Source organism: Canis lupus, chromosome 30, assembly GCF_048164855.1.
Source record: "Canis lupus baileyi chromosome 30, mCanLup2.hap1, whole genome shotgun sequence".
Lineage (NCBI taxonomy): Eukaryota > Metazoa > Chordata > Mammalia > Carnivora > Canidae > Canis > Canis lupus.
This window is the reverse complement of record NC_132867.1, coordinates 9,567,204-9,670,961: the sequence shown is the minus strand read 5'-3', so window position 1 is coordinate 9,670,961 and position 103,758 is coordinate 9,567,204. Positions and strand designations below refer to the sequence as shown.

Below are 103,758 nucleotides of genomic sequence, written 5' to 3'. Positions count from 1 at the left end.
TACCTTATGTAAGAGACTATCTGAAAATGGCCAGGAGACTTTTATCTCCAGGTGGAAATGGATGATACAGTCTGTAAACTACCAGTTGTTTACCTGGTGGGTCCTGGTGACAGAGGAGCATCCATATACATTTATATGGTCAAATAGGCTGGAACATTTCAAGGCATCTGTTTCCATGTGGTTTCTGGATTTAGACAGGCACTTCTTATAGAGGAAGCTAAGTAGAACTTTAAAGGCTTCACTCCCATTCTGTTAATAACAAAAATCTGTCATTAGGCTGTTCTAGGTTCCACGATTTACTCAGGGACAACAGAGTTGGTTTTTCTAACTGTAGCATTTTCAGTATGTTATTAACGTGACAATCATGTTTTTTGTTTTCCTTTTTACCTTCAGCAAATATTTTGGGTCAAAATGAGGCAGGCTCATGTCATCTTGTCTTTCTTTGGAGACAATTTTGACATTAACAGTCATGTTAGTTATGTATTTCTGAATGAACCCATGATGTCATAGTGCTTTTGTCTGTCACTGTCATGGTTTGGGACTGAACTTAAAATTATCCTATAAGGCATATCTGGAACCAAGACAGAGGAGAAAGATAGTGCTAGGTGTTGAGGATGTGGAAAATTTTAAGATAGGAAAATGTTGAAGAGATGTCTACCGGGATGTCTCTCTAAATATTCAAGTATTTTATTTCCTTATTCATGAGAGGCGGAGGCACAGGCAGAGGCAGAAGCAGGCTCCCTGCAGCGAGCCGATGTGGACTGGGTTCCAGGGCCCGGGGGTCCCGAGCTGAGCCGAGGGCGCCCCGAGCACGGCTGCGTAGGAGCGACTCCGGCGTAGGGTCCAGAGTCCGCTGATGGCCTTTGCAGGGCTCCTCTGAACTGATCCTTCTTTATTTTTTATTTCTTTTGGGGAGAGTTTACTTGCCATGAGAACCATTTTCAAGAAGATTGACTCCCCCCCCCCCACACGTGTACGCCGCATCGGTGGCGTCGGTACCACGGGGCGTCGCCGCAGGACAAAGAGCGCGGGCGGCAGACACGCTCCGGGAGGGCGGCCCTGAGCGGGCGGAGGGGCCACGCGGGGCAGCGGCGGGCTGGCCCGGGGGCGCGGCGGGGAGCGCGGGCGGGTGGTGCCACGGGCGGGCGGAGGCCGCAGCGCCAGCGCCTCCTTCACCGACGCGGTCGGCGGAGCGGCCCGAGCAGGGTCCCGCCCCAGGGCCAGGGCTCCGCGCTGAACGTGCGCACCGGCTGCCCGGCCGCATCCCCCCCACCCCCGCCGGGTCCTGCTGCTGCGGAGGGTCCCCGGGCGGGCGGCCTCCCGCCTCCTCCCGCCCCGCTGCGCGCGCCCTGGCCCGGGGCCCCCGCACCCCTCTGGCCGGAGCCGGAGGCGTGGCCCCAAGTGCACGGAGGCCGACTCGAGGTCCGGGTCCACAGCACAGACCGCTTCAGCCTCGGGGCGCCGTGGCCGCGGTGCCTGCTGCCCGCCGAGCGCGCCCAGCGTGGCCTGGATCCGGCCCTGCGCTCGCGGCCCGCAGGTGCACGGTCCCCCGCGCCGGCCCAGGACCCTCCCTGCGAAGGGGCGGAGATGCGCTCCGTCCACTGCCAGTGCCCTCCGCCGCGACGACCGCCTTTCGCATGAAGAATGTAAGTTTCCACGGTGGAAGCATAAGCTTTCGGTGTACTTTGATTCTGTGCTTTATGCCCCACCCATCTGCTGCGGAAGTGTATTCTACTTGGCCCCCTGACAATTAGCCTGCATACTACGTGCTGTTTAAACATTGACATATTATAAAAAAAACTTATAATAGGGAAAGTGACACAATATAGATATGTTTCAAGATTTATTTTTGCCTAATACAAAATAGAGATGGTCAAGAATAAGAAATCTAATTTTAGGAACTTTAAAGTATAGTTGGGATTGCTAACTAGAGAACTTCTCTTTTCTTCAGTTGGCGTGTTAGACAAGTACACCTTCTGTGCTTTCCCCACTAAAAAGACCGTGACCATGATTTCACTAAAGGCACGATTCCTAAATCATCCAATATATATATTTCTAATTCTGTGCCTGTAATAGAGCTAGCTTGTAGCTGGTAGGAGGGCAAATATTTGTAAAAATACATAAACTCTAATTTAGCACTTCCCTGTGGTTTTAAATACAATTATAAAGGCAGAAGTAATTGAATAAAAAAATTCAAATGACTAAATATTTTAATTCGAAGAGCTAAGGGAGGGTCACAGGAAAAAATCAGAGGATGCTAGGCCCCTACATTTTTTAAAAGATCAAGTGCCACTGAATTTGTAGAGTAATAGTTATATTTAGAAGTAGACTTAAAATATGACAGTTCCTGACATGGTATTTATTAAGGAACACACTTCACATATGGGAGCTGACTTTTTGCTCTAGGATGCCTTGCCTTATACCTCCTTTATATAGAACAAACAAAAAGGCTTTTTTGTACATGACATTGTGGCAGGGCTTCTCAATTTGATTCTCTGATGTAGTTACAAAAAGGCTTTAAGTAGGTAACCACTGCATAAGTTGCCATTTCAATATTGATAGAAGCCAAATATAAAATTGGCATCAGAATTCAATTAACAAATACTAAATTCTGGGGGAGGAGCAAGATGGCGGAAGAGTAGGGTCCCCAAATCACCTGTCTCCACCAAATTACCTAGAAAACCTTCCAATCATCCTGAAAATCTAGGAATTCGGCCTGAGATTTAAAGAGAGACCAGCTGGAACGCTACAGCGAGAAGAGTTCGTGCTTCTACCAAGGTAGGAAGACGGGGAAAAAGAAATAAAGACACAAAAGGCCTCCAAGGGGGAGGGGCCCGCGAGGAGCCGGGCTGAGGCCGGGGCGAGTGTCCCCAGGACAGGAGAGCCCCGTCCCGGAGGAGCAGGAGCTGCACCGACCTTCCCGGGGGAAAGGGGCTCGCGGGGAGGTGGAGCAGGACCCGGGAGGGCGGGGATGCCCTCGGGCTCCGGGGACACTAACAGACACCTGCGCCCCGGGAGAGTGCGCCGAGCTCCCTAAGGGCTGCAGCGCGCACGGGGGACCCGGAGCAGCTCGGGGGGCTCGGGGGCGGCTCCGCGGAGGGGGCTGCGGGGGGGAGCAGCTCGGGGAGCTCGGGGGCGGCTCCGCGGAGGGGGCTGCGGGGCGGGAGCAGCTCGGGGGGCTCGGGGGCGGCTCCGCGGAGGGGGCTGCGGGGCGGGAGCAGCTCGGGGAGCTCGGGGGCGGCTCCGCGGAGGGGGCTGCGGGGCGGGAGCAGCTCGGGGGGCTCGGGGGCGGCTCCGCGGAGGGGGCTGCGGGGCGGGAGCAGCTCGGGGGGCTCGGGGGCGGCTCCGCGGAGGGGGCTGCGGGGCGGGAGCAGCTCGGGGGGCTCGGGGGGCTCGGGGGGGGGGGCTCCGCGGAGGGGGCTGCGGGGCGGGAGCAGCTCGGGGGGCTCGGGGGCGGCTCCGAGGAGGGGGCTGCGCGGCGGGAGCAGCTCGGGGGGCTCGGGGGCGGCTCCGAGGAGGGGGCTGCGCGGCGGGAGCAGCAGGGGGGGCTCGGGGGCGGCTCCGCGGAGGGGGCTGCGGGGCGGGAGCAGCTCGGGGGGCTCGGGGGCTGCTCCGCGGAGGGGGCTGCGGGGCGGGAGCGCGAATCCACCAGCGCAGGACCCGGAGCACAGGGCGCCGGGACACAGCCCAGGACCCGGCCTCCCCCGGGACAGGCAGAGGCCGGGAGGGCCCAGGACAGCGAGGACGCTCCTGCCCCAGCTGAGCAGATCAGCGGCCCCGCCCGGAGCCTCCAGGCCCTGCAGACGGAGTTCTTGCCGGAGCTGAATCCAGGTTTCCAGAGCTGCCCCGCCACTGGGGCTGTTCCTCCTGCGGCCTCACGGGGTAAACAACCCCCACTGAGCCCTGCACCAGGCGGGGGCACAGCAGCTCCCCCAACTGCTAACACCTGAAAACCAGCACAACAGGCCCCTCCCCCAGAACACCAGCTGGACGGACAACTTCCAGGAGAAGCCAAGGGACTTAAAGTACACAGAATCAGAAGATACTCCCCCGTGGTTCTTTTTTTTTGTTGTTTTGTTTTGTTTTGTTTTGTTTTGCTTTTTGATTTGTTTCCTTCCCCCACCCCCCTTTTTTTTTCTCCTTTCTTTTTCTTTCTCTTTTTCTTCTTTTTTTTTCTTCCCTTTTTTTTTCTCTTTCTCTTTTCTTTCCTTCTTTCTCTCCTCTCTTTTTCTCTTTTTCCCAATACAACTTGCTTTTGGCCACTCTGCACTGAGCAAAATGACTAGAAGGAAAACCTCACCTCAAAAGAAAGAATCCAGTTACAAAATCTGGATTACAAGTCAATGTCAGAAAGCCAATTCAGAAGCACTATTATACAGCTACTGGTGGCTCTAGAAAAAACCATAAAGGACTCAAGAGACTTCATGACTGCAGAATTTAGAGCTAATCAGGCAGAAATTAAAAATCAATTGAATGAGATGCAATCCAAACTAGAAGTCCTAACGACGAGGGTTAACAAGGTGGAAGAACGAGTGAGTGACATAGAAGACGAGTTGATAGCAAAGAGGGAAACTGAGGAAAAAAGAGACAAACAATTAAAAGACCATGAGGATAGATTAAGGGAAATAAATGACAGCCTGAGAAAGAAAACCCTACGTTTAATTGGGGTTCCCGAGGGTGCCGAAAGGGACAGAGGGCCAGAATATGTATTTGAACAAATTCTAGCTGAAAACTTTCCTAACCTGGGAAGGGAAACAGGCATTCAGATCCAGGAAATAGAGCGATCCCCCCCTAAAATCAATAAAAACCGTTCAACACCTCGACATTTAATAGTGAAGCTTGCAAATTCCAAAGATAAAGAGAAGATCCTTAAAGCAGCAAGAGACAAGAAATCCCTGACTTTTATGGGGAGGAGTATTAGGGTAACAGCAGACCTCTCCACAGAGACCTGGCAGGCCAGAAAGGGCTGGCAGGATATATTCAGGGTCCTAAATGAGAAGAACATGCAACCAAGAATACTTTATCCAGCAAGGCTCTCATTCAAAATGGAAGGAGGGATCCCTGGGTGGCGCAGCAGTTTAGCGCCTGCCTTTGGCCCAGGGCGTGATCCTGGAGACCCGGGATCGAATCCCACATCGGGCTCCTGGTGCATGGAGCCTGCTTCTCCCTCTGCCTGTCTCTCTGCCTCTCTCTCTCTCTCTGTGACTATCATAAATAAAAAAAAAAAAAAAAAAAAACAAACAAAAAAAACAAAATGGAAGGAGAGATAAAGAGCTTCCAAGACAGGCAGCAACTGAAAGAATATGTGACCTCCAAACCAGCTCTGCAAGAAATTTTAAGGGGGACTCTTAAAATTCCCCTTTAAGAAGAAGTTCAGTGGAACAGTCCACAAAAACAAGGACTGAATAGATATCATGATGACACTAAACTCATATCTCTCAATAGTAACTCTGAACGTGAACGGGCTTAATGACCCCATCAAAAGGCGCAGGGTTTCAGACTGGATAAAAAAGCAGGACCCATCTATTTGCTGTCTACAAGAGACTCATTTTAGACAGAAGGACACCTACAGCCTGAAAATAAAAGGTTGCAGAACCATTTACCATTCGAATGGTCCTCAAAAGAAAGCAGGGGTAGCCATCCTTATATCAGATAAACTAAAATTTACCCCAAAGACTGTAGTGAGAGATGAAGAGGGACACTATATCATACTTAAAGGATCTATTCAACAAGAGGACTTAACAATCCTCAATATATATGCCCCGAATGTGGGAGCTGCCAAATATATAAATCAATTATTAACCAAAGTGAAGAAATACTTAGATAATAATACACTTATACTTGGTGACTTCAATCTAGCTCTTTCTATACTCGATAGGTCTTCTAAGCACAACATCTCCAAAGAAACGAGAGCTTTAAATGATACACTGGACCAGATGGATTTCACAGATATCTACAGAACTTTACATCCAAACTCAACTGAATACACATTCTTCTCAAGCGCACATGGAACTTTCTCCAGAATAGACCACATACTGGGTCACAAATCGGGTCTGAACCGATACCAAAAGATTGGGATTGTCCCCTGCATATTCTCGGACCATAATGCCTTGAAATTAGAACTAAATCACAACAAGAAGTTTGGAAGGACCTCAAACACGTGGAGGTTAAGGACCATCCTGCTAAAAGATAAAAGGGTCAACCAGGAAATTAAGGAAGAATTAAAAAGATTCATGGAAACTAATGAGAATGAAGATACAACCGTTCAAAATCTTTGGGATGCAGCAAAAGCAGTCCTAAGGGGGAAATACATCGCAATACAAGCATCCATTCAAAAACTGGAAAGAACTCAAATACAAAAGCTAACCTTACACATAAAGGAGCTAGAGAAAAAACAGCAAATAGATCCTACACCCAAGAGAAGAAGGGAGTTAATAAAGATTCGAGCAGAACTCAACGAAATCGAGACCAGAAGAACTGTGGAACAGATCAACAAAACCAGGAGTTGGTTCTTTGAAAGAATTAACAAGATAGATAAACCATTAGCCAGCCTTATTAAAAAGAAGAGAGAGAAGACTCAAATTAATAAAATCATGAATGAGAAAGGAGAGATCACTACCAACACCAAGGAAATACAAACGATTTTAAAAACATATTATGAACAGCTATACGCCAATAAATTAGGCAATCTAGAAGAAATGGACGCATTCCTGGAAAGCCACAAACTACCAAAACTGGAACAGGAAGAAATAGAAAACCTGAACAGGCCAATAACCAGGGAGGAAATTGAAGCAGTCATCAAAAACCTCCCAAGACACAAGAGTCCAGGGCCAGATGGCTTCCCAGGGGAATTCTATCAAACGTTTAAAGAAGAAACCATACCTATTCTCCTAAAGCTGTTTGGAAAGATAGAAAGAGATGGAGTACTTCCAAATTCGTTCTATGAGGCCAGCATCACCTTAATTCCAAAACCAGACAAAGACCCCACCAAAAAGGAGAATTACAGACCAATATCCCTGATGAACATGGATGCAAAAATTCTCAACAAGATACTGGCCAATAGGATCCAACAGTACATTAAAAAAATTATTCACCATGACCAAGTAGGATTTATCCCTGGGACACAAGGCTGGTTCAACACCCGTAAAACAATCAATGTGATTCATCATATCAGCAAGAGAAAAACCAAGAACCATATGATCCTCTCATTAGATGCAGAGAAAGCATTTGACAAAATACAGCATCCATTCCTGATCAAAATTCTTCAGAGTGTAGGGATAGAGGGAACATTCCTCGACATCTTAAAAGCCATCTATGAAAAGCCCACAGCAAATATCATTCTCAATGGGGAAGCACTGGGAGCCTTTCCCCTAAGATCAGGAACAAGACAGGGATGTCCACTCTCACCACTGCTGTTCAACATAGTACTGGAAGTCCTAGCCTCAGCAATCAGACAACAAAAAGACATTAAAGGCATTCAAATTGGCAAAGAAGAAGTCAAACTCTCCCTCTTCGCCGATGACATGATACTCTACGTAGAAAACCCAAAAGTCTCCACCCCAAGATTGCTAGAACTCATACAGCAATTTGGTAGCGTGGCAGGATACAAAATCAATGCCCAGAAGTCAGTGGCATTTCTATACACTAACAATGAGACTGAAGAAAGAGAAATTAAGGAGTCAATCCCATTTACAATTGCACCCAAAAGCATAAGATACCTAGGAATAAACCTAACCAAAGATGTAAAGGATCTATACCCTCAAAACTATAGAACACTTCTGAAAGAAATTGAGGAAGACACAAAGAGATGGAAAAATATTCCATGCTCATGGACTGGCAGAATTAATATTGTGAAAATGTCAATGTTACCCAGGGCAATATACACGTTTAATGCAATCCCTATCAAAATACCATGGACTTTCTTCAGAGAGTTAGAACAAATTATTTTAAGATTTGTGTGGAATCAGAAAAGACCCCGAAAAGCCAGGGGAATTTTAAAAAAGAAAACCATATCTGGGGGCAACACAATGCCAGATTTCAGGTTGTACTACAAAGCTGTGGTCATCAAGACAGTGTGGTACTGGCACCAAAACAGACAAATAGATCAGTGGAACAGAATAGAAAATCCAGAAGTGGACCCTGAACTTTATGGGCAACTAATATTCGATAAAGGAGGAAAGACTATCCACTGGAAGAAAGACAGTCTCTTCAACAAATGGTGCTGGGAAAATTGGACATCCACATGCAGAAGAATGAAACTAGACCACTCTCTTGCACCAGACACAAAGATAAACTCAAAATGGATGAAAGATCTAAATGTGAGACAAGATTCCATCAAAATCCTAGAGAAGAACACAGGCAACACCCTTTTTGAACTCGACCATAGTAACTTCTTGCAAGATACATCCACGAAGGCAAAAGAAACAAAAGCAAAAATGAACTATTGGGACTTCATCAAGATAAGAAGCTTTTGCACAGCAAAGGATACAGTCAACAAAACTCAAAGACAACCTACAGAATGGGAGAAGATATTTGCAAATGACCTATCAGATAAAGGGCTAGTTTCCAAGATCTATAAAGAACTTATTAAACTCAACACCAAAGAAACAAACAATCCAATCATGAAATGGGCAAAAGACATGAACAGAAATCTCACAGAGGAAGACATAGACATGGCCAACATGCACCTGAGAAAATGCTCTGCATCACTTGCCATCAGGGAAATACAAATCAAAACCACAATGAGATCCCACCTCACACCAGTGAGAATGGGGAAAATTAACAAGGCAGGAAACAACAAATGTTGGAGAGGATGTGGAGAAAAGGGAACCCTCTTACACTGTTGGTGGGAATGTGAACTGGTGCAGCCACTCTGGAAAACTGTGTGGAGGTTCCTCAAAGAGTTAAAAATAGACCTGCCCTACGACCCAGCAATTGCACTGTTGGGGATTTACCCCAAAGATACAAATGCAATGAAACGCCGGGACACCTGCACCCCGATGTTTATAGCAGCAATGGCCACGATAGCCAAACTGTGGAAGGAGCCTCGGTGTCCATCGAAAGATGAATGGATAAAGAAGATGTGGTCTATGTATACAATGGAATATTACTCAGCTATTAGAAATGACAAATACCCACCATTTGCTTCAACGTGGATGGAACTGGAGGGTATTATGCTGAGTGAAGTAAGCCAGTCGGAGAAGGACAAACATTATATGTTCTCATTCATTTGGGGAATATAAATAATAGTGAAAGGGAATATAAGGGAAGGGGGAAGAAATGTGTGGGAAATATCAGAAAGGGAGACAGAACGTAAAGACTGCTAACTCTGGGAAACGAACTAGGGGTGGTGGAAGGGGAGGAGGGCGGGGGGTGGGAGTGAATGGGTGACGGGCACTGGGGGTTATTCTGTATGTTAGTAAATTGAACACCAATAAAAAATAAATTAAAAAAAAATAAAAAAAATAAAACTGGCATCAGTAGTGCATTATGTTACTGAAAACGTCTGATTTTTTGTTTGTGCGTTTGTCTCTAATTTTGACATGCCCTTAGTAATCATCTGATACTTTCCTCATGGGCCACCATTCCCATGCTCCCTTTAGCTGACGGTAGAAATAGCAAGCTGTCAAAAAAATATTTCTCCCATTCTTCCATTGTAGATTTGTTGCTGGGCCTGTGGTTGCTTATCCAGAGACTGTATTTCTTGGACTCCCTCATAGCCAGATGCGGTCCTTCAGGTACATTTTCACAAATTTAGTGTTACTAGAAGTGAAAGGGATGCTTTCAGCTATGGGCCTTGAAATATTGGCTATGTGAATTCTTTATACTTTCCCCTTCCCATGAGTTGCAGTAGCATCACTTTTGGGATTCTAATAAGAGTAAAATTTACATTTGTATTTTGAAGCCTCTGTATCATGGACTATCTTACTAGAGCAGCTTCGGCGTCTCCCTAACTAATACAGTTGGGCCCAGCAACAGTTTTAACTCACCGTAGTCCCAAATGAAACCAAACTATAACTGATTGTTCTAGATATAGAACATCTTTCCTTTGAAAACGACCCTCCGAACATTTAATTTTATCTACTGAAAGGTGAATCATTTTGGAGGTAATATATTCACTTAAATAGTAGCCATATAAAAACAATATCCCACTTTGGAGTAACTGTTGGAGAGAATTTCAGGCCGAGTTGGAGTGAAAATATTTAGGACATTGAACAATCAATCATCAGGTGCTGTGTAGATGCGAATTCCATTTTATAGGATACTGGGAATTCCTTAGTTTTACAAAGCACTGCTCTCTACCAGTGACACTTGACACTTTTCATGATCTTTGCTGCATTTATACTACTCTACATGACCACCAGGCTTCAAAATCTTAACATCATCTCTCAAGTCCACCTGGCTTTGGGCAGTTGTATGGATGATCTCTTCCTTGACTTTAAGTGAACTGATAGGAGGTTCATTTAATGATGTATGCATTTATTCAGCAGATGTATATTAAGTGAATGAATGAACAGATATTTACTGAGAGTTTACCTTGAGTCAGGCACTATTCTATGATGAGATTCAATGTTTAATGAAAGAGACAAAGTTGCTGCCCTCATGGAGCTTGCATTTCAACTGGCAAAAACAAAATATATGAGTAAACAAATAAATATATTCAGATATTGATAAATACTATGAAGGAGATAAAAAGCAGGCTGCTATAATAGGGAGTGACTCAGGAGGAAGGTTCTTCAGATAGGATGCCCCCAAATTCCTCTCTGGAAACGTCATACGAAGCCGAGATCTAGATGGTAAGTAAAGGCAGGCATTAGAGAACTGGCTGAAGAGCCTAGGAAGAACAAAAGGTGCTAAGTCTTTGAGGGGATTCACATTCAATGTTGATGTTATGTATGTGATATTTATCTAATTATTGTATAACAATAACAAGCATATGAGTGTTATAAAAGTACAGATCAAAAGAATCAATAGTTCTACAGAGAGCCTAAATTAAAATATACAGAACTTTAGTTTGTTTAATATTGGATGTTGTGTGAATCAGGTATACAGGGTTTATAACTGCTGGCAAAGAGTTAACATCTAAAATTTTTAATTTTAGGGGCTCCTGAGTGGCTCAGTCAGTCAAGCGTCTGCATTTAGGCTAGGGTATGATCTCGGGGTCCTGGGATTGAGTCCTGGGTTGGGTTCCCTGCTCAGAGGGGAGTCAGCTTCTCCCTCTACCTTTCACCTTCCTCCTGTTTTCTCTCACTTGCTCTGTCTCTCAAATAAATAAATAAAATCCAAAAAAAAAATTCATTTTAGATGATGATATTTAAACAAAGGATCTTGTTCAGCAGTTTATTTTTTAATATTATTTTTCATGCAAAATCCAGTCATTATGAAGTATTATTTTATGAGGTTTGATAGGTATGATTGGTATGCAACTGCCTTTAACTAACTAGTAAAATAAAAACAAAAAATTTTAAAAGATTTGCTTATTTATTTGAGAGAGGGAGAGAGTGCATGTGCGCATGAGTGGGCAGGGAGAGGAGCAGGCAGAGAGGGAGACAAACAGACTTTCTGCTGGACAGGGAGACCCAGGCGAGACTGGATCCCAGGACCCTAGGATCAGGACCTGCGCTGAAATCAAGAGTCAGCCACTTAACTGACTGGGCCACACATATGTCCCATAAATAAATAAAACTTAATAAAATCTTGTTCATTGCAATTTCATTTTTAATTTCATGTACAAAAAATGGCTGTACTGATTGCATAATAGGTTGAAGAGGTCTGAATTTAGATGAAAAATCTAATAGATATAAATATAATTAAATAGCAGTAATTTAGCAAAAGGTAGAAAATCTGAGGTGTCTTCTTGATTAATGCATATTAGGAATTGTTGAAAGATATTGTAGATATGCAAACTATTTTTCCATAAAAACTCCAAAAACCTGAACTTTAACACTTCTAATCATAAACCTATTAACATATCACAAGAAATGCAATCAGTATCTTGCAGAAACTAGTAAGGACAATTACACTGCTGAGTACAGTATTTGTGACCTAGAAAACAATATAAGGATTAAAAAAAATGATTTCCAATAGTTCTTTTAATAAGTTCAGGTAAATTGGAAATCAAGCATGCAAGATGGCTCTTACTTTACCTCTATCCTGCCTGAAATGCACAAAAAAATCAAAATAATATTTGCCATAATACAACATGAGCCAATCTATGAAATTTAATGTCCCAAAGAAGATTCAGCATGCCTGCACAAGAATACAATGAAGAAAAAGTTACTATAATTATGAACCTTATGACCATTAAGTTATTTATGCTGTATATATTTGCTGTATCTTCTTGTAAACCTTTAAATAAGCAATCTAAGAAAATAATTTTCTGGGAAATGACTGAGATAACCACAGATAAGAAATTAAAATGAATTATTTGGCAGCTACTGTATAATAACATTAGATTTAATTCTACTATTGAAATTGCTTCTGTATTATAAGCAGTTAGAAAACACTTTCTCAAATCATCAACATCTATTTCCAAAAGTGTAGTTACGGATAATATGCATAGTTACAAATCATCATGGACCTCCTTCAAGAATCAATCTAAGGAGCAGTATTCAGACAAACAGATAACTTTTAATAAATCAAGTTCCAGCTGTGAACTTCAAGACAATCATAAGAGATAAACATAAATACAAAATAAGTAAGTCCTATAAAACTGGAAATCTGCCGAGTTCTAAATCCTCAGAAATCCATAGGATGTCCACAAATGTATTTAGAGGGCAAGACTTTCAAAGCTAATATAAAATCTGACTCATTATCTTTCTGTAATTTAGTATTTCCACTTAGAAGAATTCTAAATAAAGGGTAGCTAGAAGAGCTACATTAATCTAAACTTCTTTTCCATCAAAAGTTCATTACAAGCGCCCTTGGCTCTGTTCTCATCCCTTCATCCCTACACATCTCTCCTGCATGACTTCAAAGAGAACTCTCCACACAGGAGATAGAAAAGGGAGGCTAGGGGATGAGAACAGGGCCACCTCTGTTAAGAGAGAAGCTTAATTAAGTACATATTTGAAGAGTGCCTTTGACATGAAAAAGCAGTAAGAAAATTCAGTACTATTAACACCAGACGAGAAGTGCTTGGTCCTGGGAGCAAAGCCTTATAGAGATTAAGAAAAAAGTTTATATTCTCCTCCTCCAGGCAAGCATTTTTCAATGGGGTTCTTTATTGATCTGTCATCCTAAGAGAGTCTGTAAATCTAGCATCTGCATATAGATTTCTGGTTTGTATGAAGGGAAGCGGAGAGTATAAAAGATACATCTTTCTTAAATCTGAATAAAACTACAGAATGCATGCTTCAAATGTGTATGCATTTCTTTACAAAAGGACTTATAGTACAAGTAAAATTTGAAGGAGAACAGTTTGTATAATAAAGGAGGATCTTTGTTTTCATTTGTTATTTAACAGAAATTTAACTGGTATGTTATTATCAAGATGACCAATATTAACATAATAGCACGTGAAAATTGGAAGCACTGTGATTCCACAGATATAAAATTCTAAAGTGAGATGCCAGATTGAAATGCAAACCATCCAAGAAAAATATCTGGCTAGAAGGCTCTAAAACCCATAATGAAAGGATTGAAAAAGAAAGCAGAGTAAGGAGAGAATATTTGTGTAGAGATTTCTTTAAGAGCTAATTCTGTATTCTTCGTCCCACCACCCATTGCATGGATAAGGAGTGGAACTTCTCCTTTCTCTACCTGAAACCTAGAATGAGGAGCTTCAGTGGAAGTGTTTGGAGAGCTTGGATATGCCCTCACAATTTGAGGGATCCTTTGGTCTGCCATCTGACGAATGCCCTGACATTCTTCAGGTCATGGCTTTCTGAGGTGGTTGGGGTTGAGAGAAAGAAGAGGGTTCATTTGTGAAATAACTGCATTCTTACTAGGAGAAGAGAAAAAATTCATGAGCTTTTCCTGTAGATCAGATGTAGATGACAAGGGTGGAGCCATCCTGGAAGTTGTTTTGAGTTCTGTTCAGTTGTAATTCCAGGATAGGCAATAGGACTTTAACTGCTAGTCTCTGTATAAAGTAGACACCTGAGGGATTTGGGATATGGGAGATGCAGGCACCTGAAGAAAAGCTATTGCATGAGTAGTCACAGGCATTGTAGCCAGAGGTGGCTTGCCTCCAAAAAGTCCACAGAAGCTTTAAACATATGCCAGGCCAAGTTCCTGCAATGTCATCTTGTGATGCTACCTGTCAAAGTAAGAACTTCCCTTGTAAACCTTTACAAGGGGAACTTCCCTTCCCCCATTTGGCCTCCACGTGTATCAACTTAGGTGTGGCATTTACAGGAACAGGTGAGTATAGGATGAGATGAGTGAGACACAAAGACCAGTTACACTCTAACCTCCATATGGCCAGTTGATAGTCAGGCTCTGGCTGAAGAGAGAAGATAGGATATACCAAAGTCAGAGTTTTGATCACTGGGGACTGAACAGTGTGATTTCTGACACAAGACTGTGATTGTGATATAGACTGTATAACCTACAATTATCTAGAACTAACAAAAGAATCATGAGAACTTCAAATGTTTCATCCAGTATCAAGTGAAAACTAATCCCAATAGCAAAGAAAAAATAGTGGCATGAAAAGATACAGTTTTGTTTTCAGTTTGCCCCATGAGTCATAACTGATTAAAAATGAGACATATCTGTCATTTTGCTAAGTAATCAAATTTGTCACCAGAGGACAGAAACTTATTATTCTTTAAAGTTAAAATATGATTTTAAAACTCAGAGAGAGCAGTTGAATAAAAACCTCACCAAGTCCTTCAGCTTTATCTTAAAATGTAATAAGCAAAAAAGTTCACCTATTTATGATCGTACCTAAAAGGCCAATTATTCAATGAAAAACCAATAATTAAAAGACCAATCATAGCAATACATAGTAACTATTTTAAGACTACCTTCATTTATTAGAAATACAGAATTATATCTTAGACCAATGTAAGTTTTTCATTAGAATGGAGACCAGGCCGCCACTATCTAATGGTTCAAATAGAAGATATACCATATTGTGGAAGGCTGGCTGGCTGCCTCCCTTGACAAAGGCTTCCAGGGTCTCTATTTGCCTGAATCTTAAATGCAGACATTAGTAGGTAGACATCATCTATTCGTGGAAACCTAAATATTTACTAGTGCTGCCATGTTGCTTTGGTTGTAAACTTGAAATCAACTGAAATTTCTCTGCCATGATCCGTCAAACATCAACTTTTTTCTGACTCAAATAGATTTCGTTTATTGGAATCAGTTTGGGCAGTAACACACTTTGATTCTATTAATTAGCTGCCTTGCCTCAGCAGAAAACTGAGTTTCTAGTTTTTTGCTTTAGAGATCAAAGCCTCAGACAAAAGACGATGTTATGTTATTGAAATAGTAGCAAAGAGATGGATAAGGCTCGAGCTGCAAAGAACAGTTTCAAAAAAGTGGTTCTGTGCAATCTTTGGTCAGTAAATAACGTCTGTACAAATAGTTACTTATGAAACTTGTATTATTTTGTTTTTTTTTTTTGAAGTTATTTTCAGGATTGATCTAGAGCTTAGAAAAATGACAAGTGAATCTGGTTTTGAATCTGTCAGTTTTTATTCACACTGTAGATCAGATCAGACCTTCCATCTTTCAACTGGAGTTTGACAGTCCCTTCTTTTTCCATCACTTTCTGTACTTCAATGTTGCTTTCCTCTCATGGACCTTCCACTGTGTAGACAGATTTTTAAAAATAGAGTTTATTTACCTATTTTTAGAGAGATAGGGAGTGCAAGAGCACAAGCAGGGGAAGGGCAGAGGCAGAGCAGAGGGAGAGGGAGAATCTCAAGCAGACACCCCCTGAACGTGGAGCCCAACCTCGGGCTCCATCTCACAACCCTGAGGTCATGACCTGAGCTGAAACCAAGAGTCCAACCCCTTAACCAACTGAGCCATGCCAGCATCCTGACAGGTTATCTTTTAATGAAAATCTGTTAACATTTCTTCAGTGTCGAAATAAATAGTTGGTCTCCTATTTCCTCAAGGAGTACTTATCATTTTTAAAAAAATGTCTTAATGTACATATTCATAGGGAAGACAAACTAGCTTGGGAACAATTAGCTTCAGTCTCATTAGCTATTTGCTCTGCTGGTTTTCTTCCCACTCACTCAAAAAAGCGTGTTAAAATGCAAGGGTCTAAAAGGGAAAGTAGAAGGGTAAGCTTTTTTTTTTTTTTTTGAAGAATAATTTGTGACTTTAATTCATTGTTATTATTAACCAATACTGATATAATAGGATGTCAATACACTAAAGTTTAAAAATCAATTGGACTCTAGGATAAGTTCAAATTCCTCAATTTGGTATCCATAGTTCTGGTCAAACTAATTATCTGCTCCTTCCTCAGTCATATCTGTTTCTGACGGGGAAATAATACAAATTACACTGGAGAGGAAAATTTTCTGGGAGGAGGAACATATAAGAATAGGAGAGGCCACTTGGGTGCCTGGGTGGCTCAGCAGTTGAGTGTCTGCCTTCGGCTCAGGGTGTGATCCCAGTCCCAGGTTCAAGTGCCACATCGGGCTCCGTGCAAGGAACCTGCTTCTCCCTCTGCCTCTCTCTGTCTCTCTCTGTGTCTCTCATGAATAAACAAATAAAGTCTTAAAAAAAAAAAAGAATAGGAGAGGCTAGAGGCCTGGAGAACAATAACCTCACAGTTTAGCTAAGGTTAGTTCTATCCATGAATCTTCCATACATTTTCAGGAATCTCTTTAACAGGCATTGTTATATTATTGGCAGCCATTCAGTTTATAATTCTGGTAAAAGAATAGAATTTGAAATATGGATCTAGGACATAGTTGCTAAACTTCTTAGGAACTAAGATTAGAACTTCATAATTTAAATTTCATGGTCATGTACATTTTTTACTAACATGTTAACTTTTAGAGTGGCAGAGAGTCACAAGTAACTAGATTTCAGTTATTAAGATTACATTTGAATACCTTATATATTTTAAATAAAATATTAATAATTCTATTCCTATGAGATTTACAAAAATAAGATTAATTATTGTATCTGGAGGTAGAGTAATTTATCAGATCTGATAGTTGGTGAATTCCTGTCTCTAAGATCAATTTGTCTTTTAATGTTCTGTTCTAAACTGAATGAGTGAAAATTTCCCTTTTGATATCAGAAAACACTCTTCTTAGCTAAGGACTCAGTGAAACTAAAATATCCCATGTGCAAATTTCTAAGTTATAAAAAGAAAAAGTCCATATTCTTAAATTCCACATATATCTTTTTAATACAAATTTTCCTTTTTAGGTTTAATTTTCTTTTTAAGCCCTCACTTCACAATTAGATTTTACTGTGAGTCTACTTTTTTATGAAGTTTTCCATCTTCCTAACTAAATTATGTTTTCTTTAGAGAAAGAAATATGTATTCTATCTCTCTGTGTTCCAAATATATAGTGCAGTGCTTTGGGGATACTAAGGCAAATTTGGTTGAGAGGAAACTAATTTTGAGAGGAAAATTTGTGAGATTTTTTTTTCAATGTGACTCAACATCATTATCAGCAAATGTTTGGATGTAAGAACTATCCTGTATATGGGGTGTTTTGTGGCACTTTCCCTCAAAGCATTTACAGTCTGTTTATAGAGACAAGCTGCATAGCTGCGTACCCAAAGCTCATTCATTATATGTTTTCATTAAAGCATGGGGACAGGACCCATGGGAAGAGCTGCCCTGGGATTGTGAGGAGCAATTGATTATCATTTTAAGGCTCATTCACAAAAGAATATAGACATTAAGAGCTGGAAAAATTCCAAAAAAGGATGTGACCAACCTAAAAAGTATTATCAAGGAAATTCTTAGATATCTGGGTGGAATTAAATAATATTCCTTGCAATTTTAACATTTTGAACTCATTTAATTCTCTGAGATAGTGCTTCCCTTGGCACATGTATATGTGAACATATCACCAATACTAGTTTGAGAATAAGACTGCCCCTTTATTTCTTCATTGCACAACCATACTTTCTAATAAGAAGTCATGCTCATTTTTGTTATGTGAAGTTTTAAAGTTACAAAGAGCTCCAATTAGGGATATGGGAGTATTGCAGTCAAATTTACTGCTACCTTTGCTTTGGCAGTTAAAAAGTCCAAAGGCCAGCAATTGGAGAAAAATAGTGGTAAAGGCCTTCATTTATAAAATTTAATGAAAAGTAAATTATTTCTATGGAAATGGGCAATATTTCAAGAGTCTTGCATTGTCCTGGATAAGCCCTATAATTGAGACAAGAACAAAAGCCTCTGATTTCCAATTTTGGTTTCATTAAATTCCAAGATAAAACGAGTTCTGAGAGCTCTCTCATTCAAGGTATATCACCTGGACTCCAGCTCCCATTCTATTTGACTTCAAAGCCCATATTCTTTTCCAGTTTACCATTTTAAAATTAACCTGTCATTTATGCATGCATGCACAAGTACACACACATACACTTACACAGACATGTGCACACACAAGTGTGAGAGAGGCTTAGTTTTTCTAACGGGTTTGGGAAACTTTTTAAGCACAAAGTATTTCTCTTAGTTGATTAATACCATGTTAAGAATTACATATCGAGGATTCCTATCTTAATTGTTCCTGTCGTGTCTTTGGATTTCTGTAGTCAGAAATAATATTTGTTCATTTATTCATCACTCATACATTCTGCGAGGTGCTGATGATGAATGAGGAAGTCTCTGTGTCTAGCAAGTGGGAATTGGGAAAAATAAATGTATAAACAAATATATGCTACAAGTAATTAAGATGAAAGTAGTTTCTAGATTCAGTGAAGAGATAAAGGAAAGTGGACGATCATTAGATGTGGGTTATAGTAAACTGGAGTCTCTATTTTGTGTGTTGGCTGTACAGATAAGACAGTCTTGTTACAAGGTCCTTTTCACAACCATGGTTTAGGTTTACAAAGGTCTTGGATGGTGTCCAGCACAGACCTGTCAAATGGTAAATTTAGTTTTTTCTCTTGTGCCTTTCTTTAGTCTATACATAATTCTGTCATAGATCTTGAAACATTTTGGTCTTTCTTATTTGTTTAAATGTTCTAACTTAACTAGAATAGTAGTATCTCCTAAAGCTAGAGTTTTTATTCTCTGTGTAGGTAAAGCCTAACACAGAATCAGACTTAAATAAGGCATCCAATGAACTTTTGTAGAGTAAATGAAATAAATCTCTTCATAAAACACATAGGTATTCATGTATATATATAAATCTTTTCAAAAAATACATTGATCATATTTGTACACATATAATGTATATGTACACATATGCATACAAACATACAAATCTATATGTATGTATGTCTATTTATATGTGTGTATATAATACAAAAGTATATAATAGGGAGAAAATTACATAATTAAACAAAATTTAATCTGAATTATTCCCTAAAAGTGATAATTATAAGATAGATCAGGGACTGATAAATTCACTTCATATATTAAGAAACTAATGCTCAGAGAGATTATTAGGACAAGTTCAGATATAGGACACAGGCTATAGGACCTAGCCAGACCTAGGACACAGGCTTACTGATTCCCAATCAATGTCCTTCCATTTTACCATACTAGTAAGTGCATTAACACAGGAAATAAGAATAATGGCACCTATTTTTTTTCCTTTCACCCAAGGTTCTCAGTATGCCTTGCTAATTGTATATACAGTTAGAGAAAAGAAAGCTCATATACCATCAGAATTTTGTCTAATTCATTCTGCAGCCAATGGCTGAGCCCAAAATACAGCTCTTCCTTCATTTTGATCAAAAGATCATATTGGCTGTGCCAACCTATTAGTGTCTAGAGAAGCTGTGAGTTAAATTTTTGTGCTTCAAAGGATAAAAAGCATCATTTCTGTTTTGAGATGTTATTAAAAAAAATCTGCTTGTAGGAGGTTCATTCAGCACACACTTCTAACATACTTTTAAATCCATCTTAAAATAGAAGTCTGTCTAGTTCCTCTGGATCTCTTATAAATTGCTAATGCCAATACTAAGAATATATTATTTAGTTGGAACTTTTAAAAGCAGTACAGTTTATAAGTTAAGAATTATTGTTATACAAGACCTCATTTAGGTTAATGTAATGTTTAAGCACTTATATTTTCCACCCTCATATTAGTCTTGAGAGGTCGTATCTATAAACGATACTTGGTGTTCTATAGCCATTCTTTAATTTAGTCCTTTAGAGGAGGTGATGATTGCAATCAAGTATTTATAGATAACATTTCTGGCAATAAGTGTATACATGATAAAGTAATAATGTATCTAATTAGAAATAACAATTATAAGTCTAAAATTATAATTGTCAGAAAATTATGGGGAAAAGTTTTACTTCCTTAAAAGTTTATGCAACATGTATATTTAAATAAATTTAAAATTTTGCCCTTTGAGTCTTTGACTCAAATCATCTATCATATCTGAATTAATTCAACTGTTACTTTTTCATTGTATAGATCCTTTGGGGTAGGCAGACATGAGATAGATTTTCTCTTTTCAGAAATTATCATTAGTGATCAAACACTTAATTGAATCACCAAGTAGTCTAATTTGGTTATAATGGCAAAAATAATGAGGTGGTTTTCTGGTTCAAATATTGACACTATTATGTTGTCTCAACTATTAAACTGTGATACTTTTGGGGAGTCTCCTGTTGGTAAATTGGGATTTACTGATCAAACTTCAATAACTTGTGGTAACTTTCAGCACTAATTGCCCCCGTGATGCAATCCTTTATCCTCTATGGAGAGCATCCATCTCAATGGCAACCCCTACTTTGGAATATTTTTGCAATGTGAGCACAATTGGCTAATCAATTTAAAGACCTTAATTATCAAGTACCTTAATATAATGGCATTGTGTTAATTGTGAGAATACAAAAATAAACATCATATGCCATGTTCTCAAGGGACTTAATATCAGAATAGAACATGTCTTTAGTTCAACTATTGTATAAGAAAGTTCATGGCAAATAAATTGAAGGTCATGTAAATATAAGACTAGCAATGCATAAAAAATATCAGATGTAGGATTGAGAGCCACTATAATGTATTAATTTTGAATATTGCCTCTGTCTATACTGCATTAGTTTACATCTCAACTTGTTAAAAGTTGAGTGACTTTGGGCAAATTACTAGAACTTTCTATCAGGTATATAATATATATTACTTATAGTGATATAACTAGTGATGATAATAACATATATGTACTTCAAAGTCTTCTTATCAGAATTAAGTAAGTTAATATATGTAACAGTGACTGGAACATAGAAATGGTGTATGAGCATCCACTATTGTAGTAGTAGTAGTAGCATGGTAAAGAATAAGATCACAATGTATGTGAAGTGCTTAGCAGAGTGCATGTTTCATAGTTATTAATTGGAATTTTTAGTTTATCATCATCATTATGATATGTGGTGGGTTGCTATGCTATGTTTCGAGGAAAGTAAAACCAAACCATACTGAAAAACACACACACACACACACACACACACACACACAAGCAATCCTTCCAACTACAACCCTCTGAAATAGGTACTACCGCCATCCCAATTTTACAGATGATGAATCTGTGACAAAGAAAGGTCACTGACTGTGATCAAGGTCACACAGCTGGAAAGGATTAAACAAGGAAAAAAGCCATTATGGTCTCAGAGGCCACATCATTACTTACTATAGAGTTGGTGTATAGTTGTACAGAGTATCACTCATAAAACTCTAATAAGCCTTAGGTGTAACTTCTCAAAATGGATTACAATTGTTTGCTTTTGTTTGTTTTAATAGATGAAAACAATTAGCCTATATTTAAATATGTGATCTTTGCCTTATTACCATGCTTCTCTAACTCCAGTCTTAATGAATAGTAAAGCTGAATATAAAGTATTGTCATTTATCCTTCTTCATTAGTCACAATGATTGTTAGTCTTTTTAAAAATTTCTTTAAATTTTTTTTCAAAAATAAAAAAGTTATTTATTTATTTATTTATTTATTTATTTATTTATTTATTTATTTTTAAATAAACTTGGGACACCTAGGTGGCTGTCAGTTAAGTGTCGGACTCTTGATTTCAGCTCAGGTCATGATCTCAGGGTCGTGGGGTCAAGCCCCACTCCATGCTCAGTGGGGAATCTGCTTTAGAGTCTCTCTCCCTCTGCCCCTCCCCCTACTCTCTTTCTCAAAAAATAAATAAATCTTTTTAAAAAACTCTATTAAGACAACTTACATATAACAACATTTATCAATTTTGAGTGATCTGATGAGTTTTGAAAAATGAATGTACATACTGAAAAATATAGTCATATATCATAAATAGAATATTTTTATTACCTCAATAATTTAACTCAGCCTCTTATCACTAAATTATCCCTGTGATCTCTTGCTTCTGATGACTACTGATAGGCTTTGTCTCTATAGTTTCTTTCCTTTTCTAGAATTTCATATAATTATGCTTTCACTTGGCATAATGCTTTAGCTATTTATGTTGTGTGCATCAGTAGTTTATTTATACAAAAGTATACAATAATTTATTTATCCATTCACATGTTGATGGACTTTTGGGCTGTTTCCAATATTTGGCTATTATGAATAAAGCTGCTTTGAACTTTTGTGTACCAGTTTAATCTCTCTCTCCTTTTTATTCTAAAGTTCATAACTTATTTTGAAAGTTATGGTTAATTTAAAATTTTACCATTACTGTGAGGTTGTGATTTTTGGTTGATTTATTTCCAATGTTGCCTTCTCTGAATTACAACTTTATTTTAGGTTCAAGTATTTGACTTCATGAACAATTACATTAACACTTTTTATTCTTGATACTTTATGTTGGTACTACTATATTTGTTACAGGCATGTGATCACTGTCTTTTGTTTTTTAATTATTGCATGTTCAACTATTTAAGCCTCTCTCATAAATCCTGTTTTAGTTCTGTCATATAAGATAGCTAGGACTGAGCTAGTCAGTCTCTCTAGATCCTAGTGGTGATAATTCAGATCTTGTTTGATAGATGTATAAGCTATGCCTTAAGGCCAATGGTCCTGTGTCAGAAAGAAAGAGGACAAATTAGTAAATGAATAAATTATCCTTCTGTTTATAATTGAATTCCATAATCTAATTTTGTTTAAACAAAGCCTTACGCCTTTATCATGAGCATAGCATATTAAAGTGATGACTGATCTTTGGCTCCTCCCGTGACCTGTAAGACATGAGATTCTAAAATATTTAGATACTTAGATACAGTTTTATTTATTGCTCACTATAATGGCTGATAATCAAAGCATAACCCTTTTAAATAAACAATTCATTTTTAGAATTAAAGAACATGCAGAAGAATAATTTTTGAGTTTTCTAATTATTGTTCTCTCCTACAGATAATGAGAGTTAAACATTTTCTGTCAGCTATGATTTGTAGGCACAATATTCATTATATCCTGATTCCTGTGTACTTTACTATAGTCTCTCTACCTTTCTCAAATAGGACATTTCCTGAAGATAGCATTAATAATCATTCTTATTAAGAAACAATAAAAGGGAAAATACCCTGGATTTTATTACTGAGAAATCTTGACCACACTGGTGATTTTTAAAAACATTTTTTTTAAAAGATTTTATTTATTTATTCACGAGAGACACGGAGACAGAGAGGCAGAGACATAGGCAGAGGGAGAAGCAGGCTTCTTGTGGGGAGCCTGATGTAGGACTCAATCCTGGGACTCCAGGATCATGTCCTGAGCTGAAGGCAGACACTCAACTGCTGGGCCACTCAGGAGCCCCTCTTTTTTTTTTTTAAGATTTTATTTATTTATGAGAGAGAGAGAGAGGTAGATTTTTAAAAACATTTAACATTCTGGTGATAATTAAGGATTTTCTTTCTGTACAATCACATCTCTCTTAGCATTTCTCTTTATGTAACTATATTTGGTATTTTAAGCTAAAAATACAACACAGTTCATCCATATTATGTCATCATTTATTATTAAATGATTCAAATTTTAACTGCACTTTTAACATCGGAAACCAAACATATACTGCAGAAATCTAAGGTCATCTATAAAGTTCAGGAGGCTTTCTGGAATGGTAAAATTAATATAAACTTTAAGGGAAATGTCAATTTTATTCTAAGCAATCACAGTAAAAAATGAAATACTTTAAAGATGCACATTTTGAAAATTGAAAGAAGAAGAAAACAAGATACCACTTTTTGGTGTGATGTTGACATTGGAATAGTCCTAAGAAGTTGGTTGTATGTTAAAGTTTTTCCTTCTTTCTTCTTCTTTTTTTAATTAAAAAAGAATAGATAATATTATAATATTTAAAACCACTTGCTTCTCCCACAACTAAATAGTCAATTAATCCTTGATAAAACAGGAAAGATTACCCAATGGGAAAAAAGAATAGCTCTTCAACAAATGGCTTTGGGAAAACTGGACAGCTATATACAAGAGAATGAACCTGGACCATTTTCTTACACCATATACAAAAATAAATTCAAAATGGATGAAAGACCTAAATGTGAGATAGGAAACCACTAAGATTAGAGGAAAACACAGGCAGTGATCTCTTTGACATTGGCCATAGCAACTTCTTTCTAGATATGTCTCCTGAGGCCAGGGAAACAAAAGCACAAACTATTGGGACTACATCAAAATAAAAAGCTTTTGCACAGCAAAGGAAACAGTGAACAAAACAGAAAGACAACCTACGGAATGGGAGAAGATACTTGCAAATGACATATCTGATAAAGAGTTAGTGTTCAAAATATACAAAGAATTTATAAAACTCAACACTCAAAAAATGAATAATCTAATTAAAAATGGGCAGAAGACATGAGTAGATATTTTTTCCAAAGAAGACATACAGATGGCCAACAGAAATATGTAAAGATGCTCAACATCACTTACCATCAGGGAACTGCAAGTCAAAATTACAATGAGATATCACCTCACACTTGTCAGAATGGCTAAAATGCACAACACAAGAAACAACAGGTGCTGGCGAGGATGTGGAGAAATGGGAAACCTCTTGCCCTGTTGATGGGAATGCAAACCAGTGGAGTGAAAATACAACTACCCTAGGATCCAGCAGTTGCACTACTAGGTATTTACCCTAAGAATACAAAAATATGGATTAAAAGGGATACATGCACCCAGATGTTTATGGCAGTATTATTTACAATAGCCAAGCTATGGAAACAGCCTGTGTTCATCATATGCCAAATGGATAAAGAAGAGGTGGTATATATAATGGAATCTTACTCAGACATAAAAATGAATGAAATCTTGCCATTTCCAATGACTTGGATATAGATAGAGAGTATTACTCTAAGTGGAATAAGTCAGGGCAAGAAAAAAGCATGTGATTTCACTCATATGTGGAATTCAAAAAAACAAAACAGAGGAGCACAGGGGGAAACAAAAGAGAGCGGAAGGCAACCAGAAAGGAGGTGGGGGAGGGTTAAATAGGTGATGGGGATTAAGGAGGGCACTTGTGATGAGCACCAGGTGTTGTATGGAAGCGCTGAATCACTATATTGTACACCTGAAACTAATATCACACCGTGTGTTAACTAATGGGAATTTATATAAAAACTTAAAAAAAAAATGAAACAAAACACCAGTTGCTTCATTTCGGAATCTTTTGTGTATCATGGCTGAGCAAGAGATAGTTTTCTTGAATGCAATAAAATGTGACTTAGTATTGTAAGTGTGGTCTTTAAAACAAGGTGATCTCGTAGAGCAAAAAGTGTTTTAGGTAGACAAGACTTACCTGAAAACATTTAAATTGATGAATAAAGCCAAATTTAGGTACCAAGTTCATTAAAAAAAGAAAAGAAAAAAGAAACAAAACAAACATTCCAATTTCCATAGGCAGTTTGTGGTTTGGGGGATAATTGCTTAGAGCATGTAACGTATAGTTTAGCTTCTTATTAAAAAGTAAAGAATCAGGCGCACCTGGCGGCTCAGTCCATTAAATGTCTGCTTTCAACTCAGGTCATGATCTCGGGGTCCTGGGATGGAGCCAGCCCCGTGTGGGGCTCCCTGCTCCTCCCTCTGCCTCTCCCCTGCTTGTGCGCGCTCCCTCTCTCTCGGTCTCTCTCTCTCAAGTTAAGAAATAGAATCTTAAAAAAAGAGAGACAGTAAAGAATTGAATGTTTTATGGCAGAGAGTTTAGAAGAGCAAATGAATTTGGCATTGACTTTGCTGGCACTTGGGAGGTTTTCCATTTCATGGTTCCTGACTTACCTCAACTATTCATTTTTTGTTTGCTTTTCAATTTTTTTTTCTCTACATTCCTTTGGATCCAGTGACTATCTTCCCATACACCTAAATTATTTAGCATGTGCTTTTGGGGTAGTTGATATAGGTGTAAGGTACACAGAGGTAGACGTGGAAAAGGCACTCGAGAGTGACGGGGACCTTGGAGAAGAGCGAGAATGCGTGGGAGCAGGTTGGCAGTTAAGTCCACGTTCCCAGGTTTGACATTATGCTGCATCCTTATGAGCAACTGGGGACAATCCATTAGCCTCTTTCACGGTTCACTCTTTTCATCAGTCCACAGGAAAAAGACGGGGCCTGGAGAAATATCCTTGAGAGGGCTGCTTCGCGGTCTCATTACGAGAATGAGATCAGATATGGTGCGATGGTACATTGTGACTCGATATGCACTATTTGGGCACTAGTGGGTGTCAGAAAACTAGTGCTACGAATTTTGGGATTCCTGATAAATATTCCAAGATGTCTAATGGCTTCTCTGCAACATAAACATTGACTGGAAAACAATTCTTATGAAACCGCAGGTACTATTTGGATGACTCAGTTTTAACAAAGTATCAGTTATTTTCATTATAATTTCCCAAATATGAGTTGATTGCAGGGTGAAGAGACCTACTTTTCCTCCTAGAGCCTGATAAGAAACTCTCAACGTTCCTGATTCTTCACTGAGTAATCACACGTCTTTCTTTTCCTTTCATAAAGCATATCTGAGCAGAGAGCAATCTGGAAACAAACCCTGTTTGACCAAAATAGTGCAAAACAACAAATACAAAAATAAGTGTGAAGTTTTATTTAGGATGAGACAACAAATGAAAACAAATCAGATCCCTCTCTTCTCAGATCTTTTTAGACTATTTATTAGAAATGCTTTATGATTGCAGCTTGACTTCCCCTCCTCAGCTGAATCTTTATAATTCCCAGCAGCTCCTAATAGCTGTAGAAACCTGTGCAAGGAAGGGACCCTGACTGTGGCGGGGGGGGGGGGGGGGACAAATTGCATTTGTTGTTTCTCTTCACTAAGTTTATCAGGGCAACCTACACAACTCTTGAAAAAGCACACTAAGTCTCTCTTCCAAGGATTATCACCTCGATCAATCCCCTTCAGTGTAACTGCTAAGTGCTATCAGGCAAGGGCCCTCAGAAAATCCCTCTTATAGGTAGTTTTCTAGGAATTTAAATAAAACTTCCCAGAGGTTAGATCTGGAGGTTACTTTGAATGACCATCTGTTTGTACCTCATCGGTGATTTTTACTTGTTTTGTTTTCCTATTGCCCTCTCCCTCAAAGCAGGGTATCCCTCATTTTCTGAGTATCTTTGTTTCACTGCATAAAGCAGTACTTGGTACTTGGCTGCACACCACCCGGGGAACTTTTATTTTTTTTATTTTTTATTTTTTTAATTTTTTTTTTATTTATTTATGATAGTCACAGAGAGAGAGAGAGAGAGAGGCAGAGACACAGGCAGAGGGAGAAGCAGGCTCCATGCACCGGGAGCCTGATGTGGGATTCGATCCCGGGTCTCCAGGATCGCGCCCTGGGCCAAAGGCAGGCGCCAAACCGCTGCGCCACCCAGGGATCCCTCACCCGGGGAACTTTTAAAGCTACACAAATGGGGTAGGGTATTATTATTTATTATTATTATTATTATTATTATTATTATTTAATTATCTGGGGTGATTTTACTATATAAGTTGAGAACCATTGTCTAAGATCCCCACACTCTGTATTTTTAAAAATTTTTACTGGTATTTGTTTTTAAGGGAACAGAATGGCTGAAAATGCTGAGGTGAATATGAATATGACCCCACTAATTTGTACTCTTTTTTTGTTGAAAAATAAAAGGGCTGCTGAACTATTTTCACAGTCTTGAAGATAATTGACAACTTACTGAGTAATTCTTAAAACCAGTTTGGATATTGTATATGTCCTCTTAACCATTGGAAAGATGCAGAATCTGGTCTCTGAATATATTACCTTTTCTAATTTTATTCAAACTAGATGACTGGATTTATCAAGCCAGAAGTTTTTTGTCTGTTGCTTCGTTTTGTAAAGATTTCTTAAAATTGTATCTTTGATAATTCTCCTATTTGGGGAGAGTCAGTGCCTAGAAGATGAGGCAGGCTGAATGGGAAAGTTGGTGTGTGGTCCTGAATCTAAAATCCAAGGCAAATACTAGCCCACCTGGAGGATGGAAACTGGCTTTTGTGATCTATAGAGTCTGGAGGGGAAATGAGTATACGGAATTACCTTCTGGCACAAACCTGGTATTACAGTGAAAGGACCAAGATAAAGAGATATCTTGGTAGGTGGTCCCAATAGCCCTTAAAGACCTGAGATGTGATGCTGAACTCTGTTTTTATCAGACTTGTTTCTGTGAGTGGATTTGTAGGCTAGAGGGCCAGAGGGCATGCTCCTCCCTAGGGGGAGGCAATGAGTTCTATAGGATCTTCTACAGGAGCTGAAACTGAAGTAAAGGGTTACATCTTTTCATGAGTAATGTGATCAGTTTAGGATGTTGTGACCAACGTTGTAAAGAATGAAATTGAGTAGAATTGGTAGGAAATGTGTGGGTACCTGTAGCTTCCCAGAACTTAAACAGATGAACCTAAAGTCAATTTATACATGATGTTTCTTTCCAGTTAAGTGTAGTTAAGAGAGAAGGGACATATAATGAAAGGAATTCTGATAATATTTGGTACCTTTAGTTTTAGAATATCTCAGCAAAACCTAAGAATTGTCGGTAGAGTAGTGGAAGACTAGGAAATTATTTCAAGGGTTTCATCTGGGGGTAAGGGAGAAAATGGGAGAAATACAGTATTTTAAAACTTTCCCATGGAGAGTACTGTGGAAGTTGGCGGATGAAAATAGAGTGTTTTGGGAAAGAACAAAGTATATCTTTTTGGGAAAATGAATTTTCCTATTTTGAAATGTTAGTGAAGTGTGAAGTCTTGGTGAGTCAAGAGTGAGCAGGAAGAGTGAAAGATAGCCAGTAATGGAAGGAGAAGCATGATAGAACTTGCATAGTCCCAACAGGAAAAGGAATGATAAGTGGCGACTTGGTCAAACTAGAAAAAGTTAAACAGGAGGTAAAAGCCATGTATAATAAATAATAAACCCGAACTAAAATGAAAAAGTAAAATTGTTTAAGGGTCCCTGGATGGCTTAGTCAGTTGAGTGACTGACTCTTGGTTTTGATCTTGGATCATGATCTTGGGGATATGGGTGGAATCCAGAGTCTGGCTCCACGCTCAGCAGGGAGTCTGCTTAAGATTATTTCCCTCTGCCCAGGCATGCGTGTGCTCTCTCTCTTAAAATAAATAAGTACTTAAAAAAACAAAATTATTTAAATCATTATATAACAAATGTAATATTTGTTACAAATTATCACAAATTGTAATAAATCCAATACTTCTATTGAAAGAAATATCGAGGATAGACTTTAAAAAAAAAAATCCCAAATCTCAGTCAAACACAGCTTATAAAAATCATTATGCCAATGTAAAATGTATATCTGGCTATGTGTCATGTAAAATAAGTTGAAAGCCACTGTTTTAGAAAGTTGTATATTTCTAACCTGAGAGTTACCCGCTTGGGTAGTTTGTTGGTTGACTCATTTATTCTTACATTTGCCCAACAAATACATATTAAATTGTCAACATTCTCCAAGAATGGGGAAAAGTGTTTGAGTTACAAGAAAAAAAAAGAAAAATGTGGTCTCTCATTTTAGGGAACTTATGTTCTAATGGAAAAAATCAATAACAAAGAAGTTTAGGAAGCCAAAAATAATTTTATATTATGATACAGGTTGTATGGGAAAGAGTCAGTGTGCTTGCTGTATAATAAATGGAGGTGACATAATACAGGTCTGATCAGAGAAGGTGACTGTGTGAGTGATATTTAGTTGAGTTCACTTCAACTTCTGTTAGACACAAGATTCAGAATTTTTACATTGATATTTTATAGCGTGTTTCCTATTTCTTAGTCATGAATTTAATAAAATTTATAAAGAGAGTTATTTCATTTCCTTCTATAAAATGAGGGTCTAATCTTTTCAGGCTCATAATAGGCTCATCCACTTAATTATAATATTTGGAATTAAATCAGACTTTTTATTTGCCTTTAAGTTTAAAATACATCTGAAAGTAAATTGAAGGAAAAGAACCTCTAAAAAATTCTCTCTAAACCAGTCTTCTAAAAATAACATCAAAAAAAATCAAGTAATTAGCTAAATAGGCTTCATATTCAAAGAGAAATTACCAATTAACCTTCCTCTGGCCCCCTATCAAGCAAGACAGCTAGAGTTGAAAAGTGAGGAATTCCTACAGAGGGAGGATCTGATCCATTTTGAGGGATGCCCTTGCTGGAGGCAATACTTACTTGAAAGAAAATCCCAGTCACTGATTCCACTTAAGTTTAGGAACCTCTTAAGGGCTGAAAGAGAGAGTTCTGTTTGCTGAGAGTAAAACAAATAATCACAAGGAAGAGGGTTGGTTGACAAAGTCTGCCCAGAGCCAGATCAGTTTTATGTCAGTGGGTTTAGGTTTGGCACTGGATATAACCACGAAGATTGTATTTTATTTTGGGCTCAACATTAGTGAGATGTAATATGCAAACATTTTCTAAGCTGCATAACCTTAATTTGCTGATAAGAGAGGATGTACTATTTGTGTTAGAATCAGAAGCCTTTCAGGAATTCAGATACTGTGTGCCAGCCATGCTACTGGTTCCCCTTGGTAGGGTATGCTGTCTTTTGTCACCTACAGAAACAGCTCGTGTTAAGAAATCCTTATGTGAAAAAAAAGAAAGAAAGAAAGAAAGAAAGAAAGAAAGAAAGAAAGAAAGAAGCTGGTGTTCGCATTTCATCGCTCTCTTAACAATGTATTTATCCCTCTATTTCTGTATTTAATGAAGAGATTTAAAACTGTTTACTTATAAATGTTTTTCTCTAGATTATGAACTCTTTGAGAGATTTTGTTTATTGTTGTAATATCTAACAATGTCTGACCTATTTAGAAAGCAAAATTGAGAATGCAACTTTATTTAAAATATATAAACCCACTCCAGCTTGGTCTTTTGCCCCCACCTCTCTGACAAAAGTACTTATATTTTTCGGTAACCTCCATGATGCTAAGTCCAGTGGTCAGTACTTTACCTCTTGGCAGTGTTTGGTATCATTGACTATTTCTTCCTCCTGAAAACATTTTCTTTGTTTGGCTTCTAGGACAACATATACCTTTGCCTTCTTTCCTCAAGCACCGGAATGACTCAGAGCTGAGTTCTAGGATTCCTTTCTCCTCACCACTTGCACAGGATCTCATCTGTGTCCTACAGGCTTCCACGTTCACTCTGGAGCCTTTACCTTGAATACCATGCCACTTAGGCAGTAGCTTTTATGTAGTAACTTAATTGGCATCTCAATTTACTCTATTGAACATCAAAGTCTGATTTTTTTCCCTCAAGCCTGTTTCTCTGCAAATCTTTCCCACCTTAATAAATGACAACCCTATTATTCAGGGGCCCAGACCCCAAATCTTAAGAGTCCTTCTTTGTCCTCTAGACCACATATTTCATTGACTAGAAAATTCTTTGTCTCTACCTTCAACATCTATTCAGAAACCGACTGTTTCTCATCATTTCCATCACAACTTCCCAAGTCAGTGTAATCTCTCATTTGGATTATCAGTAAAATGTCCTGGCTACCCTGCTTCTGCACTTGGCTTCCTGTTATCTTTCTTCATGTGCTGGCAGGCATGATTCTGTTAACTAAATCCTGTTTATGTCACTTCTCTGACCAAGCTCTCCCCTAGCTTTCCATGTCACAGTAAAAGTGGACCTGCTTAAAATAGCTCCTGACTCTGTGACCTAAAACCCAACTTTCTCTTTGACCTTATAAATACTTCTTTTTACCAAATGTCCTCTTCAGTAAAGAGTAGTATCACTTCCAAAGGCTCCTCCAACCGGCCAAACATACTTTTTGCTTCTGCCTGGGATGTTCCCCAGCCCAAAGAGCAGCCTCAGGGCTTGTTACTTAGTTTCCTCTGGTCTTTACTTCCAGGTCACTTTATCAGTTAGGACTTTCTTGAGAGTCCTGTTTAAAAAAAAAAAAAAAAAAAAAAAAAAGTAGTAACCATTCCTTCTTTCTTGCTTTATCTCTACTACTTTTCTCAGTAGTACTTTTCATATTCTATAAATTTTACATGTTTTATTCTTATTATTTGTGTTTCTCTGCTAGAGTGTAAACTCCATGGGGAAAGGATTCTTTCTTTCTTTCTTTCTTTCTTTCTTTCTTTCTTTCTTTCTTTCTTTCTTTCTTTCTTCTTTCTTTTATACCTGTTTTCTACATTATTTCTTCAGCACATGGAGAATGTTTCGTGTGCAATGCAGGCATTCAATGAATGGTCACTGAATGAGTATATTTAGGTGTTGCAACATTTTATTTATTTAAATTACTAAAAACTTTGTTTTGTCTATCAATATACTATGTAACTCTAGCCTGTAGAGTAGTCAAGTTCATCATTGATGATGAGTAGGATAATTAATATCATTAATTGAAATGCTGGAATCCCAGGAATGACAGGGAGAAAAATGAGTCAGAATTTAGATGAATCTTTTTCCTTAGAGTGTGGCAGAGGCTAGCAAAACCAGCTCAAGTAGGCCCAAGAGGCTGACATTGGCTCTCTAAGCATAGGGTCCAGTGAGTGCAATATTCCAAGTTTTAATTCTCAAAGATATTGACCCTTGCAGTTGATGCAAGGAGGCAGAGGGAGCATTGCTAACATGAATCAGGAGTTAGGTGGGACTCTGATTTGGGGGGAAGAAGGATAGAATTTAGCATACTGTAGTGTTTTCACCTTCCCAGTGGTCCATAAGGATACCGAGGCTTCCTGAGGAAGATTGGCAAGAGCTAGTCATGGTACCATGGGTTGAGCTTTAGAGTGGTGTGCTTAAGAACCAAGAAGGGAGATGGATTAGAACAAAAGAGAGAGGGCTTAGTGCTATCCTGTTTTATAGTCTGGGACCACAGAGGATAAAGTGAGCAGAAGGGGTTAGAAGTGCCAGAAAAACTCTGAGGATATGAAGTTGATCATTTGTGCTCTGGAATTTAGGTCACACTGATAAGAAAAATGGGAAAAAATATATCGAAGTCCTGATATCCAGTCAAGGCCATTTACCCCTGTGCCAGGGAACAAGGCTTCATTCTAAGTCTCACCAGATGAAATGGGAGTTTGGAAGAGGAAATAACCCAGGTAAATTTGACTTATTTCCATTGTAATTAACCTGGTAGTACCAAAATACTTATCAAGCATTTCCTCTATACCATATGCAGTATATTCATTTTCACTTAATCTTTACAATATTATTACCATTTAATTGGCATCCAGATTTAATAGATAGCTGTCAATCTTATTCCCAAGGTCATGATGTGGAAGTGCATGAGTTTGAAATTTGAATTCAAAGATTAAATTACAAAGTTTGTGCTCCTTTCAGTATTTTAAGTTGTCCTCAATCCTAGTTATGCATCAGAATCTCCTGGGTAGCTCTAAAAAATAACATATCCAGACATTATCCCCAGATATCCTTTTGTAATTTGTCTAGTAAGGGGCCCAGGTGTGAGTATGTTTCTTATTTTGGTAATCCTCCCCCATAATTCAAAGGTATAGCTGGGATTAAGGACTATTTTTTTTCTTTTTAAAAGATATTAATTAATTAATTTAGAGACTGCACATATGCATGATGGTGGGGGGCAGAGGGAGAGGGAGAGAGAGAATCTCAAGCAGACTTCATGCTCAGCATAAAGTGTGTTGCAGGGCTCATCTCACAGTCCTGAGATCATGACTGGAACCAAAATCAAGAGTTGGTCATTTAACAGTCTGAGCCACCCAAGTACCTGAGGACTAGTGTTGTGTGCGTGGTCGGAGGAAGGATAAAATTTAGTATACTGTAATAGTTTTAAAATGTGGTCTAGGATCAATAGCATCAGTCTCATCTGATGACATATTAAAAATGTAAAAACACTGAATTAGAAGCTTTAGGGGAGGGGCTCAACAATCTGTGTTTTAAGAATGTATGTTAAAATTTGAGAACAGTTGGCATAGAGATTAAGGGTCATGGGTTTGAGCCCAAGAACAGCTAGGTTTTAAGTGGCTTTCAACATTTAACAGCTATGCACATTAAATCAAGTAACTTAACATCTCTAGGTCTCAATTTCTGCAGATGTAAAAATAAAAAGATAATGTTATTTATTCCTCTGACATGTAACAGGATATTTATGTAGGTCACCTGGCCCATACAATTGTTCAATAAATAGTAACTAATACTAAGGAGTAATTATTTCAGAAAGAGTAATGTGTCAGAAACTGATCCTATAAATGGAAGATTAAATGAGTCCATCTTTAAAGATATGGGGAAGACAGTGATGAGAATATAAAGCAGGTAATCGAGAGTTGCATGAGTGCATTATGCCTTAAAAGATTCTCAATCAGTAATATTGAAAAATGGACAAAAATGTCCAGCTTACTGAAGACCTAAAGAGTTGTCTTTTTTAACAGGACTGAAAATACCCGTTATGCATAATGTTGGATATGCGATGGTTATATAATAGTCACTAACATTTCCAATTTTTTCATGTGGTTAGATAGAGATATTGCTGATTTGCTTTTAGTTTTACTTGTTTAAATACTCTGAATGTTTAGATAATAGATTTAGTCACGCAAAGTACTGATGACAAATGGGTTAGATTTGAACTTTGGGCTTAAATACACTTCCTTTTTTGAGCCAAAGCTTATTTCCTCCCTAGTCTCTCTTAGAGACCCAGAGTCCAAAAGCAAGTACCTTATCAGAAAGAAATCATGTACTGAAAAAATGAAAGAATTCCTGATATCTTAAATTAGATCTACCTGTTTACTTCTGAATTTTTTTAAAAGATTTTATTTATTTAGGGGATCCCTGGGTGGCGCAGCGGTTTGGTGCCTGCCTTTGGCCCAGGGCGCGATCCTGGAGACCCGGGATCGAATCCCACGTCTGGCTCCCGGTGCATGGAGCCTGCTTCTCCCTCTGCCTGTGTCTCTGGCTCTGGCTCTCCTTCTCTCTCAAGAATAAATAAATAAAATCTTAAAAAAAAAGATTTTATTTATTTATGAGAGAGAGAGAAAGCATGAGAGAGATAGAGAGAGAAAGAGAGAGCAAGTATGAGTGAGGGGCAGATGGAGAGAGAGAAGCAGACTCCCAGCTGAGCCCCAATGTGGGGTTGGATCCCAGAACCCTGGGATCATGACCTGGGTTGAAGGCAGTTGTTTAATCAACTGAGCCACCCAGGTACCCCACTCCCGAAATTTTTTTTATAGTTCATTAGTTCATTGAAAAAAAAAAAAAAAACCTGTGTGTGTGTGTGTGTGTGTGTGTGTGTGTGTATGTGTGTTTAAGATATCATTAAAAAGTTACCAAAGATCATTATGAACAAATCATCTGGGCAGGCATGCATTTGAATGATCAGAAAGGGAAAGAGTCACAATTTTGCATTTAAGCAGTTTTCAATAATAAATCACTGTGATATTTATAATATCTTGAGTTCTAAATCAGTACTTTAAATAAATCACACCTTTATGTAAGTTCTTGTACCTTTCTTCTGAAAAGTATTGGTCACTACTTTTCTCTTTTATATTTGTATAAAAGAGATATTTATAGTTTAATTCTATTATGGTTAACCTTAACTTGTTAATAGATTATTCAAGATTTGTAATACTATTTACTAATTAAAAAGCGAGGTTGCCATAGTAACTAGGATATCTTAATACTCTGTAACCTCTGAGATTTAGAGTAGTTTTTCATCTGAATTCTTTTGTAGCTACACTGATTTCACATGCTCTTTTGTACTTTGGACTATAAAAGAAAATACTTTCTTTACTGATTAATCAAATTGGAGTATTTTTAGACAATGTGTAATATAGAGCAAGTGCTTCTGATGTTTTGAGGTTTTAAAGGTGGAAATAATTTAAAAGTGCTTTCAAAAAGACTGGGAATAGTAGAGAGGTGGTGTTAGAATATTTGTTTAAGTAACTGTGGACTTAGAATTTCAGTTTCAGAAAATGCCTTGAAGTAAAAAGGATCAGTCATTTGATGACTATGTTGTTCTGAGGAATTCTTCTACAGGAGAGATCACATCTTGTTATTGGGAAACTATCTTATTAACTCAAACATGTAAAGAAAAAGAAATCTTGCTTAACTCCTAATAAGGTTTTCTGCAAATAATATATGTGATTTTTTGCACTGAATGAGTGGACTTGGAGTTCGGGAAATTTAGCACACTCTTCAGATGGCTTGTTTTCTTTTAGGTTTTTCAATATGCTGTTGCTTCTGCTTGGAATGGTTTCATCATTTCTGCATATCTCCACCCCTACCTTGTCCCTAATATTTCTTGGTCTACTCTATCTGTTCTTTTAAAAATATTTTATTTATTTATTTGAGAGTGGGAGAGAGAGACAGAGACAGAGAGACAGAGACAGAGAGACAGAGAGAGGGAGAACAAACAGGGAAAGCCACAGGCAGAGGGAGAGGGAGAAGCAGGCATTCTGCTGAGTGGGGAGTCCAATGTGGGCTCCATGCCAGGCCCTGGAGATCATGACCTGAGCTGAAGGCAGACGCTTGACTGACTGAGCCACCCAGGCTCCCTATTCTATCTGTTCTTTAGATCATAGCTAAAATGTCATATTCTTTGGAACTATGGGTCTGAGTCACCAAGACTAAGGTTCTTTCTACGTGCTCAGGTAACACCTTTTAAAGATAGTTCCATGCCTAATGGTAATGGTTGGTTCACTTCTTTGTCATCCACTCCCTGAAGTTCCCTTGAGGAAAAGATTAAGGTCCTATTATGTGCTGTGGGCTCAAAGACCCACTTAGTGCCTGGCCTATATATTAATACATAGATACACATTATATTAAGTAGCTGCATTAGTTTTCTAAGGCTGCTATAACAGAATACCACAAACCAGATGGCTTAAAGCAGCAGAAGTGTATAGTCACCAGTTCTGGAATCAAGAAGCCCAAAAACAAGATGTTGGCAGAGTTGATTGCTCTTGCAGGTTCTGGGGGTGAGTTGGTTATATACTTTCGCACTAGCATTTGGCAGTTTCTGGAAATCATTGATATTCCATGGTTTGGAGACATATTACTTCAGTCTCTGCCTTGTCTTGACATGGTGTTCTCCCTTGTGTATGTTTCTGTGTTTCTTTTCTTCTTCTCATAAGGACACTGGTAATACTGGCTTAGGCAGGACCTGCCTTAATTCACCATGATGTTACCTTAACTGGATTGTAGCTGCAAAGACCTAGGTCCAAATAGGGTCACAGTCATAGGTACCAGGAATTAGGACTTTATTATATCTTTTAGGGGACACAATTCAACCTACAACAGTAGCCATAAGCACAGTTACTAAATGGCTAACAAGCTTAGTATTTAGCCACTTTACTCATCAGGGTAACATTCTCAGAACAGCAAGTACTTTATTCCATTATGTCAATGGTCTCAACATCCAGACTTGATAAGCCCTTCAAAGGATTTTGTTTTTTGATAATAGACCCTTTGATTCATTTGCCAAATGTAGGAACTAGTTTGCTGTATAGGCACAGCTTAGACAATTCTAGAAAGGAAGAATTCATATGTAGTGATTTTAGAAAGAATTAGGCCCAAATAACTGCTCTATTCAGAGCTGTTACTTCTTATGTTTAACTCAAAATCTTGCATTTCTAATTTGGGTCATCTTTATTTTATACCCACTGTGAGGCAGGGGGAGGGAGAGGAGGCAAGAGGAAGAGTTATTTCTTGGCATTTAGCAATTAGTTGATTAATATGCAAATTTTATTCAGAGTAATATAAAATATGCATCTATTATTTTTGGTTCATCAGATTGGGTTATTTTTAATTTTAATAAGATGCAACAATAATTAAGCGATTTAAAATATATAATTTAATACTGAACTAGTTTCTTAGTAGTGTTGCACATGAGGTTCCAGGGACACGCTCAGCTACAAGGTCCAACAGAAAGACAGCAGGCGAAGATGGAGCCTGGAAAGCAGCCCATGTTGGTGAGGACTAGAGAGGATTGCAGAATTCCAGGGAGGAGATAGCAAAAACCCAAACTGGCACTAGGGAAAAGAGGGATTTTGGCGTGTGTCTGTGCATGTAAGTGTTATGTGCCCGTGTGTATGTTGTATATAGTCTTGGGTTAATGAGTTAATATGTTTTTGGATCCAACAGAAATGAATGTGCACAGCTGGAAATGTGTATGAATGCTAGGGGTCTGTACATTCGGTGCGTAAAAGAATGTTGCTGCTACTAGATATGTCGCCTAGATTCTCTAAGTTACTAGGATTTTACTGTCTTAAATTCTCAGAGGGGTCTTCTTATTTTTATTATTCTGCTAAACCAGCAGGGGGAAGTCACACATTATACTTTTTAGTGGGATTTTGAAACATTTCTTCAGACTTTTTTTTTTAAAGGTCTATCCTCTTGTTAAAAATAAATAATTAAGATAGAGTGCTTATTGTTATGATTCTCATAAGTACACTGGTATCTTCTTAAAGAGCAGTCTTACACTTAAAGTTTCTTGTTTTTTCTAATTAAAAAAATGAAGCACCCCAATATTCCTGGAAAAAATAATTGTATTATTGATGATACTCATAATGCTCTCAATTGCAAATTCCATTTTTTTAAAGATTTTATTTATTTATTCATGAGAGACACAAAGAGAGAGAGAGGCAGAGACACAGGCAGAGGGAGAAGCAGGCTCCATGCAGGGAACCTGATGTGGGACTCAATCCCGGGTCTCCAGGATCGGGCCCTGGGATGAATGCAGCACTAAACCACTGAACCACCAGGACTGCCCTGCAAATTCCATTGTGCCATAAAAAAACTTAATTACTAAATTTGCATGACACTTAAAAAGTAAAGGGGAATCTATTAGTCAACTTTTAGTTCCAAAAGTAAATGATTTAACATTTGCTACTGTAGGGACGCCTGGGTGGCTCAGCGGTTGAGCATCTGCCTTCAGCGCCGGGTGTGATCCTGGAATTCTGGGATTAAGTCCCACATTGGACTCCCTGCATGGAGCCTGCTTTTCCCCCAGCCTGTGCCTCTGCCTCTCATTCTCTTTCTCTCTCTGTCTCTCATGAATAAATAAATAACATTTAAAAAATATTTGCTACTGTATTCATCTACTTTTTTGTAGTTTAAAAATAATCTGAGGAAGAAGGGAAACATTTTAAATTTCAAGACATAAACAAGAATAGCTCTTTGTCAACATGAAACAATATAGAGGCTGTATGGCTAGTGTTTCTGAGAAGAGCTGATTGCATCATATTGTCTGCATTCTGTAGGAGAAACACTGTAATGCTTCCATGACTAGTAATGGTATGGTCTAAGTCAATTTATGGTGCAGTTTTGAGTGACATGGAAGTATAACACCATTATTCTTTGTATTTTAGTCCCTGTATTTAGTTAATCATGTTCACTGTTCCATCATCAATTGTCACTCACTCATTATGTAAAATTTGAGAATCTTCATTTACTGTTATTGTATTGTTTTTGTTTACTACAGCTGGTTGCAATAAACTCAAGTGATAATTTCACAGTTACACATAAAAGGTCACAAAAATAAACATTCAAAATAGAAACATCTTACTTTGCAGCAAGAATTTAAATATGAGTAAGATGTCTAAAGTTATGAAAATTGGAATGAGTTTATCTCCTTATATGTAAACTCATCTATTTGAAAATATACCATATATATTTTTAAAAATAAATGGTTACGGTAACATTTATCTTTGAAATAATAAATTCTCAATTGTTATCATTCTATATTGTTAATTGCATATGAATGCTTAAATTATTACAGAGAGAGGTAAGAAAATAATGACTATATATTTAACAAATATGAAAAAATATCCAAAAAGGTAATTATGAAATAATATTCAGATCAAGAAATATAACTCAAAATAGTAAAATAGCTCTTACCAGAAGAACAAAACTATACAATTTGTGTATTTCCTATTTTGGAGACTTTTAATTTTTCTACACACACGCATACACACACAAGCTAAAGTGCAGCGGAAAAACTTTGCAATGGAAGGGCAAGCAGAATGAAAAGATGACAAGGTAGCTATACCTACAAATCTGTATCTTATCACTGGGACTTCTTTGAAAGTATTAATGCAATAGCACACCTCGCAACTAGCTCTCAGAAGGATATTCTTTACTGCTATTGAATTAAAATCACAAATGGCTAATAAAATAGGAATGAAATAATTATTTTCTTTCATTGATAGAAATAATACTGAGTTGTGAGGATTTCTTCTCATTCCTGGTATTAAAATTTTAGCCATTCTATTTTAGAAAGAGTGTATTATTACTAAAGGTTTATGAATTTTAAAACTATGAGAACAAAGCATTATATGTTAAGTCTAGTGCAAACCAGATCTAGATTATTTTCATTTATTAAAAATAATGAAGAAATATCAATAGCCTGTAGAGATTGGCAAAAAGACCTAGAATAAATGGTAATCTTAAGAAACAAATGAGGCGTCTAAATATACTGACAAATCTAGGTCAGAATAATTAGAGGGAATTTAGTTTAGTTAGATTACATTTTCTTTAACAGTAAAGTTTATAACTATCATATCTATTTCCTGATCAGCTCTTCCAAGCATAACTGCCATATAATAGGTACTAAATAAATGTTTTTGAATGAATGGGTTTCCTTTCAATTTATGTAGTACTTTAATTTGGAAAAGTAATAATAGAAAATCACCCCATTTTTAGCTCTGCTGATTGGAGATTAGAATTGGTATTATAGTAAACATGATATAATATGTAGTAGACCCAAATGCATTGATTATATATTACCCAAGATTTATTTAAATTTCCTGCATTTTCTGCTGTTATTTGCAATATCTTTATGTCAACATGCTTCATGATAATTTAGGAGCAGTTACATAGTCTCCTCCCCTAATACTAAAGCTCTTGGCTTTAAAACGTTCACTTGCACTTAATATTATGGAAATTTACATGTTGGGTTTAAGTGGCCCGAAGTTCAAGTATGTAAGATAAAATGGAAATAATGCAACCTACTGCAATCATATTGTGCCAATATTCAGGCAGGGCACAGAGGAAAGACACAACAGGTTTTGAAACCAATCAAATTAATCACAGCCTAAGCTGGGAAATAGAGAGGGAAAGATTGCTGCTCATCAGGTCATGCTGTGCTGATGAAGGAAACAGATCTGGTCATTTGATTACAGGGTTATGGATACAAAATTGTGGAAACCTTTCCCAAGTAACTAACTTCTAGTAATGTGAGAGTATTTCTGCAGCCTGAGAGCATGCGTTGAATCCCTCTTATAACTCATGATACATTTTTAGGTAAGGGCCCTAAATACAGCCAAAACCACTTCAGTCTCAGATCAAGCAACAATTTATGATGCACAGAAAACAATACAGGGAAGAGAGCCAAATAGTGTGAAATTGAAAAACAGAGGACTAGAGTAGAAGCTCTTGAGGTATATGAATCAGAGACCTATAAATACAAGGCCTTTGCCTTTTGTTATAGTGTCATGTTGACCTCTTAAAAACGTTTTTTTGGTATTCGATACTCAACTCTACTTCAGGGAGATAATTTAAGTGTCTGGAATGCTGGCTGACGAAACATGTTGGAAGTTGAATAAGGCCAGCATTCTTCTCCTGTCAGCTCCAATATGTTTTCTCCTTGAATTCCGTGGTGCCATTTAAAGAAATCTCTGAATGACACAATGTATTTTTAATACTAAGTATTTACCTATATAATGAAGTGATGGTGGGTAATAGCAGTCTCTAAGAATTTTTAAACCCAGGTGACTTTGAGTAAAATTTCCAACCTAATAATCTCTAACTGTGTGACTTTGGGCACGTTGCTTATTCTTTCTCCTCAGTTTCTTTATTTATATAATAGAGATGTTTGCATAAACTTCATATGGTTGCTATATAGATAATGAAATGATATATGTTAACTGCTTACCGGACCATGTCACAGGTAGAAGACCTTAACTGGCTAACAGCTATTTAGTCCACAGATCTCTTTACTATTTGAATCTTCATCTTTTGGAAGTGGATGATCTCTTCAAACTTAGGTGACATTAAATACATTTTCATGCTTTCTGTCCTTAAAATACGATAGAAAATAAGCTACCACTAGAGAAATATTGGCAATTCACAAACCTTTCAAATAGTCTTCAAAGGCTATTTTGGGGCACCAAATTATATAAGCCAAGACAAGTACTTGTTCTGTATTTTAATGAGTGAAGCTGATATCATAACTTTTTAATGTGCTGCATTTCCATGGCTCCTGTCACTGTGAAAACCAAGTGTTCAAAGAAATACATTTAAAAAAGAAATGGATATGTGAATGCTTTTGGTCCCCCCTCTCCTTAGCCATGACAGACAAAGTGAGTGATGAAAGGAGAGCTCATTATTTTGAAGAAATGACACCTTAAATTAAAATGGCAGTGTTCTCTTCCTTTATTAGAAGTCCCTTTTAGAGTAAGAGCCAAACACCTGTTATGAGTTCAGTTGTGTCCCCTCTAATTTATATGTTGAAATTGTAACTTCCAGTTCCACAGAATATGATCTTATTTAGAAATATCATCATTGCAGATGTAATTAGTTAACATGATCTCATACTAGAGTAGAGTGGGTCTCTAATCTAATATGACTAGTGTCCTTATTAAAAGGGGAAATTTGGACACAGACATGCACAGAGGTAAAAGACTACAGAACCTGATAGCAGAGATTGGGATGATGCTTCTACAAGCCAAGAATGCCAAAAATTTCCAGCAAGCCATAAGAAGCTAGAAGAGGCATATGGAACAGATCATCCCCATAGCCTTCAGAAGGAACCCTACTGACACCTTGATCTTGGACTTCTAGACTCAGAACAATGAGCCGATAAAATTCTATTCTTTAAGTCATACAGTTTGTGGTGCTTTGTTATGGTAGCTCCAGCCAACTAATACAACTCCGTCTGGAGTTGTCAACTCATTTATTGAGTTATGAGTTCTGGAGAATTGTGTATAAATCTATTTTCAATTTCTCTCAATTTATGATTGACTATATTACCATTTCTCATACTTAAACACTTCTGGAGTGCACCTGAAGTAAAGGTAAAATGTTTAGAATTATATGGGGCAGAAAAATAAAAATATTTTTAAATTATAAGAATGAAAAGAAGGGAAAATAAAACTGACCAGAAATATTGACGTATTTTTATTTAGTTCATTCACTGAGAGATACAACTAAATGTAATTATGAAAGGGTCAAGGATGCTATTGTAGATGAATTTGGGGAATTTTAATTAAATACAGTTGGTAAAATATTTTCAAAGTCTTAGATTTATTTATTCTGAAAAATATTAGCTATTGTGATTCAGTTATAATTTGGACATATTGTACAACTTAAATTGCATTCCAGTTAATATATTTTTCTAGGTACACGTTCAATAGATAAAAGGGAAAATATTTCGGAATTTAACTCAATTATATGTGATTTGATTCTATGATAAGATGAAGAACTATATTCTCTCACCTTTGTATCTTTAAATTTGCAAAGCTCTTTCTGAAGTTATATAAATTGATTAGATTAAATAAACATTTCTGCAGGGTAAAATAAAAGTATACATATCATATAAAAGGGTTAGTTAACAGAGATTGGTTTCTAAATTTTATGTCCCCAGACAGCCATGAGGCAGCCAGCAGAAAAATGCATTTTGAAGCCATCGAGTCTTCAATTTTTATCTCTGACATTACGTTGAGATTCGACAGATGGAAGCCCAGCAGCAGACATGCAAAATGGATGCCAAATGAGGCACATATACATAGCAGAGTGGTGCCCTACCCAGGTGGTCATCTTCTCCTTTCCAAACCTTTAACATGGCTGACTCCAAACTTGACTATGCTGTAGCGATATTGACACATTCTTCAGTCATTGGTGAATGTCAGTGGGCTCTTGGCTCTCTGCATTAGGAACTTTAGCACGCTCTCTGCTCTGTACATATGTCCAAGTTGGCAGCCAGTTGGCATGGCTGCTGATGCGTCTCTATCTGTCAGATCTCCTCATCACCTCTGGGACAGAGATAGACGATTTGAGTATGTCAGCAAGAATGTTACCATTGGCTGTGGAAATATGTCCAGGGAAATAAAAATTAGAAATTATCTTTACCATCTAAACCAAAGGTCTACTTATATTTTAGAATACAGGAAAAATCCAATTAAAATAGTAAAAAAAAAAAATCATGATAATTTTAGCCAAGACTTTAAGTAGTCTTGAACAGTTAATGGATAAAATACACCTTGTGCAATTGAGCCTAAGAAAGTTTATATCAAGCTTGTGAAAGACCAGAATAGTTTTCCTAACACAGTATCAGGCAGGGTGTTAAAAAAAACCAACCTTGGTAACCGACATTTTTAATTGATTAAAATTACAATAATAGATTACATGAAACAGAATTTTGCAGATGTCCTAAATGCTCTGGGTAATAAATTTTCAGACATTCTTAGAATGATGTGTCTATTTCTACACTCACATGCACATATGTCTGTGTTTTGCATTTGCCCTACCCATTGCCCAGCTAATAAACAGCACCAAAATCATTTGCTTCAAATTTGTCAGGTAACCTTGAAATAATTGGTTGAACTGGTTCCATTTTAAATTAACTTCTCTATAATCTTTTCATCTCAGTGATGTTGTCTTTAATTCATCTATCCATTTATACCAACAAATATTTACTGAATTCACTATCACTTGTCTAACCTTTTAAGCAGTTCCTCTGATTATGTTCTCTAGTTAATTTTATGAAATCAGTATCCACTCATTTATTAATTTGAGACAAAAACTTGAGAATCATCCTTGAATTTTTCCCTCCACTGACCTCTCACATGCAATCTGCTCTTAGTCTTCTTAATTCTATTTCGTACATATCACAGATGAGTCATCCAATTTCCACTGCCAGCAGTAGTATTCTCTGTGTATTCAAATGCTCATGAATAGGACTCTATAATCCGGACTCTGGAAAATATACCTATGTCACCCTGTTTCATGATAGTAAGGATGCATTTTTCACAAAGGGGATAAATATTATAACTTTTAATCATCCTGGGATAGATTAATTATGGAATAGCAATAGAAATAGAGCCTGGAACAAATGTGGGAAGGAGTTTTCCCTCTTGCATCTGAATGGAGGTGGTGAACAATCATGTTTCATTTTTAAATGTGGAAAAGCTGTCAAAAAGTTTTTTTTAAAAGTAAACATCTTATCTTACTGACACCCCTAGATTATGGATGGAAACCTTAACCTTGGCTTTTTGTAGTGATCTTGACAGCATAGAAATAACAGAAGAGAACAGCGTGAATCCTGGACAATATCTCTGCTCTCCTGCAGGTCAAGGGGATTTATTTGAGTTCCAGTTTGATGAGTGTGAGGGGTAAAAAAAACCAAGAAAACAAATAAAGAATACTAAATAATAGTATAATAATCCTTTGGGGATTCTAGGGCACAGCAGATGAAGGAAGGATTGGACTTCATATTTACCTAGACAAGTGCTGGCTGGGGAGCCTGACATCAGTTCAGTGGCTTGAGTCCTACATAGTTGTAGCATAATTTAGTGGTTACAAACATGGGATCTGGTCATAGATTCTGTGGGTTTGAATTTGAATCCTTCTGATCTTTACCAAGTAGTTTAACTTCTTGAGGTCTCAGTTTCCTCATGTAAAATGACAGGTAATGATAATGATAATACCCATCTTGTGATGGCGTGGTGAAGTTTAAACTTCACACAGAAGCTTTTAGAGTAAACATCTTTGCCATGGAGCAAGTGATAAATTGATTGAAAAGATGTGTTATCTATGACCGTAATCTAGATCAAATAACTGAAAATGCATACTGACTTTACTTCCACATTCTATCTGGCCTTCAGGTTGCCCTCTTTGACTCATCCTTCACCAATGGTAACAGAATTGCCAGAATGTGCTCTTTAAAACCAGAATTGATTATGTCATTCCCCAGGTTAGCTTTCTTCAGGCAGTCTTCATAGTTTTCAAGGTAGACCAACATTTCTTACCAGAGAGTGTAAGTAGGGTGACTATACAATTTATCATTTAAGCATAGGAGTAACATATACACTACTAGTATTTACTTTGGGGCAGTAAACATAACTCAGGTTTATTGCAGGTAAACAGACACGTTTGGTTATTAGGAGAAGCCTTTTTTGTGATTTTGTTTCCTACCTCACCGATAGTTCCTGATCTTCTGCTGTAGCCTCCCAGACCCACCAGCAGTCCCTAAGGTATCATGCTTCTCTGTGCCTTTGAATATGTGGCTGTTACAATTCTCATTTTCTTCTCTCCATTCCCTTACAAGATTTATACTTGTCATTTTAAGCCACTGCTGAATTTGGGAAACCTCTTTAGATTCATACATTCTGAGTCATTTGTGTGTCTGTATGTAATATGTGGGTTTATCTTCATCATAATAATATAATAATAATAATAATAAAAATAGTTGCCAGACACACCAGTACCAGGATAAGTGCTTTGTATGTGTGTTTCTCTAAACAATCTTTTGACAGAGAGAGTGAGAGAAAGATCAGAGAGAGAGGACAAGCAGGGGAAAGAAGCTGAGAGGGGGAAGGAGAAGGGAGAGGGAGAAGCAGACTCCACACTGGGGAGGGAGCCTGACATGGGGCTCCATCCCAGGGCCCTGAGATCATGACCCGAGCTGAAGGCAGAAGTTTAACTGACTAAGCCACCCAAACACCTCTCTTTCTTTCTCTCTCTCTCTCTCTCTCTTTAATTATCTGTACTTTGTATAGTGCTGGCACATGGTAAGCACATAACACATGTTTGATAGATGAATGGATTACTAAATCTTGACCAATTCAGTGGCTCTGAACAGTAGCCACTTTCTTTCCATTCAAAGGCATCCTTTCTGAGTTCAGACACATTCCTCAAACTTGGGGCTCTGGTTCCCATATCTTGGTTGTCCACCTAACAAGGTTTTGAAGCTAGATTAAAGTACATGCAAAAAAAATGGATGCCTGGGTGGCTCAGCAGTTGAGCATCTGCCTTCAGCTCAGGGTGTGATCCTGAGTCTGGGGATCGAGTCCCACACCAGGCTCCCAGTGGGGAGCCTGCTTCTCCCTCTCCCTATGCCTCTGCCTCTCTCCCTGTGTCTCTCATGAATAAATAAATAAAAATCTTTAAAAAAAAAGTACATGTAAAAGAATCCAGACAAATCTACACGTACAGCAAGGCACAAAGGCTGTACAGGGGGCTGGTGGATCAGGGAAATAAAACATTTACTATATAATACAAGAGGGATTTATGTAGATTGACTCCATTGTTTTGTCTCAGAATTAACCAGAAATATTCTTTTTCAAAAACTTGCTGAGATCATTAAGGAAATGGCAATTGTGATAAGAATAGGAAGAGGAAGAATGAGAGGTTATTTTGGAACATAAGGTTACTGTGGAGGAGGCCAGGTCTTAATGGGATTTTAAAGCAGGGGACTTTGGCTAGCTAGATGACAGTATGGCAAGACTGACAGTATGGTGGCACTGGGGGCCTGGTAATTTAAGGAAAGGAGTGTTAGGTTATGAAAGAGGCAGTGGCACAGAAAGGTGTTTAGTAAGGAGTGTCATACATAACCCTCACTGTTCAATCTTGCTTCAGACTAGTCCTTACCTCCTGTGAAAACTCAGGGGCAAAGCGAATCTGCCATTTGACTCCTACTCCTGTCAACTTCAGGGTGACTGCTGCAGACACAGATGGGATGTCTCACTACAGAAAGAAAATGGTGCAAGGTACTTTATGACACAAGTAGCTGTGCCTGCGCACAGTCTGGAAGAGCCAGTACAAATCAGTCACCTTTAATGTTTTGGGTTTAAAAATGTTGAAATCTTCCTTTCCTTTCTCAATATAGTAGAGGAATCCTCCCAGTTTTGATGTCTACTTCAGGTTTATCTATATTTACCTGTATGTAGAGAAAGACATGCAAAAATCAATGGGATGCAGTCCAATAGTGAGAGCATCACAATTTAGATGGCTCAGAGGTGGCTTCAATAAATGAATGGTCAGGGTCCTGAAACCTGGATTTGATTCTTGACTCTGCCATTAATGAATAAATCTCTTGGCCTTCTTAGGTTTCTAGTTCCTTATGTCTTAAGGACACCATGAAAGATAACCCCAAAGGTACTTTGCAATTTTTAAAAGAATTGTTTTGGAATGCCTGGGTGGCTCAGTGGTTGAGGGCCTGCCTTCAGCCCAGGGCCTGATCCTGGAGTCCCGGGATTGAGTCCCATGTCGGGCTCCCTGCATGGAGCCTGCTTCTCCCTCTGCCTGTGTCTCTGCTTCTCTCTCTCTCTCTCTTTGTGTCTCTCATGAATAAATAAATAAAATCTTAAAAAAATAAAAAGAATTGTTTTATTCTTAACAAAGTTAGAAATGCTGAAAGAACATGGAATTTTGGTGTCAGACAAATCTGAGTTAAATCCTTGAACCACAACTAGATGACCTTGGGAAAGTTTTGTATCCTCTCCATGGCTAATTTTTCATCCGGAAAATGGGAGTATTATTGCTGACCTCATGACCATTAAATGAGATTCAATGTGGAGCTGAGAGCGTATCGCCTGGTGCATAGGAGGTATTGATGAATGGAGGTCGTTATCAGAGAACTTTTATAGGCAGAGGGAAGTCTCATTTCTTACGAGAGGTGTACCAAATGGGACACTCAACTTACTGGTTTGCATTCCTCACCCGTGAAGGTGTCCATGAATTGAAATTAGCACTGTGTGTGAGCCTCATGGGATTCAAGTGTTGCTAAGGCAACCACTAATTTCCAAATCAGGGTAAATAGTTTCACAGAATGTACAGTTTCCTTTAACAAATTGGCTTCCAGTGAAGGGCACACCTTTTCTTCCCCTGCTGCTCTGTATCCAAGTTAGGGCTGGAGCACCTGCAGCTCTATGTGCCAGGGGCTGCTTTCATCTTCTGCCAATGACACTTGGAAGGGGAACAGCCAGTAACAGAGATCCCTGAGGTCTGTCAGCTTTACCCAGTCTTTACCTTTTGTACTTTGTCAAGTTATAGTCACATTTCTTGACTCACACAGTAGGGCACTGAAACAGCTCCTTGGCACATTCATGTAATAGACTTCTAAGCAAAGATGCCATGCGGTTTGCAGCCATCTCGGTGTGCCTTCTCTTCCCCACTCTGCAACCATCCTCATTTCCCCTACTCACTCGTATGAATTCCTGCCAAGAATGAACCTATTATTAAGCCGGCATTGCCTCTCCTGCTACATTCTTGTGTTAAATTAGTCCTCTTCATTGTTGCAAATAATAGGCAACCACTTATATATCAATGAAAATTCGCTGCACTGCTGTGGGATTATTTCAGTCCTCGATAAACGACACATTCCTGCCATTGTTTATGGGGAGTGATTTTAAGTCTCTATTGCTTCATTTTAAATTTTTTCTTTTGGGTGGGGTGGCCAATTTTCCCCAAGCACTTGGCATATTTTCTCCTTTAACCCCTTGGAATAATGGGTACTGTAGCACTGACATCTTTTTTTTTGAAATAATTCATAGTCTTGGCTTCTGCTTTTGAATATGCCAGTAGCAAAGCATGAATACAATAATAAAAATTCATGGAAGTATGTTAATTGCCTTCCTTAAGAATATGAGAGGAAATTCATGATTATTTCATTTTTTCTGGTCAAGTCTTAAATTCAGAAAAAGCCTCACCTGTTTTTTTCCACGGCTTTATGAGGAAAAGACTTGACACTTTCACTGAAGTTGTCTTCATGCATATCTCTCATGCATACTGTCTCCTTGAGAACTTGAAACACCTCCAGAAAGTAGCTATTATTATGTCCATTTCACCAATATGGAAACTGATTGGAATTTTAAAGAATCTTACATTAAAAAAAATATTCAATTTGGAAAGCCATGTATCAAAATTACTGATACAACCACAAAGCAAAACATTTCTCTCCGTGGTAGGAAAAGCAGAAATAAGAAAAAAAGTATATTGTACAGAAAAGAAAAAAAAAACTGTTTATATTTAGTCTAAAGAATGATGATAAAATGGACACACACCATTCTCTTAAGAGAAAGCACCTACCATCCTGAGGTGCCTGTCCTGGGCTTATTGGCCCTTAGATCTATGCTCTGTGTCACTAGAGGGAAGCACTTTCAGGTTGCATTATGCCGGTTCCCTTCCACCTGTGGTAGATCATTGTGAACCATGGCAGATGGTAGGAGGACAGGAGGAAGGAAGAATCCAGGGCATTTTCTGCCCCTGGCCTTTCCTTACACATACACCTGGGGTGAATATACAGCCACTCTGACATAGGCCGTTGTGGTTCCTGTCTGGGCTCTGGTAATACCATCTCCTCTTTGTTTCTCTGGCTTAGACATGATAGTGGATTCTTGCTTTCCCTAGTTTCTGGTTTACCTCACTCTCTATTTGGTTTCTCAGCTCTTCCATCATCTAGGTCAGTAATTTCTTATTAAATTTCCTATAATAAATATTCTTGAAATGGTTTTATTTTTTAATATTTATTAAATATTAAAAATATTTATTAAATAAAAATATTAAATAAAAAATATTAAATTTATTTAATATCCTGACTAATGGACCTTAAAAGCCCTGTGTGCTCCTCTTTGATCACACCTCTTACCCAGTGGTTACCCAGAAGTAACCACTATTCTGATTTTTAATTTTAGCATTCTCTCGATTTTCATTCTAGGTTTTATAACTATGTATCCTTAAGCACTATATACTTTTCTACTTTTTTGGTTTTTCTCTCTATATAAATGGAATCACACAGTATGTTCTCTTGTATGACTTGCTTTTTTCCTTCAACAATATGTTTTTGAGACCCATGTGTATTACATATGTATGAGTTCATTAATTTCCTCTGTAGCATAGTATTCTATGATATTAAATAGCACAATTTATGCATTCTACTGTTGAAAGACATTTGTCTGTTTCCAGTTTGCACTCTTATGGACATGTTACTTTGAGCATTTTGCTGTGTGTCTCCTGGTGACTACGTGTGAGAATTTTTCCAGTACAGACAGCCTTTGGGGCTATAGACCACATAAATGTTCAGAATTACGTGATAATACCAAACTATTTCCCAAAGCGATTGCACCAATTTACAAATCTACCAGCAGTGAACAAGTATCCCAGTTATTCCAAGTCCTAGCTAGCTCTCAGTTTTCTTGAGTATCAAAGATTCAAATGAAGACAAATTCTATGTAACATATCTAAATAAGCTATTTTCTTTCTTTTTTTAAAAAAAAGATTTTATTTATTTATTCATGAAAGATACACGGAGAGAGGCAGAGACACAGGCAGAGGGAGAAGCAGGCTCCCTGCAAGGAGCCCCATGTGGGACTTGGTCCCGGGACTGGGATCACGCCCCGAGCCAAAGGCAGACAGACGCTCAACCACTGAGCCACCCAGGAGTCCCTAAATAAGCTATTTTCTATACTTTCTTACAGTGGGATATTCCTGTGTTAATACTTTTTGCCAGTCATGAAAGTAAATGTAAGCATTTCCATAGTGTCTATGTATAAAACTCTTGTTGATTTGTAGATTAGAAGACTCTCATAGGTCATTACAATCAACTTTTCATCTTATGGAGGTTAGGTGATTTGTTAAAGGGCGCTTTTTAGAGGAAAAGAAGATGTAAATTTGTAACTCTCTGTATCTCATATTTCACTGAGGCCCCAAGAGGAAGAGATACAAGGGGCAAAGCATTCCAAACAGGTTCTAGACCACTTACTCATCATTTGCTGAGGAGAGACTCCAAATAGGTTTTGTAACTTTTAGCCCAACATTAATTTAAGGGAACAAAGTATTGAATTTGGAGAGATAAAGAAAAATAGTCCTTTGGAGAAATGTGTTGCATTCTGATAGTATTCACACCACCCTCAGGAGAAAGGAATAAAGTGCTTTTGCCACCTTGTGCTGAATCTGAGGAGCTTCAGCTGAATGCCTTGGAGAGCTCTACCTGGGTTACCTGCCTTTTTAGGCACAATGGATGACACCAGCTCCATTCCTGAAAATCATAAAGGCAAAGGTTGTGGCTGGGTAGCTGCTCTGATCAGAGTGAAGGGATATGCTGCATTGGAAGTCAACCGCACTCCAAATGTTTGTCAAGTCAGTAATCTATGGACTGAAAGTGGGCTTGAGAGAGAACTTTGTGCTAGAAGGTTTAACTTAAAGGACTGAGAAGGGTGGATTGCCAGAGGTTGAGGAGGGAGATGGAAGCAATACCATAGAGAGTCATTGCTGTGTCAGGTGAACATTTGGTGTGTGTGCATAAGGAATGGAATAGTGTTTTCCAAAGCATCTACAAAAGAAGTCCACAAAGGAAAGATTCATCTTTGAACATACACCAAGACTAGAGAGCACCAACTCCAGATCTTTTACATACCAGTGAATGAGTAAAGTAAGACCTGTCTTGCTCTGTCTTGTCTCTGCTCCTTCCCCTTCCCAGTTTCTAGAGGAGCTAAGGGATGGATGGTGGGAAGAGAAAGAAGAGCACAAAATGGGGAAATAGAAGAAAAGTCAATTGCGTGTACTGTGGGGTTCAGCATGAAGAATGCTGGTGCTGAGTCAGAGCACAGCTTCAAAATTAAATGAATTTCTGAGTTTAGCTATTACAGGTACTAGATAACTTAATTACTTGAATGAAAATGTTTTGTGAATAAGAATGACAGAACCTTTGAAAGTGATGAGAAAAATCATAGGGGAAAAATGGCAGTTTGAGTATAAATAGATACCTCTTTTCTATCTGAAATTCCCCCCAAAACTTTAGTGTATATATATTTATAATAAATATATAATAAAATATAAGCAAATAAATACAAATATGTATGTGTATATTTATACAGTTTTTAAGGCATAAACCCACTGGGACAAAGGGAGTTAGAGTGGAAGCAATAGCAGATCCAACAGTAAAAGTTTTTGAGGCTGGAAACCAGCAGGACAAGTGGTAACCAACAAGGCGGAGCCAAGAAAGCTGAGTAACGCAGTGGGAGGACTGACGATCAATTTGATTTAATTAAAGAAGTACTAAAAGGCTCAGAAGTTTGATTAACACTAGTGACACACAGAAGTGTAGGTGAGGTTGGATGGAGTAGAATTGTTTGATGTCTGTTTAAAAACCATTAGAATTTCTAGATTCCCTCCAGATTGTTCCATGCCCTTCCTCTGTTCTTCCATAGCCCTTGTATATTATTCTGTATTTCCAAAGAATGTACTTATATTGTCCTTTGTGACTTTTCACTTTTATGTAGTATGTTTTGACTTTTAGCCATTTACTTCCCCATACATTTTTCTATCCTTGACAGTTTTACTGTCATTTTGGATGATTAATATATCATGTTTAGATTATGACTATGTAAATGCTATTTACTGATAAGCCATATAGGTTACTTAATTATTTCTCTTGAAAACATTGTCGTTTTCCATGACGTTAATAAATGACTTTCCTTTTAACATTTTTATTACTTTTACATACATCGCAATATCCAGAGGAATAAAATAATGAGTCATAGAAGATGTTCAGTTGGATAAGAACATCCATATTCACAGGACCAAAGCTTTTAGGAAAATCTGAGTTTGAGGTAGGGCAAGAGAGTCCAGAATTAAAACCACTAGGCAAATCATACTGACTGGGGAGGTTGGATGTCATTTAAGTTCAATTAATCTGATATAGTATATTCTTAGCACTTTGTTAGGCACCTAGAACACAAACATACTCATTTTCAATATGGTCCATGCCTCCTCATCTGTCATATTAAAGTGCTGACAGAAAGACAAATAACCACATGTTATATCACAATGTATCTGAATAATGGTGTGGCAGTTGAAGTGATGATAAATCCCAAAAAGCTTTTCAGGTTCATGAGGCTTGCTGACTCTCATGAGACAGGTAGGAATTCAGTAGACGGAGTTAGAGGGGAGTGAAGTTTCAGACAAAGAGTAAATATTTAATGAGTCATTTGGTATAATATTTTAGAGAAAAATTTTTCAGTGTTGTTGAAGATTAATTTGGAGGGAATTAGATCAGTTTGGAGCTACTGAAATAGTCTAGGCAGAAGTCATGAGGGCTTAAAGTAATACTGTGTTCAGAAAACAAGGAAGGAACTGATTTGAAAGCTAGTATAACATTTGAATTAATAGGATTGTGTTATTACCTGGATTTTGGGGGATGTAGTTGATTCTTGGGTATCACAGACCCTATGTTTGGAGTTACTTGATGGATAAACATGGCATTCACTGAGATACGCACATAGGAAGCAAATGGATTTGGTTGGGAGATAATGACTTTTTGCCCTATTGAGTGTATATTGTTTGTGGAAGATATGTAGAAGAGAATGATGAGATAGGATGGCATTTTGAGGTGTCAATGATATTTTAATTCCTTTTCTTGGAACCTGTTGGTCTTTCTCTAGCCCAGGGAGTTTAGAGTATTCCTTCTACACTACCACAAGACAAGAGATGATTACTATAAAGCAGATCAAGAGTTAATTCTTAGGTTTGATTTTCATAAGCTTAAGCTTTACCATAAATAAAAGACTTCCAAATTCATCATGAAGAAAAAAGATGAATATATTTCTTTTCTGCAAATCTCCTTTCCTTCCTAGAAAAATATCATGGCTCCAGAAAGGGACCTCTCTTATTCAACTCCAGAATATGGAGATTTGGCAAATTATAGAGTTCATTCACAACATGCAAGAACAAGGGCAGGAAAAAATCTTCTCCTGGTATACCTAAGCAGATTGGCTAGAGAGGGCTTCACAGACTTTCCCACAGCCCTGAGAGTACTTTCCATGGGCCCTAGAATGGCTTATACATCATTGCTGGAAATGGGCTGAATTTAGTGAGTTTGGGGGGGGAGGGCGGAGGAGGTTGCAACACTGATTTTTTGTGGATTAATGAACAAAGTACAAACTGAGAATATGGACATCTCAGCAAATGATAGATGAGTATGTAAACAGATTGTCGTCAAACCCTACTGTGTCCCCAGAATTTAAAAGAATTCTAGAGAGAAAGCAGATTGCTCCTTCAACTGACTGAAATTAAGTTTCCATTTTCAGGTGAAATGGGCTCTTAAAATACAAGTCAATTATTGAAAAATGAAGAAAATCCATTTATTTAGCATGTAGTTTTGTAGACTGGGATTTATACCTTTTATATACAGTAGGCAATTGGATATGTTTTCCTGGGATACGATTGATAAACCTCTTCTGGAGGTATTGACTTGTAAGTCATCAATATATCTGTAATGGTTGAAAGCCAATCAATAATCAGATTACCTTGGTAACACGCAGAGCAGGAGGAAAACAGGTTAAGGGCAAAACTGTCTGAAGTACACCCAGATTAAAACAGGTGGAAGAGGCTGGCCTTTAAGGAACACTGAAGAAACATTTTTAGAGTGGCCTTTTGAAGGAGTAGCCTATGTCTGACGGCCTAACATTGCTGGCTGTGAATTTCAATTCAAAGATTTATCATCTAACATGTCTAGGTTTCATGAGAAATATTATATATGGCTTTCTTGCCTTTCATCATTCACATAATTAAGCTAAATGACTCCTGCAATTTCTTTGTTTTATATTAATTTTGACTTCGGCCAGAAAAGGGAATGTGAGTGTTGATATAAACATATCAGTGAGCTTTTATTAAAACGAACAAACAACAATGCTTATCCCACCCCTCAAAAAAAAAAAAAACCTGAACAAACAGACACAAAGAAATTGCCTTCAAATATCGCATGTCAAATTATGGGCAAACCACGATCCATTATACATAGGTATATTACAGAGTATTCTGAAAAGTTAGAGCTTAGTGTCTTGGTAATTCTTGAATCTTCATTAGAGTTTCAATTGTTTTCAAGTAACCTGTAGTAATAAATTTCCTCTGGTATCCATGCAGGTACTTTTGAGTACTTTAGAGATATAGACTCTTATTTAGGATGAAACTGAAGAGGCTGCCAACACTTCATGTGTCAGCCTTGGTGGAAACTGATGTTCATGTGTTTCTGTCAGTTGTCACCTGGGATGGATTTCAGTTGCCATTGTGAATATAAAAAGCTCACTATCCCATTACAAATTCCCATGAGTTGTTTAGTCCTGTCTTTCTTTTTCTAAAGGTTAAACTCTTATCTTTCTGCTAAAAAGTTAGATAATTAACATTCTCCCTTACAATGCTTCTATAACATCTGCAGATTATGCACCATTAATCAAGTTCCTCTGCAGGCATGATTGACTTTCCCAAAGAAACTTAGGGAATAAATCCTTTCTCTTTAGTAATAACTTTGTTGTTATTATGGTTTAAAAATTCCCTTTCTGAGAAACTCAATTTGGAGTAACAGTCTCTTGCTACTTAAAATAGGTATTATAAAACCATATAACAGAAATAAGAGTAAATGATGTATTTTAGAATCTTTAAGAGTGCTGACATCCATGCATTAAGAACTTTAAAATCTGTGATTTCCAAAGTATTGCATATTTATAAAATCATTTGTATTGACATTTAAATTCTCCATTTTCAAACGACAGAAGCAAATATTAAGCATATATACTTTATTAGCATTTTATTTTTTTATTATTTTTTAAAGATAGATTTATTTATTAATTTATTTGTTTGTTTGTTTGTTTATAGGCAGAAACACAAGCAGGCTCCATGCAGGAAGCCCGACGTAGACTCAGTCCTGGGTCTCCAGGATCACACCCCGGGCTGCAGGTGCCAATAAATCTCTGCACCACCGGGGTTGCCCTTTATCAGTATTTTAACTTGAATTTAGATTTCATTTGTATGGAAAAGATATATTAAAGAAATCAGATTTTTAACATTTTAGAATTTCTGTGCCTGAATTATTTGTCAAGAGCACCTGCACATGCCAAGTGCTGGACGTTTATAGAATATATGTCCTAGAAACGATTTGTTCATGGAAAAAATCTGTTTTATATCTGTGATGTTTCCTTGACATTTTGTTTCTGCTATAGGTTTCTTATAATACTTCCTTGATCTGTCTGAGTAGATAGATTGTGAGAATTTTTTGGAAGCTTTAGAGATCTTTTAAACATAGAAATAAAACTTCTTTTCCATCATGAGATTTTGTTTTCCATTCTCTCCCTCATGTTTCCTTCTTTCTTTTTACTTCTCCTAAGTAAGCAATAGAGAAAAACCAACGTTTTTGAAGAAAATAGCATAAGAATTTGTTGTTGGATAACAGAAAGCACACATAAACTGAGTCAATAAAACTAAATGTTTGTGTATTCTGTCAAAAATATTAATGAAATATCTTGACCTAAATGGCTCTTCCTCTAAACTTTAAATATAATACAAATTTTCACAGAAAAAGATTGACAACCTTGACACAGAGACATATATATGTTTTTTTAATCTCAGAAGTAGTCAGCTAATTTTTTAGGCAGCAATCCAGAATTTTGGGAGAGAGAGGTTATAATTAAAAAAAAGAAAACAAGGAGATGCCTATAAATTATGATTAGGTATACAGATATTTATCTCCTAAAAATTAAGAATTAACCTGATCTTTGGTATTAGACTAAGTTCTCTAAAAGGTAATAGGTAGAATATTTAGCCATCAAGTAACTTGGTTCTATAAAAAAATGCTTGTGAAAATCATGACATTTAGTGTTCACTCCAAGTTCAATCTTTAATCATACTGAATCATTTGCAATTACCTATATTTTTAAAAATCTTCATGAATTAGCTTAATTGACCTCTACTTCTCTTCCTGGTGAACTTCTACTCATCCTTAAATAGCCAAGGAAAGTGTTTTCTCTGTGAATGTTTTGTAACCCTCTTATACTGAAATAACCCTTTTTCTTGCTACTGTCATTATTTGGAGCAGAGCTTAATTAATCATATTGCATTTGCATCTTAACTTTTTGTTTGTGTGTTTTGTTTCTGCATATTAAATGAGATCTCAGCAAGGGCAAGGGCCATATTTCAGCCATCATATTCCCAGCAATGAGCTCAGAGCTCATTTTAAACTGTCACAAGCAGTCATAGTTTAAAAATATATAAGTACAGGAATTTATATTCATAGTCGGTAGAAACAAGAAGGGTCACAGTCAGTATCTTGAGCTTAAGAAATTCTTATTTCTATTTCAGCTATAGACAGCCTCCATGATTTATTATTATTTCTTAATGGAAGAATAAAGAAATAATTGAAAAAGAATAAGAACAGAGATTTAAGTTGCAGACTGATGAAACTGTACAATTCAAACATTATGAGAAAAAAACCTATGATATAAATATTTTTTAAAATTTTCACTTAAATAAACGATTATTTAGGAAAAAATGTGAGGAAAAGAACAAATTAAGCACTTAGAAAAGGAGAATATATTTCTAGCTTTACCTTACTTGACCTCTAACCAATAAACAAACACAGCGATGTTTAGTTGAGGATATCAAGTACCAATTGTACCAGAACAAATGATTGAGTACTCTTAAAGGGTGTTATACTAAGTTCAGCAGACGTAGACACAAATAACTCTACTAGCATATTTTCTTACACATTTGAATATTAAGCATGTGTTCTTTTATTTTTAAGTGTACCAAGAGCAAACTTGACCAAGGGGATGAAAAGAATTTGTTCTTTTAATTAAACTTCTAGTGTAAGCACACACAACTTAGTTCTAATCCTCTTTCTCTCTCGACCCCATCTCTTTGTCTCTCTCTCTGTATATATTCTGTTTGTACAAGGATATTTATTTTTTGGTATATTTTTTTTCACTACTGTATCCCCAATCATTAGAACAGTTGACACATAGTAGGAACTCAATAAATACTTGTGGGTGGATATATATTTCTTTATTACCAAGGTAGGTTGCCCATAGAAGCAGAAGACATGGTCCTTGTTTGGTAGCTGGTGGTAATACCTAGATGACTAGAAAACCTGTAATACATATACTCTCATCAGTTTCTCTAAACAGCCTTTCTGCTAAAATTAGAAATATCTTCATTTTGTTCTTTGTCTTAATAAAGATAAACTAATTATTAGGCCTTGTGAGTAAGGCAGTGTTGGTCTCTATCCTCAAAGTCCAGAAGCCAAATTGTTATGAACATTAGCCTATTTCTTTTAATAAGTCAATTTGAACATTGATTCAAACTGTAATATGATAAAAAATATTTTCTAGAAGATGTAACTATAAATATTGTCAATATATATTGTCAGATATCAAGTGTTTACTGAGTTGTCTACAGACCTTCCACAGCAAAGAGAATGTCTCTTTAAGAATAATGTATAAAACGTATGGGTATTTAATAATTTTAACATTTTAGAATTGAAATTTTAGAGCTTAGAAAAATCATTGTTTCCAAGATCTTACATTTTAAAGTAATAGAATGAGATGTAGAACATTTAGGTGACTGAACTGTGACACAGAGGTCAATGATGAGCCGTCAGAGGAGACTTCATGACTCCTGACAACTCCATTTAATGTTGGTTTCAGTACACTCCTATTGTTCAGCATACTCCATAATTTAATGAAATCCATATATATCCAAATGTAATAACTTAATCATTATTATAAGGTAGACTGAAAAGTCTTAATGTAAAGCAAATCAGAGCAGGCAGCCATGTTTATATTAATTGAGGGAAAACCACAGCCTCGGTATAATACGTATATCGTGGGGAGCTCCATCATATGGAAATTTTGAGAACTTCAATTTAGAAGGACCCATATTTCACAAACTATTGACATTATGATAGGTCATGATCTTCCTTGAGTTGCCCCAATTTCTCTAGCTCTTCGATTGGATTTTTGTTTGTTAATTTTTAAAAAAATGTAATGGAATTTGTTTTTGTTTCTGTTTCTGAACAGAGAATTCTTCAGAATCTGTTTCTGAAAGCTATTTTGTGCCACCTTCAACTGACTGGAAGACTATGTTTGGGAGAATGATGTGAAATGTTATCTTTGGATGTTGGAGATAATTCTTTAAAGCACTGTAGTATTTGGAAAATGGTATTTGAATCAATAAATAATTAAATTAATGATGATCTTTTGGGGAAAGTATTTCAAACTGAATCATTGAGTTAGTCTTTCAACATTTCAAAATACTAACCAGAAAGGCAGACAATGGAACATTTACAAATTAATATCTTGGTCAGGTGGAGAAGTTAAAAAAATCCTTTAATAGAACTGAAAGTGTAGCTATTGATTTCTTAGGAGATAGGATTGCTAAAGGCTGAATTGCTTCTATGATTAAATCACAAGCTTCAGCTCTGGCATCAGTGTTTCCTTCAGTCAAAATCACAGAGGATATCTGCAGATCCCTAGAGCTGTTTCTCTGAGTAAACTAGTAAAACATAAATATTTCCCTGAGGGGTTTTGATCCAGTGCTAGATTAGCTGCCTGAAGTTGATCATTTCAGTTTTTCTTGGAGAGATCTATAGAAGCTAGTTACCTACTTGACTTGCCCTTCTGTATCTGAGAATTAAAATGGATAACAGTTGAAACCTCTGCATTTATTTAGTGCACTGCAGGGCAAGATGGAAATGTAGGTTCCTAAGGTATCAGCTTTTTATGTTGTTTTATTTTATTTTATTTTTTTTACCTTCTGGGTTAGATATTATTACTTTTGGTGATTGAAAATATTATATTCTAGAAAAGGAAGGGAGTTCTGTATTTAGAGCTCAGAATTCATTACCAGACACTCTTTAATCTCAGGAGTACAATAAACTAATATTAAAAAAATAATCTTGTGAAACAAATTACACACACACGTACATACAACACACCTCAAATCCCCCAAACCTCAAATAAGCCTTGTAATAATGACATGGTGGAAGACCAGGTAAGTTTTTAATCAGATAAGTTTACTGGACAAGCTAAACTTGGTGATATACAAACCCAAGATAGTTTAATTTTCTCCAATCATTGCTTCAGCCATGCTTCACTGATTATCCTTTTTCCAACCCATAATGACATCTTGGGAAATTCCATCACTTTCCTGTCACTTTCTGTTATTAAAAAGTCTTGTTCAATCTAAAACTTCAATTTCATCCCCTTCTGTCCTCCTAATGCTGACCAAGGAGTGTTTCATTTCCAGGACTTTGCCCCTTTACTCTTCTTTCTGGATTTGATTACCCCATTGACAGTGGTGGGAGGAGGCAAGGCAGAAACCGGCAATAATTTTTTAACCTCACTGGTACATTTTCCCTGCTGTGAATACTTATGAACATAACAATGGTCAGCTGCGGATGCCCTTTAACAGGCATCAAAGGCTGCTCTCCAAAGCGAGAATGCAATTCTTTGGGAGCCATGAGATTTCCTTCCCATCTCACAATCCCAGAGGCAGGAGATTCACTCTAATTCCTCTAACTACTTTTCCATCCCTCCATCTCCAAAAGCTTCAGACCTGTTCTCATCTCACAGCCTTCTGCTTTCTGTATCCAACTTTCAGTGGTGGGGGACCAGGGAGATAGCTCAAACCTGAGTACCTTTTCTCATGTCTATTTGACTCATAGAAATGAGCTGCATTCTCATCACCTCAAACCATGGAAATGCAGGCTGTTCTATTGTTCCCATCTCTTCACGTGGTCTTATCTAGGCTATTACTATTATTATTATTATTAATTATTATTATTATTTTGCCTGCTCTTATAGGCCCCAGAAGAAGACTAGTGAGCTTATGGCATAAAATGATTTCCAGGAAACTATGATTCCAGTCTCCCCATCTGGAAAGAGTTACTCCTTACTTGGCTGTTGGGTAGGGTAACCATATGTTTCATTGTCCATACCAAGTTACTTTCAAGAATAAAAGGGGCTAGAGGCATAAACCAGGATTTTCCTGGGCAAACACAGAGATATGTTACCCTATTAATGGGAAGGTAGAGAGCACTTTTGTTTGCAGGACTCCACCTTGTGAGCAGAGTATCCTCCTTGTGAGCTAAGTATACCATAGCACTTTCTTCCTAGGATGAGGTTTCAAAACTAAGGAGATTCACCTCTCTTTACTTCCATAGTATTTGGTTTAATGGAGGTGATGGTGGAGGAAGAGGGAGGGATAGGGGAGTGGACCTTAGTGGTGTGAGTAGCAAAGTGAGTTTGGCTACAAGCAAGGCGTTTGGCTCTCAGTTATTTCTGCTTCAGTTTAGAATATTAGTTATTTGATGCCCCTTTGTTTTTAGATTTCAATCCTTCATATTGGTTATAGGCAAGAGGAAACAAAGCATAACATCAACTTAAATATAGAAATTTAATTGTAAAAGTCAGATATTTTAGGAATCATGATTTAATATAGGATTAAATGTATCCCAATTATTTTCAATTAATTATATAGTGAGGAATGTGGTTTTCCAGAGAAAGGACCCCAGAACTCCAAGACTCTTACCTTCTCAATAACTTCCACTCCACAAATATATCATCTATCTCATGTATCATTGATTTTCTCCTCTTTAACTAGATAATTTTCCTCAGCCTATATATATATACCATAATACATTATCTCTCACCTTTTCAAAAACTCGGTTTGTTTTGATTCCACCTTCTGTGACTGCTACCATATATTCTCCATGCTCTTTTTTCATTTCAAAACTTTTCAAAATAATTATCCATGTTTTTGAGCTTACTTTTCATTTTCTTCTCAATCTTCCAAGTTCATTTGTTTTTTTTTCTTCTACACTCAAATTTCTCTTGTTACGGTTGCCAGTTGCCAAATCTAGTGGTTACTTCTATGTTCTTTTCTTGATCTCAGCAGAATTAGATAGTGTTGGCCTTTCCTTCTTGAATACATTCCTTTATTTGTGGTCTGAGATATAAACATTAGTGGTTTTATTTTTATCTCAATTGTGGTCTACATCAAACTTCTTTATGAAATTCTATTCCAAGTCTTCAAATTATACAGTGTTTCAGAGATCATCCCTGAACTCTCTTATTAGGTAATCTACTTATATAGCTGAAAATAGAATCTCTATGTAGGTGATTTTCAAATATGTTTCTATCCCTGGTCCTTAGAGACCCATATAGCCATTGTCTTCTCAATATCTGTACTCCTAATCATCTTAAACATTTTGTTCAAGACAGAGTTCATGATTACTTTTCCCTCCTCTCTGTATTCCTCAGATCAAATATATGAAACCACAAACATCCAAGCAAAACTCCTAAGAGTCAGTCTTGATTTTTCTTCTCTTATCTCTCATGTCTGATTCATCAGCATAGTCCAATAATCGTTATTCCAAAGTTTATAATAAACCTGTTCACATAAGCTCTATCTTGAATGCTAACACCATAGTCCAGATAATATGGATTCTCTTCAACTAGATTATATCCTGATATGTCTAATCATCTTAATAGGAGCAGAATCATTTTTATAAGTAGAAAGTTCTAAACCATTCATTTTCTCTGACATCACAATATGGATAATTTAATGCTCTTTAGGATGACTTTTATTTTAACTTCCTATTTGCTACAAATTTCCAAAACATATTTCTTCTTTACTCTGGAGAGGAAGGCAAACAAAGCCTATAAGTACAACTCTAAATCTCCCTAGATCTTCCTAAGTTTAGTCTTGAAATCTTTTAAAAAAGAATAGTTAACTATCATTTATGTTTCATTATGTTACTTGTACTTTATCTTATTCATACCATTAAACATCTCTTGGATGCCAAAAATATTCTGTGTTTACTTAGTAATTTTATTAACATGAGTTTTTACTCTGACTGAACTGGAGAGGAATGGGGTAGGGGACAAAGCCTTCAAAATATAAGCAAATACAAGATGTGAACCAAAGGTGAATATGTATAATGGCCATTGCAGGTCTTTTCTCAAATCTATTCTTTTGTCTCTGGGTAATTCCTTTTACAACTTCTGAGAAGCCTAAGATTTTATGGAGGAAATTGACTTTATCTCTTGATCTGGGGTTAGGTCAAGTGGCTCAAACTTAAGTCCATGAATATAAACCAATCCCTTAGGCATAGACTCAGGAGAGGTTACATGATTCAAGATGAGCTAATGAGACATGAGAAGCAGTTTGCTGAAAGATCTCTGGAACATAAACTATACCTTCAAGAAAATTTCCAAAAGTAATTGTTTCTATGTGCTTAGATTAGGAAGTATGCAGTCTTGGGAGTTGATGGTAACCAATTTGTGTTAGTAAGCCAACCTTAGTGTAAAGCAGCAATTCAAGGAGGCAAATCCATGATACAGAAACTGGTTCATTCTGCTGTGATATCAAGTCACTTCTGAGGCTCCCCATGCCTCCAACCAGGATAACCAATGGATCTGATTTTATTGTTTAAGCCAATTTCAGCTGTGTTTTCTGTTGGTTCCATCTGAATACTCTCAAGAAGTGTGGTGGTTTAGAAGAAAGAGTGGTCAGCTCTGCTTCTTTTAGTATTTTCCATAATTTGAGAGGTAAAAGTTTAATGGGTTGGGTTAGGGGGTGAGATGTGTCAAGATCCAGTAAAGGCAAGCATTACTACAGCTTTCTTCACCTCAACACTCTCCCCCAGTCCTACTATACTTTTGGATAAGAAAATGAAATCATATTAATATTCATTTTTTTGTCATTATGGCACACATTTTAATCTTTGAGCCAGTCAGAACTCAAAAAAAAATTCTCTCAACAAGAAAATTTGATCTTGCAATCAAATTTTTAGGCTTTTAAAAAGATCATCTCTATTTTGACAGTCAAAGATTTAGGATTCAACACTTTGTATTCCTACTCTGACTCTCTTGTAAGGTCCCATTTTAACTGCAGAAGGGCCACAGTAAAAGACATTTCTAAGAATGAAAAATTCCTTTGGGTTACTATTTCCAAATGTTGTTACTGAATTCATATAAACTAAAGGTTTCACACATCCTTCCTTTCCTTTTCAATGAGTGCTTCTCCTATCTGTTAGGTATTTAGAAGTTTAAGCTTATATGTTTCTCCATTTGTTTTATGCAAAATGCTCCTCTCTGGCCAAAGCTCTTCGGGGCTGCTTTTTGGTGCTGTTGATTATCACTTGTTTTGCAGTGATAGTTCCCTTAGTGAATTAATAGCTCTTCTTGATTGGGTCTTGATGCAAATGGATGGAACAGATCTTTTGTATTTATTTCACCCTGTCATTCAGCCTCCAGAAGACTAATACACCAAACTGCAGGTGTATGTAGGCAGGGAAGTTCCATAAGGAAATTACTCAAAGGAGAGAAAAAAAAAAGTTTTAGCCAATTGGAACTTCCTTTTGAATCTGCTATCCAGGTCAAAATATGACCTTTTGAATCTGCTATCCAGGTCAAAAATATCCCTTAAAGTACATCTTAACTAGGAGAGGGACTCCACGCAGTCTCTCCTTTCCAGACCTCAGGTTTGTTATGTTCCAAGTTTCTTTGTCTGAACTTTGATTTATTTCCCTCTGAAAAATGCCAACTCTTCCAACAGTTTGAACCTGTACTGCTTATCTTGGTCTTCAGTCCCACAAATTCAACAGGGCTCCCTTCTTTGGGTAGATGGGCCTGTCTGTCTGCAATTTCCTAGTCTCCCAGGTCCCAGGCCCATGAAAGAGGGTCAAAGTAAATCTTTCAACTTATATTTATTTTCCTCCTTCACACCATTGATCTCACCATTAGACAAACTGTTAGGAAAACTCATCTTAAAATATGAACTTTTTCTCCTTTTAAATTCAGCATAATCTAAACCTATATTGGGGAAAAATATATATTGGGGAAAAATATTTCTTCCATTAGCAAAGCAATGCACTGCCAGTGGGTCTGCAGTACTATACAGTGGAGCACTTGGGGTCTGGCATCAGCACAAAGAACCCCAGTAGCTTTTAATGGTTGCTTTCTCTGTTGGGTAGGGAATGGCCCAAGTCTCAAATTAATTTCTGGGATTTAGATTCCTCTGATATGGAAGGGTGGGGTTGTAAATTCCTGTCACACATCTATGTGGGGGTTCCTTTAAAGTCAAGCCAAAAGTTCAGTAAGTTTTAAAAATTTCTTTGCTTTTGTTTCGACTTTAAAAGGTTTTTGACCTTAGGCAAGATATAATGCCAAGCTTGGCTTTATAATTTAGCAAATTTAGCAAAGTTAGTAACCTCAGATATTAGGAAACTTTTAATATATTGCATTTTGTTTGTACCTCTAACCGAATATTTACCAAACTCTGCCTTGTTTTGTAATTACATAATTAATCATGCATTAAGAGCCTTCTTTAATAAGGCAATGCTCTGCTAAGCAATGCGAAGGAATAGCAGTATGTGCATACATACACATTTTTCTGTCTTCCACCAGGTGGTGATATCCTTGAGAAAAGGGTCTTATTAATTATTGTATTTCCTATAGCATGTAGCACAGTTCTTTGTTCAAAATAATTCAGAGATTAGCCATAAGTACAGAGGATGAGAAAATTATTTTCCCAAATTTTGCTAGGCTATTATTAAAGTATGTATCATAATACACTGACCTTGCTCTCAAATGGATCAGAGGAAAGTTCAGATCTTTGACTCCTGTAGTCTAATCATAGACCTCGACATTTTAACCAGGAACAGAGATTAGCATAGCTTTTTAAAAAAAAAAAAATTAATCTTTTTTTTCATGGCTTGTTGGTTGTAACTGAGTTGCAGGGTCTTTACTTGTGATCAATTAGAATTCTCTCTTCCCATAACCTACAGGTAAGGGTCATTTTCTTTAGAAGAAAAGCTCATAATTTTTTAGTGTTTTCTCTTTTTCTTTGTCTGATATGATATTTTCCAGACTGTAATTACTTAATGAATATTAAATGATAATTTCTTATTGACCTGACTGGGTTTTGGGAGCTTTCAAAATTTTCAAAGGTTTTGTGATCTTTAAGACTTTAAAATAGAATTTTGATGATTTGCCCAAAGAGAGAAGGGAGAAAGTTGCTCCAATCTTAAAGCTAAGAAGTTAAAACTGATACAAATGGTCTCTTTTGATAGAGAGATGAACCTTGCATTACATAACTGACGCACTGTTAATTCTGATTTGTATTATGTGTTGGGGATGGTAAAGCACAAAATGGCCTCTGTGGTATAAAGTTGAGTGGAGAGTCAAATAAATGCTGCATAGAGAGCCAAACTAGGTAACTTAGGTTCTTCCCATATTCTCAATGTGAATATTGGTGCCAGTTATGATGCTTATAAACCTATGGCGGCTTCATCACTGCCGAGACGCAGTGGCCCTGTAAATAGCCCTATTCCACTTGTATTTCCTATTGCTATTGTAAAAAATTACCAAAAATGTTTTGGTGAAAAACAGCAAAGATTTATTATCTAACAGTTCTGGAAGCCAGAAGTCCAAAATGGTCCTATTGGGCTAAAATCAGCAAAGCTATATTCCTTCTGGTAGCTCTAGGAAAGAATCTGATTCCTTAGTTTTTCTAGTTTCTAGTGGCTAGCTTATGTTCCATGGCTGATGATCCAATTCCATTATCTTCAAATCAGCAGTGTAGCATCTTAGAATCTCTCTCCTGTTCTGACATTCCTGCTTCACTCTTTTAAGGAAGCTTATGATTGCACTGTACCCACCTGAACAATCCAGAATACTCTTGCAATCTCAAATCCCTTAACATAATCACACCTGCAGAGGCAAAGTTTCTCTCACCATATAAGATAATATTTGATAGATTTTAGAGATTACAATGTAAATATCCTTGGGGGTGGGAATTGTTTTGCTTACCACAAGCTAAAAATAGTCTTGAATTCTTTTAAAAGGTAATTTTATATTATGATGCTGTTTTCAAAGTAGAAGAGCAGAAGATTATTTCAATATCAAAAGAATAAAATTAAAAGTTGAGCAAATATGATGATTCATGTGGTGTAAAAAGTGGGTTTTTGATTGTTCTGGGTTTTAATCATGCCTATGCTGGGTATTTACTGAAGATTTTGTTATCTTTAATTTCATTACCTAGATAATAAGCTTATGATGCTTACCTCATAGGATTTTTTGGAAAGCCTCATGCTTTTTTTTGTTTGTTTGTTTAATCAACTAGCATGGTAATTTCTTGGCTTCTAATTCATTAACTACCTAAACAGGATCAGCTGAAGTTTTAATTATTAAATCTGTCAGTACATTGGTAAGTACATGGGCTGGTCATTAAATGGAACTAAAAATAGCATTTAGAAAGTCCTTGGTGTGGCCCTGCAAAGAAGGATGTGCACATGTCTACGGTGTGCTGCTAACTACTAGGATTACACAGACAGGGGGAAAATAATATTTTATTTGGCTAATTCCACTACTTGCTGGCAAGTTTTGGCTTTAGAGTCTTTATGAGAAATAAATGCAAAGCTGAATGTTTAATATCAGAGTATTAGGTCTATGATCTTATGGGTGGGTGACAGGACATTAGTCAAATTAATGTCTTCAGTTAAATAGATTCTGTTGAAAAAGTAAAACAAATGAGAGCTGATAGGTATTTTAGTCAGTTAATAAATAGATAATTGTTACATCCAGAAGAAATGGATAAAAATTGAATTTACACAATAAAATATTTTTAGTTTTAACGTCAGATCAGCAAGTACTTCTGTCAAATTTTTTTACACCTAACTTTTCCCTTTAATTTTGTTATATAAATATATGAATTTCATGTTCTCTGGATTCCATTTGAGTTTATCTGCAGTCCTCATCTAATACTATAATTAAATTGTCATTAGATTTGAAGAGCTATTACAATTTGGAAATATGTACCCGTTAAGTGGCCACCTTAAAAATTCTGGAAATTTTTTTTTTTTTTTTGATGTTTTGGCTGGTCATGATTTCTCAAGATAAAATACAGTACAATTGGAGAAACTATAAGTACTGCCATATTTCTAATTTTAGTAGTGCATAAAATCATGTGTTTTAGAATTGATGTGCTTCTTGAGAGGGTTAGTATTAAATGATACATTTTGATTTTGTTACCCCATTGGTTATATAAAATTACTATTTTTTTAACGTTGAATACATTTGTGTAAATGTGCCATCAAATAGCTAATAAGGTATAAAGAAATCATTTAGCCTTTCTTCAGAAAGATATCTAAGCTGGTGAACTATAAAATTTTGAGTTCTTCTGAGTGTCACTTGGAGTTCTGGGGGATGTCTCTCTTTTGAATTCAGAAATCATAAATTGAATATCTTGATATACTTGAGCAAGCGGGAAATGAGCACTGCTTTTGCAATTGACTCATAGATGTGATCCTAAGCAGGAGGGCAAGGATGAAGAGGGTAAGAATGAATAATAAATGTATTTGAAAATGAGATTTAACTTGTAGAGAGTACCAAATTTTTTTCCAGTACTCCTCAGATAGAGCTGCTGCTGCTTCTTCTTCTTCTTCTTCTTCTTTTTTTTTTTTTTTACCAAGCTTCTTAGGGAATAGACTATGTGAGTAATCAGTTATTTCATCCTAATTAATTATTATTCTATCCTAAAATAAAAATAGTCTTTAGAAATATTTCTTGTTGCAATAATGCACTCAAATGGCTCTTCAGTTTACAAATCTCAAGTAGAAAACCATATTTCCCCTAAGGCTTTCTTCCATTAATATTTGCAGTTAATACATTTAAAAAATTTTTGCAGAAATTTACTTCGTTTACTTGACATTAGGGTTAAGTTATCACAATTGCAAACAAATGAAAGTGGAATCAGAAGTGTGCTTTATGGGGTGGAAAATTTCCTCACAACTTCAGCTTCTTTTTTTAGGCTTAAATTTTCCTTTCATTTTTTTTTCTTTAAGAATTCTGAAGAATTCCAGCCTCCCTACTGTTGCTTCTTACATAGATTCATGTTGAATATGTATTTCCCAGCATCTAGAGATGCTGATTCAGTGTAGTTGGTGACAGGTGTCTCAATGACAAAGGCAGGAGGCCTTTCAAATCTTCAGTTTGGGAGTGTCAGGATGGGTATGACATAGGCCCATGCTGACAATCTAAAATGAAGGCTCTTGGCATAATTGCTTTTCATTCAAAAGTTAAGAAATGCAGCTGCGTCCTCTTCACCTCCAATTCTCGCAATCTCTATGCATGGAATAGAGAATTGCCTCCTTCATTTCTGAATTTCCATCCCCCCTTCTTTAAAGCAACTAAAGATCAATGAACTTAGTGCTATTCTGGTTCTTACTAAACTTAGCCGAGCCAAAATAACCCATTTAGCTGCAAAATAATCTAATATAAAGTCTGTGTTCTCATTTATAAAAGAGCGAATATCTCTTTTCCTTTCAGTGACAGGGGCAAACAAGCGTGCAGCACAACCTTAGGCAAAATAGAAAAAGAAAGGAGAAAGTAGTGCCTTTCTCCAGGAATGACTCACAGTATTTATTCAGATGACAGGAGGCATAAAGTAGCTGAAGTTTTATAGGAATCTATTAACTCTTGTGCATGAATTGTAGGTTAATTGAACTCTGAGTATATGCTCATCCATGAATTGTTCTTAGCTGTGCATGGCAAGCTGTGTGGATAAACACACATGTGTTAATCATTTTTAGAAATAAACCTGACTTAAGAAAAACAATAGTCTGCAATAGGTTGAAAATGAAGGTATAATCAAATGGAATCCTATATTTCTTCACATTGATTAATTACTCACATATTTTCTGCCTGACTTTATCCATACATACAACTCTTCATAATTTAGTAAGGAAGCTTTTGTCTCAGTGACTTCCTATACAGTGTTTTGAGTTGCTGAATAGAGGCTCTCCATAAATGAACATCATTATAACCTCAGGGCTTCTATATAATTTGAATCAGTTTTTCAATCTACGGTTAGGTAGTGTAAAAGGAGCCACTGATGGTCATAGGAATGGCCTTGACAATTGTCAGCCTACCATACACCTAGTGCAGTACTTCTAAATTTGATCACTGTCAAGAACAAAACATAGGTAAATGGATACCAATTCTGATAATGAAGCAAACTGAAATGGCCCAAGACTTTCTTACTAAATTTAAAAGAAGGCAGCATCAGAGCCAAATAGCTGTTGCCCAGTCAATGTTTTTCTTTTTGATTACACTATATAGTAAGGTGGAGAGACAGGGAGTTTTAGGAATGTGTTGAAGCTAGGGGTGAGGTTAGCGTACAAATTCATTACAAAGCAAAAAATATCCTCATGTGGGAATTTGAAGAATAAAACATGAGATAATTAGAGGTATATAACTATTTAAGTCACCATTATCATCAACTACTCATGGGTGGGTTCAAATTATGAGCTGTTACCTTTGAGCAACACATTATATTTTGTGTTATATGAAGCAAAAACTCCAGTGTAATTCTTGAATGTTATTTTCAGATGGTTTGTTTCCTTCCCTCCTTTCCTCCTTCCCACCTTCCCCTTCCCTTCCCTTTCCTTTCCTTCTGTTTTTTAAATTATTTTATTTGCGGTTGGTAGAATGATATCTTAAATATTAAGACATGTGATTATGAAAAACCTGCAGATGAAATTATTTAAGTAGCATATTTGATAAAGTAGGTCCAGAAAAAAGTAACATGCTGACCTCTGCGATTGTGACCTAACAAGACTCTTGAAAAGGCCCTTAAAGATTTAGTACAAGCTCTTCTCTTGGTAAATATATTATCCCGCTTAAAAATAGTGATAATTATTATGTTCATTTAAATGTGATAATATTCAAAAGCTTCTGTGTATTTCAGAAGGAAGTCTACAGGTTCTCCTTTTTCCTGTGTTTTTCACGTATGCTTCAATGTGTGGATCCCTCTGGACTATGACATTTGAGGAATGCTTTTGTACCCCGTGTTTTTTCAGTGTACCAGCTGTGGAGTGATTAGTGGATCATTTAGGACATTACATACTAATTGCTAAAATGATTAAGGCTCTTCCCTCTCCTGCACTCAATCCCTTAACCCATCATTTTCCACTTTCATAATTTAAATGCAGAGTATAGAGATTGTGAGTCACTAACATGCTCATTTAGCTGAAGATCAAATTTTGCTTCTGAGATATCTGCATCAGTTTTCCCTGATCTCTTGGTACTGAAATGGCAAATCATCATTCTTGGCCAAATGAATGGAAAGAGAATGGGGAAGGGGAGGTAGACGGGGAGGGGAGGCAAGGGAGGAAATTGGCTTATTGTAGGACTGACTTTGGAGCTCGTCTATCTCACCAAGAACTGCACTGAAATCTAAACACGTGAAGGGAGGGCGAGGCAAGCCCGGGAGGAGCAGGGTCCTCCCCTCACCCGGCCCCGCCCACTCACCCAGATAACTTCCAAACCATCCTGAACACCTAGGAATCCGGTCTGAGATTTAAAGAGAGGATACCAGACGCTAGAGGGAAGGGTTTTTGCTTCTAACAAGGTAGGATGGCAGAAAAAAATAAAAAAATAAAAAAGAATCGAGTGGGGGAGGGGCCCATGAGGAGCAGGCTAAGGGGGGCGGGGGGAGCCTCGGGACAGGAGAGCCTCACCCTGGAGTTGCTGGAACTTTAAAAATCCCCTCGGATTCTTCCCCAATGGAAAGTGCTCAGCAGGGAAACGGGCAGAAGCGCAGGAGGGGCGGGGACCCTCCAGTCTCCGGGGTCACTGGGAGAGGAGGGCTCCGGGGAGAGCGCACCCACACCGGGGACCTCGGTCAGGGCTGCAGCGCACCTGGCGGGGCCTCGGGAGAAGCCGGTGGGTCAGGCGGGGGCTCGGGGGGGGGGGGCTGCGCCCCAGGAGCGCGATTCCAGCAGTGCAGGCCCCGGATCCCACAGCGCCAGGGGACACAGCCCCCACCCTGCGGTCCCCCCAGACAGGCGGAGGCGGGGAGGGCACAGGACAGCGAGGACGCTCCTGCCGCCGGGCGCCCCCAGCTGTGCAGGTCAGTGCGGACTGGGAGCTGCAGGTGGTTACTGGGGGAGCTGACCCCTGGGCTGGAGACCTGGCCGCCGACAGTGGTGTTGTTCCTCTTGTGTCACCCTGTGCCTGGGAGCGGGGGGAGTCCAGGGGACAGAGGCCTCACAGGGTCAACAGCTCTCACTGAACCCAATATGGGTTGGGGGCAGCTCCCCAGGTGCACACACCTGAGAGTCCGCACAGCAGGGTCCTCCCCCAGAAGACCAGCTGGAAGGACAGGGGAAGGGCAAGTTCTGAACCCAGCAGTGCTGGAAAGGTCCAGGGGAAGTCGAGGGATTTACAGTATATAGAACCAGAAGGTACTCCCCTTTCTCCCCCCTTTTTCCAGTACAACTCGTTTTTATATCAGACTATAAATTTTTCTCTTTTCCCACCTTAACTACAATATTTTACCACCTCTTCATTTTTAAGATTCTTCTTTTTGACTTTCATATTTCTACAATTACATGTCTTAGATATATATTCCACTTCTAGATTCCCTTCAACACACTCAATTTAATTTTGGGAGATATATGAGATGTGTTTTTTTGTTTTCTGTCTTTTGTTATCTCTGCTTCCTTTTGTTATACAATGGTGGAAGTTAATACCTTCTAAAACATGACCAGCATGCACCCAGAACCAAGTGGGATACCATGGTGGTTCATTCTGTGAGATTAAATTCTCTCTGCCTTCCCATTCTGCCCCCTTCTTTTATCTCATTGAGTTTTGGTGGTCAATGGTGGGGTCCTCTACAAGTATTGCTGGTTTATATAAATTTGGGACTGAGCATCTTCTAACATACAGAACTTAATACACTCATAACCAAGAGGATCACCCTCTAGGACCCCTCAGGTACACTACATTCTCCGTCCACTACCACTTCTTCACCACCACCATCTCCCAGTCTCCCTTTTCATCTTTTTTTTCTCTCTTTTTACTCTTTACTTTTGCTTTTTCCCTTCTTTTTTTCTTTTTTCTTTGAGGTTCTTTGCCTTTTATTTTTTTACTACACTGTTTTAAAATTTGTTTTTCACAAATTTGGTCCTTTTATTTTGTTCTATCTTTGTTTTCATTTTCTGGTCTCTGACCTCTTCAGAATCATCTAGGGTGAAATTGACTTAGGTCGTGGTTTACATTCTTGACTTAGCCCACTCATACAGTCACTCTGCACTGAGCAAAATGACTAGAGGAAGAACTCACCACAAAAGAAAGAACTAGAAACAGTATTCTCAGCCACAGAGTTACAGAATATGGATAATAATTCAATGTCAGAAAGCCAATTCAGAAGCACAATTATAAAGCTACTGGTGGCTCTGGAAAAAAGCATAAAGGATTCTAGAGACTTCATGACTGCAGAATTTAGGTCTAATCAGGCTGAAATTAAACATCAATTAAATGAGATGCAATCCAAACTGGAGGTCCTAATGATGAGGGTAAATGTGGTGGAAGAAAGAGTGAGCAATGTAGAAGACAAGTTGATGGCAAGGAAGGAAGCTGAGGAAAAAAGATAAAAACAAAAGACCACTAGGAAAGGTTAAGGGAAATAAATTACAGCCTTAGAAGAAAAAAAAAACTGCATATAATGGGGGTTCCAGAAAGCACCTAGAGGGCCAGAGGGCCAGAAAGCATATTTGAACAAATCGTAGCTGAGAACTTCCCTAATTTGGGGAGGGAAACAGGCATTCAGATCCAGGAGGTAGAGAGATCCCCCCTAAAATCAATAAAAACTGTTCAACACATCGGCATTTAATAGTGAAACTTGTAAATTCCAAAGACAAAGAGAAAATCCTTAAAGCAGCAAGAGACAAGAAATTCCTAGCTTATATGGGGAGAAATATCAGATTAACAGCAGACCTCTCCACAGAGACCTGGCAGGCCAGAAAGGGCTGGCAGGATATATTCAGGGTCCTAAATGAGAAGAAATGCAGCCAAGAATACTATATCCAGCAAGGCTCTCATTCAGAATAGATGGAGAGATAAAGAGTTTCCAGGATAGGCAGAAACTGAAAGAATATGTGACCACCAAACCAGCTCGGCAAGAAATTTCAAGGGAGACCCTGTAAGAGAAAGGGGGAGCTCAAAGAAATAATCCACAAAAACAGGGACTGAATAGGTATTATGATGACACTAAATTCATATCTTTCAATAGTTTACTCTGAACTTGAATGGGCTTAATGATCCCATCAAAAGACACAGGGTTCGGACTGGATAAAAAAGCAAGACCCATCTATTTAGTGTCTACAAGAGACTCATTTTAGACCTAAGGACACCTACAGCCTGAAAATAAAAGGTTGGGGAACCATTTACCATTCAAATGGTCCTCAAAAGAAAGCAAGGGTAGCAATCCTCATATCAGATAAATTAAAGTTTATCCCAAAGACTGTAGTAAGAGATGAAGAGGGACACTATATCATACTTAAAGGATCTATTGAACAAGAAGACCTAACAAGCATGAATATTTATGCACCGAATGTGGAAGCTGCCAAGTATACCAATCAATTAATAACCAAAGTAAAGACATACTTAGATAATATAACACTAATACTGGGAGACTTCAACACAGCACTTTCTACAAATGACAGATCTTCTAAGCACAACTTCACCAAAGAAACAAGGGCTTTAAATGATGCACTGGACCAGATGGATTTCATAGGTATATACAGAACTTTCCTTCTGAATGCAACTGAATACACATTCTTCTCAAGTGCACATGGAACTTTCTCCAGAATATACCACATACTGGGTCACCAATCAGGTGTCAACTGATACCAAAAGATGGGGATTATCCCCTGCATATTTTCAGACCACAATGCTTTGAAACTAGAACTCAATCACAAGAAGAAATTTGGAAGAAACTCAAACACGTGGAGGTTAAAGAGCATCTTACTAAAAGATGAATGGGACAACCAGGTAGTTAGAGAAGAATTCAAAAGATTCATGTAAACTAATGAAAATGAAGATACAACCCTTCAAAATCTTTGGGATACAACAAAAGTCCTGGGAAGGAAATACATCGCAATACAAGCATCCCTCAAAACATTGGAAAAAACGCAAATACACAAGCTAACCTTGCACCTAAAGGAACTGGAGAAAGAACAGCAAATAAAATGTACACCAAACAGAAGAAGAGAGATAATAAATATTCAAGCAGAACTCGATGAAATAGAGACCAGAAGAACTGTAGAACAGATCAAAAAAGCCAGTAGCTTGTTCTTTGAAAGAATTAATAAGATAGATAAACTCCTAGCCAGCTTTATTAAAAAGAAAAGAGAAAAGACTCAAATTAAGAAAATCACAAAGGAAAGAGGAGAGATCACAACCAATACCAAGGAAATACAAACGTATTTCCTGCTCATAATACAATTTTAAAAACATATTATGAGCAGCTATACACCAAAAAATTAGGCGATCTAGACGAAATGGATGCATTTCTGGAAAACCACAAACTACCAAAACTGGAACAGGAAGAAATAGAAAATCTGAACAGGGGCAGCTTGGGTAGCTCAGTGGTTTAGCGTGGATTTCAGTCCAGGGCATGATCCTGGAAACCCGGGATTGAATCCCACATCGGGCTCCCTGCATGGAGCCTGCTTCTCCCTCTGCCTGTGTCTCTGCCTCTCTGTCTCTCTCTCTATATGCCTCTCATGAATAAATAAAAATCTTAAAAAAAGAAAAAGAAAAAGAAAACTTGAACAGGCCAATAACCAGGGAGGAAATTGAAGGAGTCATCAAAAACCTCCCAAGACACAAAAGTCCAGGGCCAAGATGGCTTCCCAGGGGAATTCTATCAAACTTTTAAAGAAGAAATAGTACCGATTCTACTAAAGCTGTTCTGAAAAATAGAAAGGAATGGAGTACTTCCAAACTTGTTTTATGAGGCCAGCATCACCTTAATTCCAAAACCAGCAAAGACTTCACCAAAAAGGAGAATTATAGACCAATATCCCTGATGAACACAGACACAAAGGTTCTCACCAAGGTACTAGCCAACAGGATCCATCAGTGCATTAAGATTATTCACCATGACCAAGTGGGATTTATCCCTGGGATGGAAGGCTGGTTCAACACTAGTAAAACAATCAACCTTATAGATCACATCAACAAGAGAAAAAGCAAGAACCATATGATCCTCTCAATAGATGCAGAGAAAACATTTGACAAGATACAGCATCCATTCCTGATCAAAACTCTTAGAATGTAGGGATAGAGGGAACATTCCTCAGCATATTAAAAGCCATTTATGAGAAGCCCACAGAAATATCATTCTCCATGGGGAAAAACTGAGAGCCTTTCCCCAATATCAGGAACACGATAGGGATGTCCACTCTCACCACTGCTATTCAACATAGAACCAGAAGTCCTAGCCTCAGCAATCAGGCAACAAAAGGACTAAAAGACATTCAATTGGCAAAGAAGAAGTCAAACTCTCCCTTTTCGCAGAGACATGATGCTGTACATAGAAAACCCAAAGCACTCCACCCCAAGATTTCTAGAACTCATTTAGCAATTCAGCAATGGAGCAGGATACAAAATCATTGCCCAGAAATCAGTGCCATTTCTATACACTAACAATGAGACTGAAGAAAGGGAAATTAAGGAGTCAATCCCATTTACAATTGCACCCAAAAGCAGAAGATACCTAGGAATAAACCAAACCAAAGAGGTAAAGGGTCTATACCCTAAAAAGTACACAACACTTCTGAAGGAAATTGAGGAAGACACAAAGAGATGGAAAAATATTCCATGCTCATGGATTGTAAGTATTAATATCGTGAAAATGTCAATGCTACCCAGGGAAATTTACACATTTAATGCAATCCCTATCAAAATAGGGATTTCTTCAGAGAGTTGGAACAAATAATCTTAAGATTTGTGTGGAATCAGAAAAGATCCCGAATAGCCAGGGGAATATTGAAAAAGAAAACCAGAGCCGGGGGCATCACAATGCCAGATTTCAGGTTGTACTACAAAGCTGTGGTCATCAAGACAGTGTGGTACTGGCACAAAAACAGACACATAGATCCATGGAAAGAATAGAGAGCTCAGAAGTGGGCCCTCAACTCTATGGTCAACTAATATTCGACAAAGCAGGAAAGACTATCCACTGGAAGAAAGACAGTCTCTTCAATAAATGGTGCTGGGAAAATTGGACAGCCACGTGCAGAAGAATGAAACTTAACCATTCTCTTACACCATTCACAAAGATAAACTCAAAATGGATGAAAGATCTAATTGTGGGACAAGAATCCATCAAAATCCTAGAGGAGAACACAGGCAACATCCTTTTTGAATTTGGCCACAGCAACTTCTTGCAAGATAGATCTATGAAGACAAAGGAAACAGAAGGAAAAATGAACTATTGGGACTCAGTCAAGATAAGAAGCCTTTGCACAGCAAAAGAAACAGTCAACAAAACTGAAAGACAACCTACAGAATGGGAGAAGATATTTGCAAATGACCTATCAGATAAAGGGCTAGTATCCAAGATCTATAAAGAACTTATTAAACTCAACAGCAAAGAAACAAACAATCCAATCATGAAATGGGCAGAAGACATGAACAGACATTTCACCAAAGGGGACATAGACACAGCCAGCCAGCATATAAGAAAATGTTCCACATTAATTGCCATCAGGGAAATACAAATCAAAGCCACAATGAGGTATCCCCTCACACCAGTGAGAATAGTGAAAATGAACAAGACAGGAAATACAAATGTTGGAGAGGATGTGGAGAAAGGAAAACCCTCTTGCACTGTTGGTGGGAATGTGAACTGGTTCAGCCACTCTGGAAAACTGTGTGGAGGTTCGTCAAAGAGTTAAAAATAGACCTGCCCTACGACCCAGCAATTGCACTGCTGGGGATTTACTTCAAATATACAGATGCAGTGAAACGGCAGGACACCTGCACCCCAATAGCAGCAATGTCCACAATAGCCAAACTGTGGAAGGAGCCTTGGTGTCCATCAAAAGGTGAATGGATAAAGAACATGTGGTCTATGTACACAATGGGATATTACTCAGCCATCAGAAAGGACAAGTACCCACTATTTGCTTCAATGTGGATGGAACTGGAGGGTATTATGCTGAGTGAAGTTAAGTCAATTGGAGAAAGACAATCATCATATGGTTTCACTCATATGGGGAGTATAAGAAATAGTGAAAGGGATTATAGGGGAAAGGAGAGGAAGTGAGTGGGAAAAATCAGAGAGAGAGACAAACCATGAGAGACCCCTAACTCTGGGAAACAAACAAGGGGTAGTGGAAGGGCAGGTGGGCGGAGTATTGGGGTGACTGGGTGACAGGCACTGAGGGAGGCACTTGGCGGGATGAGCACCGGGTATTATACTGTATTTTGGCAAATAGAACTCCAATAAAAAATATACATATTTAAAAAAGTCATAAACACCAAAATAAATAAATAAATAAACAAACAAACAAATAAATAAATAATAAGCACATGAGGACGTTGTTGGCTTTCTCCTCCATAAAGGATAAACCTCATGGCATTTGAACACTGAGTAACATTCCAGACAGATGGAGTCAATAACATATTTTATTTTTTTTTGTTAAGTTTTTATTTATTTATTCATGAGAGACAGAGAGAGAGAGAGAGAGAAGGAGAGAGAGAGAGAGAGAGAAGGAGAGAGAGAGAGAGACAGAGACACAGGCAGAGGGAGAAGCAGGCTCCGTGCGAGGATCCTGCCATGGGACTCGATTCTGGTACTCCAGGATCTTTCCCTGAGCAAAAGGCAGGCACTAAACCATTGAGCCACCCAGTGATCCCCAATAACATATTTTCAAAAAACTATATGAGGGACCATTTAGTTGCAAACAGTTTTTTTTGCACAAAACATTCTCAGCATCTGAATACCAGTGTGTAACACCCGCCCCCCCCCCCCAAATATCATATTCATCTCCGGAGATAAGAAAATGCTACCACATTCTTGAGAGCAAAGAGAAAATTCTGACTGATAAAATGGTTAAATAGGGCTTGATAACAATTTATTTCTGACCTTTTAATGCCTTCTGTTCTTAATGATTTTCTGTCATTTCTGTCTAGTCCAGACTTGAAACTCAGTCTCAGAGGTGCTTAGCTTTATGTTGCCACTTAGCTTTCAACTTCCATTTTCAGTACAGAAAGGTAAATCAGTAATTGTCACTTTGGCTTCTCAAGGTTTGTCAGGCACCCAAATGGGATTATGACTTAGATCTGAAGGGTGTTTCATATGACTTTGACTTTAATTTGGATGTAATCATAGAAATGTCTTCGAACTTGAGGAACTGAGTCATCCTGTTAGCCTTACCTCTTTGTTTGCTTGGGTGTTTGGTGACTCCTCCCTGTCCCCCTGACCTTTGCAGAGGTGACTTAAAGAAGAGGAACAAATTCAGGGACATCTTCAGTGAGATGTCTCCTTAAGTGACAATCTTCTCTTTCTCAATGCATTCCTTTCCTTTTTTTTTTTTCTTTTCTTTTTCTTTGGTCATTTGTTTCTAAGAAGATAGAATTTCTCCGGTTTGGCTCTCAGCAGAACAGTTGTAGACTTGGAGGACCCACCTTCCTGAGAAGTTGGTGCATTGTCCTTTGTTTCAAAATATTTTGAGTCTGATTCTTATTTTCTCAATTGGAGCCCAGAGTAAGACTGTAATCCATCTAGAGGCCTTCTTAAGAAGAGGGAAGAAATGGGAAAAAGGAGTCTCAAAGAAATGTGTGGAGAACTTCTGTCTTGAGAAGAGAAAAACTTATGTTCTTAATATATTTATTAAGATAGACTTGTCTACGTATCTGTGGATTTAGATTGTTGCATATGCATATTAATAAAAACTTCTTCACCTACAAGTGAAAGAAACTGAACTCAAACTGGCTTAAGCCAGGAAATCCTTAAGGAGGACAGGACTCAGGAACCCCAGCAATTTGCTAATTATTTCTTGTTCTCTCCCCTTCGCCCCTTCCCCCCTTTTTTGTCCTCTTGCTTGTTTCTGTATCTTTCTGCCTGTTGCCCTTATTTCTCCCGCCAAAGATTATCTCTCTTTGTGTGATGTGAGAGGTGGCTAATGGAAGCCCCAACACAAGAAAAAAGAGATACTTTTCCCCCCTCCTAGAATTCACAGAATATCTCATGAGGAAGTATTCTGATTGGGCCTACGAGGATTCCATGACCACTCCTTGGCTCGTTCACGGTGGAAAGGGGCCTGGGATTCTGGATCAAGTGCTCATCTCTGCTGGTAGGTGGTATCCCAAACCTGTGACTGATGGTCCTGCTCCATTGGCTGGGAAAAGGACAGCTCAGCAAAGGGAGATGGTGTCCTACTACCAGAAGTAGGAGTACAAGAAAGCATGTTAGGAAAACATATTTACTAAAATACAGATCTATGTATATTGCTACATGTATAGCAAGCCAAACATTTTAGCATACCTAGAGGGATATTTTATTTTTTTTATTTTTAAACCTTTTTATAATGTGCATGTATGATATTATCTGGCTTTTTGCCTGTAATGTATTTCGTGGTTACATTTTGTAGCCTAGGTATGGGAAAATTGAACTAGCTCTAAAAATAACTATTATTATTTTTACTCATACAGAAAACACATTTATTAAATACCTACTATAGATAGCAAATGGTTTCAAGAGCTACTATCTACTTTTTTATCCTGACATATAATAAGTGCACTTTGCATTTTCATGGTGGCTTCATATCTGTTGTCTTAGGAATTCTCCGATATTGTTATTCTGTTTTTTTTAAATAGACAAAAAACAAAAGGATGTGTTTTTTTTGGTCACCCATGCTAAGTTTTGCCACATTTTTAAACAGTTGTTTATAAAAACAATTCCTATAGGATTTCACAAGTATATATATTTAACATCATATTATAAATAATGGAAAAGTACCTTAAAATTACTGTCCTGAGCAGTTATTGCCCTTGAGTCTTATTTCTAGACCTCATCGATACATTGTTAACACTTAGATCAATAAACAATTATTGTTCTTTGTGAGATGCTGAGAGTAGATTTGGGAGAGTCTGCAGGTAAAAAGCGTACTTTACCAAGGCTGTCAAATGTCAAATGAACAACTAAAATCTATCTATCTATCTATCTATCTATCTATCTATCTATCTATCTATCATCTATCTATCATCATCTATCTATCATCATCTATCTGTATCTCTGAGTCCAGAAAGATCCGTATGTATCTATCAACCAAGTCATATAAAATATATTTGAATTTTTTTTCTTTCTATAGATTTCCACAGGGAGCAGAGCTGATATTACTGGCTCAGAGCCTCATGGTGAGTTACAGTAATAATGGGGACAGCAGGCTTCTATAACTCTGTTTAATAGAAAGCAGGGTACCAGCAGAGATTTTCTAACTCTGCATTTAAAATCCCCCCCAATAGCTATTATTACTTCTTAAAACCATTTGAGAATTAGCACCAAATCAAGTGGAATAGTTTCATTTAAATAATTTAAGGGGCTGACTGATGCTCTCACATTGGCCATAATAAATAATATTATTAATTGAGAGAGAGAGAGAGAGAGAGAGGAGGATCAGAATATTGTGATTTTGGTTTTCTTTCAACTGAAAAGTATTTTGAAAAGGATTAAAGGAACAGATTTTCCTCCTCTGAGTTTGACTCTCTGTGTATCCCACCTCTGGTCCTTTCATAGAAACCCCACCCATTGTGTTTCGCCCCATTTCCCTGCCCCTGCAGGGCGGTATCCTGTGGAGAGAAGTTTTAGTCTTCTGTGGAACAAGCTTATTGATCAGCAGGGTTTGCTCAGTCAAGTGTAAGGACATTCTGATTCTTTCCCTTGGGTTTTCTTTTCCTTCCTGAGAAAACTCTTATGAAGAATTCTTTCACCCCTCTTATTGTGTTTCCAATCAATCTTTCATTTGATATGATGTGAAAAAACATGAGGAAAAAAAAACACGTCTTAAGACTTATGTCCAAACAAAACACTGTCTACCTACGTAGCTTTGCTTACGCTACCTGTATTTTTTCTACATCATCAGGTAGTCATCATAACTCTATTTTTAAAGGTGAACTTTTGAGGGTTTTTAAAAATCTTTTCTGTGTTGCCAATATTCAAGTGCCACTATGTTTCTCAATATTGTGATTATAAAAATATTTGAAAATACACATTCACATTCCCAGTTTTCTCCTTGAAATTTGGATTTAGGGTGTCTAGGGTAGGGCTTGGAATCAGTAATTTTAATATTTCTGGATGATTTAAGTATGGGAAATACGGAATTATCTCCTATAATTTGAAAAGTTAATGACAATTGCATCATTTGATATCACAAAATGATTATCAGCACTTGTTATTTCACTTTCTTCTTTCTAGTATTTCGTGCTTCATATTTCATGGAACTACTACTGTGATTTCCATTGAATCCTTTCATTTTAGAACTGAAGTTGCCTCTGCTCAGCTATGGTCTCCTTTGAGGTGAAATTTGAGGGTATTTGGTTACTTGTTATGGACTAGAGGAGAGGAGAGGAGAGGAGAGGAGAGGAGAGGAGAGGAAAAGAACTAAAAGGACAATTGCCATAATATGGCTGATCTAGCACTAAGGATGAGGACCAACCAGGAAGTAACGCGCTTTGATAAATGTATAATGAAAAATTTACTTGCAGAGAAAACAAGGCTGGAGATGGCTGGGAGCCAAGAACATCTGTGTTCCTGGTATCCCAAATGTGTGGAGACAGCAGATGTAACTGAATATATAATAGAAACCCTGGCACAATTCCTAATAATGTGGAAGAGAGCTATGGATATTACAGAAAGTTTTCCAAAACTACCCCCTCCACATGAAAAAAGGGGGAACTCCTAAGTAGTATTATTAGCTATCTTGAGATAGCATATTGAAATGGCTCAAGACAATAAAGATGGTGTATTTACATAAGAGAAAGGGAAGCTACCCATTGCACACAGCTGATAACACAACTCAGGAAATATATTGTGTATAAATACAATAATGCAATTATATTTAAGCACATATATGGGAGGTGAAGTGTTAGATTTTTCACACATAATCCTGACTTTAAATAGTTCTTCAGACTTATGGGCTCAGCCAATACTTTTTCTTCTTCTTCTTTTTTTTTTTTTTTTTTTTTTTAGATTTTGTTTATTTATTCATAGAGACACATAGAGAGAGAGAGAGAGGCAGAGACACAGGCAGAGGGAGAAGCAGGCCCCACACAGGAAGCCGGACGTGGGACTAGATCCTGGGTTTCCAGGATCACACCCCAGGCCGCAGGCAGCGCCAAACCGCTGAGCCACCGGGGCTGCCCTCAGCCAATACTTCTAAGAATGACTGGACTGAGGAGGAATGAGGAATGTGAAATTAGAATAAAATGTAAAATGCAGACTATGAAAAGACAGATAATAACTGTTGCTGTTTTGCTTATTCTGTTACATTGAGAAAATTTATTTTAAAGTTCTTATGAAAAGAGCATCTAAGTAGGCCACAGAAGTTGGCACACTCTTAGCACTGTAGATGTGGTTGGAGTGGATAAACAGCACCTTTTTCTTGACTACCTTCTACATAGGACTGACCATGTGACATAATTCTTATCAATGTGATGGAAGTGGAATTCTGTTGGGTCAGTTTTTGTTTTCCTGACAAAAATGGATAGACCAAGTTGGCATGCCCCTTGGCCCTTTCTTCTTCCTGCCTGCAATGTGGACATGATGCTCAAGATACAACCATATTGTGATGATGAAGTAACAGCCATAAGGATGAAAGTAGGCCATTGAAACATGACACAGTAGAAGGACCCGTATCAATTCCCTGATGGCCTCTGTGCCAACAGTAGACTGCTATCTCCAGATTTTTGGTTATGTGAGAAAAAAGGAACTAATTTGTTTAAGCTACACTTGGTCAGGATTTCTGATACCTGCCACTAAATGCATTCCTAATGGATGTAGTAGTTATAAATTATTAGTAATGCCAACACTGTACAAAATTTTAAAGTAAGTTTTCAGTATTCTTAGCCTTGCTTTCCTACATAATTTCCTCAGAGTCAGTACTGTCAGAGCTGTCTTCAATGAACACACCACTTACTTAGGACTTTAGTATTCTCGTCTACTGTGTTATATTTTCTAAATAAGATTTACTAAAAGGGCACTAGGTGGTTCAGTCAGTTAAATGTCCGACTCTGGATTTTGGCTCAGATCATAATCTCAGAGTTGTGAAATCGAGCCCCATGTGGAGTCTGTGCTGAACATGGGCTTGCTTGAGATTCTCTCTCTCCCTATGCCCCCCCTTCCTCCCCCTACCACTAGTGCACACACATTCTCTCTCTCAAAAAAAAAAATTACTAAAAAATACATTGCATTTAACAGTAATATATGTAAAATTGTTAAGAATGTGATCTCAATTCAAAACATCCTGCAAAGTGACTCTGACATGAAAGCTTTCTCAAAAGTGAAAGTGTTAATTGTGGAGTTTTAGTCATAAGCTAGAAATGGGGGGAATTTTAGCAGTGACTGGAGGGTAAGTAGGGAAAAGTCATTAGTAAGTCAAATCACATACAAATTTCTGTTCTTAAGACTAATGCTGAATAAAGATTCTTACCTGGGTTAGATGGATCAGCTATATTAAAGCTTTATTTTATGTGCTTTCCTTTGTCGTTAATCCTAAATTTCTTGTCATTATATCGAGGTTCACAATCAAATTTGTTTAAAATGATTATACTGTAATATTTCCTGCATTCAAAGGCTTAGAGAAGTCATCAAATTCCCTATGTAAAACTAGGTTCCAGGGATCCCTGGGTGGCACAGCGGTTTGGCGCCTGCCTTTGGCCCAGGGCGCGATCCTGGAGACCCGGGGTCGAATCCCACATCGGGCTTCCGATGCATGGAGCCTGCTTCTCTCTCTGTCTGTGTCTCTGCCCCCCTCTCTCTCTCTCTCTGTGCCTATCATGAATAAATAAATAAAATCTTAAAAAATAAAAATAAAAAAATAAAAAAAATAAAACTAGGTTCCAGATATCGGTTGAACTCCCATGGTTACAAGTCCGACTGAGTGAAGGAGGAAAAGAAGGTTGAGTGGAAATGTTATTGACTGCCACACCACTGAAGGAGAATTCTGCAAAGCTGTTGGGGACTCCTTCAGACAAAGTTGGCTGTCAGAAGAGTCTCAGGTATGAGGCTGCCTTGGCATTTCTATCTACTTAGTTACTGCCTTTGAGCACTCTATGGAAAACATTTGCCTCAGGACAAATATAGTGATGGATTTCAGAGCTCAGCGGCTGTGGCTCTTGGTTATTTACCCTCCTATAGGTAGAGGCTGGAAAGGTATATTCTCACTACCAAAGTAGGTTGTAAAATGTCAACTTCTAGGGGAAATAACTTAAGTTTTTCTTAGAATTATCAAAAAACAGCCTAAAGTATTTAATTACTAGAGAATAATCTTTCAAAAAAAAAAAAAAAACACCCACTCATGATGATAAACAAGAGTTTTAAGAAAGTGAAAGATCTTTTAAATCAATTGCTTTCTCAACAATACATTTCATTTTCTTCTTTTAGAATCACTTCTGATTTTAGGCAAAGCTATTTTCGAGAAGATAGGAAAGAAAAATATCTCAAGTTGTAATAATTTATTCTAGACAAAGATGTATTCATTTATTAAGTGTTTATTGAATACCTTCTATACATTGGGTATTTTTCCATTTGATAAAGATACAGCACTGAACAGAAAAAACAAAGTATCTCAACTGTGGGAGCTTATTCGTATTCCTTCTGGTGATCACAGAATGGCTAGATATTTTTGGTCAGAATAGGTTATGCATGTGATTTTTAAACTTTAGCATGCAACCTACAGTGTAAAAAAATAAACCTCAGATTACTGAGCCCCAACCCCAGAGTTTCTGATCCAGTCAGTAGATATAGAATAGAGCCCTACACTACTGTGGGGTCCCAGAATATGAAAATGGATAAATGGGATATTTGGTAAACATTACTGCTTCTACCACAAGTATTAAAGGTAGAGAATGAGGAATACATTTGAATAATTATTAAGAGGTATAAATATAAGCAAAGCTACTTGGTCAAAAAATTCAGATATTATCGACATCAACTCAAATGAAAATAAGAAAGACATGTTTTTCAACATTGTGGATAACATACAATTAGGAGAAACAGTTAAGCCATTCATTAACATTTGAAATTACAAACCAAACCAAAGGACAAAATTCACTAAAAATATTTTTTAAAAAGTACCATCAAATATGGCATTCAACATTTATTCATTTACTCATTTGACAACGAATTATTGGTAACTAGTATGTGCCAAGCATGAATTTATGTCATGGATACAGTCATTATTCATTCCCTCTCTGGATTTATTGAGATATTATTGACATATAGCATATATAAGTTTAAGATATATAGTAGGATGATTTAATATACGTATATATCATGAAACGCTTATCACAATAAAATTAGTTAACACCATTCCTTCACATAATTACTTTTTTTTGTAGTGACATAACTTTTTGTGGTAAATTTAAGATTTATTCTCTTAACAATTTTCAAGTATGTAATAAATACAGTATTGTTAATTATAGTCACATTAGATCTCCAGACTATATTCCTCTTATTGCTAGAAGTTTGTGCTCATGATCGATGTCTTCCCGACTCCAACCACAGGCAACCCCATTCTACTGTCTATGAGATTGGCATTTTAGTTTCCACACATAAATAAGAACATATCATATTTGCTTTCCATGTCTGACTTGTTTCACTTAGCGTAATGTTAAATTTTCTTTATCCGTTTATCCCTCTTTGAATGCTTAGATCATATCTACGTCTTGGCCATTGTGAATATGCTGCGATGAGCAGGACAGCGTAGATATATCTTTGATATCCTATGTCATTACTTGTAGATAAACTCCCAGAAATTGGATTACTGGATCATAATAAATATGGTAGTTCTATTTGTAGTTTTTTTGAGGAACTCCATACTGTTTTCCATAGTGGTTGTATCAATTTACATTCTCACCAATAGTGCATAAGGGTCTTTTTTTTTTTTTCCCCGTCACAGCCTCACCAACACTTATTTTTTGTCTTTTTGATGATAGTCATTCTAACAGGTGTGAGGTTAGATTCTGACCTGATTCTGATTCATTTTCATTTTCCTGATTCTGCATAACTCTGCTTAGGTTTTCCCCCTCTTATATAATATCTTGAACACAAATTCTTGAGCTGGAAATATTTGTGAACTTATCTTCTCCTCCCCCTAGACTAGCTAGCTTCTTGAGGACAGATCTGAACCATTTTAGAATCCCCTATCATATGGTCATTCATAATTTATTAAATAACACTAATTAGGCATAGGGGAAAATGTTAAAAAACCAGATGTTATGATTTTTCATAAGATTTATGCATGACAACAGAATATTATTTCACTAAGCACCTAATCCTGTTTGGGGTGAGGAGATTAGAAATTAACACAAGAGGGACACCTGGGAGGCTCAATGGTTGACTGTCTGCTTTCTGCTCAGGTCATGATCCCATATCGGGCTCCTCACAGGAAGCCTGCTTTTCCCTCTGCCTGTGTCTCTGCTTCTTTGTGTCTGTCATGAGTAAATAAATAAAATCATTTTTTTAAAGGAAATTAACACAAGATTGTTTTTGGTGTTTTTTTAAAAACATCATCTGATTCTTTTAAAAATTGAAGTATAGTTAATAGCAGATATTATTTTCAGGTGTACAATATAATCATTCAGCAATTCTATACATTATCCAATGCATATCATGATAAGTGTACTCAATCCCCTTTATCTATTTTACCCACCCCTACTCATCTCTCCTCTGGTAACCACCATTTTATTTTCTGTGTTTAAGAGTCTTTTTTCTTGTTTGTCTCTCTTTTTTTAAAATTGTATTTATTTATTCATGAGAGACACAGAGAGAGGCAGAGACATAGGTAGAGTGAGAAGCAGGCTCCATGTGGGGAGCCCGATGTGTGACTCGATCCCAGGATCCCAGGATCTGCCGAAGGCAGATGCTCAACCGCTGAGCCACCCAGGTGTCCCATCTTTTTTTCTTTTTGTTTAATTTGTTTCTTAAATTCCACATATGAGTGAAATCATATATTAGTTGTCTTTATATGTCTGACTTACTTCACTTGGCATGGTACACTGTAGGTCCATCCATGTTATTGCAAATGGTAAGATTTCATTTTTTCTTATGGCTGAGTAATATTCCATATTATGTTTTATATATCCATATTTATATATATCCATTCATCTATCAATGGACACTTGGGTTGTTTTCATATCTTGGCTATTGTAAATAATACCATGATAAACAGAGGGGTGCATATATCTCTTAGAATCAGTGCTTTTGTTTTCTTCAGGTAAATATCCAGTAGTGAAAGTACTACATTCTACTTTTAATTCTTTAGGAAACCTCCATATTATTTTCCCCAGTGGTTACACCAGTTTGCATTCTCACCAATAGTACATGAGAGTTCTTTTTTCCTCCACATTCTCATCAACACTAGTTATTTCTTGCCTTTTTTTATTCTAGTCATTCTGACAGGTATAAGGTGGTACCTCACTGTGGTTTTGATTTAATTTCCCTGATGATTAGTAATGTCGAGCATCTCTTCATGTGTTTGTTGGCTATCTGTATCTTCTTTGGAAAAATGTCTATTCAGATTCTCTGCTCATTTTCATTTTTATTTATCTTATTTATTTTTAATTTTATTTATTTATTTATCAGAGAGAGTGAGAGAGAAAGCAAGCACAGCAGGGCGAGTGGCAACTGAGCAAGGAGCCCGATGTAGGGCTCCATCCCAGGGCTCTGGGATCATGACCTGAACTGAAGGGAAATGCTTAACTGACTGAGCCACCTAGATGTCCCTCTCTGCTCAGTTTTAATGAGATTATAATTATTTTTATTTTGGTGTTGAATTGTATCAATTTTTATATATTTTGGATATTAATCCCTTAATGGATATATCTTTGGCACGTATCTTCTTCCATTCAGTATATTGCCTTTTTGTTTGTTTTGATGGCTTCCTTCATTGTGCAAAATCTTCATTTTGATGTAGTCCTAATAGTTTATTTTTTGCATTTTTTTCTCTTGCCTCAGGAGACAGATCTAGAAAAATGTTGCTAAGGCCAATATGAAATAAATGACTGCCTGTGTTTTCTTCTAGGGGTTTTATGGGTTCAGATCTCACATTTAGATCTTTAATCCATTTCAAGTTTATTTTGTGTATGGTGTAGGCAAGTGGTCCAGATTCATTCTTTTGCACGTAGTTGTCTAGTTTTTTAGCACATTTTATTGAAAAGACTGTTTCTTTCCCATTGTATATTCTTGCCTCCTTTGTCATAGATTAATTGACAATATAAGTATGGGTTTATTTCTGGGCTCTCTATTCTATTCTGTTGATCTATTTTTGTGCCAGTAACATACAGTTTTAATTATTACAGCTGTGTAGTATATCTTAAAATCTGGGATTGTGATACCTCCAGCTTTATTCTTCTCTCTCAAGATTGCTGTGTCTATTTGGGATCTTTTATGGTTTCATACAAATTGTACTATTATTTGTATTTGTAGTATTATATATCATTGTGGTCTTGAATTGCCTATTCCTGATGATTTAGTGGTGTTTAGCATCTTTTCATATACCTGTTGGCAATTTGTATCTTTCTTTGGAAAAATGTCTATTTGGTTCTCTGGCCATTTTTTAAAATGGATTGTTTAACTTAATTATTTATTTTTTGCTATTGAGTTACATGAAGTGTTGTTTTTTGTTAACATGTACATCTTGGATATTAACTCCTTTGGATAGATGGTTTGTAAATATTTTCTTCTAGTATGTAAGTTGCCTTTTCAATTTGTTGATTCTTCTTCTGTGCAGAAACATTTTCAGTTTAATGTAATCCCATCTGTTTGTTTTTGCTTTTATTGCTTGTACTTTGGGTATCACATCTAAAAATGTTCCCAATACCAATGTTAAGGGACTTTTCCTTGTTTTATTCTAGTAGTTTTGCAATTTTGGGTCTCATGTGTGTGTGTTTGATTCCTTTTGAGTCAATTTTTGTGAATGGTATAAGATACTCAATTCTATTATTTTGCTTGTATATATCCTATTTTCCAAACATTGGATATTAAATAAACTCTCCCTTTCCCATTGAATATTATTAGTTCCTTTATCAAATATTAGTTGACTATGGATGTGTAGGATTATTTCTTGGCTCTCTATTCTGTTTTATTGGGATATGTGTCTTTTTTTATGGTACTACCATACTATTTGATTACTATAGCTTTGTAATATAGTTTGAAATGTAGTTAAAATATAGTTTGTGATGCCTTTAGTTTTGTTCTTTTCTTGTGATTGCATTGGCTATTCTTGGTCTTCTGTTTTGCCAGACATAGGACCCTTTGTTTTATTTCTGTGAAAAACACCATTGGGATTTTGACAGAGATTGCATAGAATTTATAGATGGTTTCAGGTAGTATGAAAATTTTAACAATTTCATTCTTCTAATCCATTAACATGGGATATCTTTCCATTTATTTCTACCTTCTAAAATTTATGTCATCAAAGATTTTATTTTTTAGTGTATAGATCTTCACCTCCTTGGTTAAATTTATTCCTAGGTACTGTATTGTTTTAGATGCCATTGTAAATAGAATTGTTTTCTTCATTTCTTTTTCAGATACTTTGTTGTTAGTGCATAGAAACACAACAGATTTTTGTATGTTGATTTTCTTTTTGCAACTCCATGCACTTTATTGATTAGTTCTAACAATTTTTTCATTGCGATTTTCTATTATTAAGATCCTATCTTCAAGACAGAGACAATTTTGTCATTTTCAGATTTAGATGACATTTGTTTCTTTTTTTGCCTAAATGCTCTGACTAAGACTTCCAATATTATGTTCAGTAGGAGTAGTGAGACTGGGTATCCTTGCTTTGTTCCTGACCATTGACTATGTTAGTTATGGATTTGCCATGTATGACCTTTTTTATGGAAAGGTAGGTTTCCTCTATCTCCAGCTTGTTGAGAATTTTTATAATGAATGGATGTTGAATTTTGTCAAATATTTTTTCTGAATCTTTTGAAATAATTGTATGATTTTTAAAGTTTTTTATTCTGTTAATGTAGTGTGTCACACATTGATTTGAATACGTTGAGCTATCCTTGCACCACAGGGATAAATTTCCCTGATCATGGTGTGTTATCCTTTTTTAAATATAGTTTAGAATTTAGTTTGTTAGTATTTTCTTAATATATGTTGTATTTATATTCATCAAGGATATTGGCCTATAATTTTAAAAATATACATATAGTGTCTTTATCTGGCTTTAGTATTAGGTCAATGCTGATATGAATATGAATGTATTTTCTCCTCTTTAGTTTTTGGAAGAGTTTGAAAATGGTGTTAATTCTATAAATATTTGATAGAATTTACCAGTGAAACCACTGAATTGTATGGTTTTCTTTATTGGGAGGTTTTTGATTACAACTACAATTCTACTTACTTGTTATTGGTCTTTTCAAATTTTCTATTCCTTCATGGTTCCGTCTTAGTAGATTGTATGTTTCTAAGGAATTTATCAGTTTCTTATAGGTTATCCAATTGTTGGCATATCATTAGTTAGAGTAATAGTCTCTTATGATTCTTTTAATTAACCTCTTTCTGTGTTTCTTTGCTTGTTTCTTTGTTTCTTTCTTTGTTTCTTTTGAGTGTGTGAGTTGGGGGAAGAAGCAGAGGGAAAGGGATAGAGACAATCTTAAGCAAGCTCCACATACAGTGCAGAGCCTCATGCAGGGCATGATGTCACAACTCTGAGATCATGACCTGAGTTGAAATCAAGAGTTGGTTTAGTTGCTTGACCAATTAAGCCATCTAGCCCCAATCTTATTTCTGTGTTATCAGTTGTAATGTTTCCCCTTTTATATCTAATTTTATTTATTTGAGCATTCTCTCTTTTAAGTTAATCTATCTGAAGTTTTGTCAATTATATTTATCTTTTCAAAAAGCAGGGGTTTTATGTGGGCTTTTTTGTGGTTTTTTTTGTTTGTTTGCTTCTTTTTGTGGGGGTAAGGGGCACACCTGGCTGGCTCAATCTGTAGAACATGTGATTCATGATCCTGGAATTGTGAGTTCAAGTCCCATGTTGGGCATAGACCTTACATTAAACAGCAAAAATCAAAAAACGAAAAACAAAAAACCCCAAACCAAACAGCTTTTAGTTTTCTACTTTTTCTCTGGTCTCTATTTCATTTATTTCTGTTCTGACTTTGTTATTTCTGTTCTCCTGGTATCCTTGGGTTTACTTTGTTCTTCTCTTTGTATTGTTTAAGGTGTAAAGTCATGTTGTTTGTTTGTGATCTTTATTTTTTCTTAATGCAGGCATTTATCATTATATACTTCCCTCTGTTTTGCTGAATCCCATAAGTTTTGGCATGCTATGTTTCCATTTCACTTGTTTCAAGATATATTTGATGTTCTTTTTGATTTCTTCTTTGACACATTTGTTGTTCAAGAGTGTGGAAAGTAATTTCCATACGTATGTGAATTTTCCCAGTTTTCCTCTTGATACTGATTTCTGATTTTATGCCATTGTTGTTTGAAAAGATAGTTGGTATGATTTCAATCTTCTTACATTTGCTAAGGCTAATTTGGTGACCTAACATATGATTTAACCTGGAGAATGTTTTATGTGCACTTGAGAGGAATGTTTATTTTGAAACATTGAAATATGAAATATTCTATACATGTTTGTTAGGTACATTTGGTCTAAGTGTAGTCCACATTCGTGTTTGCCTTATTGATTTTTTGTGTGGATGACATATCCATTGTTGAAAGTGGAGTATTAATGTCTGCTACTATTATTATATTGTTGTCTATTTTCCACTTCCGAATTATTAGTATTTGCTTAATAGGTTTAAATGCTTCAGTATTGGGTACATGTGTATTCATAATTGTTATATCCTCTTGATTACCTGACCCCTTTATCTTTATATAATAATCTTCTCTGTCTTTCTCTCTCTTTTTAGTTGCAGGTGGACGACTTCATGCTTCAACACTTACATAGAACACCGAGTGCTTATCACAAGAGTACTCCATAATCCTTATTACCTATTTAACCTGTTCCCTCACCCACATCCCTCTGGTAACCAACAGTTTGTTCTCTATAGTTAAGAGTCTGTTTCTTTGTTTTCCTCTTTTTCCCCCTGTGATCTTTTGTTTTGTTTCTTAAATTCCACATATGAGTGAAATCATATGGTATTTTCTTTGTCTGACTGATTTATTTCACTTAGCACAATACTTTCTAGCTCCATCCATGTCATTGCAAATGGCAAAATTTCATTCTTATGGATGAGTAATATATATATAAATAATTATATGTATATATCCACCTCTTCTTTATCCATTCGTTAGTTGATAGACATTGGGGCTCTTTTCATAAACTATTGTTGGCTATTGTTGGCTATTGGCTATTGTTGAATGCTGCTATAAATATTGGGGTGCATGTATCCCTTCAAATGAGTATTTTTGTATCCTTTGGGTAAATACCTAGTAATGCAACTGCTGGATCATAGAATAGTTCTATTCTAATTTTTGAGGAAACTGCATACTATTTTTTAGAGTGGCTGCACCAGTTTGCATTTCTGCCAACAGTGTAAGAGAGTTCCCTTTTTGATCTTCTTTGTCTCTTATTACCATTTTGACTTAAAGTCCATTTTTCTGATATAAGTATAGCTATCCCTGCTCTCTTATGATTTTCATTTGCATTAAATATCTTTTGCCATCTCTTTACTCAAGTGTAGGTGTATCCTTTAATGTTAAAGTGGGTCTCCTGTAGGCAGCATATAGTTGGGTCTTTTTTTTTTTTTAATTCATTCAACCATTCTATGCCTTTTACTTGGAGAATTTTATCTATTTATATGTAAAGTAATTATTGAGAGGTTAGAAATTACTAATGCCATCTTATTAATTGATTTCTATTTTGTGATTCCTTTCTTTCTTTCTCTTTTGCTGTTTTTGATTGTGAATTGATGATTTTCTGTAGTGGCATACTTTGATTCCATTCTTTTTATGTTTTGTTTATCTACTGTAGATCTTTGCTTTGTGGTTACCCTGGGGCTTACATAAAACATATTGTACATATAATAATCTATTTTAAGCTGATAGCAACTTAATTTTTGCATATATTTCACATATAAAAACTTTCTTTTACTGTCCCCATATTTTAGGTTTTCAATGTCACAATGATCTCTTTATTGTGCATTCATTAACAAATTTTTGTAGCTGTAGTTATTTTTTAAACTTTTCTCCTTAAAACCACTATACTAGAGTTAGGTGATTAACACACCATCATATTACAGTATTGGAGTGTTTCAAATTTGATTATATGATTACTGTTAAGTTTTTCCCAAATGAAGGGCAGAGAAATTAAAAACGGCAGAGCCAGGCAGTAGGTTAGAGTGTGCTTTAATGGGAAGTGCTCCCGGGCGAGGTTCCATGACTTGGAGAGGCTTGAGTCAGGGAGTCGCACCCAAGCAAACCGCAGGGGGGTCTATAAAGAGTTTTTGGCAGGAAGATGGGGACAGAGTGGCATTCTGATTAGGGCAAAGGTTACAGGTCTTGTAATCTAAGTTAGGGTAGGGCGGAAAGGCAGCATTTTTGGGAGGTTGCTGGCCTGGGGTCAGCTGTTTTGAGGTCCTCAGTCTCACCAGCCCAACATTCTGATCTTTTTGTTTTGTTATAATGGGGCGGCAATTCAGATCTGGCTGCTTCCTGCTGATATAGGGGCATTGTGGGGCATGTTGGAGGTGGGCAGGCAAGCGTAGGGGTGTAAAAGAAGTTGATTAACTTATACCCAAGATATTTCATGGATTCGTTTCTTGATGAATCGGAGGAAGCAAGGGGCCATCATTAATAGTATGCCAATGATTAGGAGCGGGCTTAGGAGGGGGGAGGAACCATGTGGTTAGTGGGGTCTGGCACCATTGAGGTGTAGTTGGGTTGACAGGGTGATATTGTGTTTGGAGAGAGTCACAGACTTTGGCGAGGGTGTAGAGATTGGTTTCAACTACACCTGTTTTGTTGATGTAGTAGCAGCATTCTTCATTGAGAAACATACAAGTTCCTCCTTTTTCAGCTGTGAGGAAGTCCAAGGCACATTGATTCTGAAGAGCTACCTGGGCCACCGAGGTTATTTGGCATTGTAGGGAAGCCAGAGACTCTGCCGAAGCATCGATAGCCATTTGAATCTTCTCAGATAGGTCCCTGGAGGAATCTATAGAATGTGTCAAGGCCCCTGGACCCAACCCTGTGGCCACCAGTGTTGAGGCGAGGGAGACCCCAACAACCAGTGGGAGAAAGATCACTTGTTTCTGCTTTTCCAGGGGGCTGGTGAAGAGAGCTACTTCTGCCTGACTATAGATAGTTAATCATGGAACCAAGGAGACAGGCAGACAGAGGAGAGAGGCAGAGGTATTGAGAGATTTAGAAAGGATGCCATTGCCCCAAAAGAAACTGCTGATAGGAGTGTGATGAGAGGTGACGCTTGACCAGGTGACATTGCAAAAGGATGAGTTAGGGGTGGAGTAACAGAAGGGGAATTGATAGTTGAGAGGGTCATTAAATAGGGGATCATCAGTGAGAGAGGTGGGGTGCCGGGGACATGGGTGTGGGGCTGGAGTGGCTGAATGCATTAGGGAGGTGAACGGCCACAAGGGGAGTTTTGCCTAAAGCGGCACAGATGAAACAATGGGACAGATTGCCCACGCCAGAAAGGTTGGCAAGGGAAGTGCCTTGTTGGATAAGCCTCACCCAGGAGAAGGGATCCTGGTCCTGAGTTGAGTTGGTCTGTAAGTGGGTTTGGAGAAGTTGTTCCTGTGCACGTATGGTGTCAGCTTGATATTTTAGGGTGGATTGTTTCTGTAAGACTCTTATGTATGATCTATAGATTTGGAGGAAGGCAGTAGGATAGGAGAAATAACCCCATTGGTAAAATTTCGCCATTACCCCCGTTGTCCAGCAGGGGTCCCAGGGGTCTGGGACAGTTAGGCCATATGTGTGTGTATATATATATATATATATATATATTTTTTTTTTTTTTTTTTTCAGTTAGGCCATATTTACTGGACTGTTGGTAGAAATGACAAGGTTGACGATGGGCCATAGAAGGACCGGTGAAGGGGCCTTGGCAAAGGTGATGGATATTGCAGTAAGAATAAGGACAGCCTCCATTAGTTTGGACCCAATAGTTTTGACAGTTAGGATGAGTCTGATCGTAGGTGAAACAGATTATGGGATCAGAACTAGGATTAGGGCCAGGTGGAGGGAGAGAGTAAAATCTATCAAAGGTAAAGTTGACGCTAGCCTGGCAACCTAAAGGTTGACAATCAGTGGTAGAAATGAGGCTGGACCAGCTTCGGCTTCCCTGGCTCCTGTCATATAAAACCTCCATCTAAACCTAGAATCAGAAGTGGGGTGGCTGGGGGGTAGGGTCAGGAGGAGGATGATGGCATGAAAGCTGCATTTTGGTAGGCCCCAGAGGTTGGGCTGTCCACTCATCTTGAGAGAGGGCCCGTTTTAGTTTAGATAGGTGGACCCAGGAGGGGTATCCTAAAAGTTTAGCTGCAGTTGGAGTAGTAAGGATTGTTGTATGGGGGCCTGTCCACCTGGGTTGTAGAGCCTTAGGGTGTAATTCTTTTAGTAAAACACTATCTCTGGGGGACAGGTCTTGCAACGTGTCAGGAGTCGGTGGCAGGAATGACATTCCTGGGGCAGGAATGACAGAATCAGAGTGGGCCCGGAGGAGGGCTCTCAAGAGAGTCAGGTAAGGTAGATAGGAGAGGAAAGGAGAGGGGGTGGCGATGAAGGAAGGTTATGAGTAAGTAGAAAGGGTCGCCCGTACAGTAATTTGAAAGGGCTAAGTCCCAAGGATCCCCTTGGGGTTGCCCTAAGCCTGGTTATGGGCCATGACAAGCGTGTTTCAAGGATTAATTTGGTAAGCTGTTCCTTGAGAAGGCTGTTGGCCCTCTCTACCTTACCCGAGGACTGGGGATGGTAGGGTACATGCAGTTTCCAGGCGATGTTGAGACTTTTGGAGACCTGCTGGGTGATGCTGGGTGTGAAAGCCGGCCCATTATCTGACTGTAAGGTTCGAAGGAGGCCAAATCTGGGAATGGTATGTTCAAGAAGTATTTCGGCAACAACATCAGCAGTCTCTCGAGTGGTGGGGTAAGCTTCGATCCAACCTGTAAAGGTATCCACTAAAGTTAAGATATATCAGAAGGTTTTATGATGGGGCATATAGGTGAAGTCAAGTTGCCAGTCCTCACCTGGTTGGTGTCCCCTCAGTTCGTGGTTGGGCCCCGGTGGATGGATCCCTCCTTGTGAGTTAATGGAGGAACATGTTTTACAGGCGTGGTGGACAGTCTTATAGCCCTACAGAGATGAGGGTGATATAAAAGGGGTGACAGGAAGTGATATAATGCCTTAGGTCCTATGTGTAGAGACTGATGGATTTCAGTAAGTAGGGTGTGGAGGAGTTTGTTTGGGAGAGCAATTTTTTCCTGGAGAAAGATCCATCCCTTATCTCCAGGTTTGCCCACCCATTTGTTTGAGGGTGTTAAGTTCCTCATCTGTACATGAAGGAGTGTGGGGTGTATTCAGGAACAGGAGAGGTGCTGGGGAAGTTTCTTTAGTCATTTGTCTGGCCACAGTGTTGGCTTTGTTGTTCCCTAGAGACGAGGTCCTGGGATGTCCGATGTCCTTGACAATGTATAATGGCCACTTTGGTAGGGAAGTCAGGGCCTCCAACAATTTGGAGATAAGGGGTCCATTAAGTATGGGTGTACCCTTGGTGGTTAGGAATCCTCATTCCTGCCAAAGTACAGAGTGTGTGTGTGAAATGAGATAGGCATATTTAGAATCTGTATAGATGTTAACCCACAAATCCTTGGAGAGGTAGAGTGCCCTGGTGAGAGCAATCAACTCAGCCTTCTCGGATGTAGTTCCCAGAGGAAGAGGAGCTGCCTCAACAATGGTCTCCAGAGTGACCACTGCGTATCCAGCATGCTGCTGGCCATCTGGAGCCATGAAGGAACTTCCATCTTACAAACAGTACTCGGTTGGGGTCAGGGAGAGGCTGATCGAAGAGACCCAGATGAGGAGTAAGATGGTCCAGGAGTTGTGGGCAGGAGTGGGTTGGTTCAGACGTGAGGGAGAGTATAGGTAGAAGAGTAGCAGGATCGAGATGCAAGGAGGTAGGTAAAGAGACCTGAGGGTTTTCAATAAACAGTAGATGATAAAGTTGGAGGCGTGAGGAGGTCAAATGGGCCAGGGATCTGTGGCCAACCGGGTCTATTAATTGGTGTGGGGAAAAAACAGTGAGGGGCTGCCCCAAGGTGAGTTTTAGAGCCTCCTTAGTGAGGGAGGCAGCTGCTGCCAGGGCTCTGAGACAGGGTTGCCAGCCCTTAGTTGTGGGGTCCAGCTGTTTGGATAGAAAGGCTACCGCCCGGTAGGTTGGCCCAGCCGGTTGGGCAAGGAGGCTGGTAGCAGACCCAGATCATTCGTCGGTAAAAAGATGAAATGATCTAGAAGGGTCTGGGAGGGTTAAAGTGGGTCGGTTCCTGAGTTTGGAAAACAGGTTCTGGACTGCTGTGGGGTTGGTCAGGGGACCGTGGGGGGTTTCCTTGGCTGCTTGATATAGGGGTCAAGCCAGAAGGGTGAAGTTAGGTATCCAATGTCAGAAAAAAATCACCAATCCCAGGAAGGAAAGGATTTCGGTGGTGCTTTGAGGGGGCTGGAGGTCCTGGAGGAGCTGAATGCAGTCCTCTGTCAAGGACTTGGAGGTGGGAGTTAGGGAGATACCCAAGTAGGTAACAGTTGGGGTGCACAATTGAGCCTTGGCTAGTGTGACCCTGTATCCCTTGGACCCCAAAAAGTTCAGTAGAGTGGTGGTATGGTCCTCTGAAGAAGAGAAGGAAGGGCTGCAGAGAAGGAGGTCATCTACATACTGAAGATGTAGTAGTTTTCAGAGAACATTGTTGGAGGTCCTCTGCCAGGGCCTACCCAAAGAGGTGGGGGGTGGGGGGCTATCTTGAAAAACCTGAGGAAGGACCATCCATGTAAGCTGCCCTGAGATGTGTGTGTGTCTGGGTCCTCCCAGGTAAAGGTGAAGAGAAAGTAGGAATTGGGGTGTAAGGGGACAGTGAAGAAGGCATCCTTGAGGTCTAGGATGGAAAAATGAGTGGTGTTGGGTGGGACGTTGTAAAGACGAGTGTACGGGTTAGGTACTACCAGGTGAAGGGGTATAATGGCCTCACCGATGAGTCTTAGGTCCTGAACAAGGTGATACGCCCAGTGGGTTTCCTTACACGGAGGGTAGGGGTGTTACCGGGAGAGCTGATAGGTACGAGGAGCCCCTGTTGTTTGAGGCGGTCTATGATGGGCTTTAATCCTTGTCCGGGTGTCCGGGAAATGGGGAACTGAGGACAGGCTGGATAGGTAGATTGGTCTTGGAGTCTGATTTTTATAGGTTGATGGATGGTGTGACGCCACAGCTGGCTTTGAGGTATCCCAGACGGGGATCGACAGACGGAGGCGGGAAGGGGGTGCAGGGCGTCCGGATGTCAGAAGGGGAAGAATAAGGTGGCTAGAGGTGGTGGGGGCGGGGCAGAGCCGTGTAGTGGCCCTGAGTTCGTGGAGGATCCCCTCCGGGAAGGGCGCCGGCGAGAGGGGATGATCAGGGGGGTGAGCAAGAGGGAGCCCGTCCGGGCTGCAAGTGAGGGGCGGGGCTGGCCTGGGACCGAGGGAGGTGCCGTCAGTCCCATCACCCGTCCCGGGGGGCTGACTAGGTCCCGAGTGGGAGGCCGGGACACGACAGGTCGCCGCCGCGTCCAGCACGGGGGGTGTGGGCTTAGCCGCTGCCTGGAGCGCACCCCTGGGCTCGGGCGGGGAGCGGGGCGTCGAGTCTGGGCGCCCTCGGGCCCCTCCGCACCCGGCGGTCGGGCAGCGGGACTCACCGCTCCAGGGGCTCCGCCACGCGCGCGCCCTGAGGATGCCCCGCGTCCGGGCCAGTCGCGCTTCCAGCGGCCCGTCGGGGTGCTCCGGGGCCGCGGCCGAGCGGGTGCCTCGGGTCGGGACCGTGACCCGCCTTTGCACGGGGCCCCGAGAGCCGCGGCGTTTGCCGGCCCCGGGCAGCGAGCACGGCTTGGGGCTGCGACCAGACCTTCTGGGGCGCGGCTCCCCTTCCGTGCGCAGCCTTCGCCGGGTGTAGGGACTCTCAAGGCCGTTTCCACCAGGTCCGGGATGGGGTGTGAGGCCCCTCCTCAGCTGGTTTCTCCTAATGTCTGGCGCCGACTGGGAAGTGGGAAGTAAACGGGCCGCAGCAGTCGCCCCGCCGGGGGAAGCGGCCCCAGTGGGCACGTTGAGTCCGGGCTTCGTCGCGCCATTTACGAGCCCGGCGGGGTTCTCCTCCAGGAGGCCTGGCGCCCGGCGGCCCCGCGTGGGTGGGCCTCCCGCGGCCTGCGGACCCCCCCCGCCCCCCCCCCGCCCCCACCCCCGCCCCCCCCCGCCCCCACCGCTGCGCGCCCCGAGGCGCCTGGCCCGCGTGTCCCCGCCGGAGGGAGCCGCGGTCTGCGCCCCTGGAGGTCGCGCCGGGCGAGGCGGAGATCCCGAAATCCTCCGCTGTGGCTGTCGGGGCTGGCGAGGAGGAGCCCGGCGCTCTTCGGGGGGGGGGGAGGATCTCGTAGGGAGAAGGGGGCGCGGACGCGGACACCCCCTCGGCCCCGCCACCCCCGCACGGGACAGACGAGGCCCGCCGGTGGCTGCTGAGACCTGGTCGGGGGAGACGGGGGGGGGGGCGGGGAGTAGGGGGGACGCGGTTGGGTCCAGGGTGACGGGGAGGTGGAGGAGCCGTTGGCCCCCAGCGGGCAGGAGGATATGTGAGGTTCGGGGTCTTGGAGAGCGGAGCAGGGAGTAGGGCCGAGGTCCTTGGAGTTGGCAGGGGAGTGTCGGGAGGGGGCCGCCGGGCAAGCAGGACCGGGTGGCCGAGCATTCCGAGCAGAGGGAAGACGTGGGGCTGCACATCCCTGAAAGCTTGTACCTGAGGAACCTCAAGCCATCTGCAAAGATGACCAAGGTCCGTAAGGCTCCGATGGTGCAAGCCCCCCCGAGGCCCCTGGGACCGATTGTCCGGTTGGTATCGAGGTCGCTGCCGGCCAGTAACGGACAAGACGACGCCTCCTCGGATCGTGGGGACGCCCCGAGACTCCAAGGTTGGCCAGTAGGCAGCCCCTGGAGTCCTGGGGTCAGGCCGGGACTGGGCGGAACCCGTGGCTGAAGCCTGGCGTCCCAGCTTGGCCCTGGATCACGGAGCGGCAGTGAGGCCACCAGGGCGAAGGGGACGGCTCCCTGTCGCCTCGGAGCCAGGGGAGCCCCGGCGCGGACCCGGCAGAGCCGCGGAGGCCCGAGGACCGGGAACGCGAGCACCGCGGAGGCTGGTGGTCCCGGCGGGGCGGGGAGCCGGCGCCTCGGGGGCCCCGGTGGCGAGAGGAGAGGCCGCCGCGAGCGAGGCCTTAACCTCCTCCCGGGTCTCACCAAAAGTGAGGTTTTCCCCACAGGAACGGCGGAGGAATTCTCGGCAGCGGAGCCAGGCGGCGGGTCGGGGCGCGCGGTGGGGCGCGGTGCCCGGGGCCAGGTTCCGTGACCCGCGCGGGCAAGCCCAGGAGGTTAGGGCGGGGCGGCGCGGGGCGCTACTGGGAGGTCGCTGGCCTGGGTCGGCTGTTTTGAGGTCCCCAGTCTCGCCAGCCCAACGATTACTGCTATATGATTTTTTTTTTCCTGTTACTAATTAACATCTTTTTATTTCAATTTGAAGAATTCTTTGTGTCATTTCTTGTGATACTGGTCTGGTTGGTGATGGATTCTCTTAGCTTTTGTTTGGTGAACGTCTTTTTCTTTCTTTCTCTCCCTGTCTGGGTAAAGTATTCTTATTTGTGTTTGCTTGTTTTTGTTTTTAAATTTCAGAACTTTGAGTATATCATCCCACTCTTTTCTGATTTGTAAGATTTCCACTAAGAAATCTGTAGATGGCCTTATAGAGGTTCCCTCATTTGTATGATTTTTTTCTCTTGGTGCTTTTAAAATTGCCTCTTTGTCTTTGATTTCAAACAATTGCAATATAATGTGTCTCGGAGACACATTTGGGGCTGAAATTTTGGGATAACTTGTTAACTTCTTCATCTTGAATGTCTAAATTCGTTGGGAAGTCCTCAGCTATTATTTCTTTAAGTTAGCTTTCTGCTTCTTCCTTTCTTCTCCTTCTGGGACTCTAATTATGTGTAGATTTTATTTTTCCTTTAATGGTATCACATTATTCGCATAGGCTTTCTTTACTCTTTTTCATTCTTACTTCTTACTGTTCCTCTGACTGGATGATTTCAAATGATCTCTGTGCAAGTTGACTCATACCCATTTCTACCTAGTTGAGTCTGCTATTGAAGCTCTCTATTAAATTCTTCAGTCATTGTGTTCTTCGACTCTGGAATTTCTG

General features: G+C 38.6%; 1 long non-coding RNA gene across 2 annotated transcripts; it reads left to right on the top strand.

Moving 5' to 3' along the window:
* The first annotated feature begins 1,469 nt into the window (after positions 1-1,469).
* Positions 1,470-60,433, top strand: LOC140621839 (uncharacterized). Of its 2 annotated transcripts, XR_012021565.1 has the most exons (4): positions 1,470-1,646; positions 9,660-9,737; positions 57,105-57,185; positions 60,299-60,433. It is a non-coding gene; the product is annotated as an uncharacterized lncRNA (long non-coding RNA). The 2 variants fall into 2 exon arrangements; XR_012021566.1 differs by lacking the exons at positions 1,470-1,646; positions 9,660-9,737 and adding an exon at positions 43,408-43,531.
* Positions 60,434-103,758: the final 43,325 nt, after the last annotated feature.